The 130427-nt window shown below is 47.3% G+C and overlaps 1 protein-coding gene across 1 annotated transcript; it reads left to right on the forward strand.

Annotated features, from left to right (window-relative positions):
- Positions 1-18238: 18238 nt before the first annotated feature.
- Positions 18239-119222, forward strand: LOC139050978 (glucose dehydrogenase [FAD, quinone]-like). Its single transcript, XM_070527907.1, has 11 exons — positions 18239-20566; positions 96407-96609; positions 98975-99164; positions 99802-99933; positions 100390-100511; positions 101637-101807; positions 106717-106870; positions 108360-108523; positions 109490-109667; positions 112659-112881; positions 115020-119222. Exons 1-11 carry the CDS (start codon positions 20437-20439, stop codon positions 115201-115203), a joined length of 1851 nt encoding a protein of 616 aa, XP_070384008.1. The 5' UTR covers positions 18239-20436; the 3' UTR covers positions 115204-119222.
- The last annotated feature ends 11205 nt before the right edge of the window (positions 119223-130427 follow it).

Genomic DNA, 130427 nt, shown 5'->3' on the forward strand with positions numbered 1-130427 from the left:
ACTGGCCACCCCACGAGCATGAGTGACACGTTTCCGCCACCAACGGCCGCAGCAGGTCGCTCTCTCAAACATGGAGAAAAGAAAAATATAGGAGGGGTTGTTACGTCACGCAGCCAGCCTCGGCAAGCGAACGCACTGTGAAGCCACAGTGGTGGCCCGACACGTGACCTCTTGCATAGAGATCACGGAGCAAGAATTGACATTTGCTGAGACATTTGGTTCTCAGTAGCTATGCCAGCAGATGTTGTTCACTGCGTGCTTGTTCAGCTGCCCGGCCGTGGCTCTGCTTGGCGAGCGGGAACATTAAAACCAACCGCGCCCTCTGGCGTGCGACCGCCTGTTGGGCCGACAGGTATAGCTTCAATCGCGTTGCGGTATGCTTCCTTCTATCTTATTCCTTCCTCCATGCTCTCAAACTAAGCAAAACATCGTACGTCGCACGAAGAAAGCAGCGCGGCGCACAATTAATACGTCTTCAGAACTTAGCCTTAATTCTGAAAGCTTCAGTTGTAATATGTGACGCAGTTATTCCGCGCGGAGTGAGAGCGTCACGACCGCAGCACGTGCACAACTTCCGCAGCGTTGCGCGCTAAGTATGAAATGGGGTATAATGGTATAATAGAGTAAGCATGGTAAAAAATGAAAAAAAACAAGATTTCCAGCACCAAGCTTAAACACCAACGTCTACACTCGGTCATCTTACTAAAAACTTTAGTGCGGCCGCGGCCGAAGTAGAGGCGCCACATGCCGCGAAGACGTCATGGCCGCGTCACGGTGATGCCTCCCTAACAGGGGAAGGCTAACCGTTCTGCAGGCGTTCACAACAAAGTTTCGTCACTCACTCACCTATAGCGCGTTGGCTGAGTGGCTGTGGCTTTTAGCTGCATGAGCACGAGGTCACTAGTTTTATTGCCGGCTGCAGCGTCCGCATTCCGATGGGGGCGGTATGCAAAAGCGCATGTGTACCGTACGTTTACGAGCACATTAAAGAACCCCAGGTGGTCAAAATAAGCCAGGGTCCCCTACTACGGCGTCCCTCATGAACCGCTTCGGGGCTTTAAATGCCAGAATTCGGAACGGCTTTTAGAATAACTAAAGACCATGCCTGGAAAAAAAGTGTATTTTGCCAGACGCATTCAAAACCACTTATATCGCATTCGTCCAAAGGTGGCTGAGATTTCGTTATAGCATTAATTTCGATATCAATGTTTTATGTAGTCTGACTGTATAGCAAATTGGATTTTCGTAAAAGGAATATCCTTTTCAAGGACAGGTAGGCCATCACCTCTCATTATAGAGTGGGTGTTCCAACGTCATAAAGTCACGTGTTTGATTGACCGGCGCACATGGAACGCGCCCGCACCACGCCAACAAAGAAGTGCGCCTTTCTTTCTTGCTTTCTTGCCTCTCGTGTTAATGCGGATCTTCCTCTGCCCCTTTCTTACACTTTTCGATTGATGCTGCTGCTGCTGTCTTGCTCGGCGTGTCGGGAGGTGGTTCAGATCGAGCATATACATGGAGTAGCGTGGTAGGGAGGAAATGCGACGCGAGCTAATCCTTTGGGTGTTTCCATCGCGTCGCATGTGTACATTACCCTCTGGATATCCTTAGGCGTCGCTACAATATACTCTCTCTCTGCACACAATACTCTGTAATCTTCCGTGACACCGCTCAAAAGCATTGCAGAAACTGCAGTGCTTACCTTTCTACTGACGTGCAGCCGTCCATAGGGGAGGTGGATAGAATTGTAGAAATGAGGTGGGCAGGGAAAGCAGAGACTGAGTAGAACCGACGCACTCGCCAAACGACGGAATGGCAGCCTTGCTACTATTCGCTCGCAGTTCCCATAAATGGAAGGAGGAGAGGGTAAAAGGCGACTTGAGAAGGTGAGGAAACGCTGCTACTACACTCAACAGAGGTTGCGGACAAACTGTATGTATTTTAGTTCAAGGTATAACGTTACGGTACGTTTCTGCTATCTCTCAAAACATTAACACCACGCAAATTTGTGAAGCGGACGAATGACTGACGGTGCGCAGACGCAAAGCCACATTAAAGCACAGCTGCGCCCACTGCAGTAGCCTTGCGGCTATGGCGTTGCTCGACGTTGCGGATTCAATCCCGAACGGGGCAGCCACATTTCGACAGGGGGCGAAATACAAAAAAAAACGCTCGTGCACAAAGAACGTCAGGGGGTCAAAATTAATCCGGAGTCCGCCACTACGGTGCACCTCATAATCCTGTATTTGTAGTTCACGCACGTAAAGCCCCATAATTCAATTAAAGTTTGGCATTTCTGTCATTATGCGATGCGCCATGTGAGGCAATGGTAATGCTAATCTTGTTGGCGGTTATGAACCATGGCGCCCAACAATGTCTCAAGGAAACAGGCCTCGCTGTCTGTTGTGTGTACTGCGCAGGGAAACAGTGGGGGCGCACGCAAGGTAACGTTTACGATCAACGCACCACTCTCGCATTCCGCAAGTGCTGAATAAATTAAACATTCGCCGTGGACATCACCGCTAATTATCTTCAGTCAGGGCAAGCAAAAACTTCGCTTACATCGATTCCCGCAGTGCGTGGCATCCGAATAATTTTTTTCTTTTTTGTCAGACCGGCTTTTCGGTGTCGGCATGTCTTGGTGAGTGGTCACGGCAAACACAGCACGCGCAGTGGCAGACCGAAGACTCATTATTTTGCTCGTTTCTTTCTTTTTTGGCCGAGACGGGAATTGCTGGTCCGCCTGTGAACGCTGAATTAGGAAGCCACTTGACGCAACGCACGATCGTATCTACCGGGTGTGGATACGATTTCCGTTTGAGATAAAACCGTACAGTGTAGTAAGATAAATGCGGGAGTTGGTTAGGGCGCCTAATTGTAAATCACGCAAAACACACGAGACGAACAAGACCGTACACATGAATGTTTGCCCGGTCTTGTTCTGTGTGCTGGCTTCTTTCTTTGCGCCCTTTACAATTAGAAGGCGGATGGCGTGGAGCAGAGGTAGAAGACGGAGCTTCTAACCAGAAGATCGTAAGTTCGAATCTTCATCCAGTCCACTACATTTTTTTAGGCTTCGAGTGGCGTCTGACACCAGCAAGAAAAAAAAATTGCCGACAGCCAGTGGGGCTAAACTAGTCATTGTGGAACGAAATTGGAAAGTTCCACTAAACTGCAACAAATACACTCCCTCACCAGAATAGGAATTCGCCTCCCTGGTGCAGTATTCAGACAATACCTACCCCAGGGTAAGAATTTTATAATGACGTGCGCGTGCCCAGAGCAGCCACGCTACTTTCATTCAATGTAACAATGAACAGGACACAGGGACTCCTTCTATAACTAACGATGAAGTTAGAAGGGCCTTCCAAAACATGGCCAGGGGAAAAGCAGCAGAAGAGATAGAATAGCTGAAAATTTAATTGAAGATTCAGGAGATATCATGCTTGAAATGCTCGCTGCTTTTTATACACAATGCCTCGCGACTTCAAGGGTACCAGAGAGCTGGAAGAACATTATACTGATCCATAAGGAGGGAGATGTTAAATAATTGAAATATAAGCCCTTTAGCTCGCTTTAAGTATACTATGAAATATTCACCATAATAATTTTCTATATTATCAGTGCAACACGATTTCAGTCAACCAAGAGAACAGGCTGACTTCTGGAAGGGATCGATATCCATGGATCGCATCCATGTCATTAGTCAAGTAATTGAAAAATCTGCGAAGTACAATCACTCTCTCTGTATGTCTTTCATAGATTATAAGAAGGCATTTGATTCAGCAGACATGCCAGCAGTCATAGAGACATTGCGTAATTAAGGAGTACGCTAGGCATACGTGAATATCTTGGGAAATTTCTACAAACATTCCACAGCTACCTAGGTTCTCCCCAAGAAAAGCACAAAATTATCTATCAAAAAAGGGGTCAGGCAAGGAGGTACAATCTCTCCAATCCTATTCACTGCATGCTTAGAAGAAGAATTCAAGCTATTAGGCTGGTAAGGCTTAGGAGTGAGAATCAACGGCGAATATCTCAGCAACCTTCGGTTTGCAGATGACATTGTCCTGTTCAGCAACACTGGGAACAAATTATAACAAATTATTGAGGACCTAAACCGAGAAATTATAAGAGTGGGGTTGAAAATTATTATGGAGAAGAAAAAGACGGAGTTCAAAAGGCTGGCAAGGGAATGAGAATTAAGGATCGCCAGTCAGCCTCTAGAGTGTACAGGTGTATACGTTTATCTACGTTACTAGGTCACAGGAGACCCTGCTCATGAAATGAAATTTAGCGAAGAATAAAAATGGTTTGGATTGCATACGACAGGCATGAACAAATCCTGGCTGTCGTTGAAAACAACAGTGTACAATAATTACATTGTACTGGTGCTAACGTATGGAGCAGGGACTTGCAGCTTAACAAAGAAGGTGGAGAACGAGGACCACGCAAATATGGATAGAACGAAAATGTCGCACGTAAATTTAAGAGACAGGGGCTTTGCATGAGGCCACAGAGATTTGTAACGATCGTTCGAGTCGTTAAATCTTTGAGGAACGTGAGTTAAACAGAGCACGCACACACACAAAAAAACAAACTGTTGACCTATTTATTTGCATGCATTGCCTTCTGTTGTTCTGCGTTATTCACCATTGTTCCCTAGATTGTCGATCGGCTTGGTCACCAGTCTAAAACTGGCAGCTGACCAATACCAGAAGTCATGCAGCCCCACTCGCAATGTCACTGAGAGTATCCTAAACAGAAAAATACTTGTCTGCTTCTCTACCTGCTTTAGACATGCAGCTCGGTGTGCCACGCCCGGTCGAGACTTGAAATTATGCACACTCAAGATGTTCCGAAATGTGGCGCTACTCAAAAACAATTTCGACGTAAAGGAATCCCGTATCGGCTTGTCCTCAAACCTAGGTTTGCCAACGTTCACAATAAGCATTGCACTTGCGATGTGTCGCACTTGCGTTTGACGTATACTCATCGAGCCAAGGGCGTGTTCCCTCCTCCCTGATATGAATGTCGGCAGTACTTTTTTTTCGTCGCGATACATCAATGAGGGCGCCTTTTGCACTCAAAATGAGGTGCCTACGTGACAGTGGTCGCATGGGTAATACACGCGCCCAAGCAGTGCAGTTGAACTTGAGCAACGCGAAGGAAATAAACGCACGAAACCTTCCCGACCGACGTCGCAGTGACCCCGCTTGCCTCGAGTCTGATGACACACTTTTCAGAGTCGGTTGCTTGCACACGAATCAGATGCTCCTTGAAGATGCGTTTTTCGGAACGACGTGTGTCAAGTTTTCTTTCTTTAGCTTATTCTTTTTTTCTGTTATTTATTTTTTTTCGAGCCTCGAGAAGGCCAGCAAATTGGCCCGTGATAGAAATTCTCAAAAAGTCGATTAGTGCTTGTCAATGTCGTCCTTCTAAGTACCGCTACAAGTTTCTTTTATCGAATACGCTTCTTGAAACTTCTTCGTAACCCAGTTTCATCTTGTTGTCTTCCAACTTTAGCATCTCACAGAAGAACACGCAAATACATTTGCAGGGCGCTGAAGCCGGTTCAAGCGAGAAGAAAAGCGCAGAGCATCACTTGTGAATCCCGCCAGCGAAAGCTCGATGAAGTTGATAGGCGACGCCTGTCAATGCGCTCAATCAGCTATTCCGTCGTGTCTCGGCTGAAATACACGTTGCGTTGGTGGCTAGAATGTGCTTCGCCAAAATGTGTCTACAACTCTGGGTCGTTTTAAATGTCACCAGGCCCTCGTGCTTATCCCACAAAAGAGACCAGAAATGCGCAAGAGCGGAATAGAAAGTGGGCCCAACCACGGCGATAACGGACGCTGACGATAACTTCTGTATTAGATCCGGAGCAGACGAACAATTCTGTTATGAGGTTCTACGTGTAGAAATAACGATCCGGTTATGAGGCACGCGATAGTGGGGGACTCCTTATCAATTTTGACCACCTGGAGTTTTTTCATATGCACCTAAATCTAAGTACATGGGTGTTTTGTGCATTTCGTCCGCATAGAAATGCGGCCGCCGTGACCGTGATGTAATCCCGTGACATAGTGCTTTGCAGCGCAATACCACAAGCCGCTAGATAAGCAACCGCGACGGGGTGCCGGAGCAGAAAAACACAAAGGAAAAAATCACAGCGCCGAAATCCCAGAAGCAGAAGCGGCATCGTCCACGAAGGATGCCCACGGCGCACCGTTTCCACCGGAATGCGGTTGCTGTCGTCCTTGAACTAAATTTCGAATTGCTCCCCAAATCTCGCGTGCACCTACAGGTAAAACATTGACCTCGTTATCTGATAGGTCGATGCAGCCATTCCCGTATACGCCGTGATATTCGGCATATGGGCTCAGCGCGTCGTATAGCACGCAACAGAGTTGGGAAACGTGCGAGAGTATAATAATTGGTTGCAACCGTCGCGAAAGATAGATAAGATGGCCAATAGCGTCTTAGAGAGAGTAATCACAAACAACTGCAGCATGCGAGTAATACAAGCTGCTCAACATATCCAAGTGGAACGGCGGCCATGAGATTAGGAAACTATGCCATGTTTTTCTTGAGCTCCGAATGCACTCTCTGCAAAGGGCTTTAGAAACTAAACTACAAGAAGTCTGGACGAGAAATCATAGTATTATAAGCAGAACAGTAGGACCATGACCCAAATGGCACGAAAAAGGAGCGACATTGTTAAAACAGGGTGATCGGTTAACCAGACAACAGAATTCTATTTGCTACGCCGTACCGGAGGTGGAGTAAAGTAAATGCGAACGATGGTGGAAGAGAAAGGATGAAGCGTACAATTGATAGGAAAAAGAAAAAGTAAGAAAGAAAAGGAAATTATGCCCGTGTTCCTACAAGCCGGCAGACCTGTGATAATAACGCTTACATGGCCTTGTCTAGTCCCCTGATAAGTGAGACCGATCTTACCAACATTAAATTGTGGCAGGTGTTTATCCTCCTACAGTTTGAATGTTGTATGAATAAAGTGTTTCAGCTTAGAATATAGAGGGGTGCATGGGGGATCATATGACGTAAAAAACAATATATATGATCGGGGTTTATATGCCCGAATCACGATCTGATCATGAGGCACGCCGTATTGAGGGACTCCGAATTAATTTCGACCACCTGGGGTTTTTTAACGTGCACCTACATCTTAGCACACGGGTGGTTTTCCATTTCACCCCCGTCGAAATGCGACCACCGTGCTCGGGATTCGATCCCGCAACCTTATGCTTAGCAGCTCACTAAGCCACCACGGCGAGTGGTCACATGACGTAGAGTGCGGTCGATAGTCCCCTCGTGACTGCAACGTTTTTTGGCTATGCTGTTGGCTACTTTTATGTCGACAGCGTTGGCATTCTAAAGGACTATTACCAACCATAGCCGATAAAGGAGGATTGTGCCTCTCAGCAGGATGGTTATTAAAACTAAGTGAGTTACGATGCTGGTGATCTTCGAAAACAAGAGAGTTAGTTAGTCTTCCATACAGAAAAACGAAACGATAGCGTGAACGAAAAATGCATTCGCTATTTTTCTCTTGGTGAAGAATAATGCATAACCGAGTTTGCTGAAACGCAACGTGAAGCATAACAATTTTTTTTTCGGTAACTATGTCATGTGGAATTCTGGCGGGGCTCCTCCTTGTGAGTTATGACACTGATGCAACGGAAATGCATGAGTGCGACACCATACCCGCATGCATAACGTACGCATCAACTAGATTTCGTGTGTATTTTTTTTTGGCCTTAGGGATCTGCATATGTTGCACCGAGGGAAAAAATATGATTTGGGCATCCTTCAGTGTTGGTAATTTTGGATTTATGCACTTTGGCCCAAATGTCTGTCAACAACACCAACAGGGACTTTCGGTAATGACGCGCACACGCTGAAGCGAACATAGTTCCGAATGTTGATCGGGTGATTTCACACCTGAAGGTTAACGTGAGGAAATGTCGGCATTAGGATATGATCAAAGCTTAGCTGGCGCGTATTGCTCCAGAAAACGAGATGGCGAAAAGTTTTGGCAGTCTCGTTAATATTTCTTTCGCCATCCTGACGGTCTGCACACATGTTATGGCTCTTTTGAAAGTTCTGAAGGGCAAACGATAGGTATCTTGTAAGCATTGTTGGACGTAAAGATAGCATTCGGAAATGCATCATCATCTCTTCCTTGATGGCTGCCGTTTGGTACCGTATATCCTATCCGTATAGGCTGGCAACAATGCATGGCTTCATGAAGGTGTTACAGCGCTTCCGTTTGTTTTGCGGTGCGCAGAAAAGATGGTGCTCTTTTCGTGGTGCACGAACGCATGTACGTACCTGTGCGCGTATAACTACATTAGTTATTACAAATTCAGCTGTCCCAAGCATAAGCAGGAGAGTCAGCATATCCGACTGTTTTCACAACAGCCCACCTATACGTAAACAGATGCGTCTACTAGTCTGCATTCCTAAACTGCTTACGCAATTTCCTTGCAGAGCGATGGCCTCCGAGACCATCAGTGCACAAAGAGTTGCGGCATGCATGCACCACCCTATCCTTGAAACATTGATGAAGCACGATGAGTGACGTGCTGAGCAGACTAGCTGCCTCCTAGTGCAGTGGAAAAGTTGTCGCGAGCCATCGTGGAGCTAGAGCACAGCCTTGATTAACTTTTTTTCTTCGTGACAGTCGTTGTGAAACTATTACGGATTCGGATATTAAAAAAGGTGTCACCAAGAGCACTCACTTCGCTTTGAGGCATACACACTGCTGAGCAGCATGGACTGTATATTTTGCAAAGGTGGGCGACCTAATATACCTGCAGGCAATGTCATAAATTTGCATTCCTTTATTTCTTTACTGATACTGCGATCTTATGCAAGATTTTGTAAACGCTGTACGAATTGAGTAATAAGCATTGGCAAGGAACATCAAGAAAACGTCGGAAAGAGGCAATCGAGACCAAACGAGGACGAATATGTGTGAGAAAAGTTTCTGATAGAAGCTGCATTTCAAAACTTGTGGCAGAATTTTGCCATGCGGTTTGTTCTGAGAGGCTGTTCCAGTCTATACGTGCAGCCCTTATCGGCACTGGGGCACCATTCGAGCTTGCCACGCTCATGGTACTATAGTTGTGCGTTAGCAGCGCGACAGCGTGTGAGAATCTATGATTAGCGAGCAAAGGACCGTAAAATGTTCCTTTCCGATTGTTCTGCTTCTTATCGTGCGATTCTCTCCCAGCGAGCAGTGTCTGAAATTTTCCCGTTTTTATCTGTTCTGTCAGTAATTCTCACGGTGCTTTCTTCCTTCTCGCGTTCGCCATTGGCGAGTCTAGACACCGCCCGCAGATATCCCTTCTGTACTTTGCTTTATTGCAACCAGACTGCAACACAGGTCATGGGAAAACAGAAAAGAGTTCGCTGGCGAGTCACGTTCGTGAAACAAAATGAGCCTGGCTATACTTCTCACAACAGATACAGACGTGGGCAGTATGAGAAGGATAACCTAATTCATTTTCATCGAGAGAGAGAGAGAGAAAAAACATTTATTCGGACCATCGAGGTGGTTGCTCTTGAGGTCGAGTGGGTGGGGTCCTCATTCCAGGACTCCACTGGCCGTGGCTGTTCGACGTACTTGCTGGACGAGAGCTTCTTGTCCCGCCAGGGTATCGCCGGTCAGCTGTACCTCCCACCGCTCAAATGACGTGCTAGGCGTCTTTAAGTGTTGAGGTTTGCCCTCGCACCCCCACGAGATATGAAAGAGTGTAGGGCGTGTGTTGCCGCACCAGGGGCAGATGCCGCGATATGTATGTGGGAACATTTTACTGTATCTGTGTAGGCTTGGAAATGTGTTGGTCTGTATAAGTCGGAGAGCTACGGCATCTTCAGTGCTGAGCTTTTTGTGAGGCGGGGGATAAATCCTGCGGTTGAGTCGCTGGATCTCCAGTCGGTCGCAATAATTGGATGGCAGGGGCATGAAGGTAAAGGGTGGGGATTGATGAGGCGATTGGTCTTGCCCCGCTCGGTTGATGAGCGCTCGAGCTAGGGCGTTCGCCCTTTCGTTCCCCTCCAGACCCGCGTGCCCCGGCGTCCACGTGATTTGATGGTGTTCTTGCAGCCTCGGGCCTAGAATCTGAGCCGCCAGCAGCGGTGTCCGTCCGTTCGTAAAGTTACGGCAGGCCTGTTGCGAGTCCGTAACGACATGGACTTCCCTGCCTACCCTGTCTTCTTGCTTTATTACCAGCGCCGCGGCTATGGTCTCAGCCGCAGCTGGGGTCTCTGCCCTCACGGAGGCCGCGAGAGTCAAGGAGTTGTCTCTCCCGTTCACGGCGGCTACCGCGAAGAGGCCCCCCACAGGGTACGCCGCCACGTCCACGTACGTTACGTACGGGTCACCCTGGAATTGTCGGCGCTGTCTGTCGACGCGAGCCTTGCGTCGTCCTTTATGGAGTTCATGACTCATGTGCTTGGGTATCGGGTTCGCCTTGATCTTGCCTCTGACCTCAGGCGGGAGTGATCGTTGCCTATCGAGGGCACGGAGCTCCGTTGCCGTTCCGGTCCGGTGGAGGATGGCTCTGCCCGCCGCCGTGTTCTGTAGTCTGGCCTTTTGTGAAGCCATAACCGCGTCCGACAGCTCAGCGAAGGTGTTGTGGATCCCGAGGGCCGCTAACTTCTCGTTTGAGGTGGTGACAGGGAGACCCAGGGCCGTTTTGTACGCGCCTCTGATGATGGCATCGACTTGTTCTTGGTCGCGTTTGTTTAGCGAGTGATGGTGATACGGCATGCTATACGTTATTCTGCTGATCACCAAAGCCTGGACGAGACGAATCGTGTCCTCTTCTCGCATGCCCTTGCGGCTTCTTGTAATTCGTTTTATAATCCGCGAGATCTGGTTGGTGGCAGACCTTAGGGTTTGGATGGTGTGGGAGGCTTTCAGGTTACTCTGGATCCAAAAACCCAGAATCCTAATCTTATTGCCTTCCGTTATCTTCTGGCCCTCAAGATAGAGGTCGATAGGGCCGGGGGACTTGTAGATTCCTCCTCCGTGCACCCGGATCACCTCAGACTTTTCGGGCGCACAACGCATCCCGCTCGCTGCAGCAAATCTCTCCACAGCCGTCGCGGCCTCTTGAAGGGTTGCCTCTTTTTGTGCTAGGGAGCCCTTGGTGGCCCAGAGCGTGATGTCGTCTGCGTACAGGGCGTAACCTAGGTCGGGGATCTTCTGCAGCTCTTTGGTCAGCGCTAGCATCGCGACATTGAAGAGAATCGGGGAGATTATCGCCCCCTGCGGTGTTCCTTTGTTCGGCACGTCGATCGTATCCGATCGAGTCTTGCCTATTCCGATGGTTGCCGTCCGGCCCGTCAGGAACGATTTAACGTAATTAAAGATGCGCTCCCCGCAGCTGATGTCGTTCAGTCCCTTGAGAATGGCCTCGTGGGAGATGTTATCGAAGGCCCCTTTTAGGTCGAGTGCGAGCAGGAGGTGTTCTCCTCCCTTCGGTATGCCCTTGAGAACTTCTTCCCTTAGGATTAGGAATGCATCTTGAGCAGAAAGTCCCGGCCTGAAGCCAAGCATGGTGTGCGGGAAGAGGTCACCGTCCTCTATGTAATGTTGGAGGCGGCTTTCTATGACCCTCTCGTACAGCTTGCCGAGGCACGAAGTCAGCGAGATGGGACGCAGGGCGTCGATCGCGGGCTTCTTGCCGGGTTTGGGAATGGTCACGATTTCCGCGTGTTTCCACTCGTTTGGTACGTGGCCCTTGCTCCAGAGTTCCTCGTTGAGGTATTCGGTCAAGTCCTGGATGTGCATCGGGCTCAGGTTTCTAATCATGGCATTGGTGATTTTGTCAACTCCGGGAGCTGTGTTGCGCTGTGAGGCTCGTGCCGCGGCATACACCTCTTCCTCCGTGATGGGAGCGTCCAGTTCTGGTCTTGGTTCTCCTTCATATTTTAGGAGGCAGGGTTGTATGGGGTCGCTACCCAGGTATCTGGTTTTTAGGGTGTCAATCAAATCCTGGTCGCTTCCGGGGAACTTGTGAGCGATTTCTAGAAGCGTCCGACTGGTTGTCGATTTCGCCTTGTCGGGCTCGATCAGGCAGCGTAGGATGGCCCACGTCTGCGCCGTACTCAGGGTACCCTTGAGCGAGGTGCAAAACTGTACCCAATTTTGCTGCGCCAGCTCGTTTGCGTAATTTCTGGCCTCGTCTGTTATTCTCTCGATGCGAAGACGTAGCTTCCGGTTGAACCGCTGTCGCTTCCACCGTTTGAGGAGGCCCTCACGGGCTTCCCACAGGTGTAAGAGCCGGCGGTCGACTTCGGGCGTCTCGACCGTGCGCTGGATGGTTTTAGTGGTTTGGATGTGGGCGTCCCGGAGGTGCTGCATCCATTCCGCTATGTCTGTTATACCGTTTTCGGGCGGGGGGTACTGCCTGAATGCCTCCCAGTCCGTTAGCCTAATTTCGCCAATTGTTCTCTTGAGTTTCGGCGTGGATACCGAGATGCTGAGGATATAGTGATCGCTGCCCAATGTTTCGCCCAGGTGCGCCCATGAGTATTCCCTTACGTTTTTGACAAATGACAGGTCCGGAAACGTGTCTCGACTTACACTGTTGCCTAGTCGGGTTGGTTGGAGGAGGTTGGTTATCAATTCGAGGCCCATTTGGTCAACCGCATCGAGGAGCGACCTTCCCTTTTGCGTGTCTTGTTGGTAGCCCCAAGTCGTGTGTCTAGCGTTCATGTCTCCCACAACTACCAGCTGGTTGCAGCCAGCGGCTCTCACGCTGTCGTAAATGATGTTGCGGAAGTCGTCTTTCTGAGCCCTCGGCGGACTGTACAAATTCAGGATGAAAGTGCTACGTCTACCCCTCTTCTGCGGGAGGACTTCCACTAGCACGTGATTAATGTCATGATGTTGATAATGTTGTTCCACGGCCGTCACCGTTTTGTGAACTAAAACCGCGACTTTCGGTGATTCCGCGTGTTTAATTACGTAGTAACCCCGCAGCCTGATCGGCTGGTTCCCGACCTCCTGAAGGCAGATGATGTCGGGGGGGTATAGGTGATTTTCGATGAAGAGTTGGAGTGAACTTGCCTTCTTGTTGAAAGAGCGACAATTCCACTGCCAGATCTCGAGGTGTTCGGGCGCGCTGCGTGTGATGTTAGCCATTGCTGACGTTCATGCCACCGCCGTCGCAGTTGTCGGCGTCCCTGACGTCACCCGTGTTGTTTATGCGCCTGTACGCCTTGATGCGTGGGTTGCTGATCTCGTCGTCGACCCGCTTGCGCGAGCCAAACTCAACCTTGCGTATTCTTCTTTCAAGGTCTTCATGGCTTAGTGTGTTCTCCTTGACTTTATTGTTTAATTCGCCCATCTGGTAAAGTATCTGTTGTATCGTAGCATAAATACCTTCGAGGGTGACTATACTTGACTGGACTGCCACTGCCGAGGCCGCACCGGGGAGCGATGAGGGCGTGGTGGTTCTTGACGGGGGAGGAATGGAGATGGCGGGCTCGTGGCCTATCGTTCCGCTTTGCGACCCTGCCTGTGTGTTGTTGCTGGTTTTGCTTAACAACCCTTCTAAGCGTTGCATGCGTTGGTTTAGGTCCTTAACCTGAGCCTTGAGTTTTTTATTTTCTTCCCTGATGCGCGTACATTCTGGGGAGCATTTACTATTTTCACTGGTATCTTGAGCGGAGGAGGTACTAGGCTGATTCCGGCTCACCTTGTTGTTGTTGGCTTGGTTCTTCTTGCCCGATTGGTTCTTCTGTTTAGACGTGGATGTCGAGGTAGAAGGCTGCCGCTGCCCTTGCTTCTCTCCTAGCCTGGGCCACTCCGAGCGGAAACGGGACCTAGACCTGGACTGGGACCGGGATCGGGACCGGGACATTGACCTGGACTGGGCCCGGGACCTCGAGCGGCTCGCCGAGAATTCCGAGCTGAACCACCGTAGGCGGCTTCGCCTTGACTTTCCTCCATCATTGTCGTCGTCTTCCTTCCTCCTTCCGGGTGGAGGATGCTTCTTGGTGGCAGTGCTCTTGTTTTTTAGCTTTTGCTTGCACTCGCGAGACCCCGTGGCGTGGGCTTCGCCGCAGACGGCGCACTTGAGCGAGCACTCGTGGTCGTCCGTCGGGTCGTGCGTCCCGCAAGCGAGACAGATTTTGATGTTCGGGGTAGGACAAACGTCCGATCGGTGTCCCATGCGCTGGCACACATAGCAGATTTGTTTTGTGGGCTTGTAGGTGTGGCACTCGGTCTCCCCTCCGTAGTAGTAGACGTATCGTGGAACTACGTCAGAGCTGACCGTGATTAAGGCTGTCTTGGTCTTTCCCAGCATGCGGGCCTGCACGATTTCCACGCCTTGGGTCCTAACCCTTAGGTGAGTCATAAGCTCCTCGGGTGGGGTATCCGGGTCGATTCCATGAATGACGCCCCGGGCCACTCCGTCCGGTGCCGCAACGTAAGAGTTGACCTCGTAAACGTTGCCGCCCAGCACAATCCGCGTGATCTTGCGCGCAATATCCGCGACCTCCTGATCTGGGGTACTAACAATAATTATGTTGGAACCGGGTCTCAAGCGCACGATGAAATGCGAATCGTCAACTTTCCCTCCGCAGGCGGCTGAGACGGCTTTTGATATTTGGTGGTTGCTGAAACTCTTCACCTGAAGGCCTTTCTTGGGTCGAATGATGATTTTGAAGTCGCTACGTGGCAGTGGGGGGAGTCGTCGCCTCTTCCTAAAAGAAGGCTTCTTTGATGCCCCAGCGCCTGCAGCTGCGTAGGATGATGATGATAACGCAGTGGCAGAGGAGGGTGATAGCGGAGAGATCACCCTGCCTGCCACGCACACTTGCTCGCCTCTGGCGAGCTTCTTCTTCGTTCTTCGCTTGAGGTGTAATGACCAGTTGGAATAAGGACATTCCGATGGCGTCCCTTGCGAAATGTCCTCTTCCATAGTGGCAGGGTCGTCGTGGCGATCTTCCGAATTGTCTTGGAAGTCCATGGCTGTAGTTTCTGGCGACGAAGGCCCGGCGGCAGCTTGAACAATAGCACCGGGGGCAGGTGGGGCTGTAGCAACAACTCCACCTCCACTCCCTCTGGTAGAAATAGAAGTGGCCGGCTGGGATCCAGCAATGTGCGCCATAGTGAGTGCCGAGTAATCGTAGCAAGCGAGCGGCGGCAAAGGCGGCGGAGCGCCTCGCCTACCTCCGCGCTGCTACGTACGGCGGCGTCAGGCTTAACACGGCAGCGCCACCCCGGAGAACTTCAAAGTCCAAAAGCGCAAAATAATATGCACTCACGGTCTTCAAACTTCCCAAGGGGGTTCCGGATGACTTCACGAAGGTCGTCAGACAAAGACTTCGGTCCTCCGATGTGAATTTCTTAAGAGAATAATGAAAGTCGACAGAGCCCATGCGAAGCACGTCTGCGCCGCTCGGCTCTTCTTCTTCTTCCTCCATTTTCATCGAAATTTACTCGCATTGTGTGGACACTAATCTGGCTGTCAGTATGTAACAATTATCGTTTTTTGTCGAACATATAGCCGCAATAAACATTTTTATGCTCAGATGTGTATTCAACAACTATCACCTTTTTAATGGAATTTGGGTGTTCGCATTCATGGGGGTGCTCGTTTGGGTATGTACAGAGATAAATTTTATAAGGAAAATGACGGGAAGAAAACAGCATTATAACAGCTTAACTGACACAACCCTACCTGAAGCTAAGAACATTCAGCGTGCTAAACAACCACGTATAATCGTAGCACCTGTATTTTTTTTTTCTAGGTCGGATAACTTTTTTTGGGTCACCTAAGTTAGTGTTTTTCGGATTTCAGATTAATGTGTTGATGAAGCAAACATTGCCTGCATGAAAAGTCGAGATGTCCTACTAGTTAATTAAAATAATGTTTGCTCATAGGCTAGTTCTTGATTCATTCTTCGTAGCATTGTTATACAGCCCACAAACGTGCAGGAAATAAAGTTCAAGAAATCTGTCATGTCCCTTCTTGCCCTTTTCCTGCATGTACGTATATACTGAACCCTGAATTACTAATTACCTTTGTAACTATAGATACTTCAGGACACCAGTTCCAATTGCGAAATTGATACCGAGCAGAATTTAGGTTCATGTTTGCTCGGTAGAAATTAAGACTGGCCCAACTTTTGACATATCCGGCCTTCAATTGCAAAAATAAATACACTGCGTTTCTGCAAACAATTTCCCAAAAGCGTGCGTCCAGGCGTTCGGAACAATTTTAACAGCAACGCCAATAACATTTCAGCACATTCTGATGAAGAATATCTCGAGAATCGCGCTAGTCTTAGGATTTCTCCTAAGAAAACGCATTTCACTCCTGCTCAGCTTCAGTTTCGCATCGCGAACATGTGACCTGGAATTAATGATTAAAACGTTTATTATCAAATGGTTTTATGCGGCCGTGGCGAATTTTAGCGCATAGCAAATTTTTCTACAAGTAACGTACTCCTCTTCAGGCAATCCGCCTGAAAAGACCAGTGAAGCTCGTGCATGCTCCTTGCATTTTTATCGCAATACTAATTATACGGGTGCTTGAGGCTCCTTAACATCATCGGCGCCGGCGCCGTCGTGCTGTTTTACTGCCGATGGCGCATGCGCGGCTAGCACGCGCGGAAGTTTAGACCACGACCGCTTGATATGCCTTTACAACAAGTGGCAGTGCATGTGGCGTTGCGCAGATTAAGCCATTGTCGCACCACTCCTAATGCTATCAAAGCTAAATTTAACCTCTCACCCGGCGGTCAAAGAGGCATAGCTCGGCAGTAAATTTGTCGATCATAGAGGGAGTGATAGCTTTTGAGAGAGCTCACGCTTTAATAGGTATGATCCATCAAACTCAAGCCTCTGCTCATCAAAAGTTTGAGGCTTATAAGTGCGCAATCTGTTGCAGGAGTTTGATGCTCGCTCGTCTGTGACGCCCCCCGCGTTTGACACGCAATGTCCCGAAATGGAGCGGTGAGACTTTGGTAGCAAGACAGAGGGACGTCAATCCGTGTCCACCACCTGTGATCACGGCTGGCGTACAGAGAGTACGATTAGAAGATCATACCGTAGGACCACCAATAACGTTACCATAACTTGTTTGGTATGTGAACCTTGTAACGCGTAAATAAATATCGCTTGTGTACTTTGTTACGTCGTTTTTGTACCCTAGTGTCCGTACACCTTCAGCAGCACGCGCAAAACATTTCACGTACCCCACTGCGACTGCTTCCTTGATACAGCCTAGCGCCATTTTTAGCCCATTTTGTCTTCCAGGGATCTTTTTGGTCATCCAGAGGCCAAATCCCCACGCAGCGTACCAAACCGGGCATCCGTGTGCATGGTTAACTTCCCTGCCTTTCCATATTTCTTTCTCTCTCTCTTTCTCATTGGCCAAAGGATAAGCACGCAACAGGTTCAAGCGTACTTCAATTAAAGTCTGGCGGGGAAAATACCAGTGAGAGAGCAGAAACGAGAGCGTGTAACACAGAGCCAGCAAATAGATAACCCAAGCCCCTGAGATTAGCCACTCTATTATATACCGTGCCATACCCATTACGTATGTTTAATCATCCTAGGCTTAAGCTGTCCTCGGCAATAATCTAATAGTTTGTATTACTAAGAACAGGAAATGGCACAGCACAAATTTTTCAGGTTAGCTGCTGTACGATGCGAGGAAACTTCAAACATTAAGCAATGCTGCGGTTGACAGGCCATCGTAGTTCATGCTACAAACAGCGTTAATATGGCACCGACAGATTAGGAGAGAGTACTAAAGGGCGTAAGTAAGCGGAGCCACGACACAGCCGAGACTACTGCGGTCGACCGCTTTCTTCTGTCTCTACTAGACGATAACCATTAGGCACGTTGATCCGTTCGAAGACAAAGATGCCGTCAACGGTGATCCAATCAACAGCGTCAATATGGCTGCTGGATAATAGGAGAGGGTAAGACAGAGGGTATAGAGCGAACCACGCATGTTCGTAGAGAATGGGTGAGGATGCTACTGCGAGGAGGCGACAACGAGAAAGGATGCGTCCGAGAAAGAGCAGTGCGCGTAGCGGGAGAACGCATCGGAGGACCGAGCGCGCGGCATCCAGAAGCCGAGCGGCCGCAGGCCACCACTCCCCCCCCCCCCCCCCCCCCCCCAAATCCCGTCGCTCCCTCGCCCTCCGTCAGCGCTTATCTCTCCCCTGAAGCGTGTCTCGAAGCTGCTCGTTGCTGTTGCTTCTTTCGTTTCTTTCTTGCTTCGCGGGGGCCAACCAACCGAGCCGGCAGGCAGCATCGGCAAGCGTTCCGTTTTCGCTACGCGCGCCCTCGTCTAGGCCGCCAGTGCACGTTGGGCTGCCGCGCGAAGCAGGTGAGCGAGTCAGGGACGTCGACGACACTCGGTTTCTCGGCCAAGTTCAAGGCGGCACGCGCGCTTACCACGCGGTAGTAGCACGCGGCGAAACCCGGCCACCGAGCTCCGGTAACTACTAGCAAGCCGGATAGGGATACCCTACTGCACGGAGTCCAGAAAGTGAGCTTCTAGAACCCCGGAACTTCACGCCTTCTGGAACTTGGATCCCGGCACTGGAATCCGAAACCTCGCCCCCCCCCCCCCCCCCCCCCGAAACGTCACTGTCGGAACTCGGCTCCCGGAACTTTCGCAGTTCCCCTGAATCGCGGCTTTCTCGGAAGGTTTTCCCGCCCTTTCTGCTGGACCAGCTCGCCTCTTATGGGATTCTTTTCTGCGAAACTGGGCAACTCACAAGTCACCTGCGAACGAGTGCTATACGGGATTGATCGCCGATCATCAATCGAACGCTGCAACTTCGACATTGGGCGTTGAGTCACTTGCGTCTGAGTTTCCCAGCTGAGTAGCTTTTGAAGCACGACCGCTCTTCGGGCACTATCGTAGGAGAAACCACAGCAATTTCCCGCCGCCTTCTGCCACAATCTGAAGAAAAAAAATCGTCGACTTGCCCGTGAGGACGTTCCGCCCACCACTTTCATAAATCCACGAGCAGGATTACCCTTTTCGATGCCTGCCAACTAACTTCTGTGAGCACGCCCAATTTCTCGACTGCCCGTCGCCGGCCTGTCATCGAAGAAGCCCTTCTCACTCCGGTCGCTGCCTTGCAGAGCCACAGGGCCAGCATCGTTCTGAAACTCCGCGAATAGCGTCGGCCACCGCATTCCTTCACTTCAACGGATTCGTCGGTCTACTCTCGTCACCCACGTGTCTCGTTCCTGCCCGTCCCCAGTGCGACGAAGAAAGCAGTCGTCTCGTCTCCCATCAGCTCCCGTTCGCAAAAGAACATCCGCACCCGCGTGGTTCAAACGACTGGAAGGTACCAGCGTAGGAAGACAGGTCGACGGCGGGGGCGGTGAACGGATTAGTTCCGCCGCATTGCTTCCTCGCTGCTACGATTGTTCCAAGACGGGGAAGTCGGACATCCCCCAACAATCGCTTGACGCCTCGTGCTTTATCAGTGAGCGAGCATTCCTTTCTTGAAGGTTCAGCGACACATAGGTGCCGTGTGTTTCCACGAGAGAGTTCGTCATTGTTTCTTTTTGTTGTCCCTCTCTTGTTGATGTACTAGGAAACACGACTTTTTGTCGCTGACGTGTAGTCGTTTTCGCCCGCGCTATTCCTACGATTTGAATGCCCGCAACTACTGCCGCGTGCGCTGGAAGTAATGGCGTTTTGCGGCTTCGGACTACACTAGCTATCGGCGCTAAACGTGTCGGTGAGTTATGAAAACTTTATGTGCTTTTCCAGAACACGACACATATAAAGAAATCCATGAAGCGGATTTCGAAAGTACTTTTGCTTTGAGAAGTGGACACTCCATCTGGTGTTGAAGGAATTCTTGAGTCGCCGGTTTCAAGAAAGCTGTGCTTGACGTGGCTCATCAGTGGCGCATTACCACCGCACCACGCAGTGATGACGTGCGAGCACTCGAGGTTTAGTAGTTTAAGAAGTTGATGCTTGTTGCCGACGGAAGAACCTTCACAGAGTTGTGACAGCGACGAAGATTGCGTTTGTGCGAAGTCAGGAAGAACGTGTCTGGAACAAACTCAGGAAGTCCTTCGTTAGGAAACATTATTTAATCGCCGTGCTTGAAGTGTGGTTCATGATTTAAAGATTCTCGCATTTACTTTGTGCGTTTGACACATTCCCTGTGGTGCCAAGTGAATACATATCTACGCTGCTCCTCAAGCCAACAGTTCGCGCTTAAATGTCGTTCGTGGTTCGTGTAATTCCTGCGAGGTCGCTTACGTCAGTGCCACACAGAGGACGCCCGAGAACTGGCCGCTAAAAGCGGTTCAGATACGTGCCGCGACAGTTCAACCCACGCTGCGTGTGTTTTTTGTTTTTGTGGATTTCACTGTTTCAACTTTGAGTCTTCACCATGGTGGCCTTGGATATACCGTTCATTCCAGCGGTTATTCCCTTCGCCGCATTTCTATTTCTTCGGTTCGGTGAACGAGTAGTGCCATTCCAGAGCGAGCACATTCAGAAGGAGTACGACTACATCATCGGTGAGTTTATCTAATTTCTTTGCATGCAATTACGGCTAGCAGGAAACAGTTTAGCCGGCTTCTTGTTTTCGAACTGTGTTTATTGAAATACTTCACCCCTCGGGGGCAGGCGGTGGAGGGGGGGGGTGGGAGGGGGGCCGTCGGACGACATGTGTTCGCGTTGAAAGCGATGTTCCTACAGTAACCAACCCCACCATGTAGACATATTTTATTTTACATACGCACATCTAGACTCATTTTAATGTAGTTTTGTTATTTGCTCGTACAAAAGACGCATCGGTAAATTCTCCGTGCTTACTGTGCGATCGGACTAGGAGTTTTCCGACACCGCCTTGCCAAAGAAACTTTGCTGCCGGAAAGGAGTAGTCATGACATCATCGCGTCGACAACAATAATGAGATACCATGTTTATTGTGCCAGGCGTAATGACCACCAATCAAAGGCCATGAATGGTCGGTTCAACAATAAGTCTCAGTTTTTTTTTCTTTTTTTGCCAAAGTGTCGCACTCGTTCCCGGCTAATTCTGGTGATTCCCACGAAGGGATAAACCTTATGAAACAATCTCTGCAGATACACACGAATTCCTCACAGTTATCAGCGTTTGCTTATTGGTTGGCGTTCGGGCACCCCTTTTCACGGATTGGTCGGGGTCACTCCTATTTTCCTTCCGCCTTCTCTCTCTCACCTTCATGTGTAAAGCCTCGCGACCCTTTTCCCTAACGTAAAGTAGCAAACCGGGTTTGCCGTGGTAAAGCGCTCTGCCTTTCCGAATCTCTCTTTCGTTCAAGCGCTCGTTACGCGTGAGGGCCATGATAAAAAGTCAATCGCAGCTGCAGCCTACACGTTACATTTCATACGGGTCCAAAATAGGACAACTAATACGTTGGAAACCCCGTCACCTATTCTGTATGTCGATCAGAGCGATGGTTGGCCTTTTTTTTCTTCTTTTGCCTTTCGTTCAGATATCGCCTATAATTGAAAATGCTGTGGGCATGACAACTACCGGCCTAATAATGTAGGTAAACTTTATGGATATCGTCTAGCCTATTCATACTCTGTAATATTTTAAAAAACGACGATAATTTCTTTCCTAAAACGTACAAAGTACCACGGTACCTTTTCACATGTAACACACGCTCTATTGTTAAATAGTACATGTGATCCTATCGAAGTAATTACACCTTTTACAATCAGCAGCGCACACCCTACCACCGTTGGTAAATAGATTTGATAGTCAATTGTATGAACAAACGTGCATTTCGTTACACAACGTGTTTCTCCATCTTTTATTGAGCATGTTTTTGGAATTCATTGTGTTTCGCCACATCGTTGGTATTTCAATTATTCTTCTTGTTTCAACCACGTGTACCAAGTTCTTTGTGTGCATTTCTTAGGCTACAAAGCTGAATACGCCTGATATTGAAAGTTGCTGTTCTTCGTTGTGTAATGGTATGTATATTATGCTGCGAAGCTATGCAAGTATATTGTGTTTCCGGTCATATGTTCACATTTTTATTTATTTCCTGTCCGCTGGTGTCTTTTCGGCGCTACAATTGTTTTGTTATGTTGCTCTTTGTGCGCATTTTCGGAACACCCCTCTAATAATAGTTAAAAAAATTGTAACCCTAATTTGGCAGATGGATGGGTGGCATGCCGTTGCCGGCTCCGCATTATTTGAGCTTACTACAGAGCGCGGATAATGAGAGGGAGGTATGTGACATAATGTTGACATTGCTTTCTTGTTTTTTTAAAAGTCGAGCCCCTTACAATCATTCGGCAATGATCACAGGAGCCAGGAGCAGTACCACGTAGTGCTGTGCAATAATCCAGGTTCAGGAGCACGATTGATTAAACGATGTGATGCTATCAGAAACGTCGTCCAGCGAGCGACGCCCACTCTTTTGATATCGATGTGAAGGGATGCAAACAACCGCATAAATAAAAGAAGTATACTTTGTATACAAATATCAGGGAACACATCAGCTCTGCATATTATTTTTTCTCCGAATTTTATTCCTGGAGAGCGGCCCTAAGAGAAATAAAGAGACAGTGACACGGCTGGGCCCAACCTCGCATCATGAACAAACTTCAGCAAGGTTGTGTAATTAGGATATTCTTGCTGCGCCTATAATTCCTGCGAATTCAGCGTGCCGGTCACTGCGTAGTCCTGAGTCTCCGAGCGAGGGCTGTCTGTGGGTTTCGGGCCTGGCTAAATCCACAACAGATGCTGCACAACTGCGGCTGGTGCCAGGATCGCATAGTTGAGGCAGGCTCCCTTGATGAAGCGCTTAAACTTGCAGGTGACAGCAGAGGGTGGTGAGCCCCCAGCTCGTAGCCTCCTCGCGAAAACCTCTTCCACCCTCGTGAGCTTGAAGTGAAGGGAGGGGGCAGACGAGGGGCTAAGAGCATGCGTGACTTTTCAAAGGTAGAAACTTTATGGGTTGGGACAAGGAAAAAAAGACGTCGATACACGTGATGTCGGTGGACGTGTGTTCGTCGGGCTGTTGCGCGCTGTTTATCTGCCATGACAGGTGATAGCTGTAGTCTGCACAATAAGACATCCAATGCAATGAAGATCCAGTACACGAGTCGTTCGTACAAAAGATAGAGCAGACGAAAATAAGCTTCAATGAAAATTAATTTAACGAGCCTTATGACGCGCACATACTTCAGTCGTACCGTGACTTGGCACTATTGCTACCTGACGGCAACGCTTCCTCGGTGCTTCTTTCCCACCACTCTGGCTGTCCTTTATAGTGAGTAGCGGTCTTGCCATTGTCATACGTTTCTTTCTTTCCAGCTATAGCGGTCTGACCATTTTTGTGGGTCGATCCCCAAGACGGCGTATAGTCTGAAAATGTGGGCGGGTCCCACGAAGGAAATGCCGTCTGAAAACGTGGGCCGATTGCGAAGTCAGTGCTGTCTGGAACTGGGGGCCTAACTTCATTCACGGCACTCTTCGATGAAAATAAGATACCCTTTAAATTTGTTGTCCGAATTCGTTGTCGTCTCAAGGAAATGCCATTCGCATATATAGACTGTTTTTTTTTCTTTGTTAAGGATAGTACATTTTGCAATTTTTTGTGTCTGGATTTCATACGTGACCTTGACCATGAATGACCGCTGAGCTGGGATATCCGCCGGACATCACAAGGACGTGTTTATAACGGTCGGAGGAGACCATTTGGACCCACCGGAGTGGCCGTTTAGCCTGCGCAACAAGCGATAATTGCAGAGCCGACAAGAAGGAGGGGGTTGGGGAGGAAGGGGGCTCCCATTGTGTTTAAGGACGCCTAATGACGTCGGCACGAAGGGTGTCAACTAGGCGCGCGCAACAAGGCTTCCGCCTTGCGTGAGCTGAGGGCTCTTTTTCTCCCCTCTCCACCTTCTCCCCCTCTCCCCACTCGCCCGCGTGTGCTCACCCTGTCTACCTTGCAGGCCGTGTGCCATGAGGTAGTTGTGTCACACGGGTCAAAGTCAAGAATGCCGAGTTTCTAGTTTCGTGCTCTCTGTCCTTTGCAAAGTTTCCTTTTTTTTTTTGAGCGAATACCAACAGCATCGCAGCTTCATGAGCATCGCGTAATATAGCCAATGTGACATTGGCTCCTGCAGGAACGGACTCGCCAATAAATGTCGCTGGCCCTGTGGGCAATGTTGAGCGCTGAGCTTCTCGTTGAACCTCTACTCAGTTGCGCCACCTTGCATATAGTTTTTTTATAATGACCGCAGTGTAGCATGGGATATCAAAGCTAATAGTTGGGTGAGAGTCTATTCGATCGTACTTTGGCGGCTGTGAAATAAGGAGCGCCAGCTTAGACTGACAGACAATGCGCTGACTGTCAGGTGTGCTCGAAATGGGCTATATCGTATATACCGCTCAGCGCCGCCTACAAGCCGAACGTTTTATGTGAAAGGAGTGATATACGCATTGCACTTATAGCACAGGTTGCAAGTCGACGCAATTTCTTTCTGTCTGAATTACCGTCTTGTGTTTAGATCCACAAATAATTGATAGAATACGAGCATTTGTGTTAGCAGTCGTCTAGGTCCTTTCTTTTTTTTTCGTTGATTATTTTATTACTACTTTATGCTTTGATGCCGTGTGCATATTTATCGATGCCATCTACGCTAGTGCTTTTTTAGATAGGCGTCGATTCTTCTTTGGGCGGACACTGAGTTCATAATTATTCTATATTAAGCACTGACAACCGCAATGGGTGTGAACATTTGCATCTAATTGTCGCTTAAACGCAGTCCAACACGCCTACAGGACATACCGCTGGCTTTTCCTGTTGCGGAAAACGTAGTGAGTTTCAACCTGCAGCCCTTTCAGACTGCTTAATAGTGGCCAAAATGATGTTTGTGTGCACAATTAGCGACCACCAATATGCATTACTCATGCAATGGCCGGTATCTTACAGGCGGGGTCGGTAATCACTTGATCAAAGCTTTGTCAAGGCAACGCTCGGGCATATTCTCTTGACGTGTCCCGTCTGCTGCGTAACTGTTAATGCTGACTCGCAGTTTTTCACAACGTACTTGCCTAAAATGGCACTAGCATTCCTTCTCTAAACGTTCGAGTACGGGACGGACCTCATGGTAGGAGGAGTCAGACACCCGAACTCTACGTCCCCATAGCAAGGTGAACAAGATGGATTTTACGTGCAGCAGCGCAAAGGCCACCCAACCACTCTACAGACGCTGAGCGACAACCAGCAATTCTATTCAGAAAGAGTCAAGAATTAACACGCAAAGAAAGAACATGGTTTGATTTGGTCAGAGTATTGCGTGCGAGCTTGGTTGTCTTTTGTGTGCGTATGTATGCGTTTATTCTTCTTTCTTCTGAATAAAATTGTCAGTTGGTCAGCGCCTGTCCCATGTGCTTCCTTGTGTTTGCGTCCCCTATCTCAATCTGTGTCTATCGTGCGTTCCCGACGCCATATACGCCTGAGGCATTGTGATTGAGTTCGAGGTCAGCCGGCAGAGCAAGCGATGACCCGATACGTAATACAGAGCATTCGGTGCCGCCCCGGAAACTGGCCCAATGCGGAAGAAGGAACATGCAGGAATGCTTCCCCTCCGTGTGTGTATGTGTGGGGGCGGGGGGGGGGGCGCAGGGGGGTCTTCCGCGGATAGTGGATTTCGTGCCTCCGCAATCGTTTCTTCCCTCAAGAGCATATTCGTGTCTCTTTCTTTCATATCCGCAGAGGCATTGTGCAAGCCACAGTGCTCGGTCATTCCTAATGGTTGTTGTTTTCATACTTTACAAGATGGAGAGGGTGGAAGCACGCGCAACATTTATTGCCATTTCCTGGAACACGTGATGTTTTCGTCACATTCACGCGGAAATAGTTGTTTACGTGGCCTTTTCCTTCAGGGCGCTATGTCTAGGTCACGATGAGCAAAGCGTTTAAAAGCGTGACAATTGAACATAAGAGAAAATGAAATATGAGGTTTTACGTTTCAAAGTCACGATCTGACAATGGGAGTTCCCATGCGTGGGGTCTCTACAATAAGTTTGACCTCTGGGGGTTTCTGAACGCGCACCGGAAGGTCATTGCACTCGTGGTAGTGGATTCTTGTTCTTATCGAATTGCAGCCGCCGCAGCAGGGACCCGCACCCACACTATAACTCTTATCAATCCGGCAATGTATCGCCTTTGAAACCCGTAGTAATGGTCGTACGATAACTCCAAAACACGGATTAGCGCGACGCACTGCTCGCTGATTCTGAGACAAAGTCTATCGTGTGCCAAATATGGCATGTCAGGAGAGCCTGGTCAAAGCAGCGCAAGGGGTATAATCAACCCTTCTTTTTCTGACCGGGTCCACAGCCTCAGCGCAGCAAATCAATCATCCACAAACTAGGGCCTTGATCAAGACGCCAGCTTCGGATTGAGTGAACCAAGCGCAGTTCAGTCTGAGAACACCCCTTGTACCTCCACAGAGGCTGTAATGCCTGTCCTTTTTAATTGAAACGACAACAGAACTGACATGTAGCAGTGGATCTGTTTGCGCCCAAGCACTTTAGAGCGACAGTGACGCCGCCTCGTAACATTATTTTGTAGCAAACTGTGTATCCCAACATATTTTACTCCAGAAAGCCCAGCGCATTCACGCCGAGTTTGATAGCTCAGCGTGGGGATTTAAGTGGGGACTTAACCCACAACCGTAGCAGCGTTCTTGAAACTAGAACAAAGATTCAGTTTTTGAAAGCGAATCAAGCCAATTAGTAATTATTTAATTACCACTGTAAATCATTTCCAGCTCAGCTATCATTTCAATGTGTTTTCTTGGCATGACCCCAGCTCTCCACAGCAACAAATCAATGCGAACCAGTTCGTCGAATTTTCTTGAATGTCAAATATGTTTTTTTTTTGGGGGGGGGGGGAGGGGGAGTGGGGGAGATTCAACAAAACAATAAATTTTAAAAGCAGCAGTTTTAAAACCAAATAAGTGACATGATTTGCACAACCTTGCTCACTGAGCAAGAAGTCTTCGGCTGAGCATGCCCAACAGGACTATACAAAGAGGACATACTGCCGTACAGCGACGCGCCTGCCGAGGCCACTTCGGCCGTACCTGGCCCCACCACGTGAACGGAAACGAGAATCAAAATTGGGGCTCCCAACGGCCTTGCCCATTCAGCGCAACCCAATGACCCGCGCCAACGTTCCATGAAATGAGCTGGAGGCGCCGGCGGCGGTGCAAGGTTAACCATGCCGACACCGCGTCGCTCGCTCTTCCTTTTTTTTTCATCTTTTGCGCGCGCAATCAGCACTAATTAAGGCGTAGTGTTACGAGGCAGCACACATGCCCGCCGGCTATGCTGGTTGAGGTGAAATCCTCAGCTGTCGTGAAAAGTGACAATTTGACACTTTTGTGCAGGAACTTCTTGAACTCGCTATAAGGCCGCCATTTTCGCTTCATGCAAATCTTGATGACAGAAAGGCGGGCCCCCCGTCGGTTGCTACATCTTGCATGCCTACTTTTCGCGGCAAAATTAAAGGCAACATGGAAACAACGAAACAGAAACGAAAGACACGTCCCGTATATGTCGATCTTTTTTTTTTGTCTGCGCATGGTTGTTCACGTTTGAGCTATTCTATTTTCCATCCAAGCCTACCCTCTTTATGACAGAGAGTTTTGTTAACCTTCCATTGCATGAATTATGACAAAGTATGAAGTTGTCGATCTCACTGCGGTAGTTAATTTATTACGAAAAGCTACAGCGGAAATTTGCTATTTCAGTTACGTGTCGACTCGTTAATTATCGTACAATGTCCCAGTTCCCCAAGAGTGCCACAAAGAATTACTTGCAGCACATTTTATACGACGCTTAAAGAGCGCGCGTAAAGAGCAGCGCGGCTTCGGACATGAAAAAGGCGACTCATCGCATCACCGAAAACCTGGTGGTGATGCCGAGGCAACTGTTACACCCCAAATCGGTCCCGCGAATTCCTCGGACGCTTCCCCTTCCCACGAGGCAGCCGTTTCATCAGCACAGGCGCAGAGGGCGAAGGGGCCCGACATGGACTGTGACGCACAAAACAAAGGAGCTCCGACTAGAATCTGACCACGTGTTTCAATACGTAAGTGATACCCTGTTCTTTCGCTCCTACTCTGGGACGTACTCATCCTTATGTCTGGAGGATTCCTGAGCGGAAAGCTACCCCGAGGCGCAACACAACGCAATTCAACCTTGGAACCCACCAGGTGGGGGTAGTTGAATGTCATACAATGGCCGTTTCTCCTACAGCTGCCACATTGGCGCTTTCAGTTGTTCAATTTTCTTGAAGAAGCAGGGCGACATGTTCTCCCGTTTAGTCCCGTATATAGTCCTGAATCGACTCGGCTTTTAGCGAAATGGCCACAGTGTGCGTGTACGTGTCTGTGATATCTGCTATGACGATATGGCCACAGCAGGTTTCGATGACATGTTGCATCGCATTTGTCACGTCCACAGCCACGCTGCCTGCACTCGGTACGTTTTGAACTGATCACATTGAAATGTGACGTAAACAATTACTTGTTTCTCTCGAAAAATTAGACTTCGTAACGTAATTACTTTGTATAGAGCTATACAACCGAGCCATACAAATGAGACAAAAGTTTTCTGCCCGTACTCCTATACTTAGCATGCGACTTCGGTGAAGAATGCGTCGGTCGCATATGGCGTTATCATCTGCACATTTCTACCTCGAGGCGGGTAAATAAATTGATTCCCTTCCACAATGCTGTATTTTGCACATTCTTTTTCCCCTTTCAACTACGTGTAGTGCTCGACTACCTTTGCCTTCCTAGGTACGTGATAGCTACAACAGGTTTAATATTACCGTCCGCCGACGAAACAATGCAAGTTTAGCGGATAAGAGTCACAGTAACTATTCTGGCGGGCAGCTTTTTGTGGCAACGAAAGCAAAGTGGGGGGGGGGGGGGTGGGAGGATATGAGGGGGAACTTCTGCTCGCTGCACTGCGTCAAGTATTCAAACAGAGTTTTTAGTTTCTTGGAGCAGATACTGAATCAGCGTAGTATCAGCATGCGACAATTTCGTAATCGTACGAATGCGGAAGGCAAAAGCGAGAAATGTCATATTTAGCACTGTGTGGGCTACTTTATTGATTTATTACAAGCACTGTAGTAAATAGGATGCTTATTTTCTTTCTTATTATTTTTTTTGTGCCCGAGCTTAGCCTAAAGGGAGAAACACTTCGGTACTGTTTTAAAAAGCGCTGCTACTTGAGTCTACTTTCCTTCCGTAACTCTCACTTCGTTGCCACAAGCAGGTGGTGTATGTGGCCGTCGTAACGTGCTGGGGAGCGCCTTTTTACCCCAGTGTGGTTCAGCAGAGTGGTGTGCCCTAAGTCTCCTTTTCTACAACGATGAACAAAACTTCGAAAGCACTCGCCTCAAGACCGCCTTACCTTTCTCCCGCGGATTGTACTTCTCGCACAATACCACTCTTTCCCCCGGTGAGCAGAATGACCCGAACCCCTGCTGTTATTGTGTACCAAAGGCACACGATAACAGCCGGCCCCATCCCAGCCCACGCGTACTATTGTTGTCGCGCTTTAGCGCATTCGTGGAAGAAGTCATGCCACGTCGTTGCTACACCACTTGCTGCGCCACGTACCTATTTGAAAGTGACAGTAAACCTTGTCAACTACCAGCCTTCTGCACAATAGACCTGCATTGAGCTGGAAGGGGTCGCGTTAAGACCACTGACCTCCACTAAGCAGTGGTTAGGACGCGGAGATAAAAGGAGCGCAGGTGTCCGAGTGTCAAACCGCATTTCACCGAGACAAATGTCCGACCTCATTAAAGCTAAGAAAGAAGCCCTTGAACGGCTCTTGACCCGACGTAGTTCTTGGGAAAAGATGACGAGGCTGAAGAACGTCCGTTGTCAATGGCCATGAGGCATAAACTCACCAGTCTTTATTATTATTATAAATATATCGCTAAGACACCTATTGCATGCCAAGAAAAAAAAACACATAACATAGTAGTTATGCCAGACTGTTTGATCCCGGGAGCTCTTAGACATCTCAATAATTGGGCATGTCAGAAAAACTGGTTCAGATGCCGCGGTGCAAAACATTGCCTATATACACGTTGAATACATATACCAAAACCCTTGCAGGAGACGGTCAAGCGAGCGAACCTGATAATTTCGTCCGCCAGGTATGAAAAATCTAGCGTCCTTTTCCCATATCATCATCTATGAAGCACTGGTCACATTTCTTTAGAAAAAGAAAAGGGTAGATGCATGCTTGCGTTACCCGTGTTTACTTTTGTACGCAAGCCACTAAAACGACGGCTCTCACCGGCAATATCTCTTTTCTCTTGGCCGTTCAGTGTTGCTGGTCAAGTGACCTTTTATCCTGAGGGCAAAACAATTTCTGCAGATTGCTTTGCACCAAAACATTTAAACGTTGCCCGCCAATCAAGATTTTAAATCTAATATTTAGAAAGCAACGAGGCGTATGATATCTTGCCTATTGTGCTTGGAGATAAAGATTACCTGTATTTATGTTCGCGTAACTGCCTAAACACTGAGCGTGTTGTTTGCCGAAAAAGTGGGCACCTCACAAGAATCGTAGATGCGTTTAGTCGTTCGTCATGACAGGTGCTGCCAGTTACAAGGCACTAAAAGAAAAAAAAAACGATATGTACTGCAAATTGGTTCTTATACGGACTGGTTGGTACGAGAGCATATTACGGTAAACAGCGCAAAAGGTGATTAAGACGTCCCGCGTTGCCAATTTTCACTGTTAGTCCGGTTTTCGGACTGCTTAGCGTGTTATATAACGACCAACATCGCGGTAGACAAATGGCTGGCAAATGCTTTTGTACCGTCACGATTCAAGCGAACGTTGACATACAAGCGGTGCCTTTTTGGTCTTCCCATGCTAAATGTATCTCTTCACTCTGCCCTAGACTTCTCATTGATCGGTGGGGTTCGACTGCCCCACACAACATGGAAAATACACGGGCGGCACCGAAGCTGTTGGTCTGAGCTGGTTGGTGAATGACTGCCGTAGCGTACAGCGTAAACTTACAGACGGGACACGAACGACACAACTATGTGTCGTGTTGGGTCCTTCAAAATATGTTTATAAAGGTAGGTGAGATATACAAAGTTACTGTACCGCCACTCATAGCACGTGCAGGAACACAACAAAAGTTCAGCGCCCGTGTGGTCTAGTGCGGCCTTTTAGTTCGCCCATTTCCTTCGCACTTTTCGCGCTGGAAGACGTTCACACCACAACTACGGCAAAATTGCTTTCCTCGTCCAACGCCGCGCCGAAGGCGGAATCTAACCGAAAGCAGCCTGCCACATACGACTCTGAGTATCGGCGACGCCGCCAGGATCGACAAGAATGCACGCGGGGTGGAAAGACAACGTCGACAGAACACAAAGGAAGCGAAAGCTGTTCCTCTTCCTCCCCATCTCGGCCGCCCCGTCTCCTCCGCCCAATAGCTCAGCATCGAGGTGCGAGTCGTCTCGCTTTGTCGGAGAAGGGTGAAAGACGAGGCAAGCTTCGTCTGTGCCGTCATCGTCGGCGGAGGGAGTACGCCTTCCCTCCCTTTCTCCCACGACGACTTCGCTGCAGTCATCAAGAAGTACGCTCGACGAAGCCACGCGCCAGAAATGAAAAGTATGTCGCCTTCTTCGTCGGTTGCTCTGCCCTCCGAGAGCCGGCGAGGACGGGTGGGATCCCTGCACGGTTCGCCGGCGTGACTTCGGTAGCCGCCGGGGGTCTCCCTCGTCGCTTGCCCGTGGCGCCCTCATACCGTAATGCTCGCTGAGTACCGGCAGATCACGGGAGGGGCGGTCGTGATGCTCTTATTTTCAGCGCAACGTTGACAACTTGCACGCCTTTATCTGCAGCATGTCCGAGGTAAATTGAGGTTGTCGCGGTTGATTGGCTATTTGGCTTTCGACGTTGGCGCGCAGTGCTTTCTTTCGGGAGCGCTCCGCTTTCCGGATGAGCGGAGAGTTTGATTTCGACGTTGTAGCGATTCTTCACTGCTACCTCTTTTTGTTCTCAGTTCGTCGTCATATAGAGCATAGTTGTTCGACAGTTTGGGGTGTGAAATGTGCTTGTTACTCCAAGCGCAAGTACTGTTCAGGCTTAATCACACGGTACCTTGGATTTGGTCGACCGAATTTCATTCTGGAGTACCCAAAAACTGCAGGAGTCACTGGCACGGTGAATCGAGAACACGTCCTTGTTGAACAGTTGTTGTGGAGCAGTATGAAGTGTTCTTTTTATTTCATTTTTTGCAACACAAGCTTGTTTCTACAAAGGAGTTGTTCATGACAGGAGACCAAGGTAACCCACAGGTGTCGCTCTTGGAAAAACACTACCTTCGTGCATTCGACCTTGAGAATAGTAGGACACCCACCAGACACTCCATGCAAGCGCTAAAGCTATGTTTCTTTTTTGATAAAAAGTAATAGATGTCATAGAAATGGTGGTTAGTCGTTCTGGAAGGATCTCAGAAGGACAGAAAGCTGACCTAGTTGGTAAGGATTCATTATGCAAAAAAGGTGAGGCGTGCAGACAGGACGCAAGAGAAGTGGACAACAAGGCGTTTGTGTTGTCCACTTCTCTTGTGCCCTGTCTGCACGCCTCACCTTTTCTTGTCTAATCTCAGAAGCGTGTACGGTGCTCGCTATTTTTCTTAACTTCATAGCCCTAATCATGCAAGTGAAGAAAAATTAACCGCGTGGAAGCGTTGGCACATAATCCCACTCCCGGGTTGGTTTCAGTGTAGATGTTTCGTATTGTCCTTAGTCCAACTTCGACGCACTTGAGGCAGATTCACTGGTCAGGCGTATACCGTCCATCTTCCTTGTATGTGTCGACATTGCGCAAGCGACAACCTAATCCATAAATTAGACCGACTGGCAAAACTTCACCCGTTCACCTGCGTTTCCGCTAGACACGGAGTATATGGGCTAATTAAGATAATACGGAGTATCCAAAGGAAGCAGCACTTGGGCGACTTGTCCACCTTGGTGACGTCCCGGTTCTCTCCCGTGCGCTATTGAAGCGCCCCTGTTCGGAACCTCACCCCGCATTGGTGGTCTGTGATAAGCGGTGCTCCTCACTATCACATGAGTTGGTGCTTTAATTAGTAAGACGAGGTGCGGCCATTAAAATGGCGCGCCTTCTTCTTTCCGAAGTTCGTATACTGAATAGCTGCTGCACCCATAAAAAACAAACGTTTTTTTTTTTCCCCATAATTTTCAGAACACGATCGCACGCGATGGCCATGTCGTGGGAAATTCACGCCTCGTGACCGCCTTTCGGCGCCACGCATTCGCGGCGTCACGCGTCACGCGGCCGCAGTCGCTGATCAACTCCACGCATACCTGAGCAACAGAAGATTTCAAACACTCCCGGAAGTGCCGCAGCATGACGGTAAAGCGTACGCACCATGCAAACGGAAAGACGCGATGTTCGCAAACCGCGCATTGGGCTTCTTGTTCGACAAGAGAATCTCATACACCACCGACGGAGATGGATACGGAAGAGTAGGGCGCGACCGTGAAACTGTCGGGGGACGGGGAAAGCAAGAGGACCATGCCTGTCCGCAACCTCCCCTCGCCTCTCGGACGCGGCTGCACACGTACTACACTCGCTCACAAACATGCACACCGAGAACACGCACACTTCACCACCCTCGCCGCGTTCTGCGCGCTCTGTCGGACTCCGTGCTCCTCTTGGGCGGCCTACTGTGACCGCGGCTGCTTGTTGGCACATCCGCACACCGCTCCCCCCCCCCCCCCCTTCGACGCTGCCCGTGACTCACCGCATCCACACCGCAGCGAGGAACGCGAGCAAACACCAATGTCCCTAGCGCTCTTTCATCTGTTCGCGCGCGATGGTCACGTACGCCGAGAGAAGGGTTTTGCTTCACCGTGCACTGCGAAGTGGTGGCGATTTGTAACACACTGGAATCGTTTGTGCTGACAGTGCCGCAAGGTTTTCCCAACACATTTCGGAAACTTCTTTCGAAATTTCCCCAAGCCGAAAACGACCAAGTATGCGGCTGTGGGGGATCATGGTATGCACAAATGAGGAACATAGCGTTTGGTGATAGCACGCAGACTATATATATATATATATATATATATATATATATATATATATATATATATATATATAGGAACAGAGAGAGAGAGAGAGTTTACGTTCGAGTAACCTATTAGATCTACTTTGTAACTCAGGTGTCTCCTTCCCACTCGCTGCTTCAATGAGTCTGCATTAGGAATGTCACAGTTGAAAAAAGTGTGTGTGTGTGTGTGTGTGTGTGTGTGTGTGTGTGTGTGTGTGTGTGTGTGTGTGTGTGTGTGTGTGTGTTTGTGGCAAACCGGTCACGGGGTAGAGTGGGAATGGTAAAGTTTAGAGGTGCGTATACACACACACATATGTATATATATATATATATATATATATATATATATATATATATATATATATATATATATATATATATATATATATATATATTCATGAAGGACCTTAAAACACAGCCCATCGTCTGAACGGTCAGATCGACTCATGTTTTAATAATATTAACCGCTTTTTTTTCTTTGCATTCTCACTACTGCAGATCCCAGAGTTATTTCCCGAAGCGTAGTAATCCTGTAATATGGCGTGACATCACGCTTATATGCTTTGGCACCGTATTTTCTTCTTCAGACTTCGCGCCTCATCCTATGGCTGCAGGATTTCGTAACACCAGCTTCTCGCCTTACCTCCACGTTTGTGTGACGCCGTAGGCTCAATGCACGGACGATGGCACGGGTCTCACGAGAGCTCCTGTCGTGCCAGCGTGGTGTCGGTAATGGCGCGTTCGTGCGACTTAAAGAAAACCACGCTGGCCCAGTTTCGTGACAGAGCCATGAAGTAAGTACGCAATTCTGGTATCTGAGAGAAAAAAAAAAGGGAAGCAAGAAACAGCAGCAGAAATAAAAGAAGTTGAGGTAGAAGTCGCGTCAGCGGTCATAATAAAGCCACGAATGTCATCGCAAAGAGAACCTCTACTGAAGAGCGAGAGTTTGAAAGGAAAACTGGCGCGGAGGATGGGATGATCATTCTGGCGAAGATCCTTCGAGACACCGCACGGCATTCGATCAAAGCGCAGCGCTAGAAAGTGAATCCGGGAATGGAGGCCGCTGACCTGAGAAAAGGTCAGAGCAATGCACTGAGGTCTCGCATGTGGAGAGAGCTATGGCTGGAACGTCGCTGTAGATATTTAGGACTCAGATGTGACCTTGAAAGCGTCTAATGACTAGTCTTCTCGTCGTGTAGAATCTCAGGAAACAATCGTTGGCAGTTATGGGGGTCCAACATTTAACTGGGTCGAGAAAATTCCTGCACGCTAAAGACTTCTGAGGCGTATTGGTCACGGCGCAGCAGACCTATACATCGATTGCATCGCATAGCACTGCACTACAAGTTTCACTTGATGAGAAGTGCGAAATAAGGTGCTGTTTGCAGTCCCTGTCAGCCGAAGAATTACTACTACCATTTTCTACACCAATCAATAAATAGGCATATAATAAACGAATTCCCCTGAAGAATTGCCAAGGTACACATGTTGCGATGAAGTGCGGATGAGGTGCCGATACTACAACAGTGCATACACTTCAAAGCTTTTCGTTCCCGCCTACAGCAATCAACACAACAAGCTTAGCGGGGAAGAAATGTGAAATGGCATGTTAGCATCATTCCACCGCGACCACATACGTAGTGCGCATATTGCGATACGTCCCACTGACATTTGCAACTGTCCAAAAGTTCCAAGCTCGATAGTGTCACGTGGTCGTGACGTCAAAGAACACAGTAGCAATACTGGTGAACGGCAAAACAAACATTTATTGGGCGAACCTGTGCCCACAAAACAGGCTACACTTATAGCACAACGATAGCGGCGAACACGCTCGGCGATCGTCGAAAATCTGATCAGCGGGCAAAGCGCGTCGGCTTTTATACAGCAGTCGTCGAATGTTCCAGACTAATCGTTCGGGCCCGCGTGCCTTCCACAAAGTTCTACACCATTCGCGTCACGCGATGAAATGAGATAACACAAGGTTCGGCGACAACAGACAGCCGGATAGAAGCATCGATAACTTTCCAGAAACTTCGGATACATGCAGGTGCGTGCCGCGCTGTGCGATTACATTTCTTAAGCGGCGAAACGTGGTCGCCCGATAAAGATAAGTACACGTGTCAATAGCAACCACATCGTCTTTCAAATGACAGCCAATTGCTCTGCAGAATGATTCGTCGACACAAAACGCCGTCTTGAAAACATCTACAGGCAAGTTGTACAGCCTTCGTAGTAAACCTTGCACATCTCTCAAGCCCCGCAATCAGCAGCGCCGAGGAAACCGGCAGCTATAGAGATACGTACGCGGCCCCTGTTCACAATCCACATGTTTGCAATCTGCCCCGAAAGGTGTGCACTTCTTTTACTGAAGAAAGAAAGGTGCTAACTGAAAATACGTATTGCATGCCAAGATGTGCTCTTATGCTCAAACGTTACATTTCGTTTTTAGTTCTTGCGGTACATAGAACCGCGACCGTCAGCTGGCACGCCGGTCACCAATCACAATGTGTGCCAGAGTCCTGCAACATGCGCCTAAGGGTAGTTTCGTGAACGGCAGGATTGAAAACTCGTTACTAGAAGGTCTGTAACCCAAGTGCCTATGACCCAGCGTGCGATATCCACATGCATGTCCGATAACCGGCCTTCATGTGTTCCTCTTGAAGCTTTGCAACACGACATAACCTTTCAGGCTTAAATTCACTGCGGTTGGCCGCGCGTGTAAATGCCTCCTACCTTGCGTTCGCCTTGATGTCCAACTGCAAAGCTCTATGCTGGTTGACTGCGCATAAACGGCGTTCTCTAGCGTAACATGCATAGCCTTCTTCAATATAGCGTCTCAGCGGTTGTCCTCACTCTTTCTGTTTCTTTCCTTTCTCTTCTTCCTCTTTTTTGCTTTTTTTTTTTGCTGACGCAACCACCTTCCAGGGTACACGTCGGAAGGAGCTGTTCTCTGTTTGCACTCCGTAACCCGGTCAATTGCGGTCAGACCACCTTCGTCTCTTTAAGCGTGTCAAGTAGCTTAGTCAAGCAGGAGGGGCGAGCGCTGTTTCACTGCCGAAGACGCCGTTGAATGCTAGATAAAGGGCTTTCAGGAACAGGTTTTGCGACTGGTTGTCGCACGCGAGGGCAGGAAGTAGACTCAGCGGCCGACAGAATAAGCCGCTGGTTATGTATAGCTCTATCCGATGTCCTGGCTTACGTTGTCAATTGTGTCACCTTATGGCGTCGAATTGGCGAAAACTGATACGTCTGGATTTTACCAGGTGCCGAAGAACAAAGAAAGAAACCAGTGCACCCAGTTGGTTGTGATGTAATCCGAGGTCCACTCCCGATAGTTGTACGTGACTTGTCTGCTGTTCAGCGGAAACAAGAAAAGCATGTCGATCGTTCTTGATATCACCGTATAAGCAATTAGTACGCTGAGCTTCCGGAAATGAGTAGTTTCAAGGATACAATCAAAGTACAATAATCATGCTGTTTATATGAAACAATTTTTTCAGTTTCACGTTTAGTTCTCTCAAGCTCAACGTAAACGACACCGTCCTACAATATTATATAGATTCGAGGTGGCGTGTAATGTCCAGCAGCTTATTGTGCTAAGATGACAGGAGATGCGTGGGAAATATAAACATGCTTTCAACCCAAAGCTGTTAGTCGTGAGGTGCTTTGGAAATGATACCGACGACCGCAGTATAAAGAAAACATGAAAGTAGACCTGCGTGGAGATTTGACGCTCATGCGGTGAGAACGCCAGTCTGCTTCGTCGAATAAATTATCCCTCGGAGCTGATACCATGCCGTATTTTTTTTTCTGTTACAAGAGTAACTTCATTCATAGACAATGCAGTTTATTTGCTGCTCGTCGTGCACGATATCACAACTATGCTATTTTTTCTGCACCACAATTATCTACACCTTAAGACCAGTTGGAAATGTCTATGCATGGCGTATAGCGGCTGCCGTATCGCTATATGGGTCAAAACCCGTGGGTCTCTTCGCTCAATCCGCGCAAACGCTTCTCCGGCTCTGGGTCCATTATGCGAACTAGGGTCGAAACTGGGGTCAAACACACGACGCTGTTTCGATAGCTCTCGTTGGGAATTGACGGCCTGGCGGCTAGCGGAGAGGTCGGAGATCGAGGCTTCGCGCGCTGGCACCAAGACACCGGAAGTGCACGACACGATGCCGCATCATGACGCAGAGCCAGGGAAGGCAGCGCTTAGACCCGACCACTCGGCAAACGAGTTGACTGGGAAAAACATGGCGAGGGAGGAGGACAACTTGTAATTGCTCGTAGCTCTCCTAATGTGAGACGCATCACTTAAATTGCGATGCGAATGTTTTATTGTAGCTGTACTGTTCGTGCCTACAAAACTTGACCAAACCGCTTCAGGGACCCTTGAACGAATAAGGGCTTGCATTGCTTCGCATACGAAGCCTTGTGAATGAAAAGCGCAAGTAAGAACTCAAAGGAGCCGAGTCAGTGTTTGAACAGTTTTAACGCTGGCAAATGATGCGAACCGGGAAAATTGATTTAATAATCAGGCGCCCACTACGCTTGAATCCTTGACGCGCGCGCACAAGTGTCACGACGGCTAAGCTTGCGCTATGCTTTGCTTTAAAAGTGTCCTCAGGGCACCTACGAGGTAAAGAAAACAGTAAAATAAAACAGCGAATATCAGCGATTCTTCTGGCAGTCAACCCATTTAGAGTGGACCGTGCGTATACTGACCCGGCTCATCCCAACACTACGTCCAACTCCACTGTAAGGCGGACGGGTTAGTCAGGACATGCACTGGAAGTTCTCTCCAAAAACAGGCTATAAACAGGAGTGTATAGCGTAAACATCTGCAGCATATATTATCTGCTGTAAGCTCCAGGCTCCAGGTGGGCGGTAACATTGACCCAACGGAGAAATTTTCACACTAGTTTGGCATGGTTGTTTTCTTTTTAGGAGCGTGTAAACACACAAGTCGTGAGTGGGTCATCGGGTCGCTGTGTGCGCGAAGAAATCTGGTCATGCCACGGTGATGTAATAATGCGTAGAGGGGGAACCAGAACGGGCCCTTGAAAATGATGTACTTATAACGTAGGGAAAGCACATATTGCAGCACAATTTTGACCTCCCAGTACGATCGTAATGCCGAAGGCTATAAGTGCGAGTGTCAGCGTTGATTAGGGTGCGCCTAATATGCCGAATAAGGATATGCCCAGGAGATTTAAAGCAAGAAAGGCTGACAGGTAAATTCATGGTTAAATTACAACAGGTACACGAGAAGAGACTGGCATGACAAAAACGCTCGCTCTCTATCTGTTCTCCTTTGTGCGTGTCCTAATTGTAGCGCCGTCTTTTCGACCATGAATTCACAGCAAATCTCTCAGCTAATAAGTAAGCCACAGGCAAATGCACAAGGGCAGAACAAGCAGGATCAACATCCACCGAACGTACGAAACAGTACCGTTCGGTGCAAAGAAAACTAGGTACACAACTTCTAAAAACAATGCAATAGCGGGGAACAAACACAAAACGGAGGAAACACAGAAATACAAACAAACAATTACACTTCTTTGCCTACTTCAAGTGCCCCGACATCCGTGACCGAGACGAATGCAAAATATACGAGGCAACAATGTACAAACTGTAAAGCGCGACTGCCGGAAATAATTAGAAGCCATGCTCTGTCTCGGTCTATAGTTACGGTCATGGGCAGGACAATACAGCATCCGTGCGCGGCTGTCCACCCGTTTATAATTACAAAGACGCGCTGCAACGTTGCATGGACAAACCGTTACGCGTGGCACGCGACCTTTCTCTCAACTAACGTGACTTTGGAGATCCGCGACGCGCTCAGCGGTAGGTATCTCTTCGTGGAGACGGGGCATAACCTCAGAGAGTCGTGTGCCACTGACATCGTTCCGCAATTTCGTTCAGCAGCTCATTCCACGTGTAACGGTTCGCGTCCCCGGCGTCAGTTTATGCCTCTAAATTTCTGAAGTAGCAACTAACTACATATGGCGTCTTTATTACCACGTTGTTTAAGGAGAGCGTGACGTGGTATGACGTAAAAGAAAGAGCACATTACGTCTCCTTCTTTCCGGTACGTTAGCATTGCCGCGTCTCACTTGGCTGCGCGAAATTGAAGCCCACCTAAACAGGATGAATAGGCAAAGGGGCCAATCAGGGCATCATTTCGGACAGGTGCTAATAAACTGAGATTAGCACCTTGGGAGGAAGGGTTGTATTAACGGGGCTTGCGTGAAGTACGCGATAGTCATGTTCATTGTTTGTATCGCTTCCGCACTCGTTATTGCAGCAGAGCCAAGAATGAAATGAAGGAATGGCGTAACATTGTAACACAAGCACTATTAACCTCGTTCTTCTGAACATTCAGTCCATTTGTCATGTCAAAAGCGCAGAAGCAGTTTGGGTAACTTGGTATCTGCGATACAGGCGAACATTTGCTAACTACTGGTTGTACGGTATTGAATTTATCGTATAGGTGTCACACCCAGTACGGCTGCGCAATGGCTGTTGTAAATTGTTACTGATGTCCCTCGACAACTGGGCATGCGCGAATCCATATATGCGAGCCCAAATATAAGTGAATCCGGGTCTGACGTGCAGCATATCGACCAAACAGTCGTCTTTCGAATTTGATTTATGGCATAGAGATTACACTGAACTGTTTCAGCTGGTGGATGGCAGCAGTACAGGACGACCTGCGGTTTTCAAGCATGAAAAGAAGGCGCTCAAAGGCAAATGAAAAAATCATTGAAAGCAAAGGCACTGTTAGGCACATGGTACTTTGGTCTGGACCTGTTGTGCCAATCTAACAAGCCCGAATTTCTAGTCTATAATCATACGCCCTTAGCTTTTCTGTGCTGAGCTGTTGGCAGAATTTACATGCACATCGAAAGGCAGCTATATTATTCTAAAGCCCGTCTGTCGAAAATTGAACTGTACGTTATAGCAGAAAGCGGCCTTTAAGACCATTTCCTAGAACCAATAAACACGGAACAATCGACCAGCTAGAACAAAGTTATCATATGAAATGTGAATGAACCACAGGATATCTTGCAGATCATGTACAAACGAGTATAACTGGCCTGTGGAATCTGCTCAGTGGCCGTGGTGTTGGGCTGCTGAGCACGCGGTCGCAGGATCGAATCCTGGCCACGGCGGCCGAATTTAGATGGGGGGAAAGGCAAAAACACCGGTGTACTTATTAAGTGCACGTCAAAGAACCCCAGGAGGTCAAAATTTCCGGAGTCCTCCACTACGGCAGGCCAGTGGTTTTGCCACGTAAAACGCCATAATTAAATTTTTAATTTGGCCTGTGTAATAAATATGACCATACCCGCCGAGGTTCTTAGATCTGCGCACGATTCAGATTTCTTGTTGAACCAGTATCTTGTTGCGGATGGGAATGTTCGAAAGTGCAAAATGTACAATACAATTTACGCACTGCAAATAATGTGCAAAACTCAATGTGATATCCATTCCGCTATCCCGATCTATATATCCGACATTTGTTCAAATATCCAGGCAATAGGAGAGGATGAAGTGAGTGGGATGCGTGGCAGCTGTGATCACCCAATCCTATACAGACACCTCCACGACGAGCGAGGCCATTTGATAGAAAGCCATTTCAACAGACGTGCATCCAGGCACTGCATCCTAAATCATGTAGGAGGCTACGATCCAGTATACTATGGATAGTGGAGCTTGCTACACATTTCCATTTGGGGTACTCAGATTACAACAGGCCATATTTTGCCGTAGCATCTTTCGGCATTGGGGGTGGCAGCGAGAGTGCCCCTTCGAGTGCCTGCCGCTGAGCCCGTGAGATATCGTTATTCACCTATGGTATGGAAATATGCAGTGGGTCGCAGAGGAAAGCTTTCGCTGACGTTGTCTATAATCTTCAATGGCTTCTACCAGATTTTTTTTACGCGTTTTGCATTCATTTGTACTCTCTTTCACGTTCTTTTGTATGCTTGGCACTCCAAATCCTATAACTTCGGGTTTCCTATCTTCAAAACTCTCTATATTATATCTACCACTAATTAGGTTAAAGGCGACTAAATGTTCGAGATTTATTAGCTTTGGTTAGTTTTTGCTTTCAACGGTTGGCCGAAGACAAGTCTGGTGCAAATGCAATCAACCACGAGGGGCGAAGCAGCAGCGGATGGATGATATAAGGGCATGCATTGACAACACGGGTAATTTGAAGCCATAGACCAGCCATGCGGGCTGGCAGAGCTTCATAGCACAGTGACGCTGACCGGTCGTTGAGCGGCCTCCATATTTGTGCGTGTGTATATTGCGGAGTGGGGCGAGGGGGGGGGGGGGGGGGGGGTCCACTATTTGGAAAGACTGGGAGCTATACAGGTGTTAGCAATTTTCGACTCTCCCCCAGATGCCACATATCGGCGCGTCGCGGTAGCCCGCTTTACATTGAGGCATATTACGCGTGTCTCACGATAATCGCTTATTTGCCGAAGCGGGTCTGATTAGGAGCGTACTCGCGCAAAAAGACAAATCAATAAAGAGAAGTGACCCTGAGAAAGATGAGGACGTTGTATCCAATTGCTGCCTTTTGGCCAGTGGCCGTGCGGTTGTGTGTTTTCTTGTGCGTACATGTATGCGGCTATTTATACTTTGTGATTTAGAAAGTGCAGGTACTTCCCAATGTGGGCCAAGTCTCCAGCGGCGGTCTTGTGATGTCCCGTTCACCAACTCCTTTTTCTTCACATAATCGTTCTTGCCCGACAGCTCTCAGCAGTCCTGGCGTCCAATTATTTCTCTAGTCCTGGAGGTCCTGGCCAATGCAATAGCCGAATAAAACTTGAACCGAGTTGAAGAATGTGACAGGAAACCTTGTTTAGTATGAATGCGCAGTTTTTTTTTCCTCGCAGAAAATCAAAAGTTAGGATGGGGGAGGGGCAAAGGCACGCTGCACTCGGATCGTCAAACAGTAAATGGTTAACTTATAAAGGGGAAGAGACCCTATCGGCAGCAAGGCTAACGATTATTACCTGGATAAGTGCCTCTTCCGCATATCATCCTTTTACTCAAGCTTTGTGGTGACACATGTGACGTATTCATTGCCAACATATATTTATTGTTAGATTACATAAATCAATTATTTGAGAGCAACCACTTTGCTTTTGCAGGAAAATAATTTGCTAGTACAGCTTAACGTAAAGCGGGGACACTTGAAGTCTACATACACTGGTAAATTAGTTTTTCAGAAATCCATTCTTCCTCATTTTGCGATTATAGGGGTAGTATCAGAATAGTAAATGAAGAGAAAAGTTATATTTTTATAGTTTAGTGCCATAATTCCAGCGCCGTACGTCACTGTGACGTCACATACATTAACGTATTTTCTTGTATTTCGGTTGTTGTGGCCTAGTAAACATTTTTGAAACTTGCGAAGTTCAGGCCTTCGCTGGTTTATGATAGGATGTATCTAATCTACCGATAAATCGTTAACTGTAGGCTTCAGCGAACGCGGTTAAAATGTGTGACGTCATGGGGTGCTGCTGTGGTGGACTTCAGGTGTGGATGCCGATCTTCTGACTTCTGTATGCTGGCTTCTGCATGTTTTTTTTTTCATCTTCTGCATCTTTCCGCTGTAAGGGGGGATTTTTTTTTAGTGGTATAGGAGGGCTGAAGGGGCGGTTTTCTAATGCAGCTCGAAATAATTTACTCTTTGGTTTCCGTATAACATTTATCTTTACTGTACTTTCATGCAAACTTCGTGCGAGCTCGTGGATCTGCTTCGAAATGCAGCGAAGCTCGCCTTTCGGCATATTCGTAGCAAGGTTTCGTTTTCTCCAACGTCGGGAAACCTACCAGACGAGAGATAAGCCATGCACAAAGGCATAGAGCTGGGCGTGCTTCAAGGCCCCACAATGTTTCGCGCACATAATCCACCATTTCTTCGTGGCGAAAGTAGGATGCCTCTAAAAACGCTACACGTACACACTCCGCATGGCAACGTGGGAGATCCGCGAACGTGATGACGCGCACACGCACGCACACACACGCACTGTGGAACGTATTCTGGCGCTTGAGGCCGCCGCAGACGAGCACGTCACGTTCTCGCGCCGGCGTGAGCACGAGTGAGAACAACGGCGCCACTCAGCACCGCACGAGGTAAGTAGTTCAAACAAGAAATGCCCGTATATACCCAGTATGTTTGTAGCATTCGCGGCGTTTCTCCCTTTTCTTTAAGCAACCCGCTATAATGAGGCCCACATACTGGGCTGGCGTTTTGCGAATATCATTAAATGAATACTGAAGGGACATTTCCAGCTTTGCTTTCTTTTTTGTTCGTATGTTTGTTTGTTTGTTAGAAAAAGGTTCTAGGCTTCCAAATACTAGAAGAAATACTGGCCAGCCGCACGTCACCGTAATTTATTAATTATTTCAAACGTTCTTTTACGAACTAGTTTCGGTTTCTTTTCCCGGGAGCTGTACGAGCCGTGACGTCACGACGCAGTAGGTAGCTAGTCACGTGATAGCAGATAATCGAAACGTTGTAGCACTTACTCAGACTCGGTGTTTCGTCTGCTGTGCTGTTACTCGTTGCGAGTGTCCATGTAGCCGCACAGCAGATGCACCCTGCGAGTCGGAGCGAGGGCAAAAAAGTTTGGATGATATGCCTTAACGTGACCACCTTCTGCGTCAGCACGCCATCACACATAGACCTCTTGAGAAACAATACGGAAAGTGGTTTGCGTAAACCTATTATAGTAAATTAATTCAGAGAGTTCTCAGGCTTGCCATTATTTTTTCTGGCGTTTCAAGGCGTTTCAGGTTTTCTTTGAGCTTTCATTTAATTTTAAAAAATTAAAAGAAAAAAAAGAAGCGTCACGTCAGTGTTCTTTTAATACATTTCCGAAAGTCAGTCGGACGGTGGTCACAGCAGGCGTACGCGCAAAAGATGCAGCTGATTAAAGGTTTTCTTTGAACATGGCTCTTTTGAGAATAACTACCTCCCACGAAGTTCCTAGCATGTCGTTGACATTTGGCTTGTACACTGACCTACTTTTCTACTCAAGGTGACTTTGCCTAAATCGCACAATTCTGTTCATCTCTTCTCTTTTTTCACGCGCACTCAATTCCTGCGGTCGGCAGACTGGCTGGCTGACACGCGTGTCAGCCGGCCTTCCCAGTAATACAATGTCACATTGTATTTGACAACAGTACAGTGCAGAACGCAAATATGGCCTTCAGAGCACGGGCAAACAGCGCAGCGAGATGACTCGGCGAAGGCCTAGCCGACACGACCTTACCCTCGCTTGTAAATCATATGAATACGGCAATAGAAAGTAACGCGCTCCGTGACCCCCTCCCCCTCGCACGCGCACGTCAGGCCCCCCGCCCACACCCTTCTCAAGTCCGGTTGCTCGTGCGTGCCTGACGGCACGTAGTAGCGTCGAGGAGCGTGGCTTGTGAGTGTATGCGAACGCCACCTCCCTCTCTGCTCCGCCATTCGTAGTAAAGAGAGGAGGGTGCCCCTATTCATGGCTGGAGCAAAGAAGCGTATTGTCACGTCGAAGTGACGGTGAACAACCAGATCGTGCAGAAACTGTAACAAATTTGACTGTTTTTTACAGTGAAACGGTTTTTGTACCATTTTCTTTTGTACCAGTCGTCAACGTTTTTTTGTTATCATTGGATCAGACGCCGTTTTTTTTTGGTCGCGAGCAATTGCAACGAGCCACTTAAGGTTTCTTTTTTGTTTGCCTTAACGAATGAATAGAAAAGCAAACGGGAAGACGGCAAAAGTTTTCTGATTTCCGGGCTTGTACTTGACTGTATCTCGTACATAACAACAGCGAGGCCAAACATAAGCGGCCAGAAGTACACGACCAGAATTAACATAACGGCCAGAAGTACGCATGCACAGCACCGAAGCTGGATGTATGGATCACTCCGCAAGTAGGGACCCGAGAGTGCCTTCTGACCGTCTCCGAATTTAAAAAAGAGCCGGGAGTAATACGTATATATATATATATATATATATATGTATATATATATATATATATATATATATATATATATATATATATATATATATATATATATATATATATATATATATATATATATATATATGTATATATACCCACCGCTTTTGTTATTTTATACAGTGAGGCTGTGTCTGGCTAGCCGATTAGTTCTTCCGTCCGTCTGTCGCCTGCGCGTTGGCGAATTCTGCGGCGCAGCGCCATGCTCATGCGCGAAAAAGAGAAAGCGAGGCCCGCGATTGGCTGCGCCTGTAGTGACGTCATTGCCCTCCGTCGCAGCCGAGCTCGCGCGCGCTGGAGTTTCTCTCCTGCTGCGAAATGGGCAGGCCACGCGTCATAGGTGCTCCCGAAGAGCAGGCAGCTTTCGATCAGCAACGCCGCGAGCAGAACAATAAACCAGCTAGTCTGTGCCGTGCCGATGCTGCAGCTTGGGCACAAGAACAGGCTCGTGCAGCCGAGCGCAAGCAGCAGCTGCGTACCGAGGATCCGGAAGCCTACCAAGCCGTCGTTTAGTGAACCGTCGGGATTAACCCAGTGATAAACACCGGGGCCGCGCATTTCAGCAGCGCTGGTTAGCCATCTGTACGGAGTGCTTGGGTGGTGGTAATTTCTTTAAGTGTGGGCAGCTGGGCTAGTTGGTTACGATTAGCATTATGAAACATAGTTCCAGCGCACATTTGGACAGGGACGAGGAGAGAAAGACAACACGAACGCCGCACTTCAACTGTTGAACAGTTGAAGTCCGGATTTCGTGTTGTCTTTCTCTCCTCGTCCGTGTCCAAATGTGCGCTGGAACTATGTTTCGTAATTTCTTTATACTACCGCCATCCCTTTTCATACCTAGGCTAATGAGCCTACATTTCAAATTATTTATCTATTTCTTATTTCTTTAGGCGAAATTGTGCCCAGAAAAACAAGCATCATGGAAAGCACAAAGATTACGGAAAGCATGCACAGTCACCGCTTCTCGAAATCTGGTCAAGCGGGTCGAGTTCGTACGCTACTTGGACACATATCATTGTACGTTGTAGAATGATGGCTCGTGCTCGCTTGCATTCGAGATTGTACAAGAGTCTTCTCGTCGCACGCGCCATTTGTCCGATTAAAAAGATTATCGTCATAACCAAGAAAACGCAAAGCGCTGTGCGCTGGGCAACATCACCTCTCTTAAAAAAAATCGTCGCAATTGTGCATAAAAGTAAGACAACGTACGCGTAACAATGTGCTCAGAGGTCAAGGACAATCACAAGCGGGTAGGAGCGTAGCTGAGCGGTGAATGAAGGGCAACAAGGTCATCATGAAGCGTCGATGGTCAGACACCGCATTTGCTGTCGAAACGCGCCGGAGATTGGGCGCGGAATAGAATGGGCAGCGGGCTGCCGCGTGAGTGTTAGATAGGGGTATGCCGGGTCACGAATGGATCCTGCTTACGGCTCCTGAAATGAGGACATCACGAACTTCCACGCATGCTGCTTTTGATTGGAACTTCGGCCAGTTGTGTTTTCATGCGTGAGGTGTGCGAAGATTCAGTCTGACTGAAGGGCTCGACCTTTTGTGAATAACAAGCATGTGAAGCCGTTAGACACTCAAGCCAACGCTTCTTTGTGTCAGTGTCGATTGGTTTCATAGGGCTGCTATTTATTTACGTAGTTGCGTTTCTTTTTTTGCAAGTTACAACAGCTTCGGGGTCATACTAAAATCAAGAGCCATAAGTGGAACTGCTAATCATATTTCGAGGTATCACGAGATCTTACAGCGTACCTTTTAATTGGTAGTTTGGGCGTATGCTCAGCTTGGTCGTAGTCAGTTTGGTCGCACACTTAGTGTTACTAGCCAGAAGCCCTGCGTTCCCTCTTTGGGAAACTTGTGAACATCCTGCTGTTCGCGGGGCGACGCCGAGCACCAACGCAGCTGCTCATTTCTTGCTAGGATATCTTCAACCAAAGTGGGCAATGCCGTTACGGGCATGATTGTCATATGTCAACTCAGCTTTCTGCAGAAATATTCATGCTTCAATGTGACTTACATAGAGTAATAGCTTTCTTCTTATTTTTTCACCAGCACAGGTGTAGCTGTGCATCCGTTGTACTTGAATGCACTGTTTCAAGATATCTCCGGCTCGAAGCACGTGTGCCAGGACTGTGAAATTTGGTTTGTTTTCCTAAACAACAAGACGTGAGAGCTTTTTTTTTTGCTTGAATACATGAAAAAGCAGATTCAGCGAGTCTCAAAAAGTTGAAAGAACATTTTTCTTTGGCAGCAAGTCGCCTTCAAGCTCACGTTGGCGTGCAAGTTAGCGTGAGCAAAATACACAGGATGACCGAAGACAAACTGTTGAATTATTGAATTCCATCATCATTTTAACCAACCCATCGACCAGTTGTTGCAGACCGTTATGGTATCATTGTGCAAACTTGTCGTTTCCGTTCGATCCCCACATTCATATTGGAGAAATTAAGGTCAACAAAATTGCCTTGCGCTAGATGTTTCTCATGTTTCCCACATTCTAAAAGAAAGGTTTTGTAAAAGCAATGTTTCGTAATATTATTACTCGGATGCTTCAGCAAAGATTTATCGCCCTGCCTTTTCCTTTATTAGCCTGTCGATGCGCTGTAGCTTCGCGTACCTTATTGGCACTGGTGCACAGTTGGCACCAGTGCCCACAAAGTGCCCGTGCTTTATGCTAAAATGACCAGCTAACACGACGGCCAAGATGCAGAAGCCTTACGTGGCATTCCTACTCACGTATTCACAAGCGAACCCAGATTGTACGATACGTCTTGACTCCACCAACAAGGCATCTTACCATGAATGGATTCAAAAGCTTGCTCTCTGAAACGGGGTTGTGGCTGATGCCACTAACCTTGCTATTAAGGAGTTTTAGAAATAGCACCACCCTACCCTACCCCACTTCTTTGCGTTTTCAAAGCCCCGCGATCAGCTTGAGCTCTTTTGTACTCCTTTCGTGTTGTTTTGTATGCCTGACCGACAGCGTTCCCTAACTCTGGATTTCCTATTTCAACAAAACTCCCTATTTTCACCTTTCGTTGCGTTCCTTATCGGCACTTGGACCCGTGGTTTTATTTCAACGAACCATGAAACAGGGAGGACCTTTAAGGCCCTGAAAAGTAACATCTTGTCATTCATGGTTTCTCTTGCCCCAGCGCCACGGACACCCAAGCCCCCTTTCACTGCTCTTTACATCAGGTTATTTACTCTTTTTCCCTTAGATATACAAGCCAATGCATTGGACAATGCGGCTACGTTTTTGCTAACCTCTGTATAGATACTGCGATGCGCCAACAAAATATTCTCTGGGATCATTGCGCTATTTCCACAGGCTTCGCATCTGTAGTTGCCATTAGTCGTCTCGCAGCTAGAGCACAGCGGCACCTTTCGATCGAAAAGGGCAGCTCATTTCGATAGTGCTTCTGAACAGCGGTGATCTCTATGACGAGGAGCAGGTCGAGAAATACACTTTCACTTCAGTACGTTCGAGTAGACGCTCAGAGCGCCTGGTTACAATGCATTCACCCAGGAAACACGGCGGGGTATCGCTGAAACGGAAGGACAAGTTTGGTCGAGAGGCCGCCCTGGTTCCCATCCGCTCGAGTCCGAATGTCGCCTCGAGCTGAGGAACGTTCTACACAATACGGATCGTTTTACTGAAGCGTAGCGCGTTTCTGTTCGGAAGTGCCCGCCGAGAGACTACGTAATACAAATTCCGGACGCAATACAAGCAATAGGAAAGGTAATCGCGATATTTATGGTGGGTTGTTTGGTTTTTGCACAATACGTTTACCTGAATATTGAAAAAGAATGACAATCAGAATCTGCCTTTATATTTTAAATGAACGTTTCAGTTTCATGAGCATACACAGTCACACGCAAGCATACGAGTCGTTCGCATTGTCTCTCGCTATTGCACATTAGAACAATCTTTGTAAGTACATTGGTTCACTTCGTATCTGGTGTAGCTCGTTTCTGCTCTGCATAAGATGTTACCCCCCTAACTCAGTGCCCTTCAATGGGCCTGTAAGTTATTCTGAATAAATAAATGAATGAATGAATGAATACATAAATAAATAAATAAATAAATAAATACGTCGACACACAGGCAATCAACATGCGTATAGAAATAAATATAAGCGCCAGAAAAAGAAAATGGAAGAGCCCCGCAAGGAATCTAGGCCACAAGGGGGCTTCCTCGCGACGGAAATTGGGTCTCCGCCAGGCAATGGACCGAGCTTCCCCCTCAAGAGTTTTCCAAGTGACGCTTCATGAATGCATATTTCCTTATTCATGCACGTACACGTACGCACGCGCACGTAGGAACACAAGCACACAAATAACCGAGCGAATACGCATGCACGCACGCACAAGTGTAGAGCCCACAGGGGGCGAAGGCGAATTTGCAATTCGGATGCCGCGTTTGAGAGTGCGCAGCTGCGTGGTCGGTCAGCCGTCATCGTTCAAGAGTCGGGCGTCTCCGTGAGTCCGAAAGAACAAAGAACGCTAAGAAATAAACGTGGAAGCCTAAAGGCCAACAGCACAGAAATCTTTGGCCCTGCTTAACAAGCCTACCTTCAGATTTACTGCGATACAGATAGAGCAGCCCTCCTGCATAATTGTGCATTCTACACTACTGGATGCCTCACGAGAAGCTCGCAGAAAGATATATCTGATAACTAAAATGAAAGTAACGTATCCATTACCGCTGCCTAACGCCTCTGAGATGGGGCGACGACCGCCGCGCACCGGAAATCTCGAAGGCCATGCTTTAGCATTTGCGTCACAGCATAGACCAGGTGTCCACTTAGTCTGTGTGGATGATGTTTAACCGAAAATTAGACGATTCCCAGCCTCGCAGCCTTTTTGAGTGTTCCACTGCATGTACTGGCCACTCTAAACCGATTTTTCCAAAGTGAAATTTTGTTTCAGTTGGACTTTGACGTTCGCCGCAGTTCTTCGCACCCGTATCGATGCAGTCTACCTGACACACGGGATCATTTCTTGAATTATACATACTGTGACACTATCCTCTGTCGAAGGTCCACGAGACAGCTTCGCATTCCAGCACGCACACTCTCATTAGCCGAGCTTAATAGCGCGCATACAAGGTGCACCAGATTGCGCAGAATAAACCCGTCGCTCTAACTCAGACCTCCGGCCGGACTGCACCGACACGAAGCGTCTCTCACGCGCCGGTTGTGGTTGGGAGTTGCCATCACGAAAGCTTACTCAGGGCTAATTGGAATGGCTGGCAGTCCTGCGTGTGACGGTTGCTTCGGCGAGGAGAACACCGACCACCCGGTGTGCCACAGTACTCAGTTTGAAGCACACAGACAATGTATATCCAAAGCATCCAGGAAACTAGACTGTCGCCCTCTGAGTGAACAGAGAATACTAGAACACCGTACCGTCCCCCGTCCCCCCGATCATTGGTTCAGAAGGCAGTGAAGGAACGTTTGTGCCTTCTGCGAACGTCTGGCTTGTCCGAGTGCCTTAGACTCCATATAGTGTAGTCAGTGTACGTCTCTCTTTATACCCTCCACACTCTCTCTGTCCCTCTTTCTTGTTTCTATTTCCCTTCTCCCTTCCACCAGCATAGGGTAGCGAACCGGACTCGACTTATTAACATCCCTGCCTTCTTTTTGTATCTCTCTCTCTATTACCGCGACAGCTCTTCAAGCCTCGAAGCTGCGTTTGCTATCTCAGTACAGGATTTCCGTTGTGCACCGTCGCTGCAACGGAAACAACCACCTCGCCTTTAGCTTTACCATAGATTCATGAGGAGCTGAAAAACAAAGCACTGTCCACCGCCGATACTACTGATAATCAAACCCATCCCCTGTGGCTGGGAGCTGCAAAGACGCACTAACCACTGTGTGACCGTGCTTTCTTTATGTATAACATACGAAACACAAACGTAGTGGTCAGTAAAGCACCACATACGCAAATAAGTACTAAATATGCAGACAGGCAAACACACGCACCCAACAGCACATCTATTCCGTCGGCTTGCCTTAAGCGACATGCGCCGCGTATGCCGGCATGGGATGTAGTTCCACTGAAAAAATAACCTCGTAGACCTGGGAGTCTCAGTATGTCAGTCATACATTCGACTTCGCCAAAGACTGTATAGCACTAACAAGTTAAACACGTCAAATATGGCGTTTGGCCAGGATCCTTAAAGGGTAGAGAACGCATCCAGTATGGTGCAATGTATATGCATTTTCCAAGTGGCCTTTTAAGGATGGTCCCAAAAGAACACCGCATCTTTCCACTCTAGAAAACTATGGTCAATGAGTTCAGCTCTAGGACCCAGACGACCGTTGGTTGAGGATGGGACAAGACAGCCCCTGTTGGCCAACCACGCTTTAACAGGAAGGGGCTGCTGAATTTAAAGAAAAAAGGCTTACAAGAAAGGACGAACGCTCATTCGGCGCATACGTCTCGGCACATCTTTATTGTAGTACTCCAAATAAGGTTCTCCGCAGGAATCTGGGAACAGGCAGTTTTTGAGTTCAGCAGTAAGTGACTTCCGGGAAGCGCTGAAAGTGTTTTCTCATGTTGATACGTTGTGATGCCCACATGGTACCACAAGCAGCACTGTAACAGGCGAAGACGACGTGATCACTGCAAATAAGTTGTTCTTTACAAGATGGTGGTGGCGTTCACTGCTTAAAATCCTATGCTTTCTCAGTAAATGAGTTCGTGGCCCTGATGACTCTTTGTATATTGTTTGTGTCTCGGTCTTGTTTTTTTTAGTGTGGCCCAGTTGGAAATGGCTCAAATGACTACAGCACTGTACTTGCTCCGGTGACTACTCAGGCGCTAAATCGTGTGGTCTAATAAGTTCTAAAATTTCAGAGAAAATCAAATCAGCGCATGCTCACTGCACTGGGCCAGAGCCTACAACAATTATACACGGCTGACTAATTGAAGAAACGGCATACAGGAACTTGCCCCTCCCCTACAAGAGAAATGACGAAAAACATCCCCCTCTATAGCTCACGGACCAGCGCACATAAATAAGATAGATATATAAATAGATCAAGCTTGACGTTCACCCTGGTACTTCGCGCCTTAATTTTAGCTGACCTATAAACCACATGCACTACACAAAACGAGGCCCTCATCGGGGCCCAACCTTTCAATGAGTAGTCGACGTAATGTATACAGTGCTGACAACTTTCTCTCGCTCCACATGGGAGGATGAGAAATTGCTGGCCCTCCAAACTGCAAACAGCCGGAGCGGATGTCCCGCCCCTCCAGTTTTAACGAAGCTCTTAAGGCGTCCCCTCCGTGACTTTGGAGCGGTAGCTTTCACCGGTCAATGCAGGCAGCAGATGGCGCAGCCCCAGCTAAATAGATTGCTTGCAGTCAGAAAGCCACAACGTGCTTCCGGCACCAGCTATGCCCTTATCTCTCTAGTTCGCTGCAGAACGGCAAAGGGCTCCGCTTCAACAACACGTACTCTAGTCCAACTCCAAATCTGAAGTCGCTGAAACGAGTTCCAGAGGTTCTTTAGCAAATCTACAGGCCGATTGGTCGAAGTTATCGGCAATTTCGGTAATTTTTAATCCATCGTAACGGCTCCGGCGTCTCATTAACACCAGGCTTAACAGCACGTTAAACGGTTAGAAGCAAGAAAAATGATCCATTTAACCAATAAAAACATAATTAATGATAGAACTTGGCTCATGGCTTGGTTTAGCATGTGGAAAGAGCTACCATTGACACGGTGATGGAGATGGTGCGCATACTTCACTCTTAAGAGGCAATCTAAAGGCAAAATAAACATCATATACTAAAAGAGCACTGATAAAGACTCATTCAGTTATGTTCTCGTTAACTGCGTTTGCTGCCCTAGTGCTCGTCTCTTCAGCAGGTCAGTGAGACACTCATGGCGCACACATTACTGAACGCAATTAGCGCGGCGCAGCGTACAAGCGCCGGATTGACCTAATTTCCTGCGGCAGGGGGCGCTCTACCTACCAGCACCGCAGCGCCTTCACCCGGACGAGCCATCTCCCGTATAGAACCCCCCCCCCCCCCCCCCCTCTTATGTCGTCCATGTTCCTGCGCGTCATCACCACTCCGATTGTATCAGATTGCAACGCCCATTAAGGAACTCGCGGGATGATCGCAATCTCCACTGTCCGAGCTGCTTTCTCAGCACCGCGAGATGTTATCTTTATTCCTTCCAACAGCGACCGCCTCTTCGTTTTCAATGGCGCCGCCCACACGGACTCATTACGGCGTGCCGAAGCTCGCAGCAGAGACGGCGCGCGCGATCCGTACAAGTCAAAGGGGGCGGACCTTTGTTGAAGCACGCGCGTGCTCGTGCTATAACGAAGCGTAGTTCGTTGTACCGAGGGGACGCTTCTAATTGAGCTCCCTGGACACGGTGCCGGTGTCGCACATTACGTTCTGACCTTCGCGGGCGACTTCGAAGACGGAGTCACGTTTCATGGGGCCAGCGCTGTTATTAGGGGGCCCGACATTTGGTAACAGATAGGAGGGGCTCGTGTCACTGAGCTGAAGGCCTGCGATTGCTTCGACATCGCAAGATGAATGATCGAGTGGGAATCGACAAAATCGAAACGTTCTGGTGCGGGTGGGCGCACCGGCAAGAGGTTGCCACGTTCGCAGGTGTGTAGTTGCCGGTGCTCGCAGGTAGGCCGTTTTAATGCGTATAGGTATTGAAACACGATCAGTCTACAATAACTGAGATATGCACTCCTTGTTGCCTCCGCAATCCTCCTTGTGTGAGGATAGGCCTGTTTGATTGTAGTCTCGTACCGGAGGTAGTTCACCGTAAGTATTATGTCGCAGGCTCAAGTCGTGAACCGATGATGATTCATTTTTGGTTGATTCACAGCAGTGCCAGCGACGTTTACTTGCTCTGCGAACGCAGCTCAACGTCATGTGTTATCAATCTTACAGCATGGAAATTGTCCTTTTAGTGAAATAACTACCTGATTTATTTATTTATTTATTTATTTATTTATTTATTTATTTACTAACTTACTTACTTACTGATGACTGACCCACTGACTGACTGACTGACTTGTCCGGGTAACAAACATCGGTGTGTTCGCGGTTCTTTTCGAATAAATGCAGCTACTACACAAATCGTTTCCACAACGTGACGATGCATCTTTGGGCTCGCACACATAAAAAAAGAAACGTATGCACTCGGAGCCTACCTTCATATCTCCATGCGTGCACTGGGGCGTAAAGCGAATAGAATACGTGAACTGGCGCAGCAGGTGCGAGATCGACACTCCGAGGTCGTCTCACCAAGGTCAGTTCACGGTTAATCTATCGCTGACTCGGTGGGCGTAGCTGATCAGCACACGTCAAACGTTATCGATGACTGAGCTTTTCTCGCGCGCTCGGATTCACGCCTAGGCATGCGCAGACGTACCGCCCGCTCGATTCATCTGACGGCGAGAGCGCGTCTTCGCGTTGTTTCTTGGTCTTCGAAGCGAGCGATGTTCCGTTTTCCCGTATTTAGGGCATCGCGTCGGTCCATCGTAACTCGGCGGTGAGCGGTCGTTCAGAACGTCCGAAAATTGGACAGACAGACAGAAAAACTTTATTCATAGCATGTGAGTTTGGACTCTTCTGGGTCCCTGGACCACCGCACGGTCCCGCACTACGTCGAAACGTTCATGCTCCTTTTGCTCATGACGTCGGCAGCCCGAGCCACCGCAGTAACCTGCGATGTCGGGTCCGTAGACGAGAGCAGTACCTCCCAGTCCTCCCAGCTTGAGATGGCGGGCTGTCCCTGCGGGGGAGGATCGGCAGGGCAGCCAAAAAGGATGTGGGAGAGTGTGGCGTGAGGGTCTCCGCATAGGGAGCATGTAGGGGAGGTGCCACAGTAGTGGGATAGCAGCTGAGGGGATGGGAGAGAGCGGGTCTGGAGGCGTCTGCAGAGGATCTGTTGGGAGTGCGTCAGGGAGGAGTGGGGAGGAGGGTAAGACCGACGGTCCAAACGGGGTATTTGCGTGAGCTCCGCAAAGCTGTGTACCCGCTCCCTCGAGAAACCCGGATCGAGGCTGTCCTGAGCCCGGCAAATTAAACCTCGGGCCAATTTATCGGCAGCCTCGTTTCCGGGGTTCCCAGAGTGAGCCGGCACCCACCGGAGCTCAACCCTACGTGGTAAATTCTGGGTGGGGATGTTCAACAAGTTCCAGGCAGGGTTGTGAATTCTGCCTCTGGCAAAGTTGGACAAAGCAGTCTTTGAATCGCTAAAGATGTATTCAGCATCCGAAAGGGCAAGGGCTAAGGCGATGGCGGTCTCCTCTGCTTCCTCAGGTGTAGAGCCCGAGGGAAGATGGTGAGTTAGGGGTCGGGGTAAGGTTGGGTTGTACGCAACTGCTACAGCTTCATGCGTTGTACATGCGGCGTCCATCCAGATGGCTTTCTCGACCTGTCCGTAATACTTGTGGAGGGCATTTGCGCGAGCTATGCGGCGAGAGATGTGATATTGGGGATGGACGTTTCGAGGAAGGGGTTTCACTACAAGGGGTGTATGAATGTGTCGAGGAATGGCCATAAGGGTTGACTGATTAGCGGGTATGTTGATGCGAAGGGAGGCGAGGATATGGCGGCCAGTGGCGCTCGCGGCAAGTCTTAAATACTGCGTCTGAAGGTGTGCCTCAACTAGTTCAGGAAGCGTGTTATGCATGCCTAGTGCAAGGAGTTTGGCTGTGCTAGTACTGCGAGGCAGGTTGAGGGCTGCCTTAGTTGCAAGGCGGATCATGGCGTTCACGCGCTCGGTTTCCGTGCAGTTCAGCTTGAGATATGGAGTGGCGTACAGAATGCGGCTAAGCGTAAAAGCATGAACAACTTTCATGTTGTCTGCTTCGTCTAAACCCTTGTGCAGGGAAGATACGCGGCGTAGAAGCTGCAACACTGATTGCGTGGAGGCCTTGAGTGTTTTAAGGGTATGGCCATTGCGTCCGGAATCCTGCAGGTAGAGACCAAGGATGCGCAGGGTGGGAGTGATGGGGATAGGGGATCCTTGTAAAGTGATTTGGATGGGTGAGTTGGCGGCAGATTTTGGTCTAATTAGGAGGAGCGCGGACTTAGAGGGGGAACATTCGAGTCCGATAGATGATACGTGAGCGGAGATCGTGTCGACTGCTAATTGTAGAGTTTCCTCAATTTCCCCGTCTGAGCCATGAGTGGTCCATGCGGTAATATCATCAGCGTACAGAGTATGTTTTAGGTGTGGGATGAGATTGAGCTTCTGGGCTAAAGGGATGAGAGCAATGTTAAATAAAAGGGGGGAGAGGACCGCGCCTTGCGGGGTTCCAAATTCACCGAGCGTATAAGAGGGTGTGCTGAGCTGATCAATGTGCAAGGAGGCAGTGCGGCCAGAGAGGAAGGCGCGAACGTAGTTGTAGGTCTTAGGGCCTACCTGTAGTTCCTGCAGTTCCCGTAAGATGGCGGCGTGTCGAATTCTGTCAAATGCCTTAATGAGGTCAACCGCCAGGATGGCTTTAGTAAGATGGGGGATGGTATCATCAAGCACATCGTGCGTAATTTGAAGTAGGGCATCCTGCGCAGATAGATGTGCGCGAAAGCCGACCATACTGTGGGGGAAAAAGTGATTTTCTTCCATGTACGTTGTCAGTCGGGCGAGGATTATGTGCTCAAAGGTCTTGCCGAGACAAGATGTAAGAGAAATGGGGCGGATGTTCTCGAGGGTGATGGGCTTGTGGGGTTTTGGGATAAATATAATTTTTCCATGCTTCCAGGAGGCAGGGAGGGTACCTGCCTCCCAGCACTCGTTAAAGTAGGTAACGAGGTGAGATATGGAGGCATCATCAAGATTTCGGATGGCAGCATTCGTAATTTGATCTTCCCCGGGTGTGGTATTGCGCAATTTCAATAGGGCTGCACGAAATTCAGATTCTGTAATAGGAGCGTCAAGCTGTGGTTGGGGTGAGCCCGTGTACTCGGGATGTTTGCAAGGAGGACCTGGGGTGGTATAGGTGCGTTTCACCTGCGCGAGGAAGGCGTCGGTGTCCTGCCGATGATTATGAGTGAGGCGGCGAATGCTAAGACGCGTCTGTGTTTTAGATTGCGTGGGATCGAGCATATGGCGTAACAGGTGCCAAGCGCGGGTTGTGGAGAGATTGCCTCGGAGGCCGTCATAAACCTGAGCCCAGTTAGCTTTGCAAAGAGTGGCACTATGGTGTTCTATTTGGGATTGAAGCTGGGTGAGTTTGAGTTTTAGTTTCCTGTTGTGCTTTTGAGTTCTCCACCTTCGCGTTATGTTCTCTTGAGCTTCAAGAAGGTGGGCGAGCTTACTGTCGATAACGGGGGTGTCTGGGGTAGTATCGAGCGTTTGGGTATGTTGGCGAATGTCTTTCTGTAACTGAGTAGTCCAGGTGTCTAGGTCGAAGGGGCCCTGTGCTGGCTGCGCTTGCCTAAATTTACGGAGCTGATCCCAATTAGTGTGCCTAGCGGTAAATTTGCGCTGAGGTCGGCGATAGTTCACCGCTATGCGAATCAGGTGGTGGTCGCTGCCTAGTGTGGCTTGCGTTCTTTCCCACTGTAGGTGAGCCAAGTTTCTACCAAGCGTGAGGTCTGGGCTAGTATCGGTAGTAACACTGTTACCAACCCGCGTAGGTAGGCTAAAATCATTAAAGATGGTCAGGTGAAGTAATAGCGTATTATTGTATAAAACTGTGCCTCTGTGGTTGGTGCGTCGATAGCCCCAGTCCACGTGAGCGCAGTTAAAGTCACCGGCAATCAGTAGGGGGTTTGATCCGGCCATTTGGGTTACGGATTTGAGGAGTGGAACAAGTAGGTGAATCGGCTGTCGTGGGAGAAGATAGCAGTTAAGCATGAACAGGGGAGATTGTGCAGGGGTGGGGGGTAAAATTTCGATGAAGGTGTGAGCAATAGGGGAGCTAACGTCGTGCTCCGCGTAATGCAAGGTGTTACAGACGTATGTAACCACCCGAGGAAGATCAGTGGAGTCAGAGGGGATAACAGCGTATCCTGGCAGTTGCCTGCAAACGTTGGCATCCTGGATAGCGATAATGTCTGGTGGGGACAAAGAGTTGGCGATAATCTGCTGCAGAGGGTCGCGCTTTCGCCGAAAGCCCCTGCAATTCCATTGAATAATTTGTAAGGAATTATGGTGCCTCGGAGGAGCCATGTTGAAGGGTGGCGGGGCGAAGGAGGAGTGCAGAAGGTGGGACTGCGGGAGGAGAGGCCGCTGAGAGTCCAGATATAAGGTTAGCTAAACGCTCCTCAACCTTGGCCATGATGCTAGATATGACCCTATCTATTATACCGGTAATGGTAGCTTCAATCATAGTCTGGCACTGTGCAGTGACCTGCGCAGTAATGCGCTCTGTGAACTTGGATTCTAGGTTTTGGGCGAGGTCCTGAAATTTGGCTTCCAGGTCTATAGGTTGGACTGGGCTCTCATCAGGCCTCCTCTTTTTCTGAGGAGGTTGGTCGGACGGGTTGGATGAGGAAGATGGGGATGGTGGAGTGGGGGGTAGAGCAGGGGTGGAGGTAGAGAGGTCTGCCTTGAGCTGCCTTACCTCATCCCGCAGAGCCTTCACGTCCGAGTCCTGGGAGGTCATGATATTCGTCTTGGCAACCTTGGAAGCCCATGTAGAGGTAGACGGGAGGGTCGTGTTAAGCGGGGGAAAGTCCTTCTTGGTAGGGAACTTCGACTTCTGGGGCGGTGGGCTATGTCATTTGGTGGCGGAATTTCTTGCCTTGCACGAGCCGGTGCCCGTGAGGTGCTGCCCCCCACAGAGAATGCAGATCGGGATGCAGGAGGGAACATCTTGCGGCTCAGGCTTGTCCCCGCACCGCGGGCAGAGACCACTCTTGGGGTGGGGGCACACGTCGTGTCTGTGGCCCGGTCGACGACAGTTTGTGCACGCGTCTGGACTTCCCTTGTACGTCGTGCATCTATGCACTACACTCATGTAGCGTATGGTGTGAGGGACTGGGCCATGCGCACATGTGATCAATATGGAGAGGGTCCTACCCATTCTGCGGGCTGCGATGATATCAGCTTCCGGGTTGCGAGTCTGGAGGTCTTGTAGCATCTCTTCGGGTGTTTCCGCCCAGTAGGCTTGCGAGATGACTCCGCGCGCAGCAGCGGGCGGCGGTGCGATGTAGGCGGCGATGGGGTAACTGGTTTCTTGAAGGACCACTTCCTTGAGTTGGACGAGGTGAAGGGCCGTTGACTCGAGAGGTGTAGCGACCGTGAAGGTGTTATTCGTCGGGTGAATCCGGAGGTGAAACTCTCCTAGGTCCCGGTCAGCGGCGGTGACTCGCAGAGCTTTCATGAGTGGCTGCGCCATGGCTCCGTTCAAAGCGAGGCCTCCTCTTGGTCGGAAGACTACCCTTATAGTGCCGGGAGGGAGTGAAGCAAGTTGCTTACTTCGCAATGCGATTGCGTGCGTCACGCGCAGCTGTTGTTGTTGAGCACGGTATGTCGGCTTGAAGGTCGCAGGGGCAGTGTCGGCCGGAGCACCGACGGCGGGCGCGGCAGGCTTGTCTCGAACAGGGGCTGCATGAGGGGGCACAACCAGCGTTTCCGGGCTTGGTTTGCCTCCCTTGTACGCGCGGAGTATCGTGGTCCACTCACTGGGTCTGAACGTTGTCGGGTCGAGGTCTTCGCCCTGCACCTCCATGGCTGTTGGGGGTGGGTGCGCTACCAGTGATTAGCGAGGCAAAACCAAGTGCGGCGGCTGGCCAGGAGCAGACTTTCCGACATCGATGTGGTCCAAAAAAGTTCGGATGTAGGTTTAGCGGTCGGCAGCGGCGCAAACGGAGGGGATTCGTGCGTATTCCGTGGTGACTGGCACACACAGCGCACGGCACCTCGGGAGGCCCGGGCGGGGGGCGACGGGCAAAGCTCGCGCCTCGGGAGGCCCGGGCAGGGGGCGACGGCCAAAGCTCACGTCGGATCGGTTCGGAGTGCGCGCCGACGGCACGTACGCTCTCTTCGGGCAGATTTCGGGGTCCGGAGAGCGCCGACGGCACGTCCGCTCACTTCGGGTGGCTGTGGTCGACTCTCCGAAAATTGGAGGGCGCCGCGCGTGCGCTGCTTTCGAATGCGGCGCACGCGGCGTTATCATAGACGCCATCTTTCCTCACACCCTCGGGCTGCCCGGATCGAGTTGTAAACTTGTTGGTTAGTCAACGTAAACCCAGTAAGGCAAACGACCTCCAGCTAGGTGGAGAAGGGCTCGCCTGAAAACGAGACCTGTCGTCTTTTATGCAATGCGAATTCACTCTGTTGTTGGTTTCTCCTGTCTATTTTCCTTCTTTTTTTGCTTGCTTGCTTTTTGTTTATGAGCACGGTTGGAACTTGTGCGTGACAAGGAACAGGGACAGTGTCTGCAGCTCCTTCGTTTTCTTGTAGTTTTTAAGACTTCTAACGCCTGTATAAACCGTAGCCGCAGACAGCTTTTAACTACCAGTGCGCCGCCCGTGTGTGGCTCGAATATGGCTTGTGGCTTGGCTTTAGAGTCAAATCGCATTTGGTCAAAATGCTTTCGAAGCTGTGCATACCGTACACTTATGAAAACTATACTATCCTCACGAAAAAAGAAAAGAAAACAAATGCTGACGTTTTGGGAAAATGAAATATTCTATCTTTTCTAACCTTTTTTTTGTTGTTGTTGTTGCTTTGTCTCCTCAACGCTAGGAGAACTCAGTTGCTCCTGGTTAAACCGGACGTGTTTGTCTCCGCGCGATATGTACTCCTATTTTATTTCTGTTACGTGGCAGAACGTAGGTACCTTCGTAGCAAAATGCGCAAATCACGTCCCAAAGCTGAGGGGCTTGAAAAGCTACAATCCAAGAGGATGGGTTAAGCATAACATTATGTCTCTTTCTTTTCAGCTAGTGCCGGGTCGCATGGCCAACGTAATATAAATGTCAATGTTTGCATTTATTAAAGAACCCGCCATGCATGGCTAAAGCGGCTGTGGCGCTACGCTGCTAAGCACGAGGTCGCGGGATCGAATCCCGCGGCCGCTGCGGTCGCATTTCGGTGTGGGTCAAAATGCAAAAATGCCCTTGTCCCCTGCATTGCGGACACGTTACAGATTGAAACTGATCCAAAATCCCCGAACTACGAATTGCTCGTAATCGAATTGTGGTTTGGCAAGTAAAACCCCAGAATTGAATTCTGTATTCATTAAAATAGCTCATGGCGCATCTGCATCCCGCTTTTGCACGGCTTCAGATCGAGTTCGACAGTGTTTTCTTGGGATATCTCCTCTGTCATAGCTGTTAAAGCCGAAAGACGGTACAGGCCGGAATAATTTCTCAATATCAATGCTTCAGTAATCTTGAGCGCTATTTATTGAAGCTTCGCGCTCGGAATTCCGCCGGTATCAACCCGCGCTTTCGATATTGTCGGTGCTTATAAAGTGTTCGATCGATTGACTGATTGATCTTAACTTGGATCCAGAACCTGCGCGCACGCCCAATCCTCACTAGGCCATAGCTTCTCTCTCTCTCTTTCTTTTAATCTGTTTTTTTTTTTTTTGTAAGCGAACTTGCCTGGCCTACTCTTCCGTGTTTGGCGTGGCTTTTGGTAGGTATATCTTGGAGCACATATTTACTGAGATATATTTACGTAAGGAAGTTATACGTGCGCCGAATGAAAGCCCAAGCGAACGGGCTTACGCAACTACCGTTTGGCTGACCGACAATGTAGTAGTGCCAGTAAGCGCGCTTATGTTCGGCGTATAACTAGAAAATAAATTCCTACATATATGCCTGTATGTCGTCGGCTGAGATATATCTCTAAAGCGCAACAACCTTACAGTGCATTTGTGAATCACGTATTACGAGTTCTTCGATTAGCTTAATTTTCTTCGATTTAGCCGTTCGGTATGTGCTAGTGGTGGAGTGCCCCGTTCGCGGCCAATCCTTCAGAATGGGTATGTCTCGCTACTTGTGACCACAATCGCTACAAAATCCTTGTGTAGCCAGATGTGTGCCGTAGTTGTCTTTACGCACGCCTGTCATCCTTGAGTGCTTGGGGGCACGCGCCGTCTGTGACATACTTAATTGCTATGTGAAATAAACTCTATAAAGTAAACCAAAGAAATCGTTATACATATACATAGCCTTCGTTCTCACGACACCACTGCGAAATTCATCTTGCAGTGGGCTACTGCCTGATCTAGAGTTTGCATTCCGGCATATATCTTGCGAGTGGTTAAGTTCATTAACATAAAGATCGCTTGGTAATACTCGTTGCACAGGACGAAAGTACACAACTACTGTAAGCTTCGCCGTTAGTTGTAAAGCATTTAATTAACCACTTCTCTTCGCATAGATTGTGCATGCGCGTTTGATGTATTTATTTATTTATTTATTTTTATATATTTGTACGCTGTTAAAATCTAAGTGCTTACCGCTCTTAAACTTCACTTGCATTGTCAGCGGGATCATCACTAACTACGTGGTCTTCCAACACTCACACTGATTTGCTTACCTTTTAATAGTGCGTTTGGTCTCAGTATGCAGACAAGCGCCAGCGAGTACATTTTAATTAACGTACATTCTTTTTTTAATTCGGGATTCTTTGTGGAACTGCGTAAGCGTTTGCAGTGACACTCTTATCGCGATTGACTTGATTGTCGTACACTACGCACCAATGCAAAAAAAAAAATGTCCCTCTGTATGAAACCGTTACGCAAGAGGCTCGGTAGCGTAAAACATGGTTTGCTTTCTTTTTTCTAAGCTACTGCAATGTAGCTATTCGGGGTCTCCTGTGTGCTCCAGTTTTCTTTGGCGTGTGTGTGCGAGCGTAAGAAAATATGCATTTGCATACTTATCATTTGCAACCTGTGCAGACGCCCCTTCACTCGATCTAAGGCCAGTCACGTTTGCATGGTAACAGACAAACCAGTAAAAAAATGAAATAGGCTGGTATTGTTGCCGTTGCTTCTGGGACTGGCGCTATAGTAGATCTAGCGGTCGTTGCTCTTTCCGCCACATCGGATTCACGCACGTGCAGATGTTGTAAATACGTCACGTTGCATAAGAGCTTAGATCACGTTAGCGCCGCTCCGTATGCAATGCATTGGCAGTATACGTTGCGTGACAACCACGCGCTCAGTGCAATTATCTCTCGACAAGTGCATGGTGGCGTCGTCTGCTGCTGCCGCCGACCAGATTTCGTCTGCTCCGTGCAGCAATGCTGGAGGATCCAGGCGCTCGCTTTGGGTTACGCAGGACTGGTCTTCTAGAAGAAGAAAAAAAAAAGAAAGAACCGGACGAGCTCCATGATATGGTGGCTTCATCCTCTCGCCCTATATTAGGCCCATTAAACCGAACGGTGGGTGCCGGTCACACTTGGCCCACATCGATTTCGATCTACGGTCCTTTCTTAGTTGCTTTTTTTTTCTGTGCCGTTTCTTTTTGAAGCTTCCTTCAAGCAAGTTGATCTATAAAAGTTGGGCGCAATCCGTCTGCTCCGGTTCGGACGAAAATGTCTGGTTCTGCCACCAAAAAGCTGACGCACGCTTTTTTGTGTATGTGTGTGTGTGTGTGTGTCTGCATCACGGTCTGAACTGACGACGATCGCTGTCGATTGAGACAATGGGTAACGTCCTGGAGGCCGTTATCATTTGTTATCGTTGTCACAGTTGTAGTTGTCGTTCAAACGGCCTCGGTTACGTTAGGCCGCTTCATAAAAACAAGAGAGAAAATAAACGCGGAAAGCTCTATTGCCCGAAGGTCCGCTAGAACATCACTCCCAAACCTACGTACAAAAGAATCCACAACAAAGAAAGCACCCTGGGCCAGCCAGGCAAACAGATTTCCCATTCTGATGTGAGAGTCCTGCTCTCTTGATGCTGCGTTCATATGCTTTTCTCTTTATTTATTCTGCGCTGGCGTTGGTTCCAGGTCTTTCACTCATGGCCACGGCGACACTAGACGGGTGGCTGGCCAGATGTGATGAGATGACGCAGAGAATCGTTCCTCAGAACGACCCATTGTTGTCGGATCCATTTGGATGCTTCGGGCAAAATGAAATCGAAACGACTGCGGTCACTCGCTTGAAAGTGAACGACCCGACTAGGTTTCTACAGTGCCGGCAGGTGAAGAGCCTTTTACACTGCGCAATGTTGGAAGTCGAAAGAAAGATATATTTCAGTAGTATTACTAAGTTACCATCTGCAATGAAAAAGGCCACTCTTACTCTTTCTTCAGAAGTATCTTACTTTAACAGGGGCTCTGTAAGTCTCAGGAGCACGTAAACAAAATTCGGGTGGTGACTTCGCCTTTAGGTTCCCGCGCCAGCATACCGTGACGTCATATATTTCGACACCGTCTGCTCGTCCTTATTGAATTTCATCGGTAAAGTTTAAGAACAGCAAATTCTAGACGTTCAGAATACTCATCCTAAGGAAGCTTCAAGAACATTTACAGCGCCATTGTGGCCCCATACAAAAAACAAACAAACAAGGCCTTGAGGTCTGTGACGTCAAACTGACGTAGAGAAGCTGTGATTCCGGCTCGAAATGAAACATTGTCGATTTTCGGTGCTTATTTTTTTCTTTTCAGTATATTACTCAAAGTTAGGCGAGTTGGTGTTCGTTCCTTCTCGTATCAGCCCGAAATATACGGGAGCTGAACACGGCAAATGTCACGCATATGGTTGTCACCCATGTCACGTATGCGCGCAAGAAAATGCATACAGAGAAGACCCCACGTTCTCAGTACATCAACACGTGTTTATTATGTGCCATTAGGAATCTACGGCCTTCTTTTGCACTTTTATTTTATCGGTGCGCACAGTTCGCAAGCACGTCGCCAGCCCAGAATATCGTCATCCGATCCGTGGACAAGTGAGCGTACGCTCTCCCCGAATCACTTGTGAGAAATGAGGCAACGATCGTTGCCCCAGTATTTCCCTGCTCTGCTGAACCGTTGGCGCGAACAAATAGCCGCTCTGGGAACGCAAAAGCCAACCGCTACAAGTGCACGACACAAGCCAGAGCACTAAGTACCTGTCGTTGCAGATGGCACTTGCCGGCCTATCCTATATGCGTGGAGCCCCAAGAAAGCACGGGCAGTGGACCGTTGCGAGTCCGCTTTTGTCCTTGCGTCGACGCCTTTTTCAGACCAGAAAGACACACACACACAAGCAAACAAGCCGGGCAGCCCCGCTACCGATCGTCTCCGCCGCCGACACGGCTCTCCGAACGCGAAAACGAGTCTCGGCGTTGTGTGCACCGTTTCTTCGAGTCGTTGCATCGCCATTCAAAGCGACCGTACGGAGCGCCGCAGCAGGTGTGGCTTATGCCGGCTTAACGGTGTGACGTCCTGTAGCGGGCGTTCTTTGGGGTGCGGCCGGCTGTTTCGACGGTTGACGGTATCTACATTCTTCAGAAACGTGCGGGGGGATATGACGAGTAACCTGCTACTAAGACTCGACGTACGGAAAGCGCGTCGTTGGCTTGAACGGCAACTGGTCATTTGAAAGATGCCCCGTTTATCTCTCGAGATCCCATTGGCTATAGCGGGGCTGCATATGTTGGTTCGGGGAACTTAATGATGGCTGTTGCAGTCGTGGTACTTCGGAGACGCTCCCGGAAGCAAGCAGGTATGGGAGCGTTTGAGAAAAGATATAATGACCGACTTTCTTCGAAACTGGCATGTATATACCTCTTCAAAGCGAGCGAGAAGATGACGACGAGTCTGCGTAAAGATGCGTGAGCTGGGACATTTGGGCATTGCTTATGTTGGCAGTTCCCTCGGAGGCTTATGATGTGTTGCGATGGATGGCGCTGAAACTACGTCATGATCCAAGAAACATCTCTAATTTTGGCTTAGAGCGAATGTGACCATAAAGCCTTGCTAATTTACCAGTGTTTAACGTCCCGAAGCAGTACACGAGCGATTAGTTGAGGAGATCTTCGAACCACCTGGGGCTCTGTAACTCTGTAAGTGCACGAGTGCTTTGGCATTTCGTCCTGATTGGAAAGTGGCCGGTGTAACCGGGATGCGAACCCCTTACCTCATGCTGAACAGCTGAGCTTCATAGCCATTGTGCAACCGTGGCGTGTGCAAGTGCTCGTAAGGGTACGTGCCAGTCAAACGCGATGTGATTGACATTATTAGCGAAAGCACTTGGCAAGCAGCTCTTAATAACGATAGACTTCTAGTTTCGCATATTCGACCTCTGTTCCTTCGGCTCACTCCTGCAGTTTCTTATTTCGGTGAGATTTTGTCCAACTTTCGAAAGTTTTTCTTGTTGGCTTTTCGGGAATTATCGGAATGTCCCAGTCGTGAGAGCTAACCTATGACTCGCGGGCGTCTTTCACATCACGGTGTGACCCCCCCCCCCCCACCCCCCACGCTTACGAAACGAATCGCGAGCACGTGCTTCCGATGACCGCGAAATCTCCGCCGACAGCCCGGAGGTCAAGGATACGGAGATAAAGACCGTAACTGCCAGGCCCACCGGCATCGACAATTTTTTTTTCTTTTTTTTTTACGTGGGTAGGCACACGCACATCGCCAGAACCGCCCTCTGATGCCGGGGTTCTTGATGGTTCTCACTGGGCATAACTCAAAACAGCAGTATAGAAAAAGCAAAGCAGCGCGGACAAAGCTTGTTGGCGAATCTGAGTACAGGTTTTGCCCCCGCTGAAGACGGTGACGGGAGAGGCGGTCGGTCGTCGTGACCCCATTTCGAAAAGGCAAGTGTTTACCTAGGGGGCGTGGGCCACGTTATCGAGCGTGTGTGGTAGCGCCGCGTATAGCAGTCGTGGCAAAGTTCATGGCCACTGCCGCACAGCTGTGGCTGTCGGCGAACGCAAGGAACGGTTACTAAGCTAGAGGGCACCTATTTGAACAACGACGTCTCCGCAGTGTGTTACCTCATGAGACACCTGTTGCAGAATCCTTGAAGCTCGTGGAAACCTTATATGATTGATTCACGCCAACCCAGCAGGACGTGCTGTTTGCGCAGTGGCATGGATTCGTCCCGCATGCAAGGAATGACAGTAACGAAGAAGCGCCATCAGACTAGATGACGGGACAAGTGCCACCAACAACTTTGCTACTTTGAAACAATGTGACATAAAAGAAGGAGACACATAAGAATACACATTAAGACAAGCGCTACGAGTACCTGTTATTATAATGCCACTTCTCCTGTTGTCTAGCTTGATCTGCCGTCCAAAATGCACGCAATCCACTTATAGCCCGAATGCCGCCTGCAGTGATGTCATAAATGAATTACCTTGTGAACAACCACGAAGAACGTTCATGATGTGAACGGGCGCGTCCTTGCCGATTTGAGGTGGGAAGCTTACTTGAGCCGACCTTTCATAACAGTGTAAGACTATATCTTCTCACTGGAATGATCTCACGCGGCACGCCATCTAATAAATTTCACCACATATTCCTATTTCCACCCAACAATAATCAGTATTTACCCGATTGCACATAGGGAAGACCGGCCAATAGCTTGTGCGTTCAATCATGCTATTAAACTTTCCAAGCGCAGAACGGCTTCAGTGTACATGTTCTGCGTAAGCATAGCGGCAGCCGCTCGAGGAAAAACAAATCACTTCAGGCGGACTTTGTTTTATTTGGTCACGTTATACGCGAACACGTAGTGGCTGTAGGATTAAGAGGTCGCTTGAAAGGTCTGCTATCAGGTTATAATGAACAATGGCCTGAAATGTGTTGACTCTCAGCCTGTTTCCTGCGTATATTTAAAGCGCGAGCAAATGTTTTCTTGTAGTGCATGTTTAAGAACAGCTTCGGGTGAATACAAAAGTGAAAGCTCCACCGGAAAATAATGGCAGAAAATTCTTCTTGGGCAAGAGTTCTAGCACCCTTTACTCAATGCTACCAAGAGGCCCGCAAAAGAAGTGGGTTTCCTATTTCGACTACGCGCCAGCTTGTGATACAGGCACAGCAATTTACAACGTATGAGATAAATGTATCACGCGCGTAGTCGGGTAAAGGCTGCGGACAATTTGTTATCTCGCTGCCCGTGTGCGTGTCCCACGGTGCACCTTCGCGTAACCCCGTTTTGCACTCGAGGGGTCAGACCACTTGTGCCCGGACGCAACCGGGGCGGTTCAGGGTCCTTTGCAACGGGTAAGTTTCCGGAGCACGGCTTACGGAGACCACGTGGGTTGCGATCTTTCGATAGTGGGGGCAGTTCAGCGACCGTTAGCGTCCCGGTCACCGTCGCTGGAGCGAGTGATTCTTTTTTCGTCGTCTTCGAGCTCGAGGTCAATCGTTCATGCGTGATACGAGCACTAGTGGAAGCGAAGGGTTTCGCTCTGTCTCTTTTTGCCCCTGTAAGCAAAACGGCGACGAGCGATTGTCGGGAGTGCCGTGCAGGTCGTTAATGAGCTGTGATTCGATCAATTGTGTCATCGAAGGCGATGCTTTTCTTGTGTGTGTGTGATTCTTTGATGCTTTCAGCGGTACATTGTCCCTGTAGAAGTTATGGCGTTTGATGATTCCACTACCGCTTACAAGAGATGCTTCACTAAGATAGCTTTGATGGCCTGTAATAGTTATGCTCTTCAAAACAGCGGCTGCTCTTTTTTCAATGCGCACATTGCACGCGTTGAACAGTGTGCACTCAGATTGAAGGGCTTCCTTTAATTGCATTAGTGATGATCTCACTAGCATGGCCTGGTGAGGGGCCCTTTATGTTGCTGCCTTCAGTACAACTCTTTCACTCTTAGACCTTCATACCGTAATGCATTCAATATTATATAGCATACTAACGTCTTCAGTAGCGCCATTCAGCTCATATTACTCACCATTATGCAGCTCTGCAGAACAATGCGGGGTACAGTTTCAACTACAGAACGTACAGTTTTACATAGCTTTCTTTCTTTTCCCTTTCTTTGTAGCGGCTTAACCACACTGGTTTCAATGCAGCTGGCTGCTGGAATTTCTGCGTATCCTCGAAATTTCACTCCAAGTGATTTCACTTCACGCGTCTGAGAACTGAAGCTGAAATCGACACGCGTCCTCGCCGTAAGAAAGAGAATGTTGGAAAGAGAGAACCTTCAGGCTTCAGCAACAAATAATTGCGACCAGTCACGCAAGTCAGATCGCTTTGCCGCCTGCTGTCACGCGATATGTGTGAGCTTCCTTCCTGCCTTCAGGAGTGGGTCGGCGCCAAAAGGCGAGGACAAACTTTCACGGCACTTTGTCAAAGCTTGTTTTGTCGGCAGTTCCTTAACATAGCTGTCGTTGTGGTTTTGATGCTTAGACGGGGCGCCGGCTTTATTCCGATTAATGCAGAATGCAAAGATATTTGTCTTTTGAATTGAAAAGGTAATGGTGGGCTCGCTGGTTTGGCCATAATTGTTTTAAAAGCAGCGAGCTGTTTGACAAACGGACGAACACGTGATTGAACACGTGCTTGCCTGTTTTTGCGTTGGTCAACATGTGCCAAAGGGTGTGCTGCCTTTAGAACAACGATGCCATTTTTTAGATTTACCTGTATTTTCCAAGGAGGCCTAATTGTGTAAGGTATTTGAGATTCTCCTGCATGACGTTTTTTGACGCCATCAGGCTGTCTTGGCGCGTCATATTCTACAAATCAAATAAAACGAAAGTAGGAAGCAGACGAGGAGCATAGCGTTCGCCACAAGGAGATTCAGCCTGGCAAGGCGTGGCACTACAATACTGTAAAAAAAGCACTGACACATAAAGTTGGAGTCGTAAAACCTCTATCGGACGTTTCCCGCCGGCAAAGGGTTTACACTTTTACCAGCACGAACGTCGGGAAGCTCGTAATAAATATTCGAGTTTCATGCTAAATTTCGTCTCTAAGACAGGACCTGGTGGCATTGACATTCTTGAGTCGTCGTGACACAGAATAGTGTTTGCTGACATTGTGTGTCAGTAACGTCAAGAACTGATACATTTTTCTATAAAATGATGTTCCGGCAGAGCACTCAGCTCACCACGAATGCTAAAAAAAATTAAATTATGTTGTTTTACGTGCCAAAACCACTTTCTGATGACGAGGCACGCCGTAGTGGAGAACTCCGGAAATCGGGACCACCTGGGGATCTTTAACGTGCACCTAAATCTAAGTACACGGGTGTTTTCGCATTTCGCCCCCATCGAAATGCGGCCGCCGTGGCCCCACCACGAATGTCGATGATAATGCGATTAGCATTACAGAAACATATAGACACATAGTATTGCGAACGCCGAAACTCGTCATGCGTGAGGCGTGTCTGCAGCCGGACTCCTCCCTCTCGCTCTTCCTGCTGGGCACGCTTCGCCATCTAGTGACGACGCCGCAATTAATGCCCGTGCGGGACGCGTGCGTGAATACATGTACAAACAAGACTGCTTGATATGATATCATGCGGGTTCGATTCCGTCTAACACTAGATAAATTTTAAAGGAGTGTTAATGCGATTAGCATTCTTCGCACAATTTTTGCACTTTCCGGTGTCTGTCTGTCTGTCTCTAACCATTTCTCTCTTTCACCGTTCAACCAATCTTCTTACTAATCGTTTCCTTTTTCCTTTCATCAACTTTCCTTCACTTCGCAAGCTTCCGCATTACTGGCTTACCATGTTCAGTGCCCCAGTGCTTTGACTTGTCGATTAACTCGCCCTCTCTACGCGACCTACGAGCCTCCAAGGCAGCTCAAATGGCAGAGCGAGTACCCCGGTAACGCGTCGGTCTCGGTTTCAAATCCTGGACGAGGGTAAATTTTTCTTCAACTGCGAAACTTTTTTGTTCGAGCAATCCTCTTTGGGCTTCCTTTATAGGCCTTTGTTCTGAAGTCGGGTGGAGGACATATTATTATTTCATGGGCCGTCATTTGGTGCACAAAAAGAATGACAAAATGTCCATAATGTTATGTAAGCACTTGTAGAACCGATCTCTTGCTCTCCGTGTTCTCTAGTATTCTCAGTCTTTCTCGTAGAGTTTGTGACATTTGTCTAGGCCAGCGGTGTCCCAACGTTCTGGCTAGAGGGCTGGATTGGCGGCCAGTGGGGTGTTGAAGGCCGGACAGTGAAACAATAATAAAATATATTACTGAATATAAATTGGCAAACATAAGTAACTATACTGGGTGTGTACAACAAATCTTATTCTAAATAGATGATGTGCTGCATTCAAATAACGTTCATCTTAATTAGTTGCGTCGACCTTCTGGCATGAGATGAAGCATAGGCACAAAATCACAGTTTTAAGATTATAATCTCGCCTTTACCACCAGGCTTCCGTGGGTATGCATATTTCGAATATTTTTAAACATTTATGGGAGTTGAAGAAAAATAATATTCATAAGCACATCATACGGTGCACCACTGTTCAGAATTTAGTAGTAAAGCGCTAGAAAGGCGAACGCGACAACGCGCCCAACGAGGCATATCAAGTTGCCAGCATGTAATCAAGTAATAATTGACTTCACGCTATATATAGAGGTAGAAGAGCAAGAACAGGCCTTACTTACCACGTAGTATTGCGCTTTATGTTTCCAGAATGACCCCGACGTGAGACAAGAGCTGCATTGTTGGAGGGTTATGCGAAACATGCATAACAATTGGGTCACCGATGTTCCGAAAGAATTGGCACTCCCTTATCTCTCCATTTTCGTCGTTTCGATGACCGGGTTGCCTGGTGTCCCATCTATTTATTCTGGAACATTTCCGTAGCTTTCATCAGCGCAACACATCGAGCACTGAAGGTAACCCACACCGCGTGAAGGCGAGAAGCATACAAAAGACACACGTGCAAACAATTCTTCTGCCTCGAGCTTTTCTTTTTTTTTTCCCCCGCTCTGTAGAACACATGCATTAACTCGCCGGGGAAAACAGCCAAACAGAAGAAACCGAGTCCCAAGCGGAAAGTATAAGGTAATAAGTGCGCTATAGAACAGTCCCTGCGACTGCACCTTAACGAGACGTGTTTCGCTTCGTGGCACACTACACAGTCTTATCGATAGCAGGTGCACAACAGAGGTAGCGAGCGTTGCATATCTTTACGCCAGCCTCACCCATTGTCTCTCCTTAGGTAAGTGAGCGTAACGAAGCAAGAAAAAGAAATGAAAACTAAGAGAGCGTTTCTCTCGCTTCTGGACGTGATGCTCTACGGTCCAATGTTAAAATGGAACGCGAATTTTTCTAAACCGACTTTCAAGGTGTCGTTAGCTTCATGGGAATAAATTATTATTGTTATGTCGTGTTACGCTGACCTAAAGGGTAAAATGTTATTGGTTAGTCTTTCCTTTCAAGGCTAAGCTGTAACCAGTGCCGAAGTGTTAATTTGGTGTTCGTTTCAACGGTGGCCTGCACCATAGGCGTTTGTGCGACTTGTTCAAAAGCTGGTTACGGTGTGCATGTGGAGCCTTGCCGTGTACTGAATGCGACAAAAGGTAGCCGCATGAGATCACTGGCTCAGTTCGGGCTTATAATCCGTATCTACAAGATCTGCTTGTAAGCGAGATCTACTTTAAGAAGCGGAACTGATGACTGTGGTTGACGCAGAATGTCCTGCTCAACCTTACTTATCGGAACTCTGGCGCTGTTATTATTCAGCTGCCATGCCACTGATGGGTAGTCCATGGATTTGTCTAAGCTTCCGCTTCTGGCTTCAGACGCTGTTCTGGCTTTATTTGTAATTCTTTACCTTCCTTTATTTCCTGACCTTTTGATAAATTATATATTTCTAAACGCAGAAAATAACGGCTATGCACAAAGGCATGATCAATGCGAAAGTTAGCAGCAATTATGACAAGTTATTTTCTAGGATATGACGTACCAATTTATAAAGTTACAAAGCCGCATTAAGCCAGAAGGACAGTTTAGGCTACTCTACGTAGTGACTATCATTCCCGTGCTGGTTGACCCAGATTGCGTGCAGCACCGCCAGACCAAATGCGCTGAATTATCTATTGCCTTTTGTAGAAGCTATATGAATGAATGGTTGAATGAGGTAAAGGAGGTTTTACTATTAATAGACAAGATACACTACCACGAAATATTATACAGGAAGAGTTCCCCGGGTCAAAGAGTGTAATGGGACCTCCTGTACAACGTATAAGTAAAAATATAAACAGTGGTTGCATCAATGATCGATAGATGATTTTCAAAAATAACAAACTTAATATTGGTTTAGGTTTAGCAGTACTAATACAAATCACCTACAGACGCGCAAGTAAGAAGTATGATAATTATTATAACATTCGTCTAATTACAGGGGTAGAAGCAACTATAACGCCATTATGAAAGTAAATTGATAATGAGGCATAACCAACCGAACTTTTAATTGTGTAGCGTAAGTGTTAACAAATTGTAGGCTTCGAGGGAGAAGAGGAAGAAAAAGGCATAACTAAGTGGTTAAAGGTGATAACATATGGTCTCTCAGTTTTCGTTTTAATTCAAACGATTTACATGGCTTAATAGTAGGAAGTATAGTGTGTTCCAGAAGGAGCACACTATGATAGTAGGCTTCCGAATTGAAGACGCACGTGTTGGCGTCTTCAGTTTGGGCCTCACAGGAGACTTCAAAAAGTTCAATGGACTCCTGAAATTATACAACGAGGCAGAAGATCCAACGCATCCCAGAAAGTAATAGCACGGTCTCTCTTTAATTCTCGTGCAAGCGTTTTCACACACGAGCTTGGCGCAAGTCACGCCGTCGAGAGTGAGATAAACGATGCGCTCGCAGTGAAAACTGACGGCCAACGAGGGATCGCCCGCGTTGAGAGGAAAGCCTCGGCGCTCGTCACCGCCGCCGTCGTCTGGGCCTCGTGCTCCCGTTTCCCAGCATGCCTCGCTCGCAGTGGGGTCACGTGTTGCACGCCGCCACGGGGCTGCTGCCTCGATCCTTCCCGTCCTCTCCCCCTCCGCCCGACGCGCGTTCGTGCGTCCATTTCATGTATGTACGTGTCCGTGCATTCCCGCCGTATGTAGGCGTGCCCGTGCACCGCTCACGCAGCGTACGCGCGTGTGTGAGCGCGCGCCACCTGTACGCGCGTTCGTCGTTACAGTGCGCACTGCCCAGAAAGAGGGTCTGCAGCTCTGGCGCCTGCAGACATGACGCGATGGGCCGGCGGCCATTTACGAAATGGGTGGCGAGGGCTCACTTTATATAGTCCACCTACGTGTGTGTATATTTGTGTGTGTGTGTGTGCATGCGTGCGGGCACATTCCTCGGGGAAAGTCAACGCACCCTTTACGCTAGGTGCATATACCGGCCTTAAAGCGGTGATATGAAAGCGGATTCCCTTAGCTAGCGACCACTTGCTGGTGTTGTGTATGGCTCTGGGTATGGCTCTGAGTGTCCTGGGAGAAAGGAAAGATGTGAAAATTTTGAAAATGTAGCCGTAGTTGTCCGAGAGAGGATGGAGTGGATAGCGAATATAGGTGCAGATATCTAGGCCTAAGCTAGGTTTTCGGTGAAACGGGATTATTTCTCTGGACATTGATGTCAGGGTCGCAATGGGGCCGTACGCGGCGATACATATAAATGGCGATTTGGAAGTCTCCTTACCCTCTTCGTGGAGCTGCAGTCTTTAATAAATAACCTTGCAGATTTGATGACCCCGAGCTTCACAGAGGACAATGATGGCGCGTATATCATGGCGGTCTTTGTTGTCCCACAACTCTAATCTGGCGCAATCCCACGATCACGTATTTAGCAGCAGAAAGCCCCCGACATTTAAACTCCAAAATTTTGCTCTCGAAGTTCATGTGAAAGTACAGTTTGAGACTGTGTTTGACGATATATCTGGCAACTAAGACAGATTCGCAGATAAATAGAAACTTTAGGAGCACAAAATAGCTCTAACAAGAAATCTCCATAGCCAACGTTTCGACGTGTGAGCTTGTATTGAATTCCCTTTGTTGAAATGATGGTTCCACATAGACTAAACTTTAAACCAGGTAGTGTTAGTTTCAGGTGGGAACTGGGTCCGCAAATAATTGTCGTGATTCCAGCTCATTTTTATACTAAAGCTTCAGAATATGTAAAGCATCAAGGCTATGTTAGTTGTACGTGCCAGTTCAGTCTGCTCTAAGGATTCCTGTGAACTGGTCCAGCCTTCTGTTTCGTCTACTAACATTGTACGCGAGAAAGCTATTTTATTTTTCAATGTTCCTCTTTTTTTTAGGTAGGGAGAGGGTAAATAAGTGGAACGTTAAGGTATATCTAGCACGATTCTGTGACAGCGTTTTCCGAAAGTGTTTCTAGTTTCAGTATTTGTGCTATGTTGTCGTGGTTTCATGCATGTTCGCGGGCTGCATTTCAAGCAGCCCTGCTTTCGAGTGTTTAAACACTCCACTGACCAGCATAGCACAATATCACACTTGTAAGGTGAACGCTGCATGCTGACATGTGTGAATCTGATGGTCGCCCCCTCTTATTTTATTTGAAGTTTCGGAATTTGGGTGCACTTAATGCCTGTGCCCCATCCTAAAAATTATTGTTGATTCCAAATAATTTCTCAGTTAAGCCTGACTCTGTATCCTTATTATTTTAATACATCGCAATTCAGGTTACGTCACTCAATTTCATGCGTCTGTCACACTTCCCCGCAGGGGGTATATTGAGTTATGAAGGTGTTGGTGTTTGGCGCCACCTCGGATCCCTAATTCCCTTACCAGAGTCATGATCTGCACCATGGTGATATGTTTAAAGGCGGAAGGTCAGAAACCACACACGGAGGTGGCCAGTGCCATGGTCAAGCCTCGACTGACGGCTCATGTGCCTGCCTGCCAGGCAGAGAGCCTCGGGACTTTGCCGAGGATATGGGGGCCAACACCAGCCGACTTCGTGGCGGCACCCTCGAAGTCGTACATGGAAAATGCATCATTCATCGAAATTAAAGATATCGGCCACTGAAGGCGGACCACAGCGAAGAACTTGAGAAAGAAAAAGAAACACACAGTTCGTGGCTATATCTCTCGTAATTCATGAAACCAGCGTCGATGTTCACACAAGAACACGGGCAGACGAGACAACCGCCTTTTTTGATAATTTTCTGATAATATTTAGTACATTGCCATTTAATACAACGGAGCCCACTTTTTCGTCAATTCCACAACATGCACCGACAAGTGATTAAGAACTCACATGAAAGCGATCATTTCCTACTGATGATCGTGCTACTAAAGACAACTGAAAAGTACCGACGCGAAGGTGCCTACGTCGTGCAAACGACGATAAATTCAAGCAGCTTTCCGCCTTGGCACCTAAATGATTACATGTCAGAATAGAGGAAATGACTACATACCTAACGTACCATAAGTCTAATGCCGCATGCGAAACCACACCTCAATATACAAGCGCTCGAACCAAAGGAAAACCATGGCGGGACGACGAATGCAAAGTAGCGCTAAAATAGCAGAATAAGACCCGGAAGTTATTTTTCAAGATTCCCAACCTTCAAAATTTAAGAGCTTTTAAACGATGCAAAGCACATGGTAGACATATGCGCCGTATCGTATGGTGGAATAGTTAGTCCAGATACGCTTCGTCCATGAACTCGTCCTACACATGCAACAAGATATACAGCAGGGTGCGTGAGTTAAAAGGGCAAGCCCCCAGCCCCATAGACCTTCCGAAAGTGGTGGGCAACGCACTACAAGAATAATTCGATACACTTGGTGCACATGTTGAGCTAATGCCTAGTCCGCAGCACTATTCCAAACACGTTTCTTGAACACAAACATACTGCTGAATGAAAACCAATTCGCTTTATCAGAATTCAGCAGAGCAGTACAATTGGCACTTCACGATATTCGATTGGGCCTTAATGCTTATAAAAACTCGGCACCAGGACCTCACGTAATCACTTAATGAAAGAAAGAAATCACGTATTGAAAGAAACCCTTGAATGCATACTTGGTCTGTTCAATAAACTTTTCTGAAATGGTCACCTTCCTTGTGCCTGAATCGAAGCCATTATCATTCCGATACTCAAGCAATGTAATGATCCATTAGTCAAAACAGTTTATAAACCAATAATACTGACTCGCTAGTTAAGTAAACTCCTTGAAAGAAAGATCAACCGTCATCTCATGTCATTCCTTGAGTATATTGGCTTTCTTGAACAATCTCGATATGGCTTTCTGACAGGGAGATCAACAACAGAGAACTTTGTCGTTCTATAATTGCACATCAGAGACGTTCTTGTACGTAAACAACACTATACCTGTCCGCATTTTTACCACCGAAAAAAGCATATGATACTAACTGGCACTATGGTATCCTGCAAGACCTGTGCGTGTTTGGAATCAGTGGAAGTACCTATAATGTCTTCAAAAGCTACCTTTCTAAACGAACATATCGCGTTGGGGTCCAAAATGCGCTGTCGCGAACTTCCAAGAAAACTGCGTCCCGCAAGGTAGAGTGTAGAACTGTACAACGCTTATAGAAAAAAAGGAACTCTATCCGTACTGCTCTGCCTCGACCATTATCTTAGGCAGTCTACATTGATGACCTACAGATCAAATTGAAATCAACTAATTTAGTGACCTGCGAACTTGCAATTCAGTAGGGTGTGAACGTTGGTCGAAATAGGCAGACTAAAATGAAATAAAGTTAAATGCCGTAAGGTCCATATATGTGTTGTTTTCAAAAGTAGGAGACGTGCATGCAGATCGTAGTACTATTATGAATGCGCATAACCCAACTATAACGAAACGCAAATTCTTTGGTGTCATCTTTGACGAACGCTAACTTGTATACAGCAAATTGTGGAAGCCAAAAATAGATGCATCAAAGTAATGAACCTTCTGTATGTTCTCTCTAAGCAGTCCTTCAGATAGAAAAAAGTGCCCCCTTTCCCTATATAACAAGTTCATTCAACTGCGAGTTGAATACGCCTCCTTAGTCTACCAGTCAGCATCCAGAACAATCCTTTAAAACTAGACACTACACTTCACGAGAGCCCAAGGCTCGCCACTGGTGTTTTCCGCACAAGCCCAGTGGAAAGCCTTTACGCAGAATTCAATTAGTGGTCTTTAGCACACCGGAGAAAGCATTGTAGTCTGATGTATGCCCTCAAGGTTGTCTATTCTTCTGCACAACACTGAAAAAATATTGAAAACAAATCTGCCACCGCCCTACTTGCTGAACGCCCATCACTATAGTGACTTTCCCAGTAATAATCTCAAACCTATTCTCCGACCATCGTATACCTCTGCCCGAAACATTCTCTAAGAGCATGTGACGACTTGCACTGCTGTGAAAAAATTTTCCCCATGCAGTGCGATGCATTATTTATTCCAGTAGACGCGAATCTTGCACCGAAAGCAGCACTCGCACAGCATTTTGTGGCCGTTAAACACAATTACAACTTTGAGGATGTTTGAGTCGATCCATAGAAACCTAAAAGCGTCTTTTTTGTTGCGGCTGCAGTAAGACAATAGTTTTGTCACGCTCACTGCTTATATGATTGCGCAAGTGTATTCACAACTTCGACATATGCTTAAGCACGGCTGGGACACACATGCAAAGAAACGCATACCAAAATCAGTTGGGTTCAGTGACTCCCTAAATTTTGTGCGGACGCTGCGCACATGTCAAACACGTCATAATTGCTAAACTCCCCTGCCAAAGATTATTTTACAGCATACAAACACAAACTTGATGTAGCCATATGTTAGCTCCTGGGAACTGTAGTATCGCTGGGAATGAGGAAACCGTTTCCATTGCTGGATCACACGATATCAATAGCCCGGTTGCATTGCCTTTTGTTCCACACCGAATCAATCGTGCACTAGGGCGCACGAATTAGCGGAAGCGCTGGCGGAAGGAATCGAATACCCTGGTCAATAATAAGCTGCACACAATGCAACCACGAATAATCTCAGAATAAACCCTTTTCCGCTAGCGACACGAGGAAATGATATTCAGCCTCTTGAGAATAGGAAATACTTATGGCACACACTCCCGCCTCCTTCCGTCGGCTTATCCGCTTATATGCAGTCGGTGGAGTCACCGGCTCACTATTTTGCATGCCGTAACTGAATGCCGCAAATCGTAGCGAGAGAAGATGCCACATTTTAGTTCCCTCTACGAGTCACACATGCCATTGCTTTGATTTATGTTTCTATCTCACAAAGCCTCGGTTCCCTTTGAACACTTTTTTTTACTTTCTGAAGGCTGCTGAGTTTTTAAGGCTGGTTTCAGCATCTGACTAAACCCACACTTGCCTCATAGATGAAAAAGCAAATGAGGTAGCGCAAAAACATTTCATTTGCACTGAGCCACGCTATCCTTGCATTGCAAGGGCCAATGAGGGCTCCTTTGTCACCACTAATGTAGTAATTCTAATCATCAGACATACCGATTTCGCCTACAGCAATCTTTCTTATGACAGCAATGGCACCCCAATTTGCTTTTAACGTGGAACTATAACGAAGAGTCCTTATTCCGCTTTAATGCAACCGACCTGCCACCACTAGCTGTTTTGCCGCTTTATGGCCATAGTAGCCCTTGTGCCGCAAGCTCCATGAGTTATCATCATCATCATATTTTCGCAAAACAGCAAGTGAATTTTAATTTTTTTTTTACGTGAGAGCCTAGGTCGATACCCCACAGTGGTTAATAGCCACGAGTTCAGAGCACACCAACAACAGCAACGACTGTAGCAACAGTTTCAGTAGTCCGGTTTAGTAGTTACAGTTTACTACACAACGCAACTGAGCCAGACAGCGCGGGATCGCCGGGCAAATTGCTGATCCACGCTTGTTGAGAGCCTCTCCCGAGACGGGCCGTTCGTTCACTCTTTAGTAGGTCTCGGCCAAGGCGGCCGAGCTGAGGGCCAAAAGGAAACACGCGGCCAGCAGTTACGTGCGTACGCACTCCGTTCTCGAAGGAAGAGGAGGACGAGGGAGAGAGGAGCTTTTTACTCCCTGCGCACAACCGGCCGGGGCCTTTTCCGTTCCAGATCCACGGAGCGCCCGGCTGCAGCATCGTGTTATCCGGGAAGGAAACTCGTTCGGGCGCGAGATGGCGCCGCAGACACCGGACTTCTCTTTCTCTCTCTCTCTCTCTCTTTTTCTTGTATCTATCCGAGGCGTGCATGGCGTCGGACACGCATTCGGGTTGCGTAATGCTAGTCAGACGGAATGCCGGCGGACCCAACGGCCACCGACGGAGGTGAAATGGCGCTCTAGGTTGAATGCCCCACCGTTCGAATCGAAGAGACGGAACCATACATATTTGTCGTAATTACGCCTCTTTTTCATTTTCGCTTTCATATTTGTTATAAAGAAAGCTCGTCGATTCTGAGCCTCGTGACCGTAGTCAATAGGATCACGATTCCTTCGCGTTTCTTGACGGCAAAATATCTTGATCTAGCACCTTGACGATTTGCCACTGCTGAATTTCTGTAACGCGTGAAGCATTCGAACTTTTCGAACAAACAGAATATGAAGAGAAAATGACTGGAGTTTAAGAGGAAAGCTTTTTCGTATGTTATGTCTTCAAATTTGTTAAAAACGAAGCAAGTAGCTTTTGGTTTCTGTGAGCATTTGTGTAATAATAATGATTTATTTCCCCAGCAAGACCGCTGAAATGGGTTCAACGTTTGCTCAAACTGCGCCACGGTAAGCCTCATAAGATTTGAAAAAGGGAATATTAATTAATAAAGAAATGAAGCGACGTTGACTAGAAACACCGAGATGCCTTCCCTAGAGAGCGCGAAGGACAAAAGGAAATAGAAAGTTCTTTGTCTTATCTTCAGAAATCTCGAAGGTCGTGACCCTCAGTGTGTGATAACTTGGCTATCGCTTTATTGCTTTTACGGCTTGTATATCAGGCGAGTAGTAAACATTCATCTTTCGCACTGCGCGGTCGCTAGCAAATCTTGCAGCTGTCTAACACATGTCCGGTCACAACCGCAACAATGGTTGTAAGTTTGTTTTGTTCAATATATTTGTACACAGGGACAAATTTAACGAAGCAAATTAAACAGAACTGTGCCGATCTCCGCCGCTAGCTCACTTTCCCGGCACTCGACGACTGCAGTTCTCTGGCGCATCCGGCTTCAATTTTTCCCTTCATAAGGACATTTTTACCCTTATGGTAATCGTCCATGGGCGCAATGAAAGCAACCATGCACGGCACTAGAAATAATCTACGACAATGAGCACAGGGGGCTGTATTCACAAATAAATTCTTACACTATTGGACTTTCAGAAAAACATAAAGAAAGATGCTTGCATAAAGGTGCTTGTCAATCATCGCATTAGACATAATACTTCCGAATGCTGTCGGGCAACGACAAATGTCTCTTATGGACGAAAAGCATCAGTCCAAAACTTTATGTTTTTGCGTTTTCGTTTCTAATTATTCAGTAGTCCTTTAAAGACGAGAGCACAACAGAAAAAAAACTTGAAAAGTTCCAAATAAGGCTCGCGTACGTAGCACTTGACACACATGTCAGTCCATTTGCAGACTGGCTCTAGACCCAGGCAACAGGCTAAAGAAAATATAAAAAAGATAATGCTCTGTGTCACAGGCTTTTCACCGTGAGAAACAAACGTCTCAGTGCCGGTCGATTTGCACACGCCACCATGCCAAGGTTGTTCTCGTTTCTTCACCCCTAACTATGGTGAGAAGCGTAAAGTTATCGCGCTTTTTGAACGTTACCATTATTTCGCTCTATATATAAGACAGGGGCATGGTACTTTATAGTCACAAGCATCGTGCTCTTTTCTCGCTTCTTCACTCAGCCGTTGTGCTTTCTGCCAAGTAAAGGATGAGGAAGCACCGTTATGGTTTAAGAGCTCTATTGTGGGAGCCTGGTAACAAAACGGTGGGAACGGGGTAGAGACGGTCTTGTAGTTCTGAAACAAAAAAATAAAATAGAAAGAGACGACACCGACCAGTAAGCCCAAAGCTAGCGTGCATCAGAAACACTCACTGGCACGAATGGCCGCACCAAGTATTCACAGTTGTTAGGGCTTTGCTTTTGAACGGGAGCTTCGTTTCGGAATCAGCTGTTTGAAGCCCAAAGTTTACGTTTTGTATTTATGTCAAGCATGGTAATAACACTCTCCTAGGCACGGACAATTTAGATGAGGTGATGCTGGACACTGTTGATCTGGAATGTGTGCTTGTCCAGTCAGAACCTCGTCAGCGTTTAGCTTCTGTGATAACTGAGTGTTGAGCAATGTCATCGCTGAAAATATTCAATAATAAAGGAATAATATATTGTATTAACAAAATGCGAGCATCCTTCTGTACCGTGATTCTTTGCGGCGAAAGGCTTAAATGCATTAAACTTGGCATTATCAAACAGGTGCTGAAGTCAGCATGAGGGTCTTGGGAAACGGCTGAAGTCCATTGAGTAGTTCCTGGGAACGTAATGTGTCTTTTGCGTATGAAATAGTTTTAGACGCAGCGGTCGCGGCTTTGTCAGCGCGTGACTTGTGGCAGGTGATAGCGGGATTGATTGAATAAATGGAGAACAGTGCGCCAACTTTATGAATCCATAATAGGGCAGTGCTCTTAGCAGCTTTGGAGCTGGCACCTAGATGATACTTGCAGAATTCCGAATGAACAAGGTGTCTGCAAAGTCTGATCAGAGAACTTAAATGAGAGACTGAAAAGTCTGTGCAAGAAGACCGGTTAAGGCACTAGTGGTGCGTGAAAACGTTTTTTTGTTTTTTTTTCTCGTTAGGAAGAAGAGTTGAAGCAGACTTTATTATGCTAACAGGGGAACAAATGAACCTTGATCAGTGAGGGAAATTGCAACCTCGTGAGTGACAATGTTTTAAAGACGTAACTGAAAATGGTGTTCTCGTGTATGTACATGTTTGCTTCTACAGCAGGCGTAAACGCCATCTGCAAATAGTACGACAAACAGCCAATAACAACGAATAATTTTGAATATCACATTGGGTCAAAAAGTATGTAGTTCGTATCTTGCGTATGTATGTCACGCCGCGCTTCCATAACTGATCGCGCCACTTATACCATCTCCAGAGAAGAGGGAATAACTTCAGTTTCTCTTGACCGTGGCTTGCGCGCCATGTCCTGGAATTATTGTACTGAAACATCCATTAGTCAACAATTATCGAGTTCCCAGATGATCCCCACTGCACCTATCGCTATCAAATGAGATTACTGCAGCTCTATGTTAAATAATTACAGAAACAATGCGCTTATGTCACGTAAAACAGTCATTTCGTGGCTTATGTACAATGGCGCAATAAAATTCGATTGATCACTCTACATCATAACGCCTATTCGAATTTAATGATCATTAGTTTTGGTAGAATAATAAACCAAACATATTCCGTGCTCAGCAGCAGCAGCAACGACATACCATTACAACAACCATCGTTTTGTTCGGGGCAAGCTTCGTGAGTCTTCTCGGAACTCAGCCGGCCTTCTTGTCATGCATCAGGCCCTCGGGGCACCCATTCGGCTCTGCCCCATCGATTAAGCGCCAACCTGTCACGTCGGCATCGAGTGATTTGTTTCGATGACTCTTCAGATCGAACTCGAGTGAAAAGTTGGATGAGGGTCGTGGAGCGAAAAAAAAACAAGGCCACTCGACATAATGAAAGTTCGCTAACCTGGCTGAGTCGTCGAAGCGAGTCTTAAGTAGGTCAGAATAGAAGCTGTTTTCGCTAGTATCAGAGCTATCCTGTCAGGTGTTTCGAAAGCCATCCTTCAAGGTACACATCGCGGCTCTGGGCGCTTTCATTTCCATTGTGTTCGGGTATCTCTGCTTGCCACTTTCTTGCTGGCGCTGCTCTATAAAAATCGGCACATTTTTGATGTCTCTTTTGAGGCAAACGGTGTCTGAGGACGATGTCTAGAGACAACCGATGAATTCAATTCTGACAGCTTCGTTTTCTGCACCTGAGCCAGTTGACATCACACAATGAAGACCGTAGTCACGATTGAGCCATCGGTTGATAAGCTCTTTCTTTTTCCATCGTCAACTTCAAGCCTCATTGTGCATAGTGCAGAACTGAAACAGAGTGACACAGAAGCTGGGTTATGAAGCTGTTATTATTATCTCCGCCAAAGATTTTGTAGGGGACGATATATATATATATATATATATATATATATATATATATATATATATATATATATATATATATATATATATATATATATACACAGATAAATTAATGGAAATGAAATTGGGATGACAAAAACAACTTGCCGCAGGTGGGGAACGATACCCCACCTGCGGCATGTTGTTTTTGTTCACTTTCATTTACATTAATGTATAATTTCCGTAATTCAATTGGTAAGTATAAGTAATTTCCCCTCTGTTGTCCTTGGTGTCATTGTTTGTTGGCGTCTTATGATGTGATTAACAAAAATCGGGCCCCTCGGTTTACCCCTTGCTGCTCGTTCATATATATATATACATGTATGCGCGACGATACACCCTGGCGGCTTCACAGAAAACCGCCTGTAGACGTTCCACAATGAATTGAATTATGGGGTTTCACGTGCCAAAACCACTTTCTGATTATGAGGCACGCCGTAGTGGGGGACTCCGGAAATTTGGACCACCTGGGGTTCCTCAACGTGCACCTAAATCTAAGTACACGGGTGTTTTTGCATTGAGCGCCCATCGAAATGCGGCCGCCATCCATCCATCCATCCCGCGACCTCGTGCTCAGCAGCCCAACACCATAGCCACTGAGCAACCACGGTGGGTTAGACGTTCCACAGGCTACCCCAATACATCTTTTTGAGGTCCGGCTACGTCGCATCACACCTTTCGAACTCGCCGCGCTGAGCGGCTCACGCAGTGGAGGGCCATCTTTCGGCCTCCCCCTCCGGAGCTTTAAAGTCGTGCAGTTGCAACTGAGGGCCAGCTGCAAGTCTTAGAGGCCACTGTGGTGGCGCGCCGAAATGGTTTCGTCTCGTTTGATGAATTCTGCGTCGTGCCACATTACGAAAAGGAGTACTCGAAGTCCTTGCGAATTCGGCAGCGCTGCTTCGTTCGTGAGGTCGGCGGTAATGGACGTGCGTTTCTCAAGCTCCGTACATCGGCAGTCTCTCTACGATTGGAACCGAATTGCACGGGTCGTGAACAGCCCCCACCGCATTCCGCAGATGAAGGGGCGGGGGAAGAAAAACATAGGGGGGATGGGGGTTGCGGAGAGACGCAGAGCCCTTGCTGAAGGATCCGGCTACGCTTCGAAACAGAACAGTGGCGCCAAGTTTGTTCGCTACGGTAGCACAGAGGCGTTGGTTCTGGCTCCACGCGTGACGGATCCGGCATCCAAGCCTTGACCATGAATCCAGTACACTTGTGGATCTCATCCTTAACTTCTTTTATTTTTCTCTCCACTATCTGTAGCGTTCGCAGAAGTGGGGTCACCAGCTCCGCAGTGATTTTCTACGCTGCGCGGGCGTTCTCTGAATACTGCGAGAAACCGTTGAACGTCTGTGGAAGAGGTCCTCCTCAGAGGCACTGAGTGTGCCGAATTTGGAACTCGGTCTGACAGTGAGTTACTTAGGAACGCAAATTGGCTACAGTGTGCTCTAGGCAGTCACTTGCGCCCAAAACGTGGTGAAGACCCAGTTCGACGGCGATCGGCTTGCGCGCGAAAACGAACGGACATGAAAGTCAATAGCCAAGCGAAAAGGTGACCTCGAAATGCTCGGCATGCGATAACTTCGGCGTCAGTGGCTAAGGTCGATTTGGAAGGGCACGGCGGCACGTCGTTTCGAACCGTGTCAGTGAAATGCATGACATGTGGGACAGCGGTAATCAGTTGTGCTGCGTCTTTGCCGGTCCACAAAGCGCTGTCGAGCTGCTCTGACCTAATCGCGTTTGACAATTCCTCTCTTTTGGACGGCTACTTTTCCCGGCGACCGCTTGGCGCCGCTAGGAGCGCGCCTGTGGCAATGCCCATTAGCCTGTGGCGTTGTGTTTATGGAACATGGCTCTGCTAGAAAGTTTTCGTTGGGGTTTTTGTAGCGTTTGAGGTGTCGTGGCCAATCGCGCAGCACTATCGAAACGTCGCTGAAACAAGTGGTGCCGCCAAGTGGTCGTTGTTGCACTAAGGCCCCGTCAAACGCGTGGATTGATCGAGCATCGCCAGGTTGTAGAAATAGCAACAGTGCGTTCGCTCAAATGACAAGTGACCTATCGCGGTAAAGGAGCGCCGAAACAAGGAATGCGTCCCAGATGTTAAAGAAACCAGACAGGTACAAAATCTATGTCTGATTTTAGCCGTGACCGAAGCGGACTCTAAATCAAAGCGATCCTGTGTGGTTTCGAAACACGTCGCAACCATAAGCAAGGCGTGCGTGAAGCAAAAAATATTTAGGTCACGATTTTGTAACACTGGCTGTGTCTCGCCTCATAGAGGTCGCCTGCGAAACACTTCCAGTGCGGGAAACCGCTACCACTTATCGTCATTCCATGAGTTGTCGAATCCCCTCTCTCTTTCCCTCTTTCGCCTTTAGCACGAGCGCTGGTCGGAATTCCGCGGCCGTAAAAAGACCCGTTGTGTCCCACTTTTCTGGTCAGGACTCAAAACGATAGAGTCGATCAAACTAGAATACCCTGAAGCAGCCAGAAGCTGGTAATACAGCACGTCCTGTTAAACTAAGGGCTACAGCCTGAAGATTCCGGATGACTCTACTAAGCAGAACACTGTTATACATGGTTAAAACACGTTGGCGGGCTAGTTGGTTAGAATCCTATGATAGAGTTGATAAGCGTCACTGAACTATTACGTAGAAAGAAACACTTACCCGCTGTGGTTGCTCAGTGGCTATGGTGTTAGGCTGCTGAGCACAAAGTCGCGGGATCGAATCCCGGCCACAGCGGTCGCATTTCGATGGGCGCCAAATGCGAAAACATCCGTGTACTTAGATTTAGGTGCATGTTAAAGAACCCCATGTGGTCGAAATTTCCGGAGTCCTCCACTACGGCGTGCCTCATAATCAGAAAGTGATTTTGGAACGTAAAACCCCATAATTTTGTTTAATAGAAAGAAACAGATGCACAGAGACAGCGCTTCATCTGTGTATCTGTTTCTTTCTGCGTCCTCGTTCAGTCGCACTTATGTACTCTATCATGAACTGTTATACTCAAGTCAATTTGCTATTTCGTTACGGGGGTAAAGATTTACGCGGTGATCTTATTTTGTTTATTATATTCGGAAACTCGCTATCAGTAACTCGGCATAATGGACTGAACAGGTTGCTTTATACAATACCGAGGCCTTATCTACATGCTGGGGACACGTTTGAACTCATTTAAAGAAACAAGAACGAATAAATATAAAGTCTGGTTTAATCAAACACGTTTCCAGAGTTCTACTGATCTGACAATGTCTTGAGAAATACAGGAAAACTAAGCAGCGTAGGCATGAAAGGGGTCTATTCGGAAGGAAACTTACAGGTAAGAGGTAACCTTTTTTTTTTCTTTTGCTCAGATGCTTCTGCTCTTTCTGCGGTGCATTTTGTGATCGAAGAAAGATTGCTGTGCCACGCGACCTGTTCTTCTCGAGCTAGAATCGACCCGTATTTGGCTTGCCGCACAAAATAAAGACACACCGCCCGCTTCTCTTTATCTAAACATTCGGCGCTGTATTCAGTCTCGCGATAAAGATCTCTCTCACGTATGGACATATCGTACTCTTAGAGTCGCATAACGCAATCCGCATCCTAAGCATGCCGCCGCGCGTTCGGCACCGGTACCTTGCGCAAGCTACGGCGTGATACTCGCTGCCCTCCGAAGCAGAGTGGAGTTCCACGTGTGGCCTCTGTGTTCGCAGTGGCTTCGTTGTCCGCATAATAATCGCCGATGTCGCGGTGCCTGCGGCCTGCAGGGGCTGGCGTGTTTGTGGGACGTGGTCACACGGATTCGTTCCGCCATGACGCCGTCGTGTGTTTGCATGCCATAGGGGTCAGTGTCACGCCTTCGGGGTGGTACGTGGCGGGAACGCTTCTTTCTGCGTTCCATTTATACATTGAAGTCACGGTGGTGGGCCAAAAGAACCAGAATCAAGTCAGATGTCTTGCTGCAGTCTAATGGTAGAGCCGTATACTGTTTGTCACTAACTGGGAGGTGATGAAGAAGTCATTGACAACATGTAGTTCTAGAACCACTAATTGCTGCATAATGCATCCAGTGTTCCGCATGGCTGGAGGTGTGTGCTCTCAGGCCTGTGAGCCGTATATATTAAATAGCACTTAGGCACTGACGATGTATGAAAGCGTTCTCATAGATGCTTTCGGTGCGGTCGTGTTTGACGTTCCAACGTGATGCCACGGGTGGTGTATGTCCCACAGTCGATCCACCGTTGCGAACCGACCATGAAGAAGCTTTTGCTGCTGAAGTATGCATGTCGTACTTTATTTCAGCGTTTGGTCATGAACTAGTATTATATAAGTGGAAAGATTTTCTCACTGCATTTTGATACTCAGCAAGTTTTGCTGCAAGTAATAATTCTCAAGGTTTGCGGTCTTGTTTGAAAATAACTGTTACAGAGACAGAGCAAGGGTCGTGCATTTGATGGAGAAGCTCAAGGCCGTGGTAGGTCATATTACTTCAAGCTCCTCATTGTGCATACGACGTTACCTTTGAGCTTGCAGGGACGACGAGCTGACTTTGAACAATGGGTGCCGTTTTCTGGGTGCATTGAGTTCCTGTGCAATGCAGAATCCGCGCAGACTACCACGACACTTCGTAGCTCTTTGCCTGCTCTTAAGCTGCAGAATTCGAGCTGTGAAACGGCTGCTGTCTTCCAGAAAGTTACATTAATCGACAAAAGTAATAAACAATGAAAAAAGAAACTGCAAAAGGCTGGGCTCGTTGCAAATACTTTAACGAATGTTTTACGCATGGCTTCATACTTTTTCTGCTTAAATGACATCTGTTAGATTTTTTTCGTCTGCGTTGTCCCGCGACTAAATCTGTGGAGTAAATCATGTGTGACTCAATACTATAAAAAGAAAAACAATGTTGCCAAGAAGCAGCACAGGTACTTACGGCATTCACTTCCGTGAAAAGAGATCGCGTTTTCCTTTGGAACCTTTAAAGGTAATGTTCATTTCCGCCCAAACTAACGTGAATGGCCCAACGAAAGAGCAGAGCTGTCTATGAACCCGACCACGATGCCTACGGTACACTGAGCCACGCGCCCTCTCACACTCGTACGTCCTCTCACGGATGAAATGGCAAAGTCACGGTGAATACTGCGGCAGTTGCTGCAATCCGATTTAAAGACTTAAGGGAACGGCCCATTGCGGCATAGTTTAAAGGGCTCAGGTCGAATGATGTCAGTACCGAAGCATGCACGGCTGCTAGCAAAATCTAAGCGGATAAGCGAGTTCTCTCGAGAACAACAGCGCGGAAAAGGTTTAACGTTAGAGGACCTTATAAGCGTCGTTACGCGTGAACCAGCACAAAGCAACAGGAAGCTGACTAGCCATGAATTTCGGGAGCAGACGTAGATAGGGAGGGGGAGGAGTGGCCGTGGCAAATGAGCGAGGACAGCAAAGGCGCCCTCGACGGGCCGAGAAAGTTTCTGTGGGAAACTCGAAACTCCTCTTCGCAGCCGTCCGATTCTCGCGCTGCTGTGCAGCGGAGGATGGAGCGTTGCGAGCCCGCATTACTACGACACGGCCCGTCGCCAGCGTACGAATACAAAAAACAGTAAAAAAAAAGGATGTAAAAGAGAGAGAACAAAAGAGTTCACGTACGCGGCCGAGTGTTACGTTGCTGCACTGGATGTGGAGCTGCCGCTGTTTGTTGGCTCAAGGCTTCCCTGACGTGCGTGCTTTCGCTGAGGCTGGCGCGCCCTACGTCTGCATCTCTGAGCAGACAGGGCGGCCCGCACGCATCCGTCAGACGGCGAGACACACCTTGGGGGACGCCGTCGTGTGACAGCACAATGGCGGGAGGAGCGGTACCCGCACGTATCGTTTTGAAAGAAGAGGAGCCGGCGGCGACACTTTCGCTCCGTTCAAATGAGACGTGAGGTCGGACGTTTAGCGGAGCCGTTCCCGTAGCCGCTGAAGAGGCTCGTCGAGGGTACAGTGCCGAGAAGCGGCCAGAAGAAAGGAAAATTCACTCCTCCTGGACCGCGAAAAGCGTCGATTCGCATAGCCTAATCTCGCGTAAAACGACGGCGAGGCAAAAGACATCGAGTCGGTCGGTTCATAGTGAGCTTCACATGTTAGGATACAAATTGTTAGACATGTTAAATTACGAAACACTTGTGCAAATTGTTGACTTGTTGCAAATGTCCTTTGGCTCTGCGAATATTAAACACGTTCTTAGGAGGAGGGTGCAAAATCGCGAAACATCTTTCTCGGTGTTGGTGATTTGCCGGCCATCCTTCGCTAGTAATATACCAAGATGGGCGAGTGTGCGTGTGTGTGTGTGTGTGTGTTTGACTACTTGCCTCGAATAACGCATTTGGTGCCGGATACCATGGCTTGCCGTGGCCTTTCTTTGTTTTCTGGCTCATTTTGTTTTTGCTTCCTATAGCACAGGCTCTTTTTTTGTTGTCATACGGATGCTCTGATCTAGTCACGTGTAAATGTACAATCTAAATAAATTTAGATGGCGGCCCAGTCGCACTCCTGTGTCCACTCTCCTACTGGTTCGTTCACCTCTTTTTTTTTTGTGTGTGTGTGTCAGAAGCTTATCTGAACAGGAAGAATTACCGTCCACCGAAGAGTAGCAGGACGCTACAAAGGCGACGTTTACGTTTTCCTCGGAAAGCTTCGCATTTGAAAAATTAGTCATAATCTTGGGGTTGCAGAACAACACCGGGTGGTTCAGTGCACTCTACGGAGGCGCTTCAACTGAAAGTTCCTGTTTGTGGGGGGTCAGTCAGGGTCCGACGGCACTCTCTGCATGTAGCAATCAAACGCGTGATCGTATGATCACTCTATGAAATCTACAGCCCGACGAATACGGGGCACCACCGTGAGTTAACGCCCGGAGCACCGCAGCAATCTGTGCTCTGGCCGATGCTCCGAAGAGCGGGAAGCACTTCGTTGGGTAAGCGTCGGTTACGCAATACATGGGCCGGTTGCTTCCGCCCTTTTATATGACATCCCGGTTCCTGACCACCTCTGTGGGGCCATTAATCAGGCATTTTAAGAGTTTCTACCAAATACTAGCTTTCCACGTGGGTGGGCTGCTTTTGACGGTATTCTACCCATACAGCATAACCGTTCTCTCGCGCAGCGCAATGCTGCATAAAACGGGACACGGGGTCACGAGTGGCACCTTGAGCAATTTATCTGCAGATCGCTCAATACGATTAGTGCGAAAATGTTTCCACTTCTACTGCTGAATCCCAAAGGATGCCTCATGCATTCTGCTCGAGAACTGGCTAGCGGCGTTCTCTCGTGAGGCCCAGCGCAGCATGCTTGAGGGGGAGCTTGCTAAGGGTTGAACTCTTGATATTCCAATTGTGCGACGGGACAGGACAACGTATAAGCAGGAAAAATTAACACGCAAGACACTGCCAGTGCCTCGCACGGTGTTTTTGCCTGGGTGCATCAATTTTAAATAATTTGAATTCAATCGAATTTTTCTTTTTTCCCTCTATGCATGCAAAGCTTGCGAACAATCATCCGACCTATAGCCTCAGGCTAGTTTGGGCCCAGTTAAAGATGAAATAAAATTCATTTGTAACAGGAAACATATCAAGTTCAGATATAAATCTAACACAAAATTATACTACTGTAAAAAGGAAATGTTTATAGTAGTAATAGCCATAATAAGCCATATGAATTATGTAGGAGCGTAAAATAACTAGCGCTCTTCTATTTTTCACTCTTCCAGAGCTTCAAGAGACAAATTAAATGAGTAATTATCTTCTGCATGCTTTATCATTTACGTTTTCGCTTGCTTTTCTGCTTAGTAATGGATAACACCGAAGCTACCAGGACTTCCGCTGGTGAAAATAGCACACCGGCCTGACAGGACCAGCTCCTCTTCTGGCTTTCACGTGCTGGCGCACAGGCCTCGCGAACATGCGCTGCTTATGTAACCAAGTGCTACCAGCGGCGCGTTATCAACGTTCAAATCCCTCACTTTGTATTCATCTCTCTAGCGGTAAATTGTATGTCCGTTAATAAACACTAGCCACACGTAAAGAACAAGTTCCTTTGAAGCAGCGTTGGCCGCATCTTCTTCACTCAATACTTGCCGCCGGCATCGTTCCCACTGCGCCAGCCACCAAAAAAAGAGGCATTGCACTAGAATCGGGGTGAACCCGAGTAACCGACTATCCTACATCGGGCGCTCCTTCGCCAGACCGGGCAGTCGGCTTGGCCAAGCGCGCCGGAGAAATGCGATGGGAGGAAAGAAAACATAAAGTTTACCAAGCACTTATGCAAGCGCTCCTACAAATGGCGCCGCCGAAAGCGACGCATCTTGTGGCGCGTATGAAAGAGGTGCGTCCGCCAAAGCACGCGGTTCGCTGCGGGACCGGTTAAGAGAAGAGAGGCATCCACCGATGCGCCTCGGGCTGAGCCAGTCGTTGTTGTTTGTTGTTGCTGTTCGTTTGGGTGTTTGTAGCTTTGTTGGGCCCTTCCCGTGGTCCCTTCAAAACTGTGCACTGCTGTAGAAGTCGTGGCTGTCGCCGACTTTTGAGGGGCCGGTGCACGTATTCAGGAAGCAGGATCGGTATTCACACACACAAAAAAAATTCTTACGGTGTAACTGTAACCATCTAATCGCCAGCTAATCGCGATTCTGGGCGTAATATTGGTGAAGGCGACAGGCCAATGGCAACCAGCGCTTTTTAACAGAAAGCACTAGGAATTCGATCGATGTGCGAGACGAACAAGAACAAAAATTAGCTAATAGTAACCACGAATTTAAGAAGGCGGCCAACAAATCAGAAACAAAGATTATAAAGGAAAGTCTATGTGAATGGCGCCGCAAATTCGTTAGGGCTCTTGATACTCAAGAACGCCCCATGAATGAACGCGTCACACTTGCTTCGGTCAGCCGCGATTACCAACCCACAACAGGGAAAGCTGAGGTCGTGACTATAGACTGTGTCAATCATGATCATCAGTGATACAAGGGTCAGATTTCCTAGTGTTTCACAGTCAGACATGTCAGTTGATGACGGCTGGCACACAGTACTAAAGCGTCAAGATATCATTGATGTGAGGAGAGTACAACATTCCTTCTCAATTTTTGAGTCAGATTGTTAAGCTGCCACCAGTTATACGTACGTAACTCCAATAAATGGTAGTGTATAGGCTAGTTAGCTCTTGAAGATGGATGTAATAAAAGGAAGTGGGAAATATTTTAGGCTCATTGCGTGTTGTCCTTTGCATTTGACATGTGTGTGAGCATTATTCCTTCTATTGCGCTGAGCGATTGGGTAATTTCACTGCTAAAATGTGATACCATAGCCAGTAAGCGGCACTGATTATAATGCAGCATGTTGGTTTCAATTTCCATACTGCTTGCTTTTTTTCTGCACCACATGCGTATATAATTTGCCTTAATGAAGAAAACACTTTTTGGTTCGCGCATCATCTTGTGTGTGTGATTGCGTTTCTTTTATGCGAAGCATATTACGAGGGCTCAACCCAGCTCCTCAGGCGCGGCGGTGACCATGAAATCACGTGGCACCGTGACGTCACGACAGAGGCGAAGTGGCTTTGGCTCAACTCTTGCAAGACGGGCTGGGTGGGAATCGAACCAGGGTCTCCGGAGTGTGGGACGGAGACGCTACCACTGAGCCACGAGTACAACGCTTCAAAGCGGTACAAAAGCGCCTCTAGTGAATGCGGTGTTGCCTTAGAAACGCGCTGTTTCTAAGGCGTGCGTCTCTTGCTCAGGCGCACATTTCGTTGCCGCGCCGAACGCTGCTTTGCTCGACGCTCACCGCGTCCAATGCGGGGCGCGTAGTCCTGCCCTGTAGCCCATTGTCTTACACCCCTTGGCGGGTCGACGGGAACGCTGTCGCGTTCCACTCTTGAAGGTGAGAAGTAATGCATGAGTTGTTTCTTCGTCTAGCCGAACCAAATATAGCCAAGCAACAGCAGTTCACCAGGCTAAACAGTGGTTCAACAACTAAAATAAAGGCTAGTATGCTTCGCATCCTGGGCTTAACCTTACCTAAGCCACAGCCATTTTTTTTTCTTGTATGTTCCGTTAAGTATGCAGCACAACTTGGCATCCGCGAACGTAACGTTTGGTTTAATGCAAGTGTGCTGCACCCATTCTGCAGCGTTAACTCTGTATGCTTAACGTACTTTAATAATCTTATCACAAGAGGTACCCAGACATGTTATACTTGGGGACCTCTTTCTCGCTTATATTCTTTCTATATGAATTCCGGGCAACAAAAGAACACTTGAAACTTCAAAAATCATTGACCACCCATTGTGTGTATGACGCTTGTGACGGCCAACCATACGCCACATCGAATGCAGCGCTTGGTCACGACAGCTTGCAACGCGATGGGCGACCCACCAGATTGGCTGTCACGTGGCTGATTGGATGGGCAAACGGATTAGCAGTCACGTGTTAGTTGGCTCTAATCCTGACAGTCAACAACACGGCTCATATCACTGGCTAATCACCACCTCCAGCTACACGAAGGGCCAGGCACCGGCCATCATGCAATGAGCTGCTAGCCAACGTGTTGTCTACATACAGCCTCCACAACACTGCACGGCTTTGATTTGTCGATGAGCAGCGTAGTTTAACCGACGAATGCGGCCTCCCTGGCCGCGGCCTGGCCCATGTAGCATCCACAGCAGTACCCATGCCTCTAGTGGAGCAAACGGGGCGCATTAATGGAGCGGTGCATTGAGCAGCATTCGAGGTCGGATGCTCGCGAGTTGGTTAGCGCGTGTAGGACGTTCGGGTTTCTGAAACACGAAATGCGCCACGCCGTTAGCGTCGTTTCGCGCTTGTGGCGTATGCTGTACTGACTCCTATATTACTCTAACGCAATACGCTCGCATACATTGAATTGTTTTGCGAATGCACAACGTGAGCGAAAATTTGAGTACTTCGAATATTTACTGCGTGGGCTCCGCTTGAGTCCATGCGAAAACGAGCGATGCAAGCCCTGTCGAAAACGAGCCTAAACGTTGGCAAGTGGTCACTCTTTGCGAAAGATTATGACGTTTTCTGTGTTGTTGTTTTTTCTTCTTTGCAGTGGGTGGCGGTTCAGCGGGAGCAGTTCTGGCTAACCGGCTCTCAGAAGACCTCAGCGCAACCGTGTTGCTAATAGAGGCGGGCGGCATAGAGAATGAAGTATCGGACATACCACTCATCGCGGCAACTATGCAGATGTCCCCACTGGACTGGGCGTACCGAACCGAACCTCAGAAAACGTCGTGTTTTGGCCTAGAAGGAAGGGTATGTACGAACATCCTATGCCTAGATCAATTTCTTCGACTGCTCAATTCGCCGACAATCTAGCCAATCAACAAAGCTGATTTAAATAATTCACTCGCACTGTTTCCAAATCTGAGCAAATTAGTACATAGCGCTTTTTATACATTGAACAATTCAATAAAAACAGGGTAATAAGTGCACAGTAACTAATTTCACAGTATACGCAGGGCACATGTCTGTACTTCTTTCCGTGTCGTTCGTGCTGTTTGCGCGGTCGAAAATGTGAAAGTTAGACGACTTGCCGAACTGTCCGCTTCGCTGAAAACATTTGATTCTGCCTACATATGGCGCAGAGTCTACAAAAGGGTGACAAGGTAATGTTGTCTTAATGTATAATACACTAACGATGACTTATTCCGTTTGCACAGAGAGCACCTTCTCAAAGCCACTTATTTCTTAGACCAACGTAAATGATGAGGTATTTTATTGCAGGTATACGTGTGCGCGGCGAGGGGGGGGGGGCTACACCGGTCACTGTAACAAGCGTAGTGAGTGACACGGCAGTTGTGTGTCTTAACTATTTCCGTACCGCGCCCATTCGGCATCGTTAGCCCGCTGACGATGGTTCGAAACGCGGGTTTCCAGACTCTGCGCGCCGCCCACGGAGACACTGCGCTACTCGGCATGAAGGAGGAGAAGTAGTCTTTTGTTTTCTAAGCAGTTCACTTTTTCCCCTCAGGCGGTGATTTTTGAACGTACTACGAAGTTTTCAAGATGCTCAGGGCAGCAAGCAAAAATGGCCGCCCCGCTATCGATAGTTTGAAACGCCGCATTCGAGAGCTTCCGCGCCGCTTACGGATGCTTTGCGCCACGGGACGTGAAGGAGGAGAACTATTTTTTTTATTTTCTAAGCAGTTCGTTTTTTTCCCGCAAGGTGTTAACTTTTTAACGCCACTCCGAAGTTTTGCGACCGTCAAAGCAGACAGCAAAAGAATGGCCGCCTTTGGGAGCGGCGCGCGCGCTTCGAAAGATCTCAGATCTCGTGATTCTGGTGCGTTTGAGGCTGATGTTATTGATAGATCGGTGCAGCAGCGAGTCTGAGGATGATGTCGTTTTTCCGGACTTTGAGGGCGACGACGACGCAAGCCAGCCCGGAATATCGGCGGCCGCAGCCTGGCGCGCCAAACTGTAGTGCTTGCACTTAAATTTTTCTAGTGGAAAACCTATGGAATGAAAATTTTCGATTTCTTGGGATATACTGTCTATTAGACGGCAATACAGTTTGTATATCTCATAATTTTTGTTAATTCTTTTTCTCAGTGATACAAGCGTGTCTTTACAAACTTTGTTCAAGTTTATCCCACAATCTTGATTTTGACAATTTATATGAATTTATGACATACATCTCGTTAATCAAGCTTTTATGCGTGAAAAGCGTATTCATTCTGGCTTTTGTTTGTGTATTACATAAAATATTGAGTGCACTAGTTTCTTCAGAAAGAAATATCTGGCGTAACCTGCAAAACCTATTTTTTGCCTGGTACGGAAACAGTTAAGCTCTTCTTGAATAAAATTATGTGCTATTGCTGCGTAATGTGTTGTGCACCATTTAATACAGGGAGCAAGGAATATTGCTGAGCGAGAAATTGCTTAAGCCTATTCTGTTTGCGAATTTCATCACTTTATACTTTGATGGGTTAAATGTTTCATAGTAATTGATTGGTAGGCAGGCATTGCTTCTAGCCTAGCCAAGCTTCAAAACATGAGACCTGGTTGAATCAAGCTATAGCAACAAGCCGAAAGATTCAAACTTAATCGGAACATTTTCACATGGCGGAGACTTTAAGGACTGGATGTACGCAAGCCCGAGAGGTGCTTCAACACAGATATAGTGGAGTACCCGCGCAATAGCAAATCATCGTATTTTTTTTATTTTTGACAAAGGATGCATTGCTAATGTTGCTAAGTTCACATTGCTGATTGCTTGTGCCCTGTGCCTTACGGGGGTATGAACCATTTCAGTTGAAGGTATCAGCTATTGATTATGGTTTTCTGCCGACGTTATTCCACGAAGAAATTCTGGGATCCTGGTCACACACAGCTTCGCTGTAAAAATACACGTCTTCATAAGTCAAGCTAGATTCAGCATGTCCCAGACGAATCTCAATTACGTCTTTAATTTTGCTCACACTGAAACTATGGTACAGGCACGTAGCCTCCTTAGGAAGGTTATCGATCACTGGTGTAAATGTGCATGTGTATGTCGAAGAAAAACGGACACTAGATCTACCATGAGACGCGTAGAGTTTATTGTAGTTGAAGTTTGACAACCTACAGTTTCTTTGAGCTCATGCCGAAAATCTTAATGGGGGCTTCCGCTGTGCAGAGGAGTCCATGGCCGAGAGGAAAAGCGCTGGGAGGCTCGAGTGTAATCAACTACATGATCTACATCCGGGGCAATCCACACGACTACGACCAGTGGGCACAAAACGGGTGCGAGGGATGGTCGTGGAAGGAAGTGTTCCCGTACTTCCTCAAATCAGAGGACAACCGAGATCCTTCCATTCTGCAAAATGGTAGGCATCATTGCTGGACGATTTGTGCATGCATTCACATATAACGACTAACTGCCACTGACGTGCACCGCTGTCACGGAGATTAGATGTTCATTATCTCAAAGAATGTACAATGTACAGAATGAATCAGTCAATCAAAATTGGGTTTTATTTAACAATAGCACCAAATAGGTGGACTTATGTGACTAGTACCTGGTGGTCAAATACAAAAAATACATATTTAGATCTACCGCATGCATACTTGCTCATCGAGCAAGGACGTTGTTTACATGAAGAAATCAACTTACTAATAAAAAGTTATTACATTTTACTAGACAAGAAGAAGCGGTTACATGCGAGGTCAAATATACAGTGAGAGCACTTCGGTCAAGACCTTTACGATTTTTTTTGCAAGTTTATATTGCCGAACTGACGTCCACAAAATATTTGCAAAATGCCATGCGTCTTCTTTTTTGGAACCTACTCCCCGAAAGAAATGTTGGTGATGTTCCACCTCCTTGAAAGAACACGAATTTGCAAAAGAACAGCGGAGAAATTTTGTGGTTTTTAACTCGAAGTGAATGAGAGTATATCAGCATAGGTTTAAACCTTGTGTTATGTCTTGTTACTAGCAATGCAATCGCTACTTTTTTCCCAGGGTACCATAATCACGGCGGCCCCCTCACTGTATCTACCCCAGCATACGCGACGCTATTGAGTCACGCCTTCATTGATGCCGGTCTTCAACTTGGCTACCCAAACGTCGACCTCAACGGACCCCAGCAAACAGGTCGAGCATGCCGCTTATAAGGGTTTGTGGGCTTTAAGAAGAAACGCTGTCAAGCGGGTAATAAGCAAAGTGCATCTTTAATAAGATGTATCACTTATACAGCCTTTGTACTCAAACAAGCTCCTTCTGAGAGTATTGTATACGTAGAATTCAGCTGCGAATCTCATGGTCTAATTTTCGCATTCCATAGTTCAATTCAAGTAATATTACAGAGTTGTTTGTTTGTAGGTGTCTGAGCTCAGTGTTGTTCTGAAGCCAACTTGATGTAAATTAATGTTGGTGAAGATCTCGCGTGATTTTGGGCATAAGTAGCAATATTTTTATTGGCTTCAAAGCCTACAATTTTCGTCCCACTAATTGGTGCCAGCGTACTCACTTTTACAGTGCACGTCAAATTGTGAGTTAAGTGAAGCGTCATTGCTAATGTATACGTTATTCCCAATGGTGTGGTTCCAGGTTTTGCCATCCCGCAAGGTACCTTAAGGCGAAGCGCCAGATGCAGCACAGGCAAGGCGTTCGTGAAGCCTGTTCGCCATCGAAAAAACCTGCACATCACTCTCTACTCAGTTGCCACCAAGGTGCGTGTTCCGGCGAAGCGTCGAACCCACTTTTCTCGCTTCATTGTTGATACGCGCTAGGAAATTCGACGCAGCATCCTCACGAAAGGAATAGACACGTTGCCGGAATCTAAAACCTGTTATAATTCCGAAATGCAAAAGAATCGCGGAAAAGCAACTGAAGCAAAACTATTAAGCAACAAAAAGTCAACAATGGAGTAGGAAGAATGAAATTATACCGTGTCCAGTGTGTTCGCAAAGTGATGACCTTACCTTCCAGGTTGCACCATTGACGGCACATATACGTATGGATGTTTCCTTGGATGTCCTCAGTCATATCTTGAAAACCAGCACAAGTTTTCCCGTGGCTTAAGCTGGCAGACAATGCAGTAAAAACTACTGACATAAAATATGGCACAGATTCACAAAGAACGAGTACAACAAGGCGGTGTCTTGCGATCGTATACCAGCAAGGGCAACGATGGCATGTATTTTTTAGAGTGGAGAAAAAACGTACTGGGAATCACGTAATACTGCAACGTTGGAGCGAACCGTTAAGTCGCATCACCAACTGAGACATCATACGAGGTTACGCCCAAGCGAAACGAGGTACATACATTCTCGCACTACTTAAATGCAGAACATTGAATGGACCAGCAGTGTTCTTCATCTACGCAGAAGTCTCTGCGACAAACGCAAGCGGAAGACAGTCGAGGAAGGAAAAATGTAACTCGTCCGACTGTAGCACGAAGCTACAAAGCGAACCCAACGCGAATTTCTCAGAAAGAAAGGGTCGCAGTTGAAGAGTATAATTCGTCATGTTCCCAGACGAATACGGAATTAAGAATATCCTATATTTGGTTTCCTTTGTAGCTTCGTGCCGGTAAGGCGCGTGGCGATTTTCGCTTTCACGAACTTTCCTACAGCTTGTGGGCTTGCGCATAACTGATTTTCGCTGACTTCGCTGACAGCATGGACTCATCAGGGCTTCGCTTGTATCGTGTTGGCATCGTTTCGACGTGACGGTGGTGCGATGAGTGTAGTTTGCGTTCAGCTAGACCACTGCAACTGCCTGTGACGTAGTTTTCATGGGCCAGCAAAAAAATTGCGCTCACTACATTGTGTTGCGGTGACCAAAACTTGCAGATCCATTTTGACGAGTGGAACAACGCCCGTGCAGTACAGTTTGAGCGCTTCAAGGTGCCACACATGGTGTTCGCCCGACGAGAGATCATCCTGTCGGCTGGATCCATCGGCAGCACCCAGCTCTTGCTCCTATCTGGCATCGGACCGAAACACGACCTGCATCAGCTGGGAGTAAGCTAAAATGTTCCCTGTCATCCGAAGAAGAAAATCCATGGTGCTTTTTCTTTCTCTTTAAGTGGTCTTCAATGTCTTTTTTCTTCTTACTTTCATGCATGAGCATGCTTTTGCTTCTGATCAGCTATTGCCTGTAGTGCAATCTGACCTCTACATGCAAATTTTTTTTGAAGTGGTGGATATTACTAGCCTAACATATCGCGACGCTTCGTTATCTATTGAAGAAAGTTCCACTCCGCAAGCTTTTAGCTATTTACTTCGGGACGTAGGTTTCAAATGCAGCGTCGAAGCTAGATAGCGATAGGGCAGTGTCCAGATATTATAATTTGTGAGGGAAGCGCATGGTTCGAAAGATCCATAATCAAACATTGCCGCAAGGTGCACCAGCATACCAGTTACTTTTCCAACACAGCGCGTGAAGGTGAATTTGTTAGAAAATACAATGTAGAATAACTTTGTATTTTCTTGCAAAACATGAAAAATTTTCGCTTTGTTTTTACTGAAGATGATTCCATGATATCTGTTGAGACATTATTGCTCTTACTAACTGGCTTCAATTTCTTAATTTCAACACGCATGTAAAAGTACTATACTGAAAATAAACCACTCTCTCTCTCTCTGAAGTAACTCATGAAGACCTAACGACAATAGCTTAGTTAATTGGACAATGGAACAGTGCGATTTACTGCGCGATCATCGTCCGCCGTTTCCGGTAACCTGCTCGAACACACGGAATGGTGTTACATGCCATATGCTATTTTTTCGAACATTTTCGGAACAAAGAGCCGTTTATATTTCTTCATAAAAGTCCGTGGACTGCTGACGCAAATGGGAAGCGCCGCATTGAGAGCAGATAAAGGACAGATTACTGAAGGAGCAACACTGTAATTGCACTTTGTAAGCCAGAAACGTAAGCTGAAGCCTTAATCATTTGCATGCATGTATGAAACGTCTACGTTTAGGTCTGTGTACCAGCCGCAAGGTTTCAGACAAATCTGGATGCCGACCGAAACGGTGAACTTCTTGATTATTTGTTTACTCTGTGTTCTGTACTAAAGATACGCGTACGTCTCACAAAGCAAGAAGGTAACTCTGAGATTATGGAGTCGTGAGCAACCTACCGGCACTGCCGATAATCGTCGAAGCACTAACCCCTTCATTTCACTGGCACTGAACTTACCGACTGAGTATTGACGGACCGTACCCAAAATGTCGCAATCGGTCTCTTAAGAGTGCTGTTACAATTGCAAATACAATACCAACTAATCGCATTCCCAAATATGATTCGTGTAGTGTCAGTCAGTATAAGCTTACTTACTACAAAATTTTGTGTTTCAATGCCGTACGTGATGGAGCCCGTGTCGCAGAAAATCCGGCATCAGCGTCGATCAAGTGTGCCACTTCGGCATCTGGCGTCCGACATCATTTCGGCAAGAAAATTGTTGAACCACCCATACCCAGGCCATCCACGTGACGCAAAAAATTTACTGAACAAATGTCTCTAGGGCCACGGTGCAGTGCGCCCAGTTCCTTGCAATACCAGGACCTACTGAACTGCAGACCTGCACAGATCTCCCTGCTCCTGCACGCCTGGTCTAGTTCGCCTCTTTTGACGCCAGGGACAGAACGGACAAGCAGAGTGGCGCTAGTTATAACCTGTTCGTTGTCGCCTGCCTCTGCGATGTGTTCAGCGCTCGTGCTTCCATTTCGGCAGGCACAAAGTGCTCGTATTGGCGGTAAATGAATACATTCACAAATATAGAAAGAAAACAGAAATTTGCGAACGCTTTGCGTTTGAATAGTGAAAGTAGAGGAGGAGGAGTGGTGTGCAAGTATTGTAAACAAGGAGCATAGGTGGCAGCTATAATGCTAGATCAACGGCAAGAAATTTCCCTTTTCTAGCCTAGAGGAAAGAGTGAATTTTTAAACAATTTAGTGCGTGCACGGAAAGCGAGCAAGTTGTGAGTGTGATGTTGCCGAGACGCGCGTGACAGGTAACGTTGAATGTATGTTCGTCCATTAAATTCAAGCGACTTGTCGTACATCGTGAAGAGAAATTTTAGTCGTGCCACAGTTCTTCGTGCTTCTAAGGTAGGGATATGGTTTCCGGTCATAGTTGTGACAGCGAATCAGTGGACCTAAACTTGTTGAAAATGAACCGTACTGCTCGCCCCTGAACCATTTCAAGCTTATGCTTATCCTTTCTGATAGAACTCACGACGGATTCACAAACAACTTTTAAGAGTTAAAATGAGCGGTAATCGTTCTGTCGTCGAACATTACGGTGGTTTCAAGTTTCTAAAGAGCGCAGAAGTGAATTTTGCAACATATAGAGTGAAACTGTTGTGCACGTTACGAACTCTGTAAACAATGTGACATAATAATCTGCCTGAAAAAGGCAACAGGAGCGGCTATTTAACGCTATTTCAGAGAGCAGCGGACTACACGCTCCGACATTTTTTAGGTTCAGGCAGTAAACTTTTGGAGCCAAGTGACCGATGAAAGCCTTGTGACATCACTGTCACTGTGTTGGCGAAAATCATCAACTAGACAAGCAGTTCGTCACAACACAACAGCCGCCGTACTAATTACAACGCCGCACCAATCAACTGTAGAGTAGCAGACGATGGATGGATGGATGGATGGATGTTATGAGCATCCCCTTTGGAACGGGGCGGTTGGTTGCGCCACCAAGCTCTTGCTACTATACTGCCTAATATTCTACCTAGGTTAAACAATGAAAAAAGACACACAAAAAACACTATGAACTACCACGCCCAAATTTTCTGATCCCCTATTGCGAACTGTGCTTTTGTACGTCTCCGTCTTTTGTCGTTTCCCTACTTTTCTTCCACCAATCCTCCAGTCGCCTCTTACTAATGTCTATTGCGGACATGTTTGCTTTACCACTGCTCCCTCTGAACCCAAGGGCTTCAAGGAGGCCAGTGGTGCCTAAATCGACCGCTGGGTAGATGTCTTCACATTCTAATAAAACATGCTCCGTAGTTTCCCTAGCTTTACCACAGCAAGCACATGCTTCTTCTTCCTTCTTATATCTCGCTTTATAGGTGCGTGTTCTAAGGCATCCTGATCTCGCTTCGAAAAGTAATGAGCTTCCCTTTGAGTTATCATAAATGGTTTCTTTCCTGATTTCGTTTTTTCCTCTTAAGTAGTTACTCATGGCAGGTTTCTTTTCCATTGCCGCCACCCATGAGATTAATTCAGCTTCTCTGACTTTCCGCTTGGCCTTTGTTGTTGTGTTGTCCACCCTACAGGCCGCATACTTGCTGGTAAGCTTCCTAGTTCTTTTCCTCCACTGTGAATCAATGTTTTTCCTGCACAGATACCTGAACACTCTCCCAGCCCATTTACGTTCTTCCATATTCCTCAGCCGTTCTTCATACTCAATTTTACTGCGAGCTTCCCTCACTTCAAAACTAGTCCAGCCCATATCACCCTGCACAGCTTCATTTGTAGTCTTCCCGTGAGCGCCCAATGCGAGGCGACCCACTGACCTTTGGTTCCCGTCGAGTCCTGATTGTACCCCTGATTTATAGCAAACAACCGCATTTCCAAAAGTAAGTCCTGGAACCATTACACCTTTCCACATACCTCGGAGGACCTCGTACCTATTGTATCCCCATAGCGCTCTGTGCTTCATTATGGCTGCATTTCTCTTCCCTTTTACTGTTATGGTTTTTTCCTGTGTTTCCATATATCAATTGCCTTCGTTTATCCATATACCAAGGTATTTATATTCTGTTACCCGAGGTATTTCTTGGCCCTGTATCTCCACTGTCTCTTCACTGTTTTCATTGAATACCATAACACCTGACTTTCTAACACTAAACTTCAAACCTAAATCGTTGCCTTCCTGTCCACAGATATTAGCCAGACGTTGCAAATCACTTTGCTTGTTAGCTAGCAACACAATGTCGTCCGCATAAAATAAACCTGGGTGTGCTGCTCTATTACTGTACCCGCCTGTTTGTATGAGAGATTAAACCCGATATTACTTCCTTCTAGCGTCCTCTCCATCCTCACCATGTACATCATAAACAACAGCGGGGATAAAGGGCACCCCCTGCCTCAGTCTCTTGTTGATATGAACTTTCTCCTCGCTCCTCATCCCTTCCCATTCAACGCAAACGGTATATTCTAGGTAAATCTCTCTCAAAAGCTGTATACAATCGTTACCTAAGCCTTCCCCTTCCAGGATATGCCACAAAATGTTGCGGTCTACGTTGTCGTAGGCTCCTGTACGAACAGGTTATAAAAGCGACACCAACGGCCAATGGTAGAACGATAGTGGGCGCAAGTGGCTCCCATAGAAACCGGATATCTGTGCAGGTCTGGAGTTCTAGTAGGTCGTATGCAATACCTCTGGCTGGCGCTCGCCTCCGCCGCATCGCGGCCCACGCAAGAGGCCGCGTTTCTACCACAAAGCCGGCCTTCATGCATAGTGTTCGCAGCCAGCGTTTCCGGGTGAACATTACGGTTACATACTCTCCAGTTGCCGGGAAGCGTGAAAAGCAGTCAGGTATCTTTCAATTCTATTGCGTTCCACTTTTAAAGGCTAAGCTTAAGCGTGCTACAAACTTTTTCCACTCCTAATGCACGTAACTGCAGTAGTCTTCAGCATAATATAGCTGGATATTTTAATATTCAAGCATTAGTTTACCAAGCAAATGTATCTCTTTGCCAGCTAAAACAACAACGAAAACATAGTCATCGAATAGAAGTCGCCAGAGGCGATACTTGGGGTGGTCTTGGTGTGGTCGCTCCAGAGTGGAGTAAGGGTTGTGCCACAGCTATAATCACCCTGTTGGCTTCTATTGGTGGAGTTAGCTCTTTAAACTCCTTATATCGATGAACGTCGCATAACGTGTTTGCTCTTTTTGCTTAGATTCCCGTCATCGCTGATCTACCAGTGGGACACAATCTACAAGACCACATCTACCCTGGCGGCATGAACTTCCTAGTTGAGGAGCCAGTGTCTATGATCCAGACTCGAGTTTTCAACCTCAAACAAATCCTTCTCTATCTCACCGTAGGGAAAGGTGAGCCACCACAAAAGACGATGTGCAAATGTTCTCGGAAAATTAGGTTTAAGAAAGTGCGAATCGCACACGTAGTTCGTTGAAAATCCGCTTAATGGTGCAGTTCAAAATAATTAACCGTTAAAGAATCCCAATGATCGCAGTAGCAAGATCGTATGTTTAAGTTCCAGGTGAATCAACATTCACTTGACTGAATGCAGTGTTTTGTGATGCTGAAAACTTGGTCATTTGAATGTCTGCTATACTTTGCCGCACATTGTCCTCAATTTTGAAGCTTTTCGTGGCTCCATGTTTACGCTTTTAAATAGTTGTAGCACCTGATCAAACCAAAACACTTTTCGCCATTTGTCGCTTGTTGATTAGCTACCAGTTATTGCAATGTAACAGTACGCATGATTTCACATAATACAATGGAACCATCAATCTGCCCGAATGCTTTCTTCAGCAAAATAGGAAAATGGAGGAGTGACACCTTACCGAATCTCTGCATGTACTGCAAGAAAAGCATACCTTTTTGCACCAGTTGACGTTCAGATAAAGTGAAAATTTACGTTCTGATAGTGTCGTCACTCAGTAAGAACGCACAAGAAGCTTAGTTTGACCATAGTACCTCACAGTAACAGTGTGAAACTTACGCAGTAATGTTTAAAATTATTTCACGATCCCTTCGATAATATGGTACTTCATGGTGCAACACGATTTCATGATAATGTAGAATTTGGAAGTTTCCTGAGCTTTTATGAGAAGGTGGCTAGCGTTCACCACTATCATACTCTTTTCCAAGTTTGTCGCAACACCTGGTGTCCCTGCTAATATGCTCCGAGCATTGAGGTATGAGGTACGTAAAAAAGCAGTGCTTGAGCTTTCTTTTATTCTTCGAGTCATTGTGGCTAACGCACATTCCTCGATACGACGTGCGTAGACATATCGCGATCGCATAAGGGGTATCGTCAACTCTCCTAAATAATTTTTCAATCTTGCATACGCCATGTGCATCGACCACGAAGCTTGTATGCAAACTTCTAGCCCGTAATAGAAATCACACAGAATTAAGCAATCCCTTTATAATGAAGATCCTACCTAACTTTCATCAAGCAGATTTAGCTAGAAGAAAGGTGACTGTTGCAGTTTCAATTGGCGTGGCATCATTTAACATGAACACAATCGACCTCCTCCAACAGAATTTTGTTTTGTCAATTATCTGGTGCAATGTGACAGTATAATAGCAGTAACTGGAAAAGGTAGTGCTTCTCGAAGTTTTAGCGTCATGTAATCGGTGCTTAACACAGAGCGCAACAATCTCAGCATGATGCAACCAAGAATTTTATAACCTTCGCTCGCAGGCTCTGTCTCGTCACACCATGATGCCTTGTTGCGTCAATATGGCATTAGTCTTCTTGAACTCTGAAAGTGAATTCGCATTCAATGGTCTGCTGACGTTACAGAACGGTAAACGATGCTTTCTGTTGGCATCTGTGCGTTCTTGCAGGCCCTCTGACACTTCTGGGCGGTGTTGAAGGTCTGGCATTCATCAACACGAAGTACGCCAACAAAAGCATGGACTGGCCGGACATCGAAATCCACTTTTTGTCCGGGTCGCCTGTATCCGACGGAGGTCAGATATTCAGGCGTACCCAAGGAATTGCTGACGAGGTATGGATATCTTCAGAGATGTAACATTCCGTGCTTGCGACACTACTTTCCAATATGTTCAGAACGCTACGTCACTTCTGTTCTGGCTGCTAGGCACTTTCAGGCTGCTAAGCACCGGTTGACTGAAAAGCCGGGATTATGTAAGAGTTCTATCACAACGCTATTCCGCTTAGCGCTTTGTCAGGGGCCCGAGCAACGCTAACCCCACGTTATCACCGACATCGGTCGGCCATGAGCACTGGATGATAAAAACGAATAGAATCAAGAGATATGACTTCAATCCTTATGACAACCAAAATTTATAAAGTAATAGACATATCTATGAATGCCGTCCTATAATACCAAGCTCGCCTTGGCATTCTAGCAGTTACTGGAACTAGCGGTCTGCTTGCATTTGCAGCTAAAGCGAACCTTCTTGTTTCAGTTCATCGTTACTTTTTGCTCTCTTGGACAAAAGCGCAAAAATGTGTCAACGGAAATGTGAAAATTGCCCTGCACATTTGAAATGGCTTTCTTCCCGACATCTTTGACTGTATATTTTATTTTGTGGCTTCATCTGCGTGTCTTTTTTAGATATCTGTCTATATAAAGACAGATAGCAGACTCCCTTGCACTTTTTAGCAGGTGACCTACCGAACCACACACATCATACGCTAAACTACTAAGCTTTAGTCAAAGAAATAAATTACATTTAAGTAGGCTACACGAAACCTACATGAAACTTTTAAAACGCCCAAATCTCCTACATACCATCCACTATAACGCCATGTCAAGCACCCCTTTAGCACTCTAAGCACACACAAATTTAATCGCATTTTGCCTATCTTACCTAAAGTAGGTTCCTTTGTCGCGTTTGCTGAATCATTTGGCATTAAGGCAAAAGTGATCCAGGCGTTCTAGTGTATGCCACATGCTCACGCATTTAACATAGCATTCAATGTCCCCCTTCGTTGCGTTTTTTTGCAGCTTTGGGAGAAAGTTTACGCTCCTTACATTTACGCGGACACGATGTCCGTGTATCCGGTGCTGCTGAGACCCAAATCTCGAGGATTCATCAAGTTGCGGTCTCGGAACCCGCACGACCCGCCTCTCCTGGACCCAAAGTACCTCAGTCACCCAGACGACATCATGACACTAGTTGATGGTGAGCAAGCACTAATCACCGCAAGCTTTTTTGAAAAAAAAAAAACGTTTGCAGCCGCGGAACATTATTTTGGATTTCTTAGCTACATCACTGCGTAGTACAACGCTAACAAGAACGAAGTAGACCGCCGAAAGAAGCATAACGACATGAACACCAGCAACATCGTTGTCACTGATTTTAAATTAAGGTTTCATTTCGCAATCGAAGCGGAAACGGAGGCAATAAAGCGTACAACCAGGAATGCCTCAGTGTACGCCAGGGGCGTTTTCTGTTGCCTTTCGTATCATTTACACGCTGTTTACAATTACATTTTTCACTTTCGCATTTTCGCTATACAAGAGTTCTTGCTTCACAGGGAGGAACTGAACTATATTAAATAAATACTACGCAGTTTAAATTCCTCGTTTACATTTGAACAGCGCAAAAGTCATAATTTATTTTTTTGCAGCTGCATGAACAAAACCGAAAAGAAGAATAAAATCATGAATTAGGTATACTATGACATGAACAGCTCCAGACGTTTGCGAGGCAGGTACGCTAAGTGACACTACCCCTCGAGGCATAAGCAGGTGCGCAAGCACATCGCCGACTGATGCTAGAGATGCACACGGTAGTGTTGTCACAGAATCTGTCCTTATGGTTGGGCGCCTCAACGGGTTAATATGCTTTATGTTTCTAGAATAGGCCTAGTACTACATGTGGGTTGCCTTTCTTTCTTTCTGCTGCGCCTCTCGCAATATATAAATAATAAAATCAAGTTCATACAGCCACAATCATTGGAATTAACGTTCCCCAACGGTGGTTCTTTAACGTGACGCTAAATTTATGTACGTGGAGCACTTCTGCGTTTCGTCACCATCGAAATATGGCCGCCGGGGTGACGATCGCACCCCCGACCATGAGTTCGGCAGCGCGACGTCAAAAGGTCTATTGGATTCAGCGAAGTTTCTCTGCACCTTCTGCACCTAGGCCTTCGATTCTCCAAGGTGCAGCGGTGCACCCTGCACCTCGCTGCACGATTGAACGAGGTGCAAGGCAAGGTGCCGCCCCGGTGCAGTGCACCCTTGAACTCCGCAGCGAGTGGGTGCAGCCCGGCACACCATAACTGGCACCCCCTGCACCTTTTCGTTTGTAGTGCCGTGCACCTTTTTCTGAATCGAACAAACCTAAGGCTACGGGGATACCACGACCTGTCGCCTGCCTCTATGTAACTCCTACCTCATAGAAAACTAGAGACTGAATTATAGGTAACTGGCTATTCGTGCGCACGTGAGGGCTCCGCCCTTTTGCTGCTTGAGCACAAATTATGGGCAAAGAAGTGGCTTAGCAATGAATTCACTGTGCACGCCTGTGAACTCTTATTTCTGTCCATTGTGGCTATGAATGTCAATATCTGCATATCATCTGAAAACACTTTTAGGAGGCTCTGTTTTTGTTTCGAAAGCACATTTGGTTAAAAGCTTCCAGAAGACCTGCCAATATCTTCAGACGCCTTTTCTTACGAATATATATGTATACACACCCGGCAATGGGACCAAACAAACAAGTGCTTTCGTTGCCTTTTTGAGGACCTCTCATACCTGCCTGAGAGTGGTGAGGAATGCGAGAGAGCGAAAGATCACCGCCGTGTTTCCTCTGCCGGTAGTGGACGCGCAGCTCCGCTTTACTCTGCAGGTGGCGATTTGATGGAGAAATGCGCAGCATTTTGAGAAAGTTGTATGGCAGACTTTTAACTCGGAGAGACTGCTGACTGTGGATTGCGCAGCGCATGGGTTTGGAGGAAGTGCACGAAGTCCAATGCAAGTACGGTGGGCTGTACTGACGCGGTCCCCTTCTTCGTTGCCTCCACTCTTTCTATGGTTGCACAGATATACAAGCCGATGCGGGCCCATCTAAATTACGCAATAGATGAGCAGTTGACTCTGCCCTTGCCACTCCATCTCCCACTCTCTCTAATGTAATAAGATCATATGAAGATGTACAGAATCATATGCTCCAGGGCGTGATTACAGAGGAATCATTTTGCAATAAATGAAGCAGCAGCGATACACCAAAATCACCCAAGGAAGAGTTTTTGTGAACAGTTGGCGAGTCGGAACACAGCTTCCGTACCGTAAAGCAAATTTAATCCATGCAATGTGTGTTGTAGCAACTGTCGAGAAAATTTGTGCAAAATTTTTAGATTATCTTAGAGCAGAAGCAATTTTTTTTGGCTTAGAGAAACTTCAGAGGTTTTCACTGGCGCGCATTCAAGAATCCCAGAGTACGTGACGGCATCATACTTAAGCACTCCATTTAGCTCTATCGTTCTTAGGCTTTCGTTTTGAACCTGCAAATTCATTCTGATGAGAAATAGCACAGTATTGAAACCCAAAACGTAGAGATGATAACATTCCGCTATAGTCCTTATGACTCTTACAAATATTCGTAAACTTACACTATTAGACTTTTTTTATACTGGAACATTTGTTGATTTCAATCCATTAGTCACGGACTTTAGCTCGTCTCATTAACCGTTTAGCAGCTTTCCTGGCCTGTATTGCGTCTTTCGTGTTTGCTACACCATTAATGCGACATTTTAAGGAAACTAACAATTAAACATACAATGTCAGCTCATTGAATCCGAAGAAATGTATTAAGGGTGTTTGCTGTTTTAGTAGGACTGGCAAAAACGCGGGCTCTCGTGAACCTAGCAACGTCCTGTGAAGCGATGAATTGCACAATACGGTTGCTGTATTACAAGACCTTGCTAGTGAACCCTACGTTAGTTTTCTTGCTATGAAAATGAGCTACGTACTTTCAATACCCAAGACAGGCCGTGGTTTGCGAACAGTTTATACATCCCTTATCATGCCTAAAATGAAGTTTTAAGTGCGTTTTTTAGGCGCCTGAAGCCCACATGTTTAGTAACCGAAAGTTTGGTCTCTATTGATAGTCTTTATCTGAACATACTCTGAATGTCTGCATCTTGTATTCTTGCTTCGTTTTCAGCAATGAAGTTCTCAATGGCGGTTGCCGAAGCGCCAGCTTTCAGGAAGTACGGTGTTCGTATGTGGGACTTGCCGTTCCCTGGATGCGACCACTACAAGCACCTAAGCGACGAGAACCTAGCGTGCATGGCGCGATCCTTCACCAACACTATTTACCATCCTGTCGGCACGGCAAAGATGGGACCAGTTTGGGACCCGACCACAGTAGTTGACCCACAGCTTAGGTAAGCTAAAGCAGTATGTACTTTATGAAAAGCGCGCTGTGTCTTCAATGGGGCCAGCTAAATATTTGCTGAGGGATTACTGAATGTTGTCGCTGTTCTTATAGGGCTGCCGACTGGCTTACTTCGCGCCGAGCCCCAGACGGCAGTTACAGCTTACGTATGTTATAAAGATAGTTTCATCACAGCTTACCGCATAACTCTAAGGCCAGTGCTCTTAGAGCCATGGCGTCACAAATACGAAGGGTAACAACCAGTAACATGAGGGACGCGGTTGGTATTCACCAAAAGTCATTTACAGAACCTTATCATGGTTTTCGATGCGAGCGTCGGCCTTCCCAGACGGCGTCTCAGATAATCGTTCATGCATTCTGCTGGATAGAATGCACCTTTATAGAGTGTTTGCGCGCTTACAAACAATAAAAGGATTTTCTTCGTACCACCGCAGTGGGAAAGACAGCTCTATCATTGCAAAGGCATGCCGCCGATTGGTTCGCCCGAGTGTCCTACTTCAACATATGTGTGCGTAGGAGGGAGGGAAGGGGGGGGGGTATGCCACAGAGCTACATGTGGTGCAAGAATGTCTTTTCGTTAACGTTGTTAAAAGGAAATCAACAAGAAGGCCGAACGGAGAAAATGTAGGAAGTCTATAAACCTACCAAGTTCACTCTTACTAGATCAAGCGATTCGTGGCTATTAGCAAGTGCTGCTAAATGTCACCGCTCACTGTCCGAATCGGCCTCGCTCAGAAACCTTCATGGGAGGCTAGACACTTCCTTTCTGGGAATCTAATATGCCTGCGGAACCAAACGCCCTAATTAAAGGATTTAATGCGTCTTCTCCTTCCATACAAAGGAGAGCAGATGGTTGGGCTAGTTGGTTGAAATTCATGCTGAAAAAGTTAACGCCGAGACACAAAGACAAACGAAGTTGCCATTATCCTGTGGCGCATTGTGCAAGGGCCAATCACGATGACGCGTTAAAGAAAGATTAGGAGAGAGAGAGAAAAGGATGCATAGAAAGGCAGGGAGGTTCACCAGAGTTAGTTCCGGTTGGCTACCCTGTGTACGGAGGCAAAGGTTAAAGGGGATAAAAAGAGAGAGTTGAAGGAGGAGATATTTAGAAAGATTAGAACACCGAAGATTACTTGGGGGAGATTCCCTTGATAACCTCACTAAGCATTGCCGTACGTGTGACAAGAACGATAGGAAAAAGAAGACCCAATGCAAACCGTTCAACTAAACAACAATTCTGTTCGGGCACAGGGATCAACTCGTGCGGTAGCTCATGGAAGCCTTCCATATGAGTATCAGCGGAGATAAGTGCATCAGTCAGACTTCCGTCCGCTTCTCTGATAGGGAGTTTCGGTTCTTGGCCAACTCAATCGGGTACACGGGATAACACGTGATGTTCAAGATGATAGCCTTGTTTTATTCTGTTTCGGTTTTCCTATTTATTCGTGCATGTGTTTGGAATAAACTTCAGTTGTGAGTTAGCACTCGTCCTTGTCTTTTCTCAGCTTGTATTCGTGTCTCCGCGCAAGCTTTTTCAGTATGCATTACATACAAAGACTTGGCTTATATGTGAAGGGTTTCTATCATTTGACGATCTACAGCGTACCCAAAATCTTCCCTGTTTCTACTTTAATAAGACTCGTTGGGAATAAAGTGACAGCAACGGATATTTTCCATGTTTTTGCGAATGCGGACGCTAAGAGACTTCGCCTAATTTATACCACAGGGCTTACTTTCGAATTAAAGAATAGAATGGTGAAGATGAGGTTAATGCTTGAGAACGAGTGATATAGCAGCGGCGAAATTTGTTCCATGGGAACGCCCAGCTTGCCACACGCCCATTAATGTCGCGACGGGTGCTGTGTCAGAAAGGATTCAGCAAGAAAGCTAAGAAAATCGTGGCAGAAAGCTCGACAGCATCGGCATCCAGTTTGCTACCATACGCGATAGGAAGACAAAAATGAAGAACGGCAGCTCTGTCGTGATCACACAAAAGACTGTACAGCGTGGCTACACCTAGCCACCTAAGCACGACGATTTATTCAACTGCCGGTGCGCTTCTCTGCATGCACTCTCGGTGAGTGTCGCCCCAAGATCCCTAATTGCGTACCCTTCTTCATCTCGCAGGGTCAAAGGGGTGCAACGACTGCGGGTCATCGACGCCTCCATCATGCCCACGATCGTGTCGGGCAACACCAACGCGCCGGCGATCATGATCGGCGAGAAAGGGGCTGACATTGTCAAGGCCGCCTGGGCCCACCACAGCAACTTCCACCAGCAGTTGCACGAGGCTGCCAAGCGCAAGAGGTGACCACGGTCGGCCGAGAGCCGCGCGAAGCAGCGGCCCCAAGCGCTGCAAGCACTCTTGCCAAAGACTGTTGCATTGCTCACTATACGCCAGCGCCACAAACACGTGCCGTGTGCTGTGCACAAGGACTCATAGACCGTCGGGCCCAGCGCCGGGGACAATAGATTTGTGAGCGCTAACTAACAGCTCAGATACGCACGCACTGACCTCGCCACTCCGCGCACTGCCTTCGGCATTTCGGTATTATATGCTGTTGAGCGCTGATAACGTATCACCTGTGTGTTCCAAACTATTCACCAACTCAAAACTCCAAATCAACACAAATATCTACGGAGCCTTACATGCAAATGATGTTCTAAAAGACTTGCATGTAAGATCCCTTCAATGATGATGATGATGATTATGATGATGACTTATTGGCATCCCCTCTGAAACGGGGTGGTGAAAAATACTCACCTAGATTGGTTGAGCTAATCAGGTATGTTATACGTGCTTTTCAGTCTAGCAGTCTGCCTATATCTGCTTAATCTTCTTTCTCCCGCTGGTAGCTTCTAAGCCTGCCTTGTGCCGTTACCTATACCTCCCTATAACAGATCTTGTCCTATAAATGTTTTTCGTCGTCTGTCGATCACAAGGATTCTTGGTGACAATTCCGCCCATTCAATGAAGTGACACTACGCCTTAATAATAATGGAGTCAGGGATTGGGGGGTCCGTGCTGGATAACCTCAGAGGTCATGCAATAATTTTCCACGGTTATTTCTCTACGAATACCTTGTAATCTGGCAATCTCATCGTCTTCATGAATGCACGGAAGTAATGTGTTTCTCAAACAGTTCCTTATTGGAGTCGCTGAGGGGTGCTACTAAAGAGAAGTAAGTTAGTGGTGCTGGGATCTACTTGGCGTAGTCGAAGAAGAGATTCAAGTCCTAGGAATTCTGTGAGCGCAGGGCTGAAAATTATTCGTAGCAATATTGACATGCAAAAATTGCAGGCATTAAGAAAAGCAAAACGCACGTTCTCGGTGCTCGTTGGAGCACCACCCGCGGAAAGCCCAGCTGTAACTTGGACGAGACCTGTCATACCGCCGCAGTGTGGAGTGGCTTGCGCATATGCGGCAAAGACTAACGTGCTTATAGGTGTTGTTCCCCTTCGCCCACCAAGGCAGGCCTTCAGCACTGAGATCGGCAACAAGACGCTCCGCTGTGGCCACACAAGATCACCACGAGGAATACGCGAGCGAAAGCCAGTGCTGGGCTAACGAAGAACTAGATTGCATGAATTTTCGCTGAAGACCAGTCGGAAATTGCCGTCAATCGGTTCTTCGGCCATTCCTCACGCTTTCACAAACTTTAAACATTAACCGACACTCACCACCACTGTATGACTGACAACAGAAAAGCAGGAGTGACAATTTGTGGAGTTGTTCTGAAGACTGGAGTGCCTTAAACGTGCGCGGGATCTGAAGACTTGGCTTCGTGTTCCACTTGGTCTGTAGAATGTTCGATTGAGCCTGCGATGAAAGCAACCCGGACAACGTGCTATCATCGTGAATGCAGAAGTCAGGATTTGTAGTTGGAGTGGTGTAATGATACCGTGGTGAAATTCCTGTTGTACTATGCAAGTAGAGCTGGGCTCCAGGTTTAGCGCTTTCTGAGTGTGAATGCACCGGCTGGCAAAAGCGCTGCAGATTTCATTATGTCGTACGGCGCGAGATAAATGTTTCAACCGTAGTTTCCTGAAACGCCATGCTTTCGCACGGCACCATGCGACCGTGTAACTACTACACCGGAGCAAGAACGGATAAGGGCCTATGGTACTATAATGTGGTATGCAATGGTTTCGGTTTGTTACAGTTCGCTGAAAGAGCCTGAGTGTTTTCTTAACACGTTATGACTAACTGCGCAAAGTCACTTGTGTGACCTTTATACATTACTGCTGCCACACTTTAATTCCTGAGCGGCCTGTCTGATGGGCAAGACAACGCAATTCGTATAATGCAGTAAAGGCATTCGAGAATAAACTCAACTGCGTCGCGGATCATTTGTTTTTCTTTGGGCTTTCAAGGGTAATACTTCATGCAGATAATACTGCATTTACCGCTCAATACGGAGGTATGCAATTTCTGTTGCATAAATATGTACAGAAAAAAATGCATCCCTCTCGCAGAACTAGGATATGCTTTGAAGATCTAATTAATTTAGATTAACAATTTCTTTCTTGCCATTTGTTATAAAGCTTCAGCAGCATCAAGCGTCGGATAGCGCCTCGCAATTATGTGTGCCTTGATAGTAAATAATATTTAAGTAAGCCAACCTACATATTCCGTTCATGACAAAAAAATTTGCAGCGTAGCAACACTATTAACATATGCCGTCATTGTATCTGATAAAGTGGTGATCTTTGCTGCCTGGTGTTCGTTCTCTGCCTATGCTACCTCAAGCCTCATGATAATGTCAAGCTAATATGAAGGCACTTCCGTAGTAAAGCTCAATCGCTTAGCAAAAACTGGAATTTAGAGCAGCATGTTTTTATGCATAAGGATGCGGTCTTTTATTCCGTACTACTTGCATGAACATAGGCCTCTAAAAGCTGAAGGCAATCAATATATGATTTTAACAACCTTCTGTTGACATTCGCCAACTTGTACAGATGTCACCAACCTTTATGTGATCTTTTTATCTGTACAAATAACTTATAACCTTGCTTCCCTTCATTTCCATCCAACGAAAATGCAATGTTCATGAAGTGTTTAACATTGTTACTGCAACCTGAGAATTTGCGAAAGATGTACAGACTGCCACCAGTGTGCCTCGAAATTTTTTTTCCTGGTTGAACATGTTCTGGGCATCTGTAATATTTAAGTGGTACTGCAAAAAATATAGCGCAAAAAGCTAATGTCTGAAACGTAAGGCAGATTATCTGATATGTCGAATTAGCTGACGGGGCTCACATAGCACGATTCTTTGCAGTTTCAAATTGCTTTCTTTTGGAAAACTGCATACGTTGGCATGTATGTTTCTCTGGACTGCATACTAAATAAGAAAGGAAAAGAAGAAAAGAAACATGAAAATGAGGCATATGTAAGTTCTAATTGCTTTTAGGACATGGAGCGCAGTGGCAGCTAGCTGTAGGGCCAGCAGTTGATTCTAACCAAACATCAATAGCTTTGTCAAGTACTACGGTATACTCAAGAAAGCCTGTCATCATGACGTTCACCACTTGCAAGTAATATGTGCTGGAGCTGAAAGTGACAACCAATTTTTGCACATCCTGTGATTTATTAGACTTGGGTGTTTTTGTGTGTCTGGCTTCGATTCCAGAAAGCTCGGCGCTTCGTTCCAGCTTCCCTGAAGTTTTAAGTCACTGTGGTACAATGCGTTCCCTTCAACCCCGCGTCGAGCAACTGCTTCAGCGAAGTATACGTGCTGTGAAGTTTGTGCTTGGGCGTTAATCGTCTTCTATTACATTTTGGTTTCTTGCGTGTGTGTGTGTGTGCACCGTAGTGTACTGGCGTCTGCGGCAGTGGTTGCGAAAAGAGTGAATGAATTTGTGTTTGTGCTTTGCAGCTTTCTCCACTGATGTTGCTCATGAGTGACTGTCTTTTTTACCGCAAGAAACCTTCCTTGGAAGAGTTCCTCGATGACTTTCTTGCTTAAATTTCCGTTGATGATTTAATTCGCCTCGCTAGAGAGTGTGCTTGCTGGCCCAGATCAAAACGTTTTGGCCCTGTAATTCAAATTTTTGCAGCTTTTGTCTTTAAAAAATGATCTATCCTGACTCTTTCGTATCGAAGGAAGTAACACTCATTCATCTAATAAACCGCGTGAATTAGGACGTGCTAAGGGCATCATTTCAGGATGATGTGAGTTACATGGTGGTTTAATTATTTGTTCAGCTTTGTTGTTCGGCGCTTTTTATTATAGTTAAGGCGCAATTTTTGTTGTGTACACTGGTGACAATGGCTTGCTCGAAGAATACTCTTTGCTGATTCTTGTTCAATAAAAAGGACCGCAAGCGTTATTTGTGCCTAATGGACCTCGTGTCCAGCTCCATAATCCAGAACCATACTTTTCTTCAATAACACGAACACAATCAGCTTTTTCATTTTAGCAAAGGATATTATGAAATCAATTTTGTGAATACATTGACTCGGATGCCAACAATAGGTGTCATGCTTTGCTCGAAAACGCCCCTCAGTAAGCCAAGTGCATTTGTTTCAGGTTTCTTCCTGAATCAGTTAAATTCAAATAAATTTGTTGTATCCCTCAGCAGATTCGCCTCCCCGCTGCGATAAGGTAAGTCAGGGCTTGGCCTTGTTCACTAACAGTCTTATTTCTTTCGATGTACTCTTGGCCATGCGAAGCTCTTACACTACGATGATGCAGGCGTGGTGAATGTAGAACCAATAAGTGGTTTTTAAATCTACTTGTCCGTGCCCATGGTATTCCTTCCGGTTTCAATGTACCCCCAAGAAAGCAGTTACAAAACGTGCGTGCCTTACCATACAATAATTGCACAATTGTCTAGTAGCTTGCATCGTTTTCATCGACCGGTTTGTGGGGTCCCCATCGCACTGATTGTTAATACCAACATGAAGAACATCACGAAACTAATGACTTGGTATTTAAATACATAGGTGGGCAGTCGTCTCAAACGAATACATTCATGCTCACCAGCGCCAGTTCCTGTTGTTCAAATATATCACGTGCAACATTTCGTCAAGTCATTTCATGTGTTCCCAGGTATAGTCCTACGCGAATGTATCAGTGTTTTTCTGAATTCATCGTCTCAGAAACACTAGAACGACAGGGAACGCATATTGCGATTAGAGCCGCCATGGGTAGTCACGGCAATATAAGAAAGACGAATATTTTGGAGCGTATTTATTTAAGAGCTCGAGAACAAGCAATCAGGATGCACATTTCATTCAGGATATTCTAAATGAAATGTGGATCTTAAAGTCTGCTTTAATGTGTTGTTTCAACCAAAAAAAAAATTACCGACGATTACGTTACTTCCTAATGCGAAATTTGAGCGCAGCAAATAAGCTGTTTCACCTTTTCGATAGATTGAGGCAAAGAAATCGAGCAACACATGTATGCGCTATCACAGAATTTTTTTTTTATTTTTCACACGTATTCCTTTAACAAAGACTCCACTAACAGTTCTTGACAGTCATGAAGGAAGCTTTGTGGTCGGAGAATAGACTGATATATGTTCGACTTGGTACACCAATGCTTGATTCTCAAAGACGAGATCTATACAAGTGCCTCGCGAGGTTGTCACAGCCGTGGGACGCGTTACGAGCGAGAGGAACGGGATGTTCTCCCGCATAAGCGTTAGGAAATTGCTGTTTGTCTTTATGTCAACATTAAAGTCCCCCACTACTAACATCGGTGTGGATCGATGGACGGTTAATGCGAGTTGCAGGAAGTGCACGACGTCTTTCGTGAGTGCGGTAGCGGACTCACGAAAGCGGTATCAGTCGGTCGCTGCTAGCGCTGGGGGGATGAAAGGGGGGCGGAGCTGGTTACGAGGCCAACGACAACGCCGACGACGACGCGAAACCCAGGAACGGACGCCAAAGAGCCATTTGTGTAGCCAGCCCTCCTCCACAGTCTCTCCTCCTCCCTTCCATCATCCTCCCTCGCCCGGAGAGTCGACAGCGCGCATGCGCGGCGGCGGAGCAGATTCGTCGGCGAGCTGGTTACGAGGCCGACGACAACGCCGACGACAACGCCGACGACGACGCGAAACCCAGGAACGGACGCCAAACAGCTGCGCTCTAAATGTTTTAGCTGGTCGGAAGTAATCGTGCAAGAATGTAGCACTGAGCGGAAAAGACTCTTCTTGAAAAACGCAACCGCATTATTGAAAATTTAAAATAAAGATGACAATCACTTGGTAGTTTGGTTTGTCCGATGAAATATTGAATAGCAAATTATTACAGTTTCATCTCCCACTGCCATTGTCCTTTCCTGAGTAAGAACGGGCATTAGGGGGAATTAGTGGCAATGTATTTGTGTGGGGATTCAGTCGCAAAGTATACAGTCTCAAAGGAAATTTTAGTGCATTGTGCTTTCGGCGGCATTTTTGTGTAATAAGGTGGGAGCCCATGATGGCATAGTCTCATGCAAAATTTTCAACGGGAACGAAATATTGCAGATCTCCTAAGACATCCCACACCTTACTTCCTTGCTTAACTTATCCAAAATATTGGAAGAGAAAAATAGTACTTTTAGTTTCACTACCAGACAAAGTTTTTAATGAGCACCCGAGGGAGTGCCCGTGAGCCGAACGCAGACTCTAAGCACCAACTACTTGAGAAAGAGTTAATACTGGCGTTACAAGCCGAGTCTAAGTTTTAGCCTTTATTCGTGCTCAAGTTCACCGTAAGCTGATGCCAACACGAACATATACATACTGTGGCCGAGCGCTAAGGCTTACGTACGGCCACTCGGTGAAGCAATTAAAGCAACATACAAGTTGGTACTATATGTTCACCCGAAAGCAAAGTCAACATGATGAAAGCTAGCTTGCACCATGGGGCGCCAACAACTGGATAAGCAACAGTGAAATAATTTGATGGAAACTTATCGCTCAACAGGCCGATCTTAATTGTGGCCTGTGAGAATTAAAAAGAGGCGGTTGGTAGAGAAGGACACTCGGCTGTTCATTATAAAATAAATGGTACATACAGGTCACCAGGTAGTATATTCTCGTCGTTCGAAGCTTCTGGAACTATCCCTCGACATATTGCTCTTTTAGGCTGCAATGGGCTGACCTCTCAAGATCCTGTGTATATCTCTGTCTATAGCACCCTGCCTCGCGTCACACCTGAGAAAGTTGAAGCCGGAGTGAGCCTTTTCGAAGTGTCAATAAAGGTATTCACCTTCCGTTTAGGTTTCTAGTAACAGCGCGTACTCTTTCTGTGCCAGAATATAGGCCAAGCATAATTGAGACTATGGCTGAAAATATATCAACGTTTCTAAACGGTGACATCATCTTGCGTTCGCCGTTCGGGGACTAAGGATAAAAAACTGTTTCGCGCAGCTGACTGTAGCACAAAGCTCCAAATGAAACCCCGTAGGGGTTCCTTTGTGTCTGCAATATGACCATTTTTTTACATTTTATTAAACTTTCTTTACCTTGCGCATTTGCGCTAAACTGATGTGTCATAGCCGAATAATAGCATTGTTGACAGTTAAGTAGTTGATAAAGTAAGGATGCATACATGCTACCAATGTAGCCTACCCGTTGTCTACAATGCAAAGTATAACAGTAACTTTACTAGGCCCTGTGTACCATATATTTTGCTTCCGACAGGATGTTTAGAGAAAAAGTCAGCACAAATTATAAGACACGTGTGAAGACGAGATGAACATTTCGTGCACTCCACTTATTGCGCTTAATGCTTCATACCCTCTGGCAAAAGACATAATTTTCATGCTGGCAGCGCCCAGATGGACACATGTCCTGTGCACAGCAAATCATTTAAAACAGTTGAACAGCTCAAAACGCATTTCGTCGTCTTACGAGATCTCAAATGCTTAAGCGCTTGAAATGTTAAACCCCTCAATGATACAATTACCTCCATGCTCCCAATTCTCACTTGCGTACTGACTGCCGTTTTCTAATACTAACCATAATTCCACTAGAAAAACTCACTGCGCCATCGACCAAACTTTCTAGGTTCCGATTTTTGTTTTTTTAACAGACCTTCTAACTCATGAGTGGGTTGTGAGGCTGCTTATGGGACTGCACATTTTTCCTTAAATCAACAACAATGGAAAACGCTTTTTTCTTGGGGATGCAGTGCATTTGCGCCTTTTATATACATGACTGCGCAGGACATGTAGTACTCGAAATTTTGGAACACTCGTCCACCGTGCCATTATCGTGGTAAGTAAAAGCTTGAATGTTTTCTTTTTCTCCCGATTTTTCGTGCTGCCGTTGTTTCGGCAGTCGTGGCTCTGACCTTGACACAGTCAGCATACACCGGTCTACTCCTCGGAACTCGATACCCACCGAGCATGGATTCCCTGCTCGACAGCCAGTGAAGCCTCTACAACATAGAATCTGAGAACTCTGATGTGGAACGCGACCATTCCTTATTGACCGGAGAGGACACAGTTGAGAATGCTTATGGTGGTATTGCTAATTCTCACCGCTTGGGCTTGTGGCGTTTCCGCCACAGGGAATTTTCGTGTATGAGCTTTGCCGATCAGCCTCCATGCAAGCATTTTGTCCCTATTCCATTGAAACACCAGTGAATAGACAGAAGCCCTAGCATGCATGGAGAGGCGCAGGTAGATCAGTTGACGGCCCCCTTTCTGAAAAACCCCGATAAGGAAAAGCACAGAGGTTCATTTCTTAAGCGCCCTAGACTTGGCTGATTGGTTCCGCGCACTAGAGACCCCGTATGTAGGGCTGGAAGACGCTATGAACAGCGTAATGACTTTGATTCCGGAGAAATCCATTCTTCAAAACCGTTCCCAAGCAGCTTGGCGACGGCCTTGGATCATCACTTACGGAAGCGACGTGCTCAATACAGACACTTGGGTTACGACAGCAATGAAGACGTCGAGTCTAGAGAGCCCGCGACTACATTACAGAAGTCAAAGCACCGCGGCTTTGGCGGAAGTGGGTCCAAAGGTGACTCGCTTCCTGTGGAGATAGAAGATATGTATAGAGAGAACGGTTACTACATCTTCATGGTCGATCAGATGACAGCTGAAGACAGGTCTGATGCGAAGAGCCATGGATCTGTTACCAACCATTTAAAGAGGCATGTACCCCCGGTAGTCACCTCAAGCGGTACTCCTTCGGATGACCTATCCAATTAAGAATGACTCCAGAAATTCATGAAGCACGCTGAGAAAGTTGTCAACGCGCCAATAAGACAAGGATATACAATATTTGCTTCTACAAAGCCGACACTTGCCCCAGCTTTCGGTCTACAGGTTAGCACTATGTGCGCTTGCCATGTTGTGAAGCTAGATAAAGTTTGAGGCTTAGAAATTAAGCCCATGCTTACACAAAGCACCGCATTATTTTCATGCAAAATGCATACATAGCTTATATTTTGTGCGTCGGCAGGCATAAAGAAACAGTTCTATTTTATCACTTCTCTGCCTTTTGCAATTCTTCTACGCAGCTGGAAAGAGAGAAAAAGCAATTATTTCAAGTACGCTTTTCCTTCTTTCCTGTTGTTCTTGTTCCTACTGCACCTCCAAAGGCAACCCTTCCAATCTCTCGAAAGACAAACGACGCATAAAGCGAAAGGAAATCAGAATATATAGAAAATAGCAAGCAAATCAAAAAGGCTTACGTCATGAATAAATAAATAAATCTAGTATATTTGTACATATATTAGAAGACAAACACGCGCAACTTTGTCATTATCAGGTAGCTATTTAGAGGGCTCACTCAAATTGAATATTTTGCATGGTTCGAAGAGTATCATGTGGCGCCACACGGACGTTCGTCCTGTTTACGTGTGTCTCACCGACTTCGTTTTTCGGAGCCTTAATAATTATGCTACTATGCCTTAACCTTTTGCGCTTTGTTTTGGAGAAGAGGCACTCCGGACGCTTCGAACGAAGCATGGTAGAAGGGCCGGAGATCACCAGAGATCTCTGTCCGAGTACGAGCGACTGGTTGCCGCTCACCACTGCTGATGACCCATACGAAACCACGCTCAAGGTTCGTGCTTGAAAGACCTTTCCATTGTGGTTGCTTGCATCTTGTGGGGTTTATTTGAACATCTCTTGTAATAATTATTTCACAATATGCCGCATCACCGGTACTTTGTTGCATTAAGCATGTTTGCGGGAACGTGTCCAAATGTAAGCATTGAAGGCAATACATCGGTAAAAAACAAGCTGATAAAATGTTAGCAACCTTTGGTGCGGAGAGCTTTCCATTACCTTCCTTGGGGGCGCTAACTTCACCACATGTACCCAAATGAAAAACTACATATTTTGCCTAACAAAGACCTGGGATTTCCAAAAAAAAAAACAAATTAAATTTTGGCCTTCATTAGTGATGCTAAATATCCTTTCACCGAAGGAAAGTTTCGTGGTCTGTTGGCGTCTTGAGGTTGTTACTAACAAAAAATCGAGTTCATCGGTATCCCTCTTACCTTATGCGGTCATTTCCTTGAGGACACATTGTACAGTTGCGTTTTAACGACATACTATTCTAAACGAGCATTTTCATAGTTCTCGTACCACATAGTCACCGCGTTTTTTATGTGCTTGTAGTTTTTTAGATGCTTGTAGCATCGCTCAGGAATCTTTACGCCGCAAACTTGAACCAGCTTTCTGTTGCTTACCCATGCGACAATTTTACGCGTAACGTTCCGATTGGAGGAAATGCGATTATTCTCCTTTCATGGCTAATTATGAAGCTTCTGTCCACAATGGTATGTCATACAGGGACACTAAAGTCGAATATTAAGCTAAGTTATATCGTGTGTGTGTGTGTGTGTGTGTGTGTGTGTGTGTGTGTGTGTGTGTGTGTGTGTGTGTGTGTGCGTGTGCGTGTGTGCGTGTGTGCGTGTGCGTGCGTGTGTGTGTGTGTGTGTGTGTGTGTGTGTGTGTGTGTTTGTGTGCAAGGTGTGGCTTTGTTGCGTGCGGAATTGACACTGGAAGTACCACTAAAGCCCCTCAATAAAAAACAAAAGTAGCGCCATGCTTTCAAGATTGCCACCGTCCTCCTTCCCTGCGCGTCCTCCCGGTGCTCGGCCCTCCAGTTGACCGAACGCCGTCACGAACTTTCATGCGAAGCATACTAGCCGCACAACCACGCTCTTCCTTGCTGCGCCGCGCGCGGCCGCGTAGCTACCATATGACGTCATAACAGCTGCAAAAGCGGAGGCTCAACTCGTGCGCTCGCTTGCGGCCGCGTAGCTACATAGCCGGGTCTCAGCTCGTGCGCTCGCCTGCGGTCGCACAGATGGTACTGCGGCCTAACTCCCACTCCTCCCGCTATACCAGTTAACCAATACCGCTATACCAGCGGTATAGCGGTATTGGTAGCGGTAGAGCGTATTTATTGGTTTGAAAATAAAGGAATCAGCAGAGTAACGCATGAGATGTTTCTTCGTCTAGCCGAACCAAATATAGCCAAGCAACAGCAGTTCACCAGGCTAAACAGTGGTTCAACAACTAAAATAAAGGCTAATATGCTTCGCATCCTGGGCTTAACCTTAGCTAAGCCACAGCCATTTTTTTTCTTGCTTGTTTTCGCTTCCGCCGTCATAGTGGTGCCAAACATCGCTAGTGGCGCACGCAGACGCCAGGTTTCGCGCCTCCTTTGTGCTTTCGTAGCGTAGCTCCACATTCGTGCAGCAGTGTTGCTGTGCCGTCGGATGCACCGCGCGTGAAACGGATGGCAAACGACTCTTCCGGATTCCTTCTGCGAAGCGAAGCGCGGCGCGAAGAGAAGTCTGGTTTTAAAGATCAGCCGTGCTGATCTCAGCCCAACCCAATGTTCCCGGCTCTGTGACGTAAGCGAGCGAGTCTTCGCTCATCACTAATCTCGTATGCTGCCACCTTGTTGCATGCGGCTTCGCTAGGTTTTCGCTCTCCTTGGTGCCGCATGTTCGCGCTGCGTTCACTTGCAACTTTTGCGGCCGACATCAATCAAGTTGTCGTCAAAGGCGCGTGCTTTTTTGTCGACTGAGTCATACATTCCATGGCGTTGTCTTTGTTTAGCCTCCGTGTATGCGAACAGCACCTTTTTGGGTGTATCGCCGTACGTTACGAAGCAGTGGCAATGCGGCGACCGTACCTTGAAAGCGATCTGCGATGCCGACAAAGAGTGCCGACTGCTCATATGGCTTCGCACTTTTTGTTCTCGGCGCTTACTTGGCGTTCAAGAGAGACGCGCGAGCCCGTATCTTGAAAAGCGATGCGCGGAAGTGGCTGAGTGCGGCGTTGCTTAGGCGCTGTTGAAACGCCGTGTTCTCGCCGTTTCGTTGGCGCTGAAACGAGAGAGGCAGCAGGAATACGCAGAGCCAACCGAGCCAACCAAGCGCAACGGCATTCAGACCTCCTCTCTTGATGTTTCGGCAGCCAATCACGACTCAAAGTAAAAAATTCCTATCAAAATACGACCCCAAAAGGTCCAGTGGCACGTAGAGACAGCGTTTGATTCGGAGAACGTCTGCTAGTTCGGCTCCGCGTAGGGGGAGTCAACGCCGGGGCAGGAGGGGTAGAGAAGAAATGGCGCTACCTTTATTCTATTTAGGGGCATTTGGTACCACTGCTGCTATTCGATTTGAATCAGCCTGCTAAAACAGACACGTTGATGTACTCCCCACATGACCTCTCTTGTCACCGTTTTCTCTTACTTAGCCATAGCTGACGTGACATGAGAAGTACCGTAGTACAAAATAAATGGCACCGCACCGACTTTTTATTGTCGTTTTCTCGCTTGCAAAGGCTCTGTTCTCGCTATGAATGACGAATGCGTTGTTACGGCAGCCTAACTTGCCAATGTAGCGTTACTAGATATGTCCATTTAGTCTCTCTTTAACACATTACTTCCTTGGACTCTTAGCTTTAGCATCTTGTTGGATGATGTTTTTTTTGTGTCGAGCTCATTTCTGCCTGCTAGAAACATCAGAAAGGTACAAATGTTAAAATGAAGCGCGGGAAAACGTAGGTCCTGGATACGCTTCAGCACGACGGAACTATTGTGCGCCAGTACTTCTACGAGACGTTCTGCGCACCGAATGAGAGTGCAGCCATGGATGTCAACCTGGCCCAGTCCAAATCTATCGGGAGGAACGCCGCCGATATCGACGAGCACCACGAGTGCCTGGCCATCGACAAAAACGTGCGCTGGTGTCGTACGTGCAGTAGTGTTTCAGTTCGCAAGACGTTCCCGCACACCGTAATATGAAAAATTCATTATTCAGACCTAACGCGCAACTTGGAATCGATGTGAAGCAAAGCTTTCGTGAAGGGCCTCATCGAATTATGTAAATTTGCTCATTTCATAACTCTTCGGCGTAAAATAAACTGGCTCGTGACATCCGTGCTAAGCAATGTGACATGCATGGGAATCATCCCAAAGGTATATAGTTGGCCTTGACACGATTCAAGCATGCGTGCGATTGTGGCCTAATGGTTAGGGCATCGAGTTGGTCTGATTGGGTTCGATCCCACCATCGGGTACGTAGTTCAATTTTTCGTTTTTAAATAGAGGTATTCAGCGCGGCAGCAGCACGACCCAGCAGCCATGGTCAAGAAAGTCTGGGCCATCTCGCGAAAAGAAGGCGCAAGCGCAATGCAATACGATTCGACGGCCTCATTGACGAGAATTGTTAATCTGGGAGCCTTCTATTACAGTATCCCTAACAACATACAGCGCAGGTTAGGTACGTTAGCAGATATTTCTCTCGGGCAACGTTATCATCAATATGTACAATGTTCTGCTTTTCGCCGATAACCGGCTTTCACCGCATTGTCACTGCAATCCAGTTATGGCCTGGCGCAAGAAGCACCTATGGCATCCGAATGTTTTTCAATTTTTTCATGACTGCTCAAACAGTCCTGTTTAATAAGCCTGCAAATGACCCGAATAATGCCGTACATTCTTGCATGTACACGAGCACTTGTGATTACTCTTGAATGTACTGCGATACATGTTTAAATATCGGATCGATTGGAGCCGTGAGTTCAGATTTTTGAAGTACCGCCAATGCCTCTGCTTTAGGCATTGATTGTTTTTCTGGGCACAAGTTAGCAGAATAGAGAGTTAAATTCTCAACTTACTCAATTGAATCATTTGACGATGTTTCTTGTGGTGATAGCGCCTATGGCGCGTGACATGTGTCTACGTTATCTGACGCCATGGCCCTGAAGTCTGAAACGTTGTCTGTAAGTGACGTCACTTGATACATGAGTGTTCGCTATATATGTACGCTGCGGGCACGAAATAAAGGCTATCACGCCAACCATCTGTGTCAGCGCTCAGTTCTTTGCTGCGGCGAGTCCGGCTGCATACGACAAGAGCCGTAACACCACGTAGTGTCAGAAGTGGCCGTGTTCTGATATCCGAGAGGCGTTGCACTATCTTCATCAAGCGGCGCCATTTCAGAAGACAGTGGAGTCAAGCCCTTGCGCGACATGTTCGCGGTTCAAGTCCTGTCGAGGTTGAACTTCGGCTGGACGTCCGAACGACCTTCTTGGAGCCGACTTTCTGATGACTACCGCTTTGCTTCGAGCCTAAACGAGCGGAGTGAAGAAGCGCAAGTCCGGAATCTATACGATAGGCAGGCAAGGAAGAGAAAGCTTCTCGACTGTTGCGTTATCGGAAGAACAGAAGCAGTACGAAGTCGTCAAGAAGTTCGACGATCACTTCGCGGCCGCACGGGACCTTGTTTATGAGAGCGCATGATTTCACCGATGCATTCAAGAGCCTGTCCAGTCAGCCGTCCAAGTCATTACCGCGTTGCACATGCTGGCGGACCAGTGCGACTACAAAGAAAAAGAATACATGATTCGCGGCAGGTTTACTGCCGGCCTCACTGATGCTACTCTGAGTAACTACAATTGAATGCCAAAGTGACGCTCGCCATTGCTTTGCCAAAAACTCGCTTAAAGGAGAGCATCCAACAACAGCAACAACTGTGAGAATCCGGCGACGAACCCTTTGCACTGAAAACCAGCCATTTTGGCGCGGTCAGCAAGCAGGCGCAGCACAGGAAAAATTCTTCAGGACAGCGTTCGGGCAGCTCGTCAAAAAACTGTTCGCCTTGCGTACAAGGTTGGTGCAACAGAGCACTGTCCTACCGACCAGGCACCCCCAGTTCATGCCCCAACTGCGGTCAAGGAGCGCGCCGCAGGGCCTCATGCCCAGCAAGAGCGGCGAAATGCAACCACTGCAGTTGTTCGAGACATTTTGCAGTCGTATGTCGGTAAATGGAGCAAACTTTGTGTCCCATTAATATAAGTTCTCTCATGACTACGCTCGTTGCACTGTGCCGTCGAGCTCCAGATACCCCCAGCCATATGGGGAGGTAGAAAGGATGGTCCAGACAAATAAATGTCTGATTATAAAAGCCAAGGACCATTGTTTCTCACTGCTAGCATACAGGGACACTCCAGGGCCATTTGCGAGAACACCTGCAGAACCTCTGATGGGCAGGCGGCTACGCACAGCAGTTCCTGTCCTTCTAAAGAGCCTTGTGCCCCAGAGGGTGAGTCTGAA

The sequence above is a fragment of the Dermacentor albipictus genome, chromosome 10, assembly GCF_038994185.2.
Source record: "Dermacentor albipictus isolate Rhodes 1998 colony chromosome 10, USDA_Dalb.pri_finalv2, whole genome shotgun sequence".
Classification (NCBI taxonomy): domain Eukaryota; kingdom Metazoa; phylum Arthropoda; class Arachnida; order Ixodida; family Ixodidae; genus Dermacentor; species Dermacentor albipictus.

Excerpts from the sequence above, each read along its gene's own strand:
- LOC139050978 (XM_070527907.1), top strand. The coding sequence starts at position 20,437 with ATGGTGGCCTTGGATATACCGTTCATTCCAGCGGTTATTCCCTTCGCC. Across the intron at positions 99,934-100,389 it reads CAACGGACCCCAGCAAACAG|GTTTTGCCATCCCGCAAGGT; the intron begins GTCGAGCATGCC and ends GTGTGGTTCCAG. Across the intron at positions 109,668-112,658 it reads CATCATGACACTAGTTGATG|CAATGAAGTTCTCAATGGCG; the intron begins GTGAGCAAGCAC and ends CTTCGTTTTCAG.